We start from the raw sequence: 142,940 nt of genomic DNA on the forward strand, positions 1-142,940 counted from the left end.
CATTAATTAATTGATTTATTAATTGATTTATTTTCAGACGGAGTCTCACTCTGTCATTTAGGCTGGAGTGCAATGACTCCATCTTGGCTCACTGCAACCTCCACCTCCTGGGTACAAGCTATTCTCCTGTGTCAGTCTGTCAAGTAGCTGGGATTACAGGCATGCACTTGAGGTTAGAAGTTCAAGACCAGCCTGGCCAACATGGTGAAACCCCATCTCTACCAAAAATACAAAAATTAACCAGGCATGGTGGCTGGCACCTGTAATTCCAGGAACTCAGGGGAGTCTGAGGCATGAGAATTGCTTGAACCCAGGAGGCAAAGGTTGCAGTCAGCTGAGATAGCTCCACTGCACTCCAACCTAGGGGAAAGAGCAACACTCTGTCTTCAGGGGGGAAAAAAAGGAGAATTGGAAAGTTGTATCTAGAGGCATTTAATGAAATGTGATGTTAAGAGACAAGGAAGGTCCTCTTTCCGCCATCTTTCCATGCCACCACACTGGTGCACCTGAACCTCCTGACTGATGCTCTCAAGAGCATCAACAATGCAAAAAGAGAGGCAAACGCCAGGTGCTTATTAGACCTTGCTCCAAAGTCATCGCCCAGGTTCTCACTGTGATGATGAACCATGGCTACATTGGCGAATTTGAAATCATTGACGATCACAGAGCTGGGAAAATTGTTTCGAACAATTTTCATAGGCAGGCTAAACAAGCATGCAGTGATCAGCCCCAGATTTGATGTGCAACTCAAACGATCTAGATAAATGGCAGAATAATCTGCTTCCGGCCCACCAGTTTGGTTTCATTGTACTGACAACTCAACTGGCATCATGGACCATGAAGAAGCAAGATGAAAACACACAGGAGGGAAAATCCTGGGATTCTTTTTCTAGGGATGTAATTACATATATTTACAAATAAAATGCCTCATGGAAAAAAAAAATTCCTCAAGGAAAGGGAAAAAATGGAGAATGAAAAAAAGCGACACTTCAAGAGTTTAGCTGGTGTTTTTTTTCAGAGATAGTGTTTCTTGGACTCTTCTCCATTAAAAAAGTGACCAGGTATAGTAATTCATTCTTGTAATCCTAACACTTTGGGAAGCCAAGGCAGGAAGATTGCTTGAGGCCAGGAGTTCAAGACCAGCCCGGGCAGCATAGCAAAACTCTATTGCTCCAAAAATGATTTTTTTCAGATTAGCCAGGTGCAGTGCTGCACACCTGTAGTCCCAGCTACTTTGGAGGCTCAGACATGAGGACTGCTTGAGCCCAGGATGTGGAGGTTGCAGTCAGCCAAGATCTCACCACTTCATTCCAGCCTAAGTGACAGAGCAAGACCCTGTCTCTAAAGAAATTTTTTTAATTGCCCTTGGAATTAAGATTCATATATGTTCCCTACAGTTTCCAAGATATCAAGAAAAAAGGAGGCAGAAAGAGAGAGAAGAAAAGGAAAAATTGAGCAAGAATGGAAGAAGGGCAGGGCACAATGTCTCACACCTGTAATCCCAGCACTTTTGGAGGCCGAGGGGGGCGGATCATCTGAGGTCAGGAGTTTGAGACCTGCCTGGCCAACATGGTGAAACTCCATCTTTACTAAATTTGTAACTATCTTAAGGAGACATATGAGGAGAAACAGGTCATTGTCTCCAGCATCAAAGAAATGAACCAAGATGTTGAATTTTGAAGAGCCAACACTTTCCCAAGAAGCCTCCACAGTGTGACCTCACAGGACCTCCACCAGCACTGAGTGTCAGAATTAAGGCATCTGAGGCTGGGCCACATTCTTGCAGAGGTCCCACTCAAAACGTGGCCTGGAGCGATCAAAAGATGATGTGGCAGCTCCTCACCAGATGTTCTGTTCCCACTCTTGCCCCTCCATCTCCTGCAACTTCGGCCTCCTGGGTTTAAGCAATTCTCTTGCCTCAGCCTCCCAAGTAGCTGAAATTACAGGCACCTGCCACCATGCTGGGCTAAGTTTTGTATTTTTTAGTGGAGACAGGGCGTCACCATGTTGGCCAGGCTGTTCTCGAACTCCTGACCTCAGGTGATCCACCCGCCTTGGCCTCCCAAAGCGCTGGGATTACAGATGAGAGCCACCATGCCTGGCATTTTTTTTGGTTTTGTTTGTTTGTTTTTAGAGGTAAGCTGTAGCTCTGTCACTCAGGCTGGAGTGCAGTGGTGAAATCATGGCTCACTGCAGCCTCTATCTCCTGGGCTCAAGTGATCCTCCCATTTCAGCCCCCTGAGGAGCTGGGACTACAGACACGTGCCACCACATGTGGTTGTTTTTTTGTTTGTTTGTTTGTTTGTTTGTTTTCAAAATGGAGTTTTACTGTTGTCCAGGCTGGAGTGCAATGGCTTGATCTTGGCTCACTGAAAACTCTGCCTCCTGGATTCAAGCAATTCTCCTGCCTTAGCTTCCTGAGTAGCTGAGATTACAGTCATTCACTACCACATCTGGCTATGTTTTGTATTTTTAGTAGAGATGGGGTTTTACCATGTTGGCCAGGCTGGTCTCAAACTCCTGACCTCAGGTGATCCACCCACCTCAGCCTCCCAAAGTGCTGGGATTACTGGAGTGAGCCACTGCCCCTGGCATACCTCGTTAATTAAAAGTTATTTTTGCAGAAACAGAGGTCTCTGTATGTTGCCCAGGCTGGTCTTAAACTCCTAGCCTCATGTGACTCCCTCCCTTTAGCCTCCCAAAGTGCTGGGATTATGGGCATGAATCACCATGCCCAGCCTCATTTTTTTTTTAAATTAACTCAGTTTCAATTTCCTATTATAGAAATATCATCAGATAGAAAATGTCAATGTTAAGTAGGATTTCCATGAAAAGGTGGCAAATCACAAAATCTCCCTTCCTTGATGCTTATTCATACCTTTTACCATTTTTTTTGAGGTGGAGCCTCCCTCTGTTGCCCAGGCTGGAGTGCAGTGACACAATCTTGGCTCACTGCAACCTCTGGTTCACTGAAACCTCCACCTCCCAGGTTCAAGCATGTCTCATGCCTCAGCCTCCTGAGTAGCTGGGATTACAGGTTCGCACCACCACACCCAGCTAATTTTTGTATTTTTAGCAGAGACAGGGTTTCACCATGTTGGCCAGGTTGGTCTCAAACTCCTGTACCCACCTCAGCCTCCCAAGGCACTGAGATTACACCACGAGCCACCTTGACTGGACCCTTAATACTTATTCATTCTAATAACATTTATTGTGTGCCTACTATGTGCAATTACTAGATTAGGTTCTGAGAATGAACCAAGATGAGACTCCTGCCATAGGGAGCTTCTCTTCTGATTCGGTGTGAGTTTGGAAGGAGAATATGCAGAGAAACAATTCAATAAATAACAAGCTGATTTTTGAGTGTGATATCTGCTTTGAGAGAACCAGGCAGGATGAGGCAATGCAGAGGAGGATGATTCCCCCTTCACAGGATGAGGGAGAATTTCTCTGCAGAGGTGATGTGAGTTGAGGTCTGAAACATTAGAAAAATCCAGCTATGGCGGGAGGTATGGGAAGTCCATTCTGGGGAGGGAAGAGCATGTGCAATGGTCCTGAAGAGGGAAACCACTTTGCATTTACCGGAGCAGAAAAGAAGCCCAGATGTCCGATGCACACAAGAGGAAAAGAATAGAGGTGGCAGGCAGGGTCAGATCATACTAGGATTTGTTTGTTTTTTAAAGAGACATGGTCTCTGTCACCCAGGCTGGAGTGCATGGGGGCAATCATAGCTCACTGCAGCCTCAGTCTCTCCGGGTTCAAGGTGTTTTGTCATCTCAGCCTCTCAAGTAGCTGGGACTAAAGACATAAACTCCACCAGGCCTGTCTAATTTGTTTTTCATTGTTATTAGAGATGGGAGTTTTGCTGTGTTGACTAGGTGGGTCTCAAACTCCCAGACTCAAGTGATCCTCCCATCCTGACTCCAAAACGCACTGGAATTACGGGTTTGTACAGTACATCTGGCCAAGATTGGGGTTTAAAATGCTTTACTTTTAATTTTTGTGGGTACATAGTAGGTGTATATATTTGTGGGGTACATGAGAGGTTCCGATACAGTCATGCAATATGTAATAATCACATCAGGGTGAATGGAATACCCCTCACCTTAAGCACTTATCTTTTCTTAGTTTTACAAACAATTCAATTATGCTATTTTCCTTCTTTTTTCTTTCTTTCTTTCTTTTTTTTTTTTTTTTTTTGAGACAGAGTGTTGCTCTGTCTCCTGGCTGGAGTGCAGTGGTGCAATCTCGGCTCACTGCAACATCCATTCCCACCCCCCCACCAGGTTCAAGTAATTCTCCAGCGTCAGCCTCCTGAGTAGCTAGGACTACAGGCACATGCCACCAAGCCTGGCTAATTTTTGTATTTTTAGTAGAGACAGTATTTTGCCATGTCAGGCTGGTCTCGAACTCCTGACCTCAGGTGATCCTCCTGCTTCAGCCTCCCAAAGTGCTGGGATTACAGACATAAGCCACCACACCTGGCCTCTTTTAGCTATTTTTAAATATACAATAAGTTATAGTTTACCATTATCACTCTGTTGTACTAAAAAGTACTACATCTTATTCATTCTAACTGTATTTTTGTACCCATTAATTATTTCTGTGCACCCCCTCCAGTCCACTAACCTCTTCAGCCTCTGGTAACTATCATTCTACTCTCTATTTCCATGAGTTCAATTGTTTTAATTTTCAGCACCCACGAATGACTGGGAGCATGCAAATTTTGTCTTTCTGTGGCTGGCTTATTTTAGTTAACAGAATGATCTCCAGTTCTACCCACGTTGTTGCAAATAACAGGATTCTATTCTTTTTCATGGCTGAATAATATTCTATTGTGTATATGTACCACATTTTCTTTGTCCATTCACCTGTTAATGGACACTTACACTGCTTCCAAATCTTGGCTATTGTCAATAGTGTTGCAATAAATATAGAAATGTAGATATTTCTTTGATATACTGATTTTCCTTTTTGGGTATATACCCAGCAGAATTACTGTGTCATAAAGTAACACTCTAAAGTTTTTTGAGGACCCTTCAAACTGTTCTCCATAGTGGTTGCACTAATTTACATTCCCACAAATAGTGTACCAGTGTTTCCTTTTCTCTGCATCCTCATTAGCATTTGTTATTGCCTGACTTTTGGATATAGGTCATTTAAACTGGGGTGGGATGATAGCTCATTGTAGTTTTAATTTGCATTTCTCTGATGATCAGTGATATTAAGCACCTTTTCATATACTCGTTTGCCATTTGTATGTCTTCTTTTTAGAAATGTCTATTCTGATCTACTGCCCATTTAAATCAGATTATTAGAGATTTTTTTCTATTGATTTTGTTTCCCCTGAGCTCCTTATATACTCAAAGGTTATTAATCCCTTGTCAGATGGACTCAGGATTGGGTTTTGTCTTTATTTTACACTCAATTCTAAACCATTAAATGCTGTCAAGTAGAGAAGTGGCATAATATTTATATTGGAAGATGACTTTGTGTATTTGCTACCTATTGTTGTGTAATATACCAGTTGGGCATGGTGGCTCACGCCTGTAATCCCAGCACTTTGGGAGGCCAAGGCAGGTGGATCACGAGGTCAGGTGTTAGAGACCAGCCTGGCCAACACAATGAAACCTCATCTTTACTAAAAATACAAAAATTAGCCAGGTGTGGTAGCACACGCCTGTAATCCTAGCTACTCAGGAGGCTGAGACAGGAGAATCATTTGAACTCCAGAGGTGGAGGTTGCAGTGAGCTGAGATCAAGCCACTGCATTCCAGTCTAAGGGAGAGAGTGAGACTCCGTCTCAGAAAACACACACACACACACACACACACACACACACACACACACACCAACAACAACAACAAAAAACCACCCCAATGTATAAAGTTACAATGATGCTTATTAGTCTTCTCACAATTCTGGAGGCTGACTAGACTCACCTAGGCAGTTCTGGCTCAGGATGCGGTTGGCTTCAAAAAGTATGGAGTTAGAATAGTCTCGAAGGTTTCCTTGCTCAACTATCTCCTGGTTAATCTGGGCTGTCAGCCAGGGCCTCAACTGGGGCTATCTGGTGGAACACTCACACATAACCTCCCTACATGGTCTGGGCTTTCTCACAAAATGGTGACTGTGTTCTAAGTGCACCCATCACAGGAAGGAGAGCTAAGTGGAAACAGTATCATCTTTTATGACCTAACTTTGGCAGGTCATGAGAAACACTTCCACTGTATTCTACTTAACAGAAGCAGGGCACTAAGTTCATATTCAAGGGAAGAGATAACAAGTATAAAAAAATTTGCAGACAACTATTCACAATAGTGAAGAATTGGAATCAACGTAAGTTTCCTTCCACCAGTAGAAAAATTAAAGAAAATGTGGCAGCCGGGCATGGTGGTTCACACCTGTAATCCCAGCAATTTGGGAGACAGAGGCAGGAAGATCACCTGAGGTCAGGAGTTTGAGACCAGACTGGCAAACATGGCAAAACTCCATCTCTACTAAAAATACAAAAATTAGCCAGGTGTGGTGGTGTACACATGTAATCCCAGCTACTTTGGGAGGCTGCGGCAAGAGAATCACTTGAAATTGGGAGGCAAAGGTTGCAGTGAGCCGAGATTACACCACTGAATTTCAGCCTGGGTGACAGAGTAAGACTGTGTGTCTCGTGCCGGGCGCGGTGGCTCAAGCCTGTAATCCCAGCACTTTGGGAGGCCGAGGCGGGTGGATCACAAGGTCAAGAGATCGAGACCATCCTGGTCGACATGGTGAAACCCCGTCTCTACTAAAAATACAAAAAATTAGCTGGGCTTGGTGGCGTGTACCTGTAATCCCAGCTACTCAGGAGGCTGAGGCAGGAGAATTGCCTGAACCCAGGAGGCGGAGGTTGCAGTGAGCTGAGACCGCACCATTGCACTCCAGCCTGGGTAACAAGAGCGAAACTCCATCTCAAAAAAAAAAAAAAAGACTGTGTGTCTCAAAAAAAAAAAAAATCAAAGTGAATCAGAAAACAAAAGAACTATGTTAAGCAACTGAAAAAGGTTATGGAAATTAGAGATAGTAGTCTAACACTGGGTTGTCAATTGGTGACCCTGAGTTAGAGAACCTAAAAAAAAAGCAGGGGCTGGGCACGGGGGCTCACACCTATAATCCCAGTGCTTTAGGAGGCTAAGGTGGGAAGACAGCCTCCTCCATAAGGTGGGACTCATGGTCATTAATATGGTCATGGTCATTAATAATGATATTTTATCCTTCTTTCGTGTTTGCGCTAAGGGTGCTTTCAAAAGCTGGAAGAAGCTTATCAATTTCTAGGTATCGAAAAATCTCTTTCACAATGTATATGTGGGAGTGTGTGTATGCTATGAAAATATACACACACATATATTCACATATAAATATACACACATATCTACATATATATTTATAGTATACTAATTAAAAGGTAAATTCTTAATGATCTATGAAAAGAGAATGGCAGGCCAGGTGTAGTGGCTCACACTTGTAATCCCAGTACAGCGGGAGGTTGACGGGGAAGGATCACTTGAGCCCAGGAGTTTGAAACTGGCCCAGGAAACATGGTGAGACCCCATCTCTACAACAAATATAAAAATTATATGGGCATGGCAACTTGTACCTATGGTCCCAGCCACTCAGGAGGCTGTGTTTCAGCCTAAATGACAAAGCAGTAACTTGCCTCAAAAAAAATTAAAAAAAGGAAAAATTGGTATCCCAGGAAACCTTAAAGTATCTATACATTCACAAATGTATATAATCATAGTATATTAATCAAAAAGTAAATTCTTAATACTTCATGGCAAGCAAATGACAGCACGTTGAGGCGCCCAGGCAAGAGGATTGCTTGTGTTCAAAGTTTAAGACCACCCTAAGCAACAGAGTGAGAACCAGCCTCTCAAACCAAATCAGAAATTAGTCAGGGATGGTGGCATAAGCCTGTAGCCTACACTACTCAAGATGCTGACTTGGGAAAACCAGTGGAGGCCAAAAGGGCTGCAGTGGAGCCATGATCACACGATGACACTCCAGCCTGGGAGGCAGAGCAAGACCCTAAGGAAAAAAAATATTAACTGTAAAAAATATAAAAGAAGACATGAAATGAGAAGCTACCACGTACAGGGCAAAGACAAACAGCCCAAGCAGAGGCCCATTCCCCTCTGAAGCCCTAGAAGACAAGAAAAACCATGAGACACTAAATAAAAGAGACATCACTGTAAAAAGACACAGGCAGAATTTACTACAAATCTGTCAAAAATACATTCTCAGGGTTAAAAGTAGAGACAGGTGTTTAGCCAAGGCACACTGCTAAAAAGCGAACAAATGAGAGTCCAGGGAAGCTTTGGGCCTTTTGATGCTGTTGACAATCAAAGATCTATAGAGCTGGATCCAGAAGAGGCCACTGTGAGTCAAGTGCAGGGCAGAAAAAAACACCATGGTGCAGGAGATGAGCCTGGAGTGTCCACTGAGAGGCAGAAGAGAAGCCAGCAGAGGCCATGGTGAGGCACAAGCTGGTGTAAGAAAGGCCGCTATGAAAAAAAAGGCTGAATCTTGTGAGGCAGATGCGACACTGAGGATGGGGCTGAAGAGGCCACGGAGGCGAATGAAAGTCCTGCCAAAATGGCTGAAAAACAGGCAGTAACCAGGCCAGAAAAGGCCCATATAGGGAATAGCTGGGCTGAAGAGGATGTGGTCAGGCAGAAGCTGGGTCTGTCTGGGCTGCCAAAGGAAGACCTTGAAAGCCGGACTTGAAAAAAACTAAAGTCTACGGAGGCTGCTGGGAGCTGGGCAGGAGCTGGGACAAACGTGGTTGTTGCGAAGCAAGCGTTGAGCCTGCAGACCCAGCGAGGAAGAAGAGCTGGGCCTGGGGAGGCCGCCATGAGGGAGGCAGAGGCTGAGCCTGGAGAGGCCAGAAGGGAGGCAGGAGCTGGCCCTGGAGGGGCCCACATCAGAAAGCTTTGCACCCAGAGAGGCCACTGGGAGGGCAGGAACTGGGCCTGGAGGGGCCAATTTCAGGGCCATTTAGGCCTGCCGAAGCAATGAGGAAGAGGCTGGAGCCTGGCCGAGAGAAGCCGACTTGAGGAAGTTTGGGGCCTGGAGACGCCATCATCTGGAACTGGGCGTGTAGAGGCGGCCAAAAGGCAGGAGCTTGGCTTGGTGGGACCATGGGGAGGGCAGGAGCTGAGCCAACAGCTGGTCCTGGGGAGGGCAGGAGCTGAGCCTAGAGAGGCCCCCGTGAGGCATGAGCTGGGTGGGCCTGGAGAGCCTGACCTGAGGACCTTTCAGGCCTACAAAGGCTGCCAGGAGCTGGGGGGGAGTCAACTGAGTCTGCAGAGGTTTTTGCAAGGCAAGGCAGGAAGTGGGCCTGTACACGCGGCCGGGAGGAAGGGCTGGGCCCAGAGAGGCTGACTTGGAAATGTTCTGGGCCTAGAGAGGACGCCAGAAAGCCAACGCTGGGCCTGGAAAGGCCACCAGGAGGCACCAGCTCGGCCTAAAGAGGCCACAGCTGGGCCTGTACATAAAGGCTGCCAAAAAGGCAGGAGCTGGGCCTGGAGAGTCCACTGAGAGGCAGAGGCTGGGCCTGGAGGGGCCTACCACAGGCAGGAGCCGGGCCTGGAGAGGCCCACGAGAGGAAGCTTTGGGCCTGGAGAGGCCACCAGGAGGCAGGAGCTGGCCCGGGAGAGTCCATCAGAAGCATGAGCTGGGCCTAGACAGCTGGACCATTGCAAGGGAGGGCCTGGGCCTACACTAGAGGCCAGAGTGAGGCCAGAGTTGGGCCAGCAGAGGCTGCCAGAGGCATGAGCTGGGCCTCAATGGGCCAGTGTGAGGGAGGAGCTGGGCCTGTGGATGCAGCCAGGAGGCGGGCAGGAACTTGGCCTGGGGAAGCCACTGCCAGGCCACAGCTGGTCCTGGGGAGGCTGCAGGGAGGCCAGAGCTGGGCCTGTCAAAGCCACCAGGAGGCAAAAGGTAGGCCTAGAAAGCTCCACTTGAGGAAGCTTCAGGCCTACAAAGGCAAGGCTGCCAGGAGCTGGCCAGGAGCCGAGCCAAAAGAGGATGTCATGAGGCAGGACTTGGGCCTATAGATGCGGCCAGGGGGAAGAGCTGGGCCTAGGGAGGCTGCCAAGAGGGAGGCAGAGGCTGAGCCTGGAGATGCCAACAGGAGGCAGAAGCTGGGCCGAAAGAGGCCACTGGAAGGCAGAAGCTGGCCCTGGAGAGGCCCACGTCAGGAAGATTTGTGCCCGGAGGGGCCACCGGGAGGGCAGGAGCTGAGCCTGAAGAGGCAGACTGCAGGGCCATTTGGGCCTGCCGTGGCCACCAGGAGGAGGCTGGAGTCGGGTCAAAAGAAGTCAACCTGAGGAAGTTTGGGGCCTGGAGATGCTGTTGGAGGGCAGGAGTTGAGCCTAGAGAGGCCACCACGAGGCATGAGCTGGGTAGGGCTGGAGAGCTTGACTTGAGAAACTTTCAGGGCTACAAAGGCCGCCAGGTGCTGGGCAGGAGTTGAGTCCACAGAGTTTCTTGTGAGGCAGGAGGTGGGCCTGTCGATGTAGCCAGTAGGTAGAGCGGGGCCCAAACTGGACACCGGGAGGCAGCACCTAGGCCTGGAGAGGCCGCAAGAGGCTTGAGCTGTGTCCATCCAGAGAGGCTTCCAAAAGGCTCTGAGAAGTAAAGTGTGGGTTCTGCAGAGGGTGTTCTCAAGCTTAAGCTGGGCCTTGACATTCCACTGAGAGACAGATGTTGGGCCTGGAGAGATGAACTTAAGGACAGTTTGGGCCTATAGTGGTTGATGGCAAATGGGCTGGAGCTGAGACAAAAGAGGTTTTTATGAGGCACCAGGTGTGCTGTATAGTCAGCTAAGACATATAGTTGGGTCTGGAGATGCCATCATGAGGCAGAGGCTGCGTTTTTAGAGGCCGATGGGAGGCAGGATCTGGGTCAGGAGAGGCCAACTTGAGAAGGATTTGGGTGTTCAGAGGCCACCAGGAGGCAGTAGGTGGGACTAGAGAGGCTGACTTGAGGAAGTTTTTGGCCTGGAGACACCATTCTGGGACAAAAGCTGCACCTGGAGATGCTATTGTGAGGCATAAGCTTTGCGTAGAGAGGCCAGTGTGTGGCAGGACCTGGGCCTATCCACGCTGCCAGGGGACAGGCAGCAACCTGGCCATGAGGCAAAAGCTAGGTCTGGAAAGGCCCCTGTGAGGCATAAGCTTAACCTAAAGAGGCCATTGGGTGGCAGGAACTGGGCGTGTAGAGGCGGCCAAAAGGCAGGAGCTTGGCTTGGTGGGCCCATGTGAGGCAGGTGCTGGGCATGAAGAGTATGCTGTGAGGCAGAGGTTAGGCCTATAGAGGCAGACGGGAGCCAGCAGCTGGGCCTGGAGAGGCTGCCGGCATGCAGGAGCTTTGCCTGGGGAGGCTGCCAAGAGGCATAAGCTGGGCCTAAAGAGCCTGATGTGAGGCAAGTGCTCAGCCTGGGGTGGCCAACTTCAGGAAGATTCCAGTCTGGAGAGTGTGTCGGGGGCAGGAGCCGGGCCTGTGAAGGCTGCTGAAAGGCAAGAGCTTGGACAGTGGGTGCTGCAGCGAGGCAGATGGTGGGGCATGGAGAGTCTGCTGTGAGGCAGAGTTTGGGCCTGTAGAGGCCCATAGGAGGCAGGATTTGGATCTGGAATGGCAGACTAGAGAAGTTGTCTAGTGAGGCCACCAGAATGCAGGAACTGAGTGTGAAGAGGCCACCGAGAGGCATGAGCTGTGCTTAAAGAAGCCAGTGAGGCAGGAGCTGTGCCTAAAAAGGCCAACTTGGGGAAGTTTTGGGCCTGGACTGCCTGTCAGGGGACAGGAGCTGGGCCTGCAGAGGCCACCATGAGCTGGGCCTAATGAGGTTAGTGTGAAGCAGGACCTGGGCCTGTCGAGGCTGCCAGGAGGCAGGTAGAAACTTGTTCAGGGAAGACCTCCGTGAGGCAAAAGCTGGGCCTGGAGAGTCCACTGGGAGACAAGAGCTGAGCTGCAGAGGCCACTGTCACTCAGGAGCTGGGCCTGTCCAAGCCATTGGGAGGCTGAACTTGGGTCTGGAGAGCTTGACTTGAGGCAGTTTGGGGCCTAAAAAGGCTACTAGGCGCTAGGCAGGAGCTGAGCCAAAAGAGGTTGTTGTGAGGCAGGCACTGGCCCTCTAGGCACAGCTGAGAGGAAGAGCTGGGCCTTGAGAGGCTGACTTATGGATACTTTGGGCCCAGATAAGCCACCCAGAGGCTGGAGCTGGGACTAAAGAGACCATTATAAGGAAGGAGCTGGGCCTGCATGAGCCACTGGCAGGCAAAAGTTGGGCCGCAAGAGGCCACTGAAAAACAGGAGCTGGGTCTTGGAAGATGGTCGTAAAGCAAAAGCTGGCCCTTGGGAGGTCGATGAGAGGCAGGAGCTGGGCCTGGTGAGGTCAACTTGAGAAAGTTCTGGGCCTAGAGAGAAGGCCGGGAGGCAGGAGCTGGGCCTAAAGAGGCCATTGTAATGATGAACCTGGGCCTGTGGAAGCTGCTGTGAGGCAGCAGCCTCTTCTGCAAAGACTACCATGTGGTAGGGTATGGGCCTAAATAGACCATTGTGAGCCATGAGCTTGGCCTCTAGCCAACTAGAAAAAGTTCTGGGCCTGGAGAGGCTGCTGGCAGGCAGGAGCGGAACCAAAAGATTCAAGCACATTACATTTATTGGACACTATTTCCATTATTATATTGTAATATACAATGAAATAATTACAGAATTCACCACAATATAGAATCAGTAGGCATGTTAAGCTTGTTTCCCTGTGACTAGATGGTTCCACCTGAGTGTGATGGGAGAAACTGACAGATCATCAGGCATTAGATTCTCACAGGGACCACACAACCTTGATCCCTTGCATGCCTGGTTCGCAACAGGATTCGTGCTCCTGAGAGAATCTAATGCTGCTGCTGATCTCAGAGAAGGCAGAGGTCAGGCGGGAATGTGAGAAACAGGGAACGGCTGTAAATACAGGTGAAGCTTCCCTCACTAGACACCACTCACCTCCTGCTGCGTGGCTCCTTACAGCTCCATGGCTCAGGGGTTGGGTACCCCTGCTCAAGTACATCCAAAAGGACCCTTTCCATCCCAGTCATTATGTTGGTCAAGTGCAGTAACCACTTTGCTCCCAAAGCATGTGCCTGAGCTGGCATTTCATCACAATCAACAGTAAGTGGTAGCTTGAGTCATTGTAAGGTGACTTTTCGAAAATCACCAGCATCCCATTTCCCATTGGTAAGGAGCTCAGCACTGCCCCTTGGCTAACCAAACCTATGCCCAAATCTCATCTGCATGGGTCTATCTCCTGGGACCCTTCCTAGCATCAACTCTGTATTAGTCAGAGTCCAATCAGGAGACATAAACCACTCAAAAGTTTAAAGTGGTAAAATTTAATACAGAGAATACTCATTACAACAGGGGAACAGCATAATGAGAAATTGGCTAGCACAAAGTAAAGAGAACTCTAGAGAGAATATATAGGACTAGCAAGGCCAGGCATGGTGGCTTATGCCTGAAATTCCAGCAACTTAACAAGCCAATATAGGAGGATTGCTTGAGGCCAGAAGCCAGAGACCTGCCTGGGCAACACAGCAAGACCCTGTCTCTATACAAAAAAAGAAAAAAAATAGCTGGACTTGTAGTCCCAGCTACTTAGGAAGCTGAAGATGGAGGGTAGTTTGAGCCTGGGAGGTCAAGGTTACAGTGAGTTATGATTATACCACTACGGTCAAGCCTGGGTGACAGAGCAAGACCCTGTCTCAAAGAACAAAACAAAAAAACACAACCATTTACAGACCGAAAAGAAACAGAGCTAATAAGCTAAGGAAAGATGAAATGTGACAAATAAAGCAACATGAGGTCTTTTATCTACTTTAAACAATCTTTTAAAATAACGTATTATAATACCATGTGCTGGCAAAGGTACAGTTAAATGGGCACTTTCTTATACTATGGGGGGTGTTTACATTGTATGTAAGCCTTCCAAGGTAAAGCCTGACAATTTTAAAATAATAGAGATGGTGTCTCACCATACTGCTGGCCTTAAGCAATCCTCCTGCCTTAGCCTCCCTCCTTAGCCATAGTGCTGGGATTATAGCTGGGAGGCACCCAAAACCCTGTCAATTTATATCAAGGGCAATGAGAATGTCCATTTACCATGACTCACAGTAATCTCACTTCTGGAAATACCTTGGGAGACAATTCAATCTTAATAAAAGGTCATCTACAAAAACAGTAAAAATCTGGGAGTAATTTAAGACAGAGTGGTTAAATGAAATAAACAGTTATAAGAAATTAAACTGGGGCCGGGCGCGGTGGCTCAAGCCTGTAATCCCAGCACTTTGGGAGGCCGAGGCGGGTGGATCACAAGGTCAAGAGATCGAGACCGTCCTGGTCAACATGGTGAAACCCCGTCTCTACCAAAAATACAAAAAATTAGCTGGGCATGGTGGCACGTGCCTGTAATCCCAGCTACTCAGGAGGCTGAGGCAGGAGAATTGCCTGAACCCAGGAGGCGGAGGTTGCGGTGAGCTGAGATCACGCCATTGCACTCCAGCCCGGGTAACAAGAGCGAAACTCCGTCTTAAAAAAATAAATAAATAAAAAGAAATTAGGCTGGGCGCGGTGGCTCAAGCCTGTAATCCCAGCACTTTGGGAGGCCGAGGCGGGTGGATCACGAGGTCAAGAGATCGAGACCATCCTGGTCAACATGGTGAAACCCCGTCTCTACTAAAAATACAAAAAATTAGCTGGGCGTGGTGGCGCGTGCCTGTAATCCCAGCTACTCAGGAGGCTGAGGCAGGAGAATTGCCTGAACCCAGGAGGCGGAGGTTGCGGTGAGCCGAGATCGCGCCATTGCACTCCAGCCTGGGTAACAAGAGCGAAACTCCGTCTCAAAAAAAAAAAAAAAAAAAAAGAAATTAAACTGGTATTTATAGGCACCGGGTAAAAGATCAGTTAATGTTAGTGCTAGTTTTTTGTTGTTTTGAGAAAGGGTCTTACTCTGTCACCCAGGCTGGAGTGCAGAGGCCTGATTATGACTCACTGCAGCCTCAGCCTCCCTGGACCCAAGTAGCTAGGACTACAGGCACATGCCACCGCACTACACTAATTCACATATTTTTCCATAGGGATGGTGACTTCCTTTGTTAATGTGGCCTGTCTCAGACTCTTAGCCTCAGGCCATCCTCCTGCCTCAGCCTACCAAAGTGTTGTGATTACTGGTGTGAGCCATCACACCTTGTCAGCTGGTACTTTTATTATGATTCCATTCAATTAAAAATTATTTGGCATTAAAACTATCATTTTCAAGGATATGGAACAATATGTGTCCTACAGCATAATTATAAAAACATACAGAGTCATCCCTCAGTATAAAAAGAGGATTAGTTCCAACCCATCATTTCAGCATATACCAAAATTCATGCATACTCATGTTTCACAGTCAGTCCTCTGAAACCCACGGATAGGAAAAGTCTAACTATTGGTTGGGCATAGTGGCAAACACCTATAGTCTGAGCCATCTGGGAAGCTGAGGTGGGAGGATCACTTGAACCTGGGAGATCATGGCTGCCGTCAGCTGTGATAGCACCATTGCCCTCTAGCCTGGGCAACAGAGCAAGACCCTGCCTCAGGAAAAAAAAAAAAAAAAAGATAGAAAGAAAAAAGGTTAGAAATTTTAATGAGGTCTGTTGGGGAAAATGCAATAAGCAAACTATAAATTTGTAGTAGGGAGATCCCATACGCACTGAGGCAGGAGCAAAAGGCCTCAGCCTATTTCCATATAAATAATGAAGAAAGTAATTAGAAATATAACTGTAGTAGTTATTAGTTATTCATATCTGATCTTAGTTATTCATAGGTGATCTTAATTCTTTTTTTTTTTTTTTTTTTTTTTTTTGAGACGGAGTTTCACTCTTGTTACCCAGGCTGGAGTGCAATGGCGCGATCTCGGCTCACTGCAACCTCCGCCTCCTGGGTTCAGGCAATTCTCCTGCCTCGGCCTCCTGAGTAGCTGGGATTACAGGCACGTGCCACCATGCCCAGCTAATTTTTTGTATTTTTAGTAGAGACGGGGTTTCACCATGTTGACTAGGATGGTCTCGATCTCTTGACCTTGTGATCCACCTGCCTCGGCCTCCCAAAGTGTTGGGATTACAGGCGTGAGCCACTGCGCCCAGCCTTAATTCTTTTACTAATGCCTCTCAGGTCAGAAGTGTGAACCTGGGGTGACACTGTGAAATAAATGACACTAATGCAAGATGCTCTAAGCCCTCTGTCATGCTGGCAAAAGGGCTGCTGGGGGGTGCCTTGGCTATGTAGCAGCACCAGCGCTGTGAAAGCGCCCACTGTTTAGCCAGCTAGGGAAGGAGATGTCCAAAATGGCCGAGACACCTCCTTCTTGGGGAAGTTAGGAGAAAACTCCATTTCTCGAAGTTCTTGTGGTAAGGCCTGATGACTGTCAGGTAGGCCTGTAGACATCCAGGGGCTTAACTGTCTCTATGTGATGCTGTGCTTCAGTGGTCACATTCCATGTCAACTCTTATGTTCTACTTCTGCACCTGGTTCCTTTTGTCTTATAAAACATAATCAGTAATAGTAATATAAATTTTAAATGTTTTAGTTTTTTCTTGGTAAGTGTGGAAAAAGTGCTGCTGCATTATGCTCCTTACCTCAATTCAGGTGCCAGAAATTCCTGAGCCCCTACCTGAATGACACATGATGTACTTGACCCTATCACTGCCACACCTTACCTACCCAGCCCCCAGTCTCCACCATACCCTACCTACCCAGACCCCAGATTTGCAACTCAATAAAAGTGAGAGTATCCCGGCATTCGGGACCACAGCCCGTCTCCTCAATTTGGGTAGCAGTGGACCCCAGGGCCCAAACTCTCTTTTTCTCTGTATCTGTTTCTTGTGTCTTTTATTTCTACAAATTTTCATCTCTGCACCAGCCAGGAGTAGCTCACAGAACCCTGTAGGACTGGACCCTATATAAATTAATGAAGCAAATGGTGATAAATTAGTACAATTGACTTTCTAGAGTTTCTAACGATAAAGGTAAGAAAAATGCAAAACACAGAGACAGAGCATAAAGAAAGAAATTAGGGAAGCATTCTACGTGTATAATAAGATGACCCTGGCCATGTTTGTGCAGCAGCAGTATGTCACGTTATGACATACCTTGGAGGGAAGTTAACAGATGAGGAAGTTGATAAAAATGATCAGAGGATCAAAATACTGATAGCTATAAGTAAACCACGAAGAATCTCCCTAACTGATGTCAGAAAAGTGGGAATATTATAGTGTGTGTTCAAGATCCTTTACAACATTATTTGCCTTGTGTTTGTTTGTAAAAAACGTGTCTATTAAAAGTTCTTCTTGCTGTCAAAAGAATATGTGGGATTAAATCATTAGAATTGATTCTTCCGTTTTTTTTTACTTTTATCTTCCTGCCATCATCCCCCAGTCTTTCTTTGGAAATTTTTATTTTTTTAGAAAATTGAATAAGTGCTCATTGTAGTGGATCACACCTCTAGGATGGTAGGCAGGGGTGGAAAGGTCACTTGAGGCCAGGAGTTTGACACCAGCCTGACCAACAAAGTGAGACCACATGTCCATGAAAAAATTTTAAAATTAACCAGGTATCATCATGTATACCTACAGTCCCAGCTACTCAGGAGGCTGAGGCAGGAGGATCCTTAGCTCAGGAGTTCAAGCCTGAAGTGAGCTGTGATTGCATCACTGTACTCCAGCCTAGGTGACAGAGTGAGATCCCATCTCCTAAAACAAAAAAGAAAGAAAGAAAATAGATCAAGTGAATGGGCTTACTCTGAATATTTCTAAACTAGAAGTTCTAAATCTTTTGGGGTCTAGCATCCCTTTACATTTTTTTAACTTTATATAAGATCTCTCTTCTGCCTCCCATGAGCCAAGGATGAATTTGACATTTCCAAATGGCCGAACAAACCAAAAGAAGGATCATACTTTGTGACGTTTTGAAATTGGTTTTCAGTGCCCAGTTCCAGTTCTTCTCTTCACTACTCTGCATTCTCTGCTCCTAGAGGCCACGCCTCTGTGGCCCTGTGTCCTGCAAGTATTTGAAGATTTATGGCTAAAAAATCAGGAACCCCTGTAAGCCAAGAAATGATGAGAGAAACTGGGAATAATGCAGATTCTGCCACCTACTGGACACTTGACAAAATATTCTTACTAGGCTAGAAACATTGGGGAGCTTGCTAGAAATTCAGAAACTCAGACTTTATCCCAAATCTTCTGAAACAAAATTTGCACAAGATTTTTAGTTTATTGCACATATTAGGATGTGAGAGTTACCTTTAAACTCATCATGACTGTTCCAAGAAACATACACAACTTATTCTGTATGATGTAAATATAGCACTCAAAAATAGACATGTCTGGCTGGGTGAGGTAGCTCATGCCTGAAATCTCAGCACTTTTTGAAGGCCAAAGAGGGTGGATCACTTGAGATCAGGATTGAAGACCTGCCTGGCCAACATGGAGAGATCCCATCTCTACTAAAAATACAAAAATTAGCTAGGCATGCTGGCTTACACCTGTAGTCCAAGCTACTCAGGAGGGTGTGGCAGAAGAATTGCTTGAACCTGGGAGATGGAGGTTACAGTGAACCAAGATTATGCCACTGCACTCCAGCCTGGGCAACAGAATGAGACTCAGTCTCAAGAAAACAAAATAGACATGTTCATGTTGTTGCACTTAATTTTGTAATTTATCATCCAGAAAAGTATCATATCTACAGTGGTATTGTGGATCTTATGCTATCCTCTTTTTTCAGAGTTAGAGAATACTTCTGTGTTAAAAATTCTCTTATTGAATAATTTTAGTCACTCTTATAAATCAGAACCACTTCTTTTTACTCTTTTTTGCAACTCCAGTCAAATAAAAATATCTGAGTATGCCCCTACCCAAAAAAAAGATTTCTAAGACTTTTTATTTATATAAATAAAATTTTAAAAAGAGACAAAATTTTTAAAATATTTTTATTCATTACATATTAATAATAAAACCATTACATGTTGATATAATACAAAACAAAAATTTTAAAATATTTATTCATTACATATTAATAATCAAATTGGTTGGGCATAGTAGCTTGTGCCTATAATCCCAGCACTTTGGGAAGCCGAGGTGGGCAGATCATCTGAGGTCAGGAGTTTGAGACTAGCCCTCCAACATGGTGAAACCCTGTCTCTACTAAAAATACAAAATTAGACAGGTGTGGTGGAAGGCACCTGTAATCCCAGCTACTCAGGAGGCTGAGGCAGGAGAATTGCTTAAACTCGGGAGGTGGAGGTTGCAGTGAGCCGAGATCATGCCATTGCACTCCAGCCTGGATAACAAGAGTGAAACTCCATCTTTTTTTTTTTTTTTGAGACGGAGTTTCGCTCTTGTTACCCAGGCTGGAGTGCAATGGCGCGATCTCGGCTCACCACAACCTCCGCCTCCTGGGTTTAGGCAATTCTCCTGCCTCAGCCTCCTGGGTAGCTGGGATTACAGGCACACGCCACCATGCCCAGCTAATTTTTTTGTATTTTTAGTAGAGACGGGGTTTCACCATGTTGACCAGGATAGTCTCGATCTCTTGACCTCGTGATCCACCCTCCTCGGCCTCCCAAAGTACTGGGATTACAGGCTTGAGCCACCACGCCCGGCCCTGAAACTCCATCTTAAATAATAATAATAAAACCATAACATGTTGATATAATACCTTTTTTTTTTTTTAAGACAGAGTTTCATTCTTTCACTGGGGCTGGAGTGAAGCAGTGCAAGCTCAGCTCACTGCAACCTCTGTCCCCCGGGTTTAAATGATTCTCCTGCCTCAGCCTCTGAAGTAGCTTGGATTACAGGAACCCACCACCATATCTGGCTAATTTTTGTATTTTTTTAATAAAGATGATGTTTTGCCATGTTGGCAAAGCTGGTCTCAAACTCCGGACCTCAGGTAATCCACCTGCCTCATTCTCCCGAAGTGTTGCGATTGCAGGCATAAGCCACCATATGTATTTTTTTAAAACTCTGATTAGTCAGGCAACAACACTGGGCAGGGGTCTCCTCATTTCCAGTGATAAAAACCCCAGGAGAAGGCTCCAGAGTTGCAAGGGCTGCTGAGCCATAAGGCTCTGACTTGAGATTTCATTATTTTATTTGTATTTCTTTTTTTTTTTTTTTTTTTTGAGACGGAGTTTCGTTCTTGTTACCCCAGGCCGGAGTGCAATGGCGCGATCTCGGCTCACCACAACCTCTGCCTCCTGGGTTCAGGCAATTCTCCTGCCTCAGCCTCCTGAGTAGCTGGGATTACAGGCACGTGCCACCATGCCCAGCTAATTTTTTGTATTTTTAGTAGAGACGGGGTTTCACCATGTTGACCAGGATGGTCTCGATCTCTCGACCTCGTGATCCACCCGCCTCAGCCTCCCAAAGTGCTGGGATTACAAGCTTGAGCCACCGCGCCCGGCCTATTTTATTTGTATTTCTATTTGTATTGTAAGACAAGGGCCTGCTCCATCACCCAGGCTGGAGTACAATTGTGCACTTATAATAAGCTCACTGCAGCCTCAACCTCCTGGGCTCATGCCATCTTCCTGCCTCAGCTCCCCAGTGCTGGTACTACAGTTGAGTGCCACCATACTTGGCTATTTTTAAAAATTTTTTTGTAGAGTGAGGAGTCTTGCTATGTTGCCCAAGCTGTCCTCAAACTCCTGACCTCAAGAGATCTGCCCACCTCAACCTCCTGTGTAGCTGAGACTACAAGTACACATCACCATGCCTAGCTACATTTATTTTATTTTATTAAATTTTGAAAAATATTTTTGTAGAGAAGAGGTCTTGCTTTGTTGCCCAGGTTGGTTAGCACACTATGATATTAAAAAGGATCCAAGATATTTATAATATCTAGTGTTAACACACTATGATATTAATGAAATATCCATAGTATTTAAAAATCTAGTGTTAACACACTAAGATATTAATAAAATACGATACTTAAAACACCTAGTGATAATGTGCTATGACATTAAAATATACATGATTATTACATTCTCTAGTGTTAAACACTATATTAATGAAATGTCCATATTTATAATATCTAGTGTTAACACACTATGATATTAATAAAATATCCATGATATTTAAAGTATCTGGTGTTAACACACTATGATATCAATAAAATATTTAGCCGGGCGCGGTGGCTCAAGCCTGTAATCCCAGCACTTTGAGAGGCCGAGGCAGGTGGATCACGAGGTCAAGAGATCGAGACCATCCTGGTCAACATGGTGAAACCCCGTCTCTACTAAAAATACAAAAAATTAGCTGGGCATGGTGGCGCATGCCTGTAATCCCAGCTACTCAGGAGGCTGAGGCAGGAGAATTGCCTGAACCCGGGAGGCGGAGGTTGCAGTGAGCCGAGATCGCGCCATTGCACTCCAGCCTGGGTAACAAGAGTGAAACTCCATCTCCAAAAAAAAAAAAAAAAAAAAAATTTATGTTATTTATAATCTCTAGAGTTAAAACAGTGTTAACCCACTATATACGAATAATATATATGATATTGATAGTATCTAGTGTTAATACATATGATATTAACAAAATATCTACAATATTTGTGAAATCTAGTGTTAACATATTAATATCTATGATATTCAAAATATCTAGTGTTAACACACTATGACATTAATAAAACATCAATGATATTTATATCATGTTAAACACTGATATTAATAAAATATCCATGATATTCATAATACCTAATGTTAACACAGTGTTATTGCAGTTTAATATTAATGAAATGTCCATGATAGTTATACTATCTAGTATTACCACAAAGTGTTAAACAGTTATTAATAAAATATCTGTGATGTTTATAATATCTAGTGGTAACACACTATAATATTAAAAAGAGATGATATTTATAACATCTAGTATTAACACATTATGATATTAATAAAATATCTAGATATTTATATCCAGTGGTAACACGCTGACATTAACAAAATATTTTTGATATTTATAATATGTAGTGTTAACACAGCATGAACATACTATATTAATAAAATATACACATTTATAATATCTAGTGCTAATACCCAGCGTTAATATTAATGAAATGTTCATGACATTTATAATAACCAGTGTTAACACACTATGTTAATAATATACCCATGATATGTATAGTATCCAGGGTTAACACACGGTATTAAAACACTATGATATTAATAAAATATCTACATTTATAATATCTAGAGTTAACACATTAAGATACTAATAAAATACCCATATTTATAATATATAGTGTTAACACACTATATTATAAAACATTCATAATATTCAGTGTTAACATACCATATTAATAAAATGTTCATATTTATATCTAATTCAACAGTGTTAACACACTATGATATTGATAATTTATTAATATTTATAAGTGTTTTTAAAACTATATGAAAAATATATCATTTATATCAAATATTAACACACTATAATATTAATACAATATCCATAATGTTTACAACACTGTGTTAACACTAGAATATTAACACAATATCCATATTTATAATATCTAGTGTTAAAACAGATATTAATAAAATGTGATATTTCTAATATCTAGTGTTAACACCCTATGATATTAAAAAAATATTCTTGATAATTATAATGTCTAGTGTCAACACATGTTAACACACTATGACATTCATAAAATATCAATGAAAATTAGAATATCTAGTGTTAGAACACACAGTTAACACACTATATTAATAAAATATCTCCAATATTTATAAAATCTAGTGTTAATACACTCTGATATTAATATCTGATATTTATAATATCTAGTGTTAACACATGATGTTAATATCTATGATATTCATATCTAGTGTTAACACACTATATTAAAATATATATCTATTTGGTTTTTTTTTTTTTTTTTTTTTTTTTTTTTAATGAGACGGCGTTTCGCTCTTGTTACCCAGGCTGGAGTGCAATGGCGCGACCTCGGCTCACCGCAACCTCCGCCTCCTGGGTTCAGGCAATTCTCCTGCCTCAGCCTCCTGAGTAGCTGGGATTACAGGCACGCGCCACATGCCCAGCTAATTTTTTGTATTTTTAGTAGAGACGGGGTTTCACCATGTTGACCAAGATGGTCTTGATCTCTCGACCTCGTGATCCACCCGCCTCGGCCTCCCAAAGTGCTGGGATTACAGGCTTGAGCCACCGTGCCCGGCTATATATCTATAATATTTAGTGATAACAGACTATGATATTAAAAATCTATTGACAATATTTCTAACATCTATTGTTAACACAGTGTTAACACACTATTAAAGTACTAAAATATCTCTGACATTTATAATATCTAGCATTCATACACTGATATTAATAAAATATCTATAATATCTATGAAATCTAATACACTAGGACATTCATAAAATATTTATGATAGAGTTAACATATATTAATAAAATATCAATGATATTTATAATAGCTAGTGTTAACAAACTCTTGATATTAATAGTATGTCCATTATATTCATAAAATTTAATGTTAACACTCAGCGTTAGCACACTATGATAATGAAACATCCATGATATTTATAATAATTTGTGTACATACATGGTGTCAACACAGTTTGATATTTATATCTATATTAAAAATGTCTAGTGTTTACACACTATATTAATGAAATATTTATAATATTTATAGTAACAAGTGTTAACACACCATTAACATGCTATGATATAAACAAAATAGATATATTCATAATATCTATTAACACTATACTAATAAAATATATATATTTATAAAATCAAGTGTAAACAGTGTTAAAAAACTATGATAGTAATAAAATAACTGATGTTTATGATAGCTGGTGTTAAAATGCTATAATGTTAATAAAATATTGATAATATTTATATCTAGTGTTAACACACTTCCATAGGGTATACACCCACTGTGATATTAGTAGTAATACTGGGGCCATTATTAATAATGCCAAAGAGTGTACACACAGGTTTTATACCCACTATGAATTAGCAGTAATATATCAAAGTTATTATGCATACTATCACATGGTGTACACACACAGTGATAGTAGCAGTAATATATCAAAGATATTAAACATAGTATCACAGGATGTACACAAACAGGGATAATACCAGTAATATATTGAAGATATTAAGCATATCACAAGGTGTACACCCACTGCAATATTAGAAGATATTATGCATAATATCAAAGGATGTACACCCACTGTGATATTAGCAGTAATATATCAAGGATTTTATACATAATGTTGCAGAGTGTACACACAGTGATGTTTGATAATATCTTCAATATATCACTACAAATTGTGTACACCCACTGTGTACACCCACTGTGATATTAGTAATATATTGACAATACTACTATACATACAGAATGTGTATGTAGACATCTATCCAAGATGGCCAATTAGGAGCAGCTGAGGATTGCAGCTCCCAGTTAAAGCGTGGAGGGTGAGTGGACGCCGCATCTTCAGACAGATTTTTACTGCCTGCAGACCAGGAGATTCCCAGGCAAAGGAGCCCACGGGTTGCTAGCACTGCTGTTTTGGCTGCCACAGCGGGTCTCCACACAAAATGCACAGATCCAGGCACTGTCTTAGCTGACAATTGGCGCTCCTGGGAGACAGAGTCGCCCATTCAACTGACAAAAAGGGGACTGAAACATGGAGCCAGGCCAGAAGATTCCCAGGCAAAAAAGCGCCAGGAATCTCTGCTCAGCTGTTTCAGCTGGCAAAGTGGGTCGCCACACAGGAAATCACACAAATCCCGGTGCCTTTTCAACAGGTGACTAGAACATCAGGGAGACAGAGTCGCCCATTAAACTGATAAAAGGGGACTGAAATAGGGAGCCAGGCTGGGAGATTCCCGGGTAAAAAAGTGCCATAAGCCGGGCGCGGTGGCTCAAGCCTGTAATCCCAGCACTTTGGGAAGCCGAGGCAGGTGGATCACGAGGTCAAGAGATCGAGACCATCCTGGTGAACATGGTGAAACCCCATCTCTACTAAAAATACAAAAAATTAGCTGGGCATGGTGGCATGTGCCTGTAATCCCAGCTACTCAGGAGGCTGAGGCAGGAGAATTGCTTGAACCCAGGAGGCGGAGGTTGCAGTGAGCCGAGGTCGCGCCACTGCACTTCAGCCTGGGTAACAAGAGTGAAACTCCGTCTCAAAAAAAAAAAAAAAAAGTGCCATGAATCTCCAGAGATGCTGCTTCAGCCAGCACAGGCAGTCACCGTTCAGGAAATCACACAGATCCAGGCACTTTTTCAACAAGCAACTGGAACGCCAGGGAGACAGAGTTGCCCATTCAACTGAAAAAAAAAAAAAAAAAAACAGGTCTGAGGCAGGGAGCCAGGTGATCAGGCTCAGCCAGTCCCACCCCCACAAAAAACAGCAATCTGAAACGCTCTGGATTGAGGGTTTTACAGCAAGCAAAGTTGAACCAGGGACGGTCTAGCTCCATGGGGGAGGGGCGTCCACCATTACTGAGGCAGTCCACCACTACCGAGGCAGCCTGCCATTCCCAAGGCAGTCCACTATTACAGAGTCCGCCATTACAGAGGTGGGCTGCCATTGCCAAGATAGTTCTAACTATACCCCTATAAACAGAACTGCAGGGAAGTTCACACGGCACCTGGGCAGAGCCCACAGCAGTTCAGCAATGCCTCTGCAGGCAGTCTGTGACTAGGCTGCCTCCTCACTGGGCAGGGCAGCCCTCAAAAAAGGCAGCAGCATGACAGAAACTTATAAATAAAGCCCTAATTCCCAGGGACAGAGTACCTTGGGGAAAAAAAAAAGTATTTATGAGTTCTGCTGCAGCAGACTTAAAGGTACCTGCTGAGCAGCTCTGAATGGAACAATGAAGCTCACAGTTCAGCACTTGAGCGCCTATAAAGGACAGACTGTCTCCTCAAGCAGCTCCCTGACCCCTGTATATCCAAAGAGCCACCTCATAAAGGAGAGCTCAGACTGACATCTGACAGATATCCTTCTGGGACAAAGATAGCAGAAGAAACCGGCAGCAATCCTTACTGTTCTGAAACTGCTGCAGCTGATCCCCAGGCAAGGAGGGCCTGGAGTGGACCTCAGCAATCCTACAGCATAGGGGCCTGACCGTTAGAAGGAAAACTAAGAAACAGAAAGAAATAACTTCATCATCAACAAACTGGATGTACACTCAGAGACCCCATCTGAAAGTCAACAACTACAAAGACCACAGGTAGATAAATCTACAAAGATGGGAAGAAACCAGTGCAAAAAGGATGAAAACACCCAAAACCAGAATGCCTCTCCTCCTCAAAGGGATCACAACTCCTGAACAGCAACAGAACAAAGCTGGATGGAGAATGAGTCTGATGAATTGACAGAAACAGGCTTCAGAAGGTGAGTAATAAGAAACTTATCTGAGCTAAAAGAACATGTTCTAACCCAATGCAAAGAAACTAAGAACTTTGAAAAAAGGTTTGATGAAAAGCTAATGAGAATAAACAGCTTAGAGAGGAATATAAGTGAATTTATGGAGCTGAAAAACACAACACAAGAACTTCGCAAAGCATGCAGAAGTTTCAACAGCAGAATTGACCAAGCAGAAGAAAGGATATCAGAGGTCAAAGATCAACTCAATGAAATAAAACAAGAAGGCAAGATTAGAGAAAAAAGGGTAAAAAGAAATGAACAAAGTCTCCAAGAAATATGGGACTATGTGAAAAGACCTAATCTACGTTTGATAGGTGTACCTGAATGTGATGGAGAGAATGAATCCAAGCTGGAAAATACTCTTCAGGATAATAACCAGGAAAATGTCCCCAACCTAGCAACGCAGGCCAATATTCAAGTCCAGGAAATACAGAGAACACCACAAAAATATTCCTCAAGAAGAGCAACCCCAAGGCACATAATCGTCAGATTCACCAGGGTTGAAATGAAGGAGAAAATGTTAAGAGCAGCCAGAGAGAAAGGTCGGGTTACCCACAAAGGGTAACCCATCAGACTCAAAGCGGATCTCTCAGCCAAAGCCCTACAAGCCAGAAGAGAGTGGGGACCAATATTCAACATCCTCAAAGAAAAGAACATTCAAACCAGAATTTCATATCCAGCCAAACTAAGCTTCATAAGCGAAGGAGAAATAAAATCCTTTACCAACAAGCAATTAATCAGAGATTTCATCACCACCAGGCCTGCTTTACAAGAGCTCCTGAAAGAAGCACTAAACATAGAAAGGAACAACTAGCACCAGCCACTCCAGAAACACAGCAAATGGTAAAAAGCATCCACACAATGAAGAAACTGCATCACCTAATGGGCAAAACAGCCAGATAGCATCAAAATGGCAGGATCAAATTCACACATAACAATATTAACCCTAAAAGTAAATGGGCTAAACACCCCAATCAAAAGACACAGACTGGCAAATTGGATAAAAAGCCAAAACCCATCAGTGTGCTGTATCCAGGAAACTTATCTCACATGCAAGGATACACAAAGGTTCAAAATAAAGGGGTAGGAAAATTTACCAAGCAAATGGAGAGCAAAAAAAAAGCAGGAGTTGCAATCCTAGTCTCTAATAAAATAGACTTTAAACCAACAAATATCAAAAGAGACAAAGAAGGACATTACATAATGGTAAAAGGATCAATGCAAAAAGAAGAGCTAACAATCCTAAATATATATGCACCCAATACAGGAGCACCCAGATAAATAAGGCAAGTTGTTAATGACTTACAAAGAGACTTAGACTCCCACACAATAATAGTGGGAGACTTTAACACTCCACTGTCAATATTAGACAGATCAACGAGACAGAAAATTAACAAGGATATCCAGGACTTGAACTCAGACCTGGATCAAGCAAACCTAATAGACATTTACAAAACTCTCCACCACAGATCAACAGAATATACATTCTTCTCGACACCGCATCATACCTACTCTAAAACTGACCACATAATTGGAAGTAAATCACTCCTCAGCAAATGCAAAAGAATGGAAATCTTAACAAAGTTTCTCAGACCACAGTGCAATAACGTTAGAACTCAGAATTCAGAAACTAACTGAGAATCCCACAGCTTCATGAAAACTGAACAACTGGCTCTTGAATGTTGACTGGATAAACAATGAAATGAATGCAGAAATAAAGATGTTCTTCAAAACCAATGAGAGCAAAGACACAACACACCAGAATCTCTGGGACACATTTAAAGCAGTCTCTAGAGGAAAATACATAGCAATAAGTGCCCATATGAGAAGCAATAAAAGATTTAAAATCGACACCCTATCGTCAAAATTGAAAGAGCTAAATAGGGAGGTATAACATGGGGAGAAATGCCAGATATAGGTGATGGGGAGGAAGGCAGCAAACCACACTGCCATGTGTGTACCTATGCAACAATCTTACATGTTCTTCACATGTACCCCAAAACCTAAAATGCAATTTAAAAAAAAAGAAATAATATACTGGCACAGTTGTGGTGGCTCATGCCTGTAATCCCAGCACTTTGGGAGGTCTAGGTGGGTGGATCACTTGAGATCAGGAGTTCAAGACTAGCCTGGCCAACATGGCGAAACCATGTCTCTACCAAAAATATAAAAATTAGCTGGATATGGTGGTGCACCACCATAATCCCAGCGGGAGGCTGAGGCAGGAGAATCACTTGAAGCCGGGAGGCAGAGGTTGCAATGAGCCGAAATCAAGCCACTGCACTCCAACCTGGATGACAGAGTGAGACTCCATCTCAAAACAAAACAAAACAAAGAAATAATGTATCTAGCACAGTGTGTGAAACATGGTAATTTCTCAGTATCATTATTATTAGCTAACATTTTTTGAGAGCTAGCCATGTGTGTAAGGACTTGACTTGAACTGTCTCATTTTATCTTTACAATAACCCGTTGAAGCAAGTATTGTTATTCATGCTCATTTTTCCAGAATTTTAAATAGCTAGTCTGTGGTGGAGCCGGAATGTATGCCCTGGTAACCTGATTCCAATCTGTGTGCCTAAGCAATCTACTACCATGCCTCTATTTGCAAATATTTTTATCCTCGATTAGGGAATTTCATGTGTTTGGCTTTGTACTTGGAAACAAAGAAATGGAAACACATGTCAACTGAATGCCATTATATGCAGGTAATATGCTAGAAAATATTTTATTTTAGTTACTGTTTAATCATTCTATTCTTTTTTTTAGAAACAGGATCTCAGTACGTTGCCCAGGCTGAAGTGTAGTGGATATTCACAGGCACGACCATGCACATAGCCTCAAATCCCTAGGCTCAAGCAATCATCCTGCCTCAATCTCCCAAATGGCTGGGACTATAAGCATGCACCATCGTGCCCAGCTAATCACTGTCTTTTTTAACTCTAAAACTCGTAAAGTTTTCTACGACACTACAGACAGAAGCTATCTTTTGTAGTAAAGAAGAGTACAGCTCTTGCTGATCTTCTGATCTTTTATTGCTGATCTTCTTCCAGAAAGTAATTATTTTTTTTCATTATTCATTGTTATTTACATTATTTACATTGTTTACATTGTTGAAACATTGAGATGCTAGGCTGGCAAATGATAGGAAAGATTAGGTATCTTTGCTTAGAAACTTTTTTTCTAAAAAGTTAATGGACAAACTAACTTTTCTGAGAGATTAAAATACTGTTTCCATTAAATAGGCATTTTTGTGTGCGGGCTTTTTTTTTTTTTGAGACGGAGTTTTCGCTCTTGTTACCCAGGCTGGAGTGCAATGGCGTGATCTCGGCTCCCCGCAATCTCCGCCTCCTGGGTTCAGGCAATTCTCCTGCCTCAGCCTCCTGAGTAGCTTGGATTACAGGCATGTGCCACCATGCCCAGCTAATTTTTTGTATTTTTAGTAGAGACGGGGTTTCACCATGTTGACCAGGATGGTCTCGATCTCTTGACCTTGTGAGCCACCCGCCTCGGCCTCCCAAAGTGCTGGGATTACAGGCTTGAACCACCGCGCCCGGCCTTTTTTTTTTTTTTTAAGTTTGATTGGAGGCAAGAAGTAGGAGGAATATCCTCAGAGAATGGCAGCTTTGAGGCTGCTGTAAAGATTCTTTCTTTTTTTTTTTTTTTAAAGAGGAGGCTCACTATGTTGCCCAAACTGGAGTGCAGTGGCTATTCACAGGCGCAATCCCACTATCGATCAGCACCGGAGTTTTGACCTGCTCTGTTTCCAACCTGGACTGGTTCACCCCTCCTTAGGCAACCTTGTGGTCCCCCACTCCTGGGAGGTCATCACATTGATGTCAAACTTAGTACAGACACCCAATCAGCATAGCGCACTACAGCCTAGAACTCCTGGGCTCAAGCAATTCTCCCACCTCAGCCTTCCAAGTAGCTGGGACTACAGGCACGCTCCACCACCATGCCCGGCAAGATTCTTTATGTCTCTTATAAATTTATAATTTATAAAATCTAAAATCTTAGAATTGGAAAGAACTTAAGAGATAATTTAGTTTAAACTTGGCCTCATTTTACAGAGAAGGAAACCAGATCTAACAGAGGAAATGTTTTGCCCAAGGTAAAACTCAGGTTTCTGAACTCCCAGATGACAAATAATACATTATTAATTACAAATAACTATATATAACTTCTGTTTGAGAATGCCTTTAGGTAGTAACCTCTAAAATAGCCACATCAGCATCTTTCTGAGCCAGTTCCTGAATACCCACTTCGTGTCTGATTCCTACAATCCAATGCAGTATACATTTTACATAGACTTGGTCTGGCAATGAGGAAACAGCATTCATTTTCAATCTTTGGTCTCAGCATAATTTGGTATATAACACTGCAGTCGATTATACCCTGTAAAGCTTTAAAGGGATGGTATTCCAAGAATTAGTACTAGTCTGAAAAACCAAATGCTTTGTTTCCCTTTCACTTTTTTACACATCCCTGGTTCCTGGGGGTAAAATAAGTGTTTTCACTCTAATGGGTGCAGTGGAGAGAGGCATTCTAAGTGGAAGGAAGAGCATATACAAAAGCCTAGAGGCCTCCTGAGACATCATGAGATGTTTGGGGCCCTTCAAGCAGTTGCTATGACTAGAGCATGTTGGCCCCACAGAGAGCTGAGTCAAGAGCCAGACCTCCTCTACTCTGCATACCTTGAACTTCAGCTTAAAGGCAATGGGGAGCTATTTAAGGATTTATAGCAGAGAAATTACACAAATACAGTTGCTTTTAATTATTGTTAATTTTTTTTTTTTTAGACAGGGTCTTGCTCTGTCACCCAGCCTGGACTACACTGGCGTAATCTCAGCTCACTGCAATCACAGACTCCCCGACATGTTGAAGCAATTCTCCTGCCTCAGCTTTCAGAGTGCCTGGGATTACAGGTGTGCGCCACCACACCCGGCTAATTCTGGTATTTTTAGTAGAAATGGAGATTTCACCATGTTGGCCAGGGTGGTCTCAAACTCCTGACCTCAGGTGATCTATCTGCCTAGGCCTCCCTCAGTGCTGTGATTACAGGCATGAGCCATGGTGCCTGGCTGGTTTTAATTATTTTGATCACACAGATAATATATGAATACATTTTAATATAAACTCAACTATTAAATCCAAAGTCAAAGTTCTTCACCACTCCCTCCACCCCCACATCCCCAGGTCCTCCTTGGAGGTAATCACTCTGCTGCTTGGTACATATCTCTCCCAACATTTAAAAAAGTGCATTCACAGGCCGGGCACGGTGGCTCAAGCCTGTAATCCCAGCACTTTGGGAGGCCGAGGCGGGTGGATCACGAGGTCAAGAGATCGAGACCATCCTGGTCAACATGCTGAAACTCCGTCTCTACTAAAAATACAAAAAATTAGCTGGGCATGGTGGCGCGTGCCTGTAATCCCAGCTACTAGGGAGGCTGAGGCAGGAGAACTGCCTGAACCCAGGAGGCAGAGGTTGCAGTGAGCCGAGATCGCGCTATTGCACTCCAGCCTGGGTAACAAGAGCGAAACTCCGTCTCAAAAAAAGAAAAAGTGCATTCACTTATGTATACGTATGCATAGAGATATATATGGGATTATCTTGCGTGTTTTCAAACAAATATCATCCTGTCAAAAGATAAATTAAGAGGGATAGAGCTTGGGTTTGGGTAATTCTGAGAGCCAGCTGGCCATCACTTTACTTTGCTCGGTGTTCACAGCATATTTTGTGAACATTCCAGTTTTTCAGTGAGATTCTTACAGATAAGCTGGTGCTGTGGGAACCATCTGGCCGACCCCAGTCACAACAGCTGCAAATCCTTACAGCCATGTCCACAAGGCCAGCCTGCACTGGGACCTGCCTGGGTCAAAAATTTGCTGCCTCCATGTGTGCATTACAGTTCAGCTGGAATTCACAGAATTAAATGTTCTTTGTTGGATTAGGAAATGGACAGTGTGCTTGCCATGTGTTATGGAACAACTGAGGACACAGACATGACCATGGTTTCCTTTTCTAAGGGAAACAATGAAAACATTTATTATTTTTGAATTGGTCTACATGGTAATAAAAATTGATATGTAGCCGGGCGCGGCGGCTCAAGCCTGTAATCCCAGCACTTTGGGAGGCCGAGGCGGGTGGATCATGAGGTCGAGAGATCGAGACTATCCTGGTCAACATGGTGAAACCCCGTCTCTACTAAAAATACAAAAAATTAGCTGGGCGTGGTGGCACGTGCCTGTAATCCCAGCTACTCAGGAGGCTGAGGCAGGAGAACTGCCTGAACCCAGGAGGCGGAGGTTGCGGTGAGCAGAGATCGCGCCATTGCACTCCAGCCTGGGAAACAAGAGCGAAACTCCGTCTCAAAAAAAAAAAAAAAAAAGAAAGAAATGTGGAAATGTGGATAGATTTATTTATCCCACTCATTAATTCATTCAATATGCTTTGGAGGGGGGAGCGGAGATGATATCTCACCTTGTCACCCAGGATGTGGTGCAGTGGCTTTGACCTCCTGGGCTTAACAGATTCTCCCACCTCAGCCTCCCCAGTAGCTGAGACTAACAGCATGAGCCACCACGCCCAGCTAATTTGGGTTTTTTTTTTTTTTGCAGAGACAGGGTCTTCCATGTTATCCAGGCTGGCCTCAAACTCCTAGGCTCAAGCAATCCATCCACCTTGACCTCCCAAACTGCTGGGATTACAATCAATACACATTTAGTACCTATTATTTATGGGGTACATCATGTGCTAAGGTGCCAGTTGAATCACTCTATTCCCTTTGCTCTAGACTGAAGCTTTGATACCACCTGGAAAAACAGACAACTAATGTAATGAGTATCCATAACTAGTTTTACAGACAATCAGCAGTTTGCAAATTATTTCACCCATTAAATGACTCCAAATATTGGAGCAAAGGCTTCCAAGTTAAAATAGTCCATGGAAACATGTTCTATATTATGTGGTGCTTACAATAAAAGATGACTTCCTGCGACTTATTTGCAACTCCGAAAGAGGTGATTTAGTCTGTCACGGTGCTCTTGGGAAATGCTTTTGGGATTTGTCCAAGTTCTCAAGTGGAACTCAAGGGTCCTGAGCCAGAAGACATAAGTTATAACTAAGTAGGATGCAAGTGAATTGGAATTTGCCCCGAACATAATGCCATAAACAGTTGTCTAGGTAAGAGCAAAGTATACAGGCCCTAAAACAGGGTACAAGCTTTCCCTAAAACAGAAAGGCACTTACAACAGGGCTTTGTTCCAGGATCCCTAAAAAAATTTCAAACAAGGAGATTTACATGTTATTCACCTTATCATACATTATTTCAGTGCAAACCTAGAAATATTTTACAAAAAAAATGTATTTGGAAGAATTTGTGAATATTTGATGATTTTTTGAAATAAATACAATTTATTTTATTTTATAATAAATTACTTTTTAATGAAATTATTTTAAAAAGGAGTGACGTCTGCAACACCTTAAGAACAATGACTATACATGTATTAATACAGTATTCTGATTTTAAGGGGAAAGTGATGAAGGAACGGGAAGCTGGGTCTGCGTGTGTTCCCAGAAGGCCCCAGAACGCCAGCCCAAGTCTGAAAAGGGAAGTGGGAGCTTTGTGTCGAGGACTACGGAGAGCGCCTACGGTTGTGCTAAAGGAAAACAATGTTCCTAAGAGTATACAAACCCTGTTCACCAAAGCGTGGAACGCAAGTGTCCCTCCAAGCTGTACACGACCGAAAGAACGCGAACTGAAAGCAAAAGCAGGTCCCAAGAGGCCAGGCACCCCCTCCTCCTGGGTACTCACGTCAGACAGGAGAACTATGGCTGGCCCAGAGAGAACTCAGCTCTTGGCACACGCCAGCCCCGCCGAAGCTCTAAGGGAGGCTACCCCCGCGCCCGTCGCCGTGGCAACCGCCGGAGCCACGCAGCCCCGCCCCTTCCTCGAGACGTGGCCCCGCCCCCTCCGAACCCGGAAGCGGCAGTCTCGCGCCCGCTGAGCGGCGGTTCGGGAGGAGGGAGCGCGCCGGCCCAAGCTCGCTGGGCCCCGCGCCCCGCCCCTCAAAGGCAGGCCTCCGGCGCGCTCCGCTCACAGCCCGCGAGTCCCGAGCGCTCAGCTGCCTGCAGCTACGCGGGCCCAGTCGCCTCCACGGCCCGCGCTCGTACTGGAGAGAAGAGCGGCCTCCGGAAGGAGGGGAAGGGACGTGGGGGCGGCCACGGCAGGTGAGGGTGGCGAAGCCCTGGGAAGCAGCTGTGTGGGTGGGTGTGCGAGGTTGTAGTGTGTGTGTAGCGCGCGGCTGCTTCGGTTGTTGTGACTTTGTGAGTGTGATCTGAGTGGGCCGGTCCATGTGACCATGCACGTGATCACATGCCCTTGTGAGTGTGTGTCTGAGGCCCAGTCTGGGCTGTGGGGTGGTCGATGTGCTTGTGACCCTGCCTTTGTGTGGCTGTCAACGATGGGACTGGCGGAGAGTTGTGTGCGAGTTTTCAGCAGGAGGTGGAGGCGGCAGAGGGCTTAACCGGGGCATCCTCCTGTAAACCCATCCTGGGGTTACACGACTGCCGCCCAGGAACATTTTTTTTTCCCCAGCAAACTTTTAAGAACTCTGAACAGAGGCCAGTAATTTTGGAGACAGCACCTCGGTCTGAAAGTGACAGATGTCTCTGTCGTTGCTGAGTATGGGCCAGGTTGTGAGGTTTGTAAACCGGGGATGAGGAACTGAGCAGGGCCGGAGTGTCCCATTTTTCCTTTTCTCGTTTTCATGGGGAGTTACAAGTTAGACATTTATGCTGCTGCTTTGTCTCCACCTACAATGGTTCAGCTCCTTTTGGCACAAAGATTCAACAAACTGAGGAGTAACTTAATAGCTGTGTCCAGATTCCAAAAGCTTCTATACGAAGATCATGAGAAGAGATGGCCCAGATGTCAGGTAGGCAGCTTTTCCTCCCGTCAGGTTTAGAGATAATGCAATAGATTCCTGAAGAAAAGAGGGATAGATCTCCCCTGAAGAGATCTAAGAAAAGAATTGCTATGTACTTCTGTGGTGAGGGATGGAGACGTGCATTAAAAAACCAGTTGCATCACCCAGAGACTCTCAGCGTCTAATATTTTGTTATGGCTGGTGTTAATAATCACGGATTGTCCAAAATGAACGTCAACTATAGATTGAAATAAAGTAGCAGAAACCTCTGACTAGTTAAGCTCCTTATGTGACTTAAATGTTGGTAAAGGTGATTTTTGTTGGCTTTAAAGTGGTAGATTCTGTTGAAGCCCTGAGGAATAGGGGCAGAGTCACAACTGGCAATTGTTGTTCTGGGATGTTTTTGTTTTTTGTTTTTTGTTTTTCGTTTTTAAGATGGAGTCTTGCTCTGTCACCCAAGCTGGTGTGCAGTAGCACAATCTCGGTTTACTGCAACCTCCAACACCCGGGTTCAAGTGATTCTCCTGCCTCAGCCTCCTCCTGAATAGCTGGGATTATAGGTGCCCGCCACCGTGCCCAGCTAATTTTTGTATTTTTAGTAGAGATGGGGTTTCACCATGTTGGCCAGGCTGGTCTCAAACTCCTGACCTCAGGTGATCCACCCGATTTGGCTTCCCAAAGTGCTGGGATTACAGCACCCAGCCACAACTGGCAGTTTTATCGTCCAGAAGCAGAAGGGACAGAGAAGACTGGGAGTCCAGAGCACACCCTAAAGAGGGATTTCCTTAGGCAAGATTAAGGCTTACCTCATGGCCCTTTTCCCACCAGCATGAACAGGTGCTTTTGTTTTTGTGAAGAACAAAATCATGAGAGATCAAATCAGTTTTGAGCTCACAGTCCACATTCTTTCTTATTCAGTACTGATCAGTTTGATCACAATCTCAGTTAACCTTCTTTGCCATATACAGAATATTCCTCTTATGACTTGGAAAAATATCACCCTTTGGTGGATGAAATTAGCTAGAAGAACAAACTTTTCTATTCATACCATCCACAGCTGCTTTCCCTTTGCAGCAGTGAGGTTTTTTTTTCACTTAGACGTCAGTTGGTCAGATGCAACATTTGGTATCCATTTTACCTTTCATGTACTGCCAAACTAGCTCAAGTGTTAAAATCACTTGTGACTACAGAAATTTAGTTACAGCGGAGTGGAATCTCTCCATCTTGCAAGATTACTTATAACACATTGGCTTACTGAGGTGGTTGTGAATTACTCTGAAGACTATTGGTAAGGAACATCTTTCTACTTACTGCTATGGGAAAGAAGAGACGACTCTGTAAATACGTGTGCCTGCGTATGGGTGTATTTGTACGGTGGTTTTGTTTGTGCATTGCAAGTGATTCCAAAGCTATGAATGATTTCTTTTATCTCGTTTGGTGACTCTAGAAACACACTTTCTGGTTTTAGTTTGCTAAGGTGTTTTATAAATCTGTTGAGTAGATGTTATTTGCTAAACTTGTTTTTTTCTTTCCTTTAAAGTAGATTGTTTCTAATAACGCAATACTAGGAAATGTCTCCATTAAGAAGTATTTAGATGATATAGGAGTATTTCAAGTCTGTCCAGGTAGAAAGTATTCCAGAATTAAGTATATGTGCTGGTTCCTTTCAATTAAAAGTTATAATCAGCTTAGAGAAAGCCTATAGTTAAAATGGCTTTTTTTTTTTTTTTTTTTTTTGAGATGGAGTCTTGCTCCATCGCCCAGGCTGGAGTGCAATGATACAATCTCAGCTCACTGCAACCTCCGCCTCCCAGGTTCAAGCGATTCTCCTGCCCCAGCCTCTCAAGTAGTTGGGATTACAGGCATCTACCACCAGGCCTGGCTAATTTTTATTGTATTTTCAGTAGAAATGGAATTTTGCCGTGTTGGTCAGGCTGATCTTGAACTCCTGACCTCAGGTGATCCACCTGCCTGGGCTTCCCAAAGTGCTAGGATTACAGGTGTGAGCCACCACACCCAGCAAGGTTTTTTAACATATTATTATTATTATTTGAAATGGAGTCTTGCTCTGTCACCCAGGCTGGAGTGCAGTGGTGTGATCTTGGCTCCCTGCAACCTCTGCCTCCCAGGTTCAAATGATTCTCCTGCCTTAGCCTCCCAAGTAGCTGAGACTATAGGTGCATGCCACCACACCAAGCTAATTTTTGTATTTTTAGTGGAGACAGAGTTTTGCTCTGTTAGCCAGGCAGGTCTTGAACTCCTGACTTTGTGATTTGCCTGCCTTGGACTCCCAAAGTGCTGGGATTACAGGCGTGAGCCACTGCACCTGGCCTTAACATATTAGTATTTAAGATAAAATGGATATGCAAAGAATTATTTTCTTTATTCAGTGTTAATAACTATATTTAAGCACACTGATTTTTAGCATTAGACTGGCTGATGATTTTCTTGGTACTTAAAAGCAACTTAGATTTTAACAAACTTCTCTAAAAGTACCATTTTAGCTTTGAGAGAAGAGATGATTATTACAATGTCAAGGTTGTAAACCAAATTTAGCATTAGAATGTCTACATCTGCTGTCTCCTTGGGGTTCAGCTTAGTACGTCTCCAAGGTCACAGTTGAGTCTACTGAGGGCTCTCTGTTCCTGAGGGAGCAGATCTCAAGGGCCACCAAGGAAGAGTCCCTTTGAGTTTAGAATCCCCTGCTCCTTGCCAGTTCAGATAACTCTCTCCGAAATGACAGTTCAGAGTCAGCCCGGGAGTTAGGTCCTGGAGTCTCACCTCATCTTCGCCCTGCTAGGATCAAGGCCCTTGCTCTTGAGGTAGAAGAGGTGGTACAAAGCAAATATTTGAATCCTTCCAGGTGGAATTTCCTCACTTGGCAATAAGAATCTGCAACAGGGAACTATAATTTCAGTTTCCTGTTATGACATAGCACTGATGCCTGAGCAAAGCGGGGCAGCCTTTTAGTTGAAGATGTTCAGCTAGGACAAAGCTCACAGTTGCCAGGTTTAGAAATCAACAGATAATGCCTGCTATGTGCCAAGCACTGTTCTAAGCTTTGGGGACACAGTGGTTCACTTGAACCTGGGAGTCATAGATGAGAAAACAAACCCAAAAAGGATCATGACTTATCTAAGGTCACAGAACTAGGAAAACTGGAAGTCACTAAGCTCACAACAAAGACTACACATTTTTTCCTAAAGGCAAATGTTTCATTATGTTGCTAGTTATAGTGCCTTCAAGTTTACGTTATAGATCTTTCAGAGGACATGTGTAACTTAATCACATTGATATGATACAGGCAAATTTGCCTGTATTTTGTATTAAGAACTACATGTGAATTTCTGAAGTTATGTTCCATTACGGTTAGACTTAATAGTGTACTGTGAATTTATTAGGAAGCAGGCTTAATTTAAACTTCTTTCTCTAGGCTGAGTGTAGTAGCTCACACATGTAGTCCCAGCATTTTGGGAGGCAAGATGGGAGGATTGCTTGAGCCCAGGAATTCAAAACCAGCATGGGCAACATAGCGAGACCCCCATATCTACAAAAATAAGAAATTAGCCTGTGGTGGTGGTGTGCGCCCATTGTCTCAGCTACTCAGGAGGCTGAGGTTGGGATAAGTGCTTGAGCCTCAGAGGTCAAAGCTGCAGTGAGATGTGACTGTGCCACTGCACTGTAGCCTGGACAACAGAGCAAGACTCTGTCTCAAAAATTAAAAAATATAAACTCCTTTCTCTAGCATGGGCTATTCCCTATAATCAGACGGGAGCATCTTTATTAAATGGAGTCTTAAGGTAATTTCAAAAGTTAGCTGATGGCACTGCAGTTGAGAACTAAGACAGGAAGTCTGGTGTCAGAAAAGGCTGTCTCACATCTGGTCCTAGCATTGTTATGTGGTCTCAGGTAAGTCATTTAAATTTTCTAGACCAGATTTCTCTTCTGGAAGAACTAAAGGTGTTAGAATAATTTGTTTAAGAGCCCTTCTGGTGGGCGAGCGTGATGACTCACACCTGTAATCCCAGCACTTTGGGAGACCGAAGCAGGAGGATCACCTGAGGTCAGGAGTTTGAGACCAGCCTGGCCAAAATGGTGAAACCCTGACTCTACTAAAAACACAAAAATAAGCTGGGAGTGGTGGTGGGTGCCTGTAATTTCAGCTATTCAGGAGGCTGAGGCAGAAGAATCATTTGAACTTGGGAGGTGGAGGTTGCAGTGAGCCAAGATCACGCCATTGCATTCCAGCCTGGGCAACAAGAGCCTCAAAAAAAAAAAAAAGAAAGAAAGAAAGAAAGAAAAGAGAGCCCTTCTGATTCTGTGATGGTAGTATTTCACCAAATTGTTTTCTGTAGTTTGCCAGATTCCTTGATTTTCCTTTTTAAAGTGTTATTGGTATAGCTAGGTCAGACTCTACATTTAGTTCTGATGTAAACGTGAATTCTTGACGTGAAATATCACATGCTTTTATTTCAGGGTTAACCTCCATTTCAGCTAATCATGGGAGAGATTAAAGTCTCTCCTGATTATAACTGGTTTAGAGGTTCAGTTCCCCTTAAAAAGGTATGTATGGTTTTACTATACCTCTTATTTGCAAAATCTTGTATTGTTTTTGTGTGTGATTTAGATGTCATGTCTTAGTAGTGTTTGAGAGTAAAGGTTACTGCCAAGTATCATGACTCTGGGTTGCAGAGGGTGAAGTTCAAGTACAGTCAACCTTTGAGACTCATTTTAGAGTGAAGAGTGAAAGCAGGTATAACTGTACTCATTTTATTTATTTATTTATTCATTCATTCATTCATTCATTCATTTGTTTATTTTTGAGATGGAGTCTCTCTCTGGCACCCAGGCTGGAGTGCAGTGCACTGCACAATCTCGGCTCACTGCTACCTCTGCTTCCCAGGTTCAAGTGATTTTCCTCAGTCTCCCAAGTAGCTGGGATTACAGGCGCCCAGCACCATGCCAGGCTAATATTTATGTTTTTGGTAGAGGCAGAGTTTCACCATGTTGGCCAGGCTGGTATCAAACTCCTGACCACAAATGATCCGCCTGCCTTGCCTCCCAAAGTGCCCAAACTGTACTCATTTTATAATTGCTTACGTATTCAAGCAAGCAGGTATGTGTGTACTCTTCTTTATAGTTTAGTGGAAAGTTTACAGCAACTACATAGCAAGTACAGTCAGATTATATTCCTGTTCCTCAGATTTAAGACTGGGGTCACATTATAGAGACTCTGTTTGCAATGACATACTCATTCTGCCACAGTAACCTCTGGAAGCTTTATTTTCCTGGGATGTTTGAAAACCCTAAACACTCAGTTGAGTGTTAACTTTGCATTCCATATTAATCCCAGATGTTTGGGGATCACACTAGACAAAGGCAGTTCAAGTCACTGAGTAGAATAAAATCTTTGCTAATTCCCTTGCAGAAGTATTAGAATACTGTGATATTAAGATCATTTGCAGCTGATTGTGATGGCTCACACCTGTAATCCTAGCACTTTGGAGACCTAGGTAGGAGGATCACTTGATGGCAAGAGTTTGAGATCAGCCTAGGCAACATAGCGAGACCCTTTCTCTATTTAAAAAAATGAAAAAATTAGCCAGCTATGGTGGTATGTGCCTATAATCCCAGCACTTTGGAAGGCTGAAGCAGGAGGATTGCTTGAGCCTAGGAGTTTCAGACCAACCTGGGCAATATGATGAGCCCCTGTCTCTACAAACTTGAAAAAATTAACTGGGCTTGTTGGTGCATGCCTGTAGTCCCAGATACTCAGGAGGCTGAGATGGGAGGATTGCTTAAGCCCAGGAAGTCAAGGCTGCAGTGAGCTGTGATCGTGCCACTGCACTCCAGCCTGGGTGACAGAGCCAGACTCTGTCAAAAAAAAAAAAAAAAAAAAAGAACAGTAAAAATGTGAGTGGCAAAATACACAGGGCAAGAGCATGAGTGTGAGATACATTGTCACCATCTATAACTTGGGCAAGTCCAAAGGGAACTGTTAGGCCTCTCTAGACTTTGCCTTGCTCCATTTGTCTGCTCCTAGTGATGCCAGTGACCCTGGCTAGTGTGCTGCCACCCACAGAGTGACACTGTGGAGTCCACTGCCCTGCTAATGAGGAGCTCTCAGAAAGAAAGAGCCTGGAGACCTTAATTTTTTTTTAATACAAAAGTAAAATAAATACTGATTTGCATTGGCAAATGTTTAAGCAGTTAATATACTTTTCTAAATACCACCAAAAGTCAGAGAAAACAAAAACTAAACTAGGATGCAGTGAATAATAATAATAGCTAATACTTCTAGAACACTTAACATCTGCCAGACTCTCTGCTGAGCATTTGAGTTGCTTCATCTTGCCTTTTTTTTTTTTTTTTTTTTTTGAGACGGAGTTTCGCTCTTGTTACCCTGGCTGGAGTGCAATGGCACGATCTCGGCTCACCGCAACCTCCGCCTCCTGGGTTCAGGCAATTCTCCTGCCTCAGCCTCCTGAGTAGCTGGGATTACAGGCACACGCCACCCATGCCCAGCTAATTTTTTGTATTTTGAGTAGAGACGGGGTTTCACCATGTTGACCAGGATGGTCTCGATCTCTTGACCTCGTGATCCACCCGTCTCGGCCTCCCAAAGTGCTGGGATTACAGGCTTGAGCCACCGCGCCTGGCCTTTTTTTTTTTTTTTTAAAGAGACAGGATTTACCTCTGTTGCTCAGGCTGGAGTGCTGTGTGATCATATGGCTCAGTGCAACCTTGAACTCCTGGGCTCAAGCAATTGTGTCTCAGCCTCCCAAGCAGCTGAGACTATAGGTGTGTACCACCACACATGGCTGATTTTTTCATTTTTCATCTTGCTGTGTTGCCCAAGTTGGTCTTGAACTCCTGGCCTCAAGCAATTCTACCTTTTGCCACCCAAAAGCACTGAGATTACAGTCATGAGCCATCACACCTGGCCCTCAACATTTTTTTTTTTTTTAACACAGATCCTCGCTCTGTTGCCAGGCTGAAGTGCAGTGGTGCTATCCCTGCCCACTGCAACCTCCACCTGCCGGGTTCAAGCGATTCTCCTGCCTCAGCCTCCTGAGTAGCTGAGACTACAGCCACATGCCACTATGCTCAACCAATTTTTGTATTTTTAGGAGAGATGGGGTTTCACCATGTTGGCCAGAGTGGTCTTGATTACTTGACCTTGTGATTCACCCACCTCAGCCTCCAAAGGGCTGGGATTACAGGCATGAGCCACCACGCTTACCTTTTTTTGTTGTTGTTTTTCATTTTGTTTGTTTTTTGAGGCAGAGTCTTGCTCTGTTGCTTAGGCTGGAGTGTTTTTTGAGGCAGAGTCTTGCTCTCTTGCTTAGGCTGGAGTGCAGTGGCCAGATCTCGGCTCACTGCAACCTCTGCCTCCTGCGTTTAAGCAATTCTCCTGCCTCAGCCTCCCCAGTAGCTGGGATTACTGGTACATGCCACCACATCCAAGTAATTTTTGTTTTTGTTTTTTTTTTTTTTTTTTTGAGACGGAGTTTCGCTCTTGTTGCCCAGGCTGGAGTGCAATGGCGCGATCTCGGCTCACCGCAACCTCCGCCTCCTGGGTTCAGGCAATTCTCCTGCCTCAGCCTCCTGAGTAGCTGGGATTACAGGCACACGCCACCATGCCCAGCTAATTTTTAGTATTTTTAGTAGAGACGGGGTTTCACCATGTTGACCGGGATGGTCTCGATCTCTTGACCTCGTGATCCACCCGCCTCGGCCTCCCAAAGTGCTGGGATTACAGGCTTGAGCCACTGCGCCCGGCTAATTTTTGTATTTTTAGTAGAGATGGGGTTTCACCATGTTGGCCAGGCTGGTTTCAAACTTCTGACCTCAGGTGATCTGCCCACCTGGCCTCCCAAAGTGGTGGGATTACAGGTGTGAGCCACCTGGCCCAGCCCCCTTAGCTCTTCCAACACTCATTATTTCCCCATCATGTTGAGTCAAGAACCACTCGATTGGAAAGGTTTCTGATTACCTTCCTCCTCCCTACCTGCTTTTCAAAGGGTTGCTGTAATCTTTGAAAGGTTACAAAGCCAGTTTCTCTCTGTGCCACTCCCTAATCCCTACTGGTTTGAAGTATTCTCCCAGGGGAGTAACACCTAGACCTGCCTCATTCCCCTTCTGTGGCAGAAGTCTCCCCAACAACTCCCCAAAGGCTTGGTCTAGATGAGGCTCCTGAAACATCTCTCAAGCTGTTGCTGTCTCTACCCACCTACCCAGATGGATAGAGACAGGAGCTAGAAGCCTTGTCTCCCCGTCATTGCTTCTGTTCGTATTCTGACCCTGCAGATCCCAGCCAGTCCTCTGGGCCAGCACTGCAGAATGACTGCAGACTGCCCTCCTTGTACAGACACATTGTCACACACACACAACCAGAAATGTGGGAAGAAATAAGATGCCTTGTATAGAGTTTACTGTTTAATGTCAAGCAAAATAGATTTCTTCCTATTGTCGTGGATAGAGAGGAAAGTTAGAAACAGAGAGGCGGCCAGGCACGGTGGCTCACACCTGTAATCCTAGCACTTTGGGAGGCTGAGGCAGGCAGGCAGATCACCTGAGGTGAGAAGTTTGAGACCATCGTGACCAATGTTATAAAACCCCATCTCTACTAGAAATACAAAAATTAGCCAGGCATGATGGTGTGCGCCTGTAATCCCAGCTACAGTGGAGGTTGAGTGAGGCATAAGAACCGTTTGAACCCGGAAGGCAGAGGTTGCAGTGAGCCTAGATGGCACCACTGCACTCCAGCCTGGGTGACGGAGTAAGACTCTGTCTCAAAAAAAAAAAAAAAGAAAAGACACTGAGAGAAGGAGCAGCCCTTTTGAAGGATTATAAAGTAGTTTTATGGAATAATATGTTAGCCCTGAGGAAAGAAAAGGAGATCAGAGGAGTTTGTCATGCATGCTAATCTGGTGTGAGCTCCAGCTTACCTTGTAACACACAAGGCAGTAGTGTTAAAATTGTCAGTGAAATGATAGTGTACAATAACATAAAAAGCAAATTTATAAGGTTTTCCACTTTTTTCTTCTAACTCTCCCTCCAGATTATCGTAGATGATGATGACAGTAAGATATGGTCGCTCTATGACGCGGGTCCCCGAAGTATCAGGTGTCCTCTCATATTCCTGCCTCCTGTCAGTGGGACTGCAGATGTCTTTTTCCGGCAGATTTTGGCTCTGACTGGATGGGGTTACCGGGTTATCGCTGTAAGTATTACTGATACAGTATTAAAATTCAGACCCACATTGTGTGTGTGTGTGTGTGTGTGTGTGTGTGTGTGTGTGTGTGTGTGTTCTTCTGTCTCTGATCAGCTATAGTAATGGGTATTTTTTTTTTAATTGAGGAAAGATACTGTTTGCCTATTTTAAAATGTGAGATGAAGCCTTTTGAAGAAGGCTGGTGTGAGTCCACAGTCACAAGAGATTCAGAGGGAACAAACCTCTATTGGCAGCCTCTCCATGGCCAGCGTTTTCCTGTATTCTCTCCTGATGCTCTTCTCTCAACTCGGAGGGGTAGGAAGCATTGTCCTTGTTTACAAATGAGGAAACTGAGGTCTGGCTCACACAGCCAGTAATGGTGGAGAGAGGAACCGAGCTCCGTCTCCTGGCTCGGTTTCTGATCCTCTTTTTTTTTTTTTTTTTTTTTTTTGAGACGGAGTTTCGCTCTTGTTACCCAGGCCAGAGTGCAATGGCGTGATCTTGGCTCACCGCAACCTCCGCCTCCTGGGTTCAGGCAATTCTCCTGCCTCAGCCTCCTGAGCAGCTGGGATTACAGGCACGCGCCACCATGCCCAGCCAACTTTTTGTATTTATAGTAGAGACGGGGTTTCACCATGCTGACCAGGATGGTCTCGATCTTCTGACCTCGTGATCCACCCGCCTTGGCCTCCCAAAGTGCTGGGATTACAGGCATGAGCCACCGCGCCCAGCTCTGATCCTCGTTTTATCACAACACTGCCTCCAGGGTTGCAGAGCACAGAATATTAGACAACGAAGGGATTTACCAACATACAAGTGACTGAAAACCTGGCTTTTCTGGTAAATCTTTTGATATGTCAGGTAAGGTTCATTAATTAGCTCATATGTTAACTTTTGATTGGGATGTTTTTTGTTCCTAATTGTTACTTTAGAGCCGAGTTTGGTCTAAATCTAGTTTCCCACTTCATTCTTGAGTCTTCTCTGGGAAAAAAGTGTGTGGCAAAGGCACTCTTCCTGGTGACAATTTTTTTTTCTCCATGCTTCCACTGTAATGATACAGGTTGGTCAGGACATTGGTCTCCTAATTTCCCAGGAAGAAGAGACTCTTTAGCTGGCAGTCATTTCTAGGACCTGCAGTATTCACTTGTAAGTGGCACTCCCAGTGGAAGTACTGCTGTTAGTATACAATTTATTTACTGTTTAAAGGATGAAAAAGAAGGTGGGGTTACCACCAACTGGGGCCACACAAAAGAAATCAGTTCGTCTTCCTCCTGACAGCCAGTCTCTTACTTGAGAAAATAGTTATCATCAGTACCACCTGCTGCCTTTGTCCTGGGTCTTTTCTTCTCTGGCTTAATTTCTCTGGCTTCTTTAACCATTCTCCACATGACATGTTTGAGTCTCTGCAACATAATCCTCCCTTGTTCAGATTTTCAGTCATTCCTCTTCACAAACAGCATTCTAGAAAAGGGCAGGAACTGCCCTCATCCCAGCCCTCTGCAGCCTGAGACATGACACCACCATTTTTGGTGGCCCCTGTTTATCAGCCAGGGAGGGGGAAACCGAGCAGCCCGCAGGTGCCCATCCCAGTCGGGAGTGCTGTCCAGCAGTGTGTTTCTTACTTCACAGTGGCAGGTCATGAGAGCCTCGCCTTCTGGCTGGATGTTTCTTTTTTACCCTCAGGGTTCTTGATGTGGGCCTTCCCTGTTTCATTAGGAGGATAGTGAATCAATAAAAGGTCAACAGCATCTTCAAAATTAGTTTGTCATCAAGATTTGATCAGAATGTTCAACTCCATGAGCTCTTGGAACTTATTTGATATTTGTTAGTATCTAGCAGTTAAAATGCACAGGTCTTTTTCATTTAAATTTTTTATTGTTATAATCGTGGATTCACATGCAGCCATAAAAAATAATAGAGAGAAATAGCCCTTTTACACTTTCGTCGGTTTCCATCAAACCTTTGCAAAACTACAGTACAATATCACAACCAGGATATTGATATTACTACAATCTACCAATCTCATTCAGGTTTCCCCAGTTCTGCTTGAACTCATTTGTTTGTATGTATTAAGTTGCATATAATTTTGTCACCTGTGTGGGTATGTATATTTATAAATTAAAGACTCCATGAAAATATCATCCCCTTTCTTTTAGGCTGTCATCTGGCTCAAATTCTCAAACTTTCTGTTAGGCAGAATCTGTTCTCCATTCTTTCTTGGGATGGTGGAATTCTTACCCACAAATAGAATTTTAATAAGAAAACAAACAGGCCAGGAGTGGTGGCTTACGCCTGTAATTCCAGCGCTTTGGGAGGCCAAGGCAGGTGGATCACTTGAAGTCAGGAGTTCGAGACTAGCCTGGCCAACTTGGCGAAACCCTATCTCTACTAAAAATACAAAAATCAACCAGGCGTTGTGGTGGACATCTGTAATCCCAGCTACTCAGGAAGCTGAGGTAGGAGAATTGCTCAAACCCAGGAGCTGGAGGTGGCATGAGTCGAGATCACACCACTGCACTAACCTGGGCAACGGAGGAGACTCTGTCTCAAGAAACAAACGAACACCCCAGAGTACAATGAAATAGAGTAACTAAGTCATTTAAAAGAAGAGGAACAACTTTACTAAATACCACCTTAAAGAAATGCTACCAAAAAGAGAGGGAGCTCTCCTTAGAACAAATTTTCTTTCCAGCTCTCCTGAGCCATATCCTGAATGAAACTAGATTTAAGAGAAAACTATATTTTTTTACTGAAATGGGTTCTGCTATATTCATCCTTGAACCCCAGACTTTTTCAGCTATTTAGAAAGGAAATTGATATGAATTGAAATTGTTACTCACATAATATCCTTAGAGTGTGCTTACTTTTCATTCTCTTTTAATTTGGTCTGTTAGGTAAAATGTGAATTATGAAGTTTAGTAAAAAGTGAGAGCTTATTTTTACATATTTTGTATAGAGAGCAGCACTTGAGCAAATGAGAAATGCCACTATTTGAGTTCTAAAATTTTCAATTATGAGTTACATTTTTACTTTTATGATTTTTAAAATAGAAATTATTGTTCTTGTTTCAGTTGCAGTATCCAGTTTATTGGGACCATCTCGAATTCTGTGATGGATTCAGAAAACTTTTGGACCATTTACAATTGGATAAAGTGAGTACCCTGAAACTAATTACATACATATGATTTTTTTGTTTTGAGACAAAGTCTCACTCTGTTGCCGAGGCTGGAGTGCAGTGACGTGATCTTGGCTCACTGCAACCTCCATCTCCTGGGCTCAAGTGATTCTCCTGCCTCAGCTTCCAAAGTAGCTGGGATTACAGGCATGTGCCACCATGCCCAGCTGATTTTTGTATTTTTAGTAAATATGGGCTTTTGCCGTGTTGGCTAGACTGACCTCAAGTGATCCGCCTGGCTTGGCCTTCCAAAGTGCTGGAATTACAGGCGTGAGCCACTGTGCCCAGCCCTCTTTTATTTTTTAATAATAACTTTATTGCAACATAATTCATATACCATATAATTTACCCTTTAAGTATACAGTTCCATGTTTTTCAGTGTATGCGCAGGAATGTGTAACCATCACCGCAGTCAGTGTTTTAAAATTTTTTAAATGCCAAAAACCTCACACTCATTAGCAGTCAGTCCCTATCTTCCCTTCTACTAGCCCTGCAACCTAATTTACTTTTTATCTCTATGAATTTGCCTATTCTAGATATTTTACGTAAGTGGAATATATCATATGTGGTGTTTGCAACTGGCTTTTTAAACTTAGCATTATAAGTTTGAGGTTCAGTCATGCTGAAACCTGAATCAATACTTTGTTTCTCTTTATGGCTAAATCATATTTTTATGAATCTGCTATGTCTTGTTTATTCATTCATCAGCTGATGCACATTTGGGTGGTTTTTACCTTTTGGATATTGTGAATAATGTTGCCAGGAACATTCATGTACAAGTTTTTGTGTTGATGTATGTTTTCAGTTCTCTTAGGTATATATGTAGGGGTGGAATTACTGAATCATACTTTTCTTAGACATAAACCACTAAGTGGTTTAGGGTGTTTTTCTTTTCTTTTCTTTATTTTTTTTCTTTTTGAGACAGGCTTTCACTCTGTTGCCCAGGCTGGAATACAGTGGTGCAATCATGGTTCACTGCAGCCTCAACCTCTTGGACTCAAGTGATCCTCCCACCTCAGCCTCCCCAGTAGCTAGGACTACAAGCATATTCCACCATGCCCAGCTAATTTTTGTATTTTTAATAGACTTGGCTTTGTTTGTGAATAACGTTTGTTAACTTATATAGCTTGGATGCAGAATTGTATTATTTTGATGGAGTGTGTAAATTGCATTTAAATACAAAATTTTCTAAATTTCTAGCTGCTGTAAATATTTTAGTCTGTTGGCTAGTGGTAACATATTCTGTGGCTAGTGATAATTGAAGGACCTTTTAATACTCATGTTCAAGATTGATCAGTATTTTAGGATCTGCCTTATATTTGTTCATAATTAGGTTCATCTTTTTGGCGCTTCTTTGGGAGGCTTTTTGGCCCAGAAATTTGCTGAATACACTCACAAATCTCCAAGAGTTCATTCCCTCATCCTCTGCAATTCCTTCAGTGACACCTCTATCTTCAACCAAACTTGGACTGCAAATAGGTAAAAACAAAATTATTTTTGTTCAGTGAAATTTTGAAAATGTTGCATTTTGAGTGTTTAGTATAGTAGGAAGGGAAGGTTTATATATACTTCAATATTCTGTAACTTCCTTGGTTTTTTGTTTGTTTTTTTTTTTGATAACAGAGTCTTGCTTTGTCACCCAGGCTGAAGTGCAGTGGTAAAATCACGGCTCACTGCAGCCTCCATTTCCCAGGCTCAAGTGATTCTCCTACCTCAGCCTCCAAAGTAGCTGGAACTATAGGCAGGCATGTGAGGCACCACACCTGGCTAATTTTTATACTTTTTGTAGAGATGGGGTTTTACCCTGTTGCCCATCCTGGTCTCTAACTTCTAGGCTCAGGTGATCTGCCCACCTTGGCCTCTCAAAGTTCTGGGATTACAGGCAGGAGCCACCATGCCTGGCTCTTTCTTGGCTTTTAAAATTAGAAACAATTACCTTTGTAAAAGGAAAGAATGAACTCTAAATTCAATTTTTTTATTACCCTAAATTATTTTTAAATTTTAATATTCATTCATACACTTTGCTCTTTCTATTCAGTACTTCTGTATAACTAATATCTTCTGTTTATTCCACTTATTATTTTGTTTAAATAGTTCCAAGTATTGAGTGACGTAGTTTTATTAGGCATTTGGCTTTTCCCAATTCTTCATCATGTTCCACAGTAAAGCTTTGTACAAATTACTGGGTTTTTTTCCCTTTGTGGTTTATTTCCTTGAGATGTGTTCTCTAAATGGAAAGACTAGAGACTTTGGTCTGTTAACACATGTTCTGTACATCATGGCCCTTGATGTTAGTCTGTTCTTCTGAAAGATAGAAATGGTGAAAATGCTTCCGGAGCAGCCAGTGGGGTACCTGTTTCCTAGGTGCCATCCTTTCATTTATTTGATCTTTTTAAGTGGTTCTGTAGGTATCTATGATGCCATACAGCTGGCTTACTGTGCACTTCTTTCACTGCTAGCAAGGCTAGGCTCTAGCCTTAGAAAAAGCCCAGTGGCCAGGTGTGGCGGCTTACATCTGTACTCCCAACAATTTGGGAGGCCAAGCAAGAGGATCACTTCAGGCCAAGAGTTTGACACCAGCCTGAGCTGCATAATGAGACCCTGTTTCTACAAATAATAACAATAATAATAAATTAACCAGGTAACATGGTACGTACCTGCAGTCCTAGCTATTCAGGAGGCTGAAGCAGGAGGATTTCTTGAGCCTGAGAGTTCAAAGCCGCAGTGAGTCATGATCTTGCCTCTGTACTCCAGTCTGGATGACAGAGCAAGACCCTATTTCACAAATAAAAGTCTAGTGACTAATCACATCTGTATGATCAGTGTTTTCAAATAATGTATAGGGAAATATTGTTTTCACATCTACTTAAGATTGCACTCTGGAATACTTTTTAGTTTTTCTGATGTTAGTAGTTACTCAGCATGCAATAATTTTTTTTCTTTTTCTTTTTTTTTTTTTTTTTTGAGATGGAGTCTTGTTCTGTCACCCAGGCTGGAGTGTAGTGGTGCCATCTCAACTCACTGCAACCTCCCCCTCCCGGGTTCAAGCAGTTCTCCTGCCTCAGCCTCCCAAGTAATTGGGACTACAGGATGTGCCACCATGCCCGGCTAATTTTTTGTATTTTTAGTAGAGATGGGGTTTCACTAGGATGAAACGGGGTTAGCCAGGATGGTCTTGATCTCCTGACCTCGTGATCTGCCCGCCTTGGCCTCCCAAAGTGCTGGGATTACAGGCATGAGCCACCACACCTGGCCTCATGCAACAATTTCTTGTATACATTAGCTACTTACAAATCCCTCCCGTCTAGGTAATGCACAAATAATGCTCATTATTTTTGGTGATTTTTATTGCTGTTCTAATTGTTAGAAGGCCAAGACAGCCCCCATTCAGTTTGTGCTCTGGCACATCAGCTGCTTTTTGTCAAGTATCTGAGTGCTTCCTGTGCTCCACACACTGGAATACAAGAGTGGACAAAGCCAGCAGGGTCCACCCCTAACAGAGTGTACTTAGACATCATCACCTTCAAAAGCTAAGAAAGTGCTGTGGCTGGGAGAGAACTTAGAAAGTTAACTGGAAGATGACCCAGTGGTCCTTTTGAAGGAAGCTCAATTTCCAGCAAGGCTGTCCAAGTGATAATATGCATCAGAAGCACCTCTTCTAAGTAATTCATCCTAGGTTTAGAGAAATTAGTATTTACCCTCTAAAATTAGTATTTACCCTCTTAACAGTTAAAATTAATGGAATAAATATAAACTAAAGATTATATATAGAAATCCATAAAATCTGGCCAGTCACAGTGGTTGTGTAATCCCAACACTTTGGGAGGCAGAGGTGGGAGCACTGTTTGAGTATCCAGGAGTTCTAGACCAGCCTGGGCAACATAGCAAGACCCTGTCACTACAGAAAATGTTTTAAAAATTAGCCAGGCCTGGTGGTGCAAGCCCATAGTCCCAACTACTCAGAAGGGCAAAGTGGAAGGATCACTGGACAGGAGTTTGAGGCTACAGTGAGCTGTGATTACAACACTGCACTTCAGCCTGGGCTGAACAAGACCCTGTCTCTAAAAAATTTTTTTCTTTTTTTATTTTTTTTAAAGACGGGGTTTCACCATGTTGGCCAGGATGGTCTCGATCTTCTGACCTCATGATTTGCCCGCCTCCGCCTCCCAAAGTGCTGGGGTCACAGGCGTGAGCCACCTGGCCAAATTTTTTAAATTAAAAAATAAAAAGAGGCCAGGTGCGGTGGCTCATGCCTGTGATCCCAGCACTGTGGGAGGCTGAGGTGGGTGGATCACTTGAGGCCAGGAGTTTGCCACCCGCCTGGCAAAAATGGTAAAACCTCATCTCTACTAAAAATACATAAGTTAGACGGGCATGGTGGCACACGCCTTTAGTCCTAGCTACTCGGGAGGCTGAGGCATGAGAATTGCTTGACCCCAGGAGGCAGAGGTTGCAGTGAGCTGAAATCATGCCACTGTGCTCCAACCTGGGCAACCTAGTGAGAATGTGTCTGAAATAATAATAATAATTTTAAAAAACAAATCTATAAATACCAATTTGCCTTAAATTAGCCAAGTTGAATCTAATAGCAGCAAATTTGGGAAGGTGGGATAACTTTCATATTGGTATTTTAAAATCTATTTTGAAATATCAATCAATAAAAAGAAAATATTGAGCTGGGTGCAGCGGCTCACGCCTGTAATCACGGAACTTTGGGAGGCCGAGGCAGGCAGATCGAGGTCAAGAGATGGAGAACATCCTGGCCAATGTGGTGAAACCCCGTCTCTACTAAAAGTAGAAAAATTAGGTAGGCGTGGTAGCGCGTGCCTGTAGTCCCAGCTACTTTGGAGGCTGAGGCAGGAGAATCACTTGAACCCGGGAGGTGGAGGTTGCAGTAAGCCCAGATCGCACCACTATACTCCAGCCTGGCAACAGAGCGAGACTTCATCTCAATCAATCAATCAATAAGAAATATCAAGAAGGAATAAATAAATATCAAGAAGGAATAAATAAATAAATAAGAAATATCAACCAGAAGGAAAGAATATTTCTCTTAATGCTCAGTTTTCCAAAAGAAATAGTTTAATCCTTGGAAATAAGGCAAATTAGAATAATAAAATCTTGGACTCATCAGAATGTCTTTGTCAGTAAAGGTATTTTGAAATATCACTTGTAATTATCCTATATCCTCAAATAAAAGTTTAATTATATTAAGCCATAACTCTTTGGAAGTTTGGGAAAGTGTATAAAAACTAGATGCTGAGCTCTTTAGAGGAAGAGATTAGGACTTTTGATCTAGATCCCAAGCTGATACAAAGCTTTAATGTTGAATGAACATTTGCCATGTGTAGTCTTGGAAGTTTAAATTATAAGGTCTTTGTCTGTGTTTTACAGCTTTTGGCTGATGCCAGCATTTATGCTCAAAAAGATAGTTCTTGGAAACTTTTCATCTGGCCCAGTGGACCCTATGATGGCTGATGCCATTGATTTCATGGTAGACAGGGTAAGGATCATGACACTGGGGTGGGGTCACGTTGTATTGGGAATTTTCACATTTACTTGGTTCCAGAAGATAGATCTGTCCATTGAATATTTGTTAGAGGTAGTTGCTAAGCAGTCTTCCAGATTCATACATCTGAGCAGAAATTATTGCTGGGAAGGGCTTGCCTACATTAGTGTGTCCCACCAGCTGTTCATCAAAATCACTTAGGATAGCTTTCAGAAATAGATTGTAAGGCCTCACACCAGACCCTCCATCTGGAATCCCTGAGCATGGGATCTGGGAATCTATTTTTACTTCACATTTTTCCTCTACCCACCAGGTAAATCTGATGTACTAGGTCCATTGGCTTGCCTTTGGGAACTACTGGGCTAGATGATTTCTCAAGTCTCTTCTAGCTCTAAGATCCCTTAAAGATTTATCTAAATAAATAAAAAATAAAAAATAAAAAGATGTATCTGTCACCTTTGAGCAGTAGGAATTGGCTTGCTGCCCACGGGCACCTGGCTGAAGTAGTCAGTGTAGGTTGAGGGCTTTAGAAGGCCAGGTTTCATTGATTTGTATCCAGGTTTCCAGAACAGAAAATGCCACCACCTCCTGAGAAACCCAGTTCATGGTCTCTCACATAAATGGTAGTTCCCCATTGGTGACTTTTCTGGCCCCACCACAGATGATACCACCTTTATAAGCACAAATATTGTCTGTAGATTTAATGTAAATGTGAAAAACAAAATGATTTCAAAAACTTTACCTGTGTTTCTTCCTGCAGCTAGAAAGTTTGGGTCAGAGTGAACTGGCTTCAAGACTTACCTTGAATTGTCAAAATTCTTATGTGGAACCCCATAAAATTCGGGACATCCCTGTAACCATTATGGACGTAAGTTTCCTTTTAAGTAAAATAGCTGCTATACTTTTTAAAATGTCCATGTCAAGATCCCCTCTAAAACTATTTGACAGTTTTAATGTGCCTCTTCAAGTGCTGCCTTGGCTTTTGTTTTTATCCTCCAACTTTCTCAGTTCCAAAATAATCTGTTTATTGCTTGTCTTGGATTTCTTTCTGGCAGGAATAACAACACTGAAATCAAAATAGGCTGAGCACAGTGGCTTATGCCTGTAATCCTAGCGCTTTGGGAGGCTGAGGCAGGAGTATGGCTTGAGTCCAGGAGTTCAGGACCAGCCTGGGCAACACAGTGAGACCCTGTCTCTTTTTATTAAAAAAGAAAAATAAACATGAATCAAAATAAATTTAAACAAGGGAGTCTACCCATTTGGTATATTTTTGCTGTTCTCATCAATAGATATTTTACCTTAGCCATTACATATCTGGGCAGCAAAGAGAAGGTACTTCGCAAGGATAGAGAATCAAGAATTCTAGAGTCTAATTAGCACAAAAGCTTGCTTATTTTTTTACTGTGGTAAAATATACATTAAAACATACACCATTTTAACCATTTTTAAGTACATAGTTCAGTGGCATTAAGTATATTCACAATGTTGTGCAACCACCACCATTTTCACAACATTTTCATCATTCCAAGAAGAAATTGCATACCCATTAAACAATAACTCCCTGTTTCCCTTTTCCCCCAGCCTCTGATAATCAAGTCTACTTTTCTGTCTGTAGGAATTTGCCTATTCCAGGAACCTCATATAAGTGGAATCATACGTTTATCCCATTGTGCGGCTTACTTCAGTTAGCATAATGTTTCTCAAGACTTACCTTGAAATGTTATGCATGTGTCAGAATGTCATCTCTTTCTTTCTTTTTTTTTTTTTTTTTTTTTTTTTTTTTTTCTGAAACAGGGTCTCACTCTATTCCCCAGGCTGGAGTGCAGTGGTGTAATCTCAGTTCACTACAACCTCTGCCTCCCAGGCCCAAACAATCCTCCCTCCTTAGCCTCCTGAGTAGCAGGAACCACAGGTGCACACCACTACATCAGGCAAATTTTTTATAGAGATGGAATTTCACCATGTTGCCCAGGCTGGACTCAAACTCTGGGGCTCAAGCTATCTGCCCACCTCAGCCTCCCAAATTGCTGGGATTACAGGTGTGAGCCACCACGCCCAGCCTGTCATTTCTTTTTAAAGTGGAATAATATCCACCAGTAAAACCAATGTTGGTTCATACCACATTTTGTTTATCCATTCATCCATCAGTGGACACTTAGTTGTGTTCAGTTTTTGGCAATTGTGAATAATGCTTCTCAACACATTGGTATAAAAGTATATGTTTGGGCCACGCACATTGGCTCATGCCTGTGATCCCAGCACTTTGGGAGGCCGACGCAGGAGGATTATTGAGCCCAGGAATTTGAGACCAGTCTGGGCAATATAAGGAGACCCCATCTCTACTTATAATTTAAAAAATTAGCTGGGCATGGTGCCACATCCCTGTGGTCCCAGCTACTTGGGAGGCTGAGGTGGGAGGATCACCTGAACCCAGGGGCGTTAAGGCTACAGTGAGCTTCAATCGTACCACTGCACTCCAGCCTGGGCAACAGAGTGAGACCCTGTCAAAAAAAAAAAAAGTATGTGTGTGTGTGTGTGTGTGTTTGAGTTCCTGCTTTTAATACTTTTTTATTTTAAAATTATATTTTATTTTTTATTTTCGTGGGTATGTAGTAGATGTATCCTACTTTTAATTCTTTTGGACATATAGTTTGAAGTGGAGTTGCTGGATTATCTGTTTAACTTTTTCAAGAACCACTGTACCATCTTCCACAGTGGCTGTACTATTTCATGTTCCCACCAACAATGCACAAGGGTTCCAGTTTCTCTATATCCTGGACATTTCTTTCTGGTTTTTTGGTTGATACTTATCCTAATGGATATGAATTGGTATTTCACTATAGTTTCAACTTACTTTGAAAAAAACAATCATATAACTGTTTGGCCTTATAAATGGATTTGTCCCTAAATTCAAATAATAGGATATTTTTAATAATTGGCTTTTGTAGGGAAATTATCCATTATAAGCATGTAAACAACTTATCATTCTCTGCCATAATTGCTGCATTCTGATATTTACCATAACACAGAACAAGCTTTTCAGTATTCCTCACAGGGCGTTTGCACTGCCTGCTGTTCTTTCAAAGCCATGCTCATCACCTGGGTTCATGGTCACTGAAAACAGCCTATAAGATTTAGTTGGAGATGCACTATTTTAAATATGCAGATTTAGTGTGGTATATTTAGTATACACTATTTTTTACTTCTTTTAGTTTTTGAAAAACTTCCCTGCATGTAAAAACATAAATGTGTATGGGTATTGAAAGATGTCTAGAATCATATGCTGCAAACTGGCTTTCCCAAGAAAGAGTAGCTTGTACTCTTTACAGTTTTTTGGAATTTTTTCACTAAGCCTAAATGACTTAACGTTATTGCTTTAAATTAATAATAAAAGTTATTTTGGGACTTCATGATCTTCTTGAAATTTATTGGCATTTGTGGTGATTGTTCTCTATTAATAATCTGTTAATCTACTTAGCTATATTTGAGGAGAAAGAAAATTCATGGTAGAATTTCCCCTCACCCCAGCCAGGCGCAGTGGCTCACACCTGTAATCCCAGCCCTTTGGGAGACTGAGGCGGGCTGATCACTTTAGGTCAGGAGTTCGAGACCAACCTGGCCAACATGGTGAAACCCCATCTCTACTAAAAACACAAAACTTAGCTGGTGTGGTAGCGGGCGCCTTTGGAAGGCTAAGGCAGCTATTTGGAAGGCTAAGGCAGAAGAATTGCTTGAACCCAGGAGGTGGAGGTTGCAGTGAGCCAAGATTGTACCCCTGAACTCCAGCCTGGGCGACAGAGGGAGACTCCGTCTCAAAAAAAGAAAAAAAAAGAAAATTTCCCCACTGAAAGAATGCAGGAGATGCTTTGCAGCAAAATCTATAACTAATGTCTTGGGTTGGAGTTAGCAGTCACCAGGGATCAGCAGTAGAAGGTAGCTCAGGCTGCTAGGGGCACAGCACTGTCTCTTCATAAGAAAGGAATGCTTAGGGTAGCATTTCCATAATGTGAAAAGAACATATTAAAACAGTTGATTACAGCTTTGTGTATGTGTGTATGTGTTTTACCTTTCCTATGGTGCTGAAGCTTTGTGTTTTTTTAAAGGTGTTTGATCAGAGTGCACTTTCAACTGAAGCTAAAGAAGAAATGTACAAGCTGTATCCTAATGCCCGAAGAGCTCACCTTAAAACAGGAGGCAATTTCCCATACCTGTGCAGAAGTGCGGAGGTGAATCTTTATGTACAGGTAAGGCCTAGCTTGAAACCCAGAGCACTCTGGGCCCAACATACGTTTGTAACATAAAGCCTTTTTTTTAAATGGAGTAGTAAGGGGATCAGGGAACTATAGAATTCCTAGGAATGAAGCATTGACTTGATAAAAGTGGTTTACATTTATAATTTGTAGGTCAATTTGAACAATTATATTAGAGGTCCTCCACTGACTCCCTGCCCACCATCCCTTTTCCAAGAACAGGAGGTCTGCATTCACATACTGAGATAGCCATTGGCATGATGGGACCTTGCCCTCTGGACACAGTGAATTCCGTCAGAGCAAGACACCAGACTTAAATGGGATCAATCTGAGTCCTGTGAAGTGATTTCTTGATATAATTTTAATGCATTAAAAGAAAACTCTAACAAACACCACCCCTTCATACTCTTAACTAAGTGGATAATACGATAGCAGTGAGGGTTGAGTGCCCTGGCAATTTGGCAAAAAGAATCAAGAGCCTTAAAAAACCAGTCATGTTCCATGATCCTGTCATCCACTTGTAGAAGACAGGATCCTAAAGAGGAAAACTTGGTGCTGGAGATATTCATCATAGCAGCACTAGTCACAGTAGCAGAAGACTGGAAGGACCTAACCCACAGCAGCAGAAGGGAAGGGTAAACATCTCCTCATGGAGCATGCACCATCTAAGGTGTCTCAGAAGACTCTGCAGGACTCAGGGAGACTGCACAGGGAGTGAGGAACAAAGATCCCAAATGTGGTTTTAAAAAATTGTTTGACTTTTCTCTGGTATGTATTAGTCTGTAAATTTTAGAAGTATAAAACATTTATCTACTATGGTGATTTTTCCTGCCAAACTTTTTGTAGAAGGCAGTGTACATTTTGCTCTGTAATGCAGCCATTTAAAATAATGATTCTGGCTGGGCATGATGGTTGAGGCCTATAATCCCAACACTTTGGGAGGTAAAGGTAGATGGATCACCTGAGGTCAAGAATTCAAGACCAGCCTGGCCAACATGGTGAAACCCCATCTTCTAAAAATAGAAAAATTAGCTGATCATCGTGTTGGGCATCTGTAATCCCAGCTCAAGAGGCTGAGGCAGGAGAATTGTGTGAACCTGGGAAGCAGAAGTTGCAGTGAGCCGAGATTGCACTGTTGCGCTCCAGCCTGGGTGCCAAGAGTGACACAAATAGGCTGGGTGTGGTGGCTCACACCTGTAATCCCAACACTTTGGGAGGCTGAGGCAGGCAGATCACGAGATCAAGAGATCAAGACCATCCTGGCCAACATGGTAAAACCCCGTCTCTACTAAAAATACAAAAATTAGCTGGGTGTAGTGGCACGTGCCTATAGTCCCAGCTACTCAGGAGGCTGAGGCAAGAGAATCACTTGAACCCAGGAGGCAGAGGTTGCAGTGAGCTGAGATCGTGCCAGTGCACTCCAGCCTGATGACAGAGCAAGACTCTGTCTTAGAAAATAAATAAATAAAACAAAATAAATAAACATATAAGTAAAATAAAATAATGATTCTGTGTTTCAACAGATACATTTGCTGCAATTCCATGGAACCAAATATGCGGCCATTGACCCATCAATGGTCAGTGCCGAGGAGCTTGAGGTGCAGAAAAGCAGCCTCGGCATCAGCCAGGAGGAACAATAGTTGTGTTTCTTGCTGTCAATGATGAGTTGACCCGGTGTGTTCTCATACAGTCCGTGGCATCAGCGTCCACCAGCTGGCCTTTTCCTTCAGGTTCGTCAGGCTCACCGGTTCTCACTGTGTCTGGGAAGTAGGACTAATGGTCATATTCATGACAGGTGGCAGCTCCACTAAGCCCATGTAACTGTTCCCTCTTCGGTTTTCTTAGCTTTTGAATTTGAAGAAGTACTTTTGAAGACTCCTGTTTTAAGAACTGTGCAAATTTTGCTACCAAAAGTCTTCATCACTGTGTTCTTAAGTGAATGTTAACTTCTGAGGTTTGGGACTTTGTGGGACGTTTTCTTCTTTTCTTTTCCTTTCTTCTTTCTTTCTTTTCTTTTCTTTCTTTTTTTTTTTTTTTAAATGTTTGCTGCCAATGCCGCATCCAGGTTGCATATCAGTTCATTGAGTATGTTATGCTTTCTTGGATATAACGTTATCAGCGTGCCATGGCTATCACCCCACTGTTTGCTCTCCTGCAAATCAAGTGCTTTTAATTTACACTTAAGCAAATTGTTTTGAGTGTTAGCTACTGTCTTTCTAGATATTACAGTCATTTGGAATAAAAATTCAATTTCACCGAGTTGCTTTCGTGATTACTGTGGCTGTCCAGTGGGGCTACACAGGCCTAGGACTTTCTGAGACGTAGGTCATGGTTGCCAGTTCTGTGTGACTTTGGGTAAGCTACTTAATCTCCCTGAAGTACAGTTTTTGCATCATAAAGTAACCCTAAGCTATCATTTTTGATCTGCTACTGTGTGCCAAATCATTTTCTCATCTTCGTTCTTTCCCGAGTGGAAATTTTTAAACCCACATAAAGTACAGAAAATAGCATAATGAATGATGTTCCCATCACCCAGCTTCAAAAATTATTAACTCTCAGACAGTTTTGTTCACCTTTTTTTTTTGAGATGGAGTTTCACTTTTGTTGCCCAGGCTGGAGTGCAATGGTGTGATCTTGGCTCACTGCAACCTCCACCTCCCAGGTTCAAGCAATTCTCCTGTCTCAGCTTCCCAAGTAGTTGGGATTACAGGCATGCGCCACCACACGCAGCTAATTTTATATTTTTAGTAGAGACAGGGTTTCTCCTTGTTGGTCAGGCTGGTCTCAAACTCTTGACCTCAGGTGATCTGCCCACCTCGGCCACTCAAAGTGTGGGAATTACAGCCAGGAGTCACCACACCCAACTTTGTCAATCTTTTAACCTGCATTTCTTCCATACATGCTCCTATCACTAAATTATTTTAAAGCCATTTCTGGTGCTGTATCATTTCATCTGTAAATATTTCTTTTTTTTTTTTTTTTTTTTTTTTGAGACGGAGTTTCGCTCTTGTTACCCAGGCTGGAGTGCAATGGCGGGATCTCAGCTCACCGCAACCTCCATCTCCTGGGCTCAAGCAATTCTCCTGCCTCAGCCTCCTGAGTAGCTGGGACTACAGGCGTGCGCCACCACGCCCAGCTAATTTTTGTATTTTTAGTAGAGACGGGGTTTCACCATGTTGACCAGGATGGTCTCGATCTCTTGACCTCGTGATCCACCCGTCTCAGCCTCCCAAAGTGCTGGGATTACAGGCGTGAGCCACCGCGCCCGGTTCTTTTTTTTTTTTGAGACGGAGTTTCGCTCTTGTTACCCAGGCTGGAGTACAATGGCGCGATCTTGGCTCACCACAACCTCCGCCTCCTGGGTTCAGGCAATTCTCCTGCCTCAGCCCCCTGAGTAGCTGGGATTACAGGCACGCGCCACCATGCCCAGCTAATTTTTAGTATTTTTAGTAGAGACGGGGTTTCACCTTGTTGACCAGGATGGTCTCGATCTCTTGACCTCGTGATCCACCCGCCTCGGCCTCCCAAAGTGCTGGGATTACAGGCTTGAGCCACTGCGCCCGGCCCATCTGTAAATATTTCTATGTGTACCTTTAAAATAACAGCCTTAATACCATTACCACACTTAAAAATTTACCAATGATTCCTTCATATCGTCTAATAATCCAGTCAATATTCTCACTATTATCCCATAAGTGTTTTTTTTTTTTTTATAGGTGACTTGTTCTAATCAGGTTTCATATAAAGCCCACACTTTGTATTTCATTGAAGTGTCTCAGACCTCTTAAATAGGAAGCTCCTCCTCCCTCTATTTTTTTCTTGCCATATATTCAGTGAAGAAGCAGGTTCATTTGCCCTGTAGTTGTCCGACAGTCCAGATTTGGCCAACTGCAGCCTCATGGTGTTTTTCCACTTGTTTCTCTGTCCCTGGTATTTCCTATAAACTGGTAGTTACATCAAGAGGCTTGATCAGGTCAAGCTCGATCTTTTTAGCAGGAGCACTGCATAAGTGGGGCTGTGTGCTTCTCTTGCGTCATCTCAGGAGGCACATCATGTCTGGTTGTTTCTAAGTTGTTATGATTGCTGAGTGTGTTCAGGCGTCATCAGCCTGATCCAGTCCTGAGAAAGTCCCTGCTGGCTTAGCTGCCACTGCTGACCATAACACAGATGCATCATTCCATTAGGGGCTGTAGGACAGTAAGAATACTAATTTTTATCATTCTGCATTTATTAACTGGAAATTACCAATTTAAAAAAAAAAAAAAAAAAACTTGCCCTCATCAACTGCTTGGTTTCTCTGAGATACAATTTAGACAGAAAAATAAGCGTCAGTGCTTCTTTCCCTTTATGTGCCAGGTTTCAGAATATTGAGTTGGCCCTACCTTCTTAGACATAACTTCATCCTCACTACAGCCCTGATTATCCTGACTTTCCAGGTGAGGACTTGGAGACTGGGAGAGGTCAGGAGACTTACTTGAGGTCAGGCAATAAAGGGTGGAGCTGGGATGCCCACTTGAATCTGCCCATCCCTAAAGCCAGTGATCTTTTCACAAAGGAGCCATAGCGTCTTCTCTATCTGTGGCTTGACAAGTGAATTATGGAAACACTTGGTAAACCAGAAAGCGAAGCATTGACATTTTAACTAGTAGCATCTGACGCTTCCTTGAGGCTGCTATGGTTTCACTGTGTGTCTTCACTTCACAACCAAACAGGAAGATGCTGTGCATCTTCACAGCCCCTGCCTCCTGGTGCAGGAATGAACCATGGGCCTGCCCTCCACTTTCTTGTCAAATTTTCCTGGTAGGAGCCTACACCCTCTAACAGCTTTACTCTCCAGCTCGGCACCCTCTAACAGCTTTAACTACTCCCCAGCTCTGCACCCTGATGACTGCAACTTGTCATTGCCAGCCCTGATCAATTTTGAGTACTGGCCTTTAATGTATACTTAGGCCTATTAGACCAGCCTTCAACAGGCATCCCAGACTACCACAAAAAAGCTATGCCCATAGCCCCACTGCCCAAACTGCCCTTCCTCTTCTAGCCCCACTGTCTTAGGTCCTGGCATCACTGTTCCTTGGAATTCCCAGCTAGAAACACAGCCATCTTGACTCTCCACCCCCACTCACTCCTCCACCCCCATGTCGAAGGCTGAAGTGGATGTGGAGATGAAACTTTGGGTGCAAGATGTTTATTAAGGATCAACATCTGTGGTCGGGTGTGGTGGCTCACACCTGTAATCCCAGCACTTTGGGAGGCCAAGGTGGGTGGATCACCTGAAATTGGGAGGTCAAGACCAGCCTGGCCAACATGGAGAAACCTGGTCTCTACTAAAAATACAAAAAAAAATTAGACAGGAGTGGTGGCACATGCCTGTGATCCCAGCTACTCAGGAGGCTGAAGCAGGAGAATGAAAAAGTAGGGAATAACTATAAGTAAATATACTTTGGAAAAGTGATTTAAATAGACATTTTAAAAATAAGGAGAGTCACAATTAGCAAAGTAAAGTAGACTCTGAAAGGAGAGGCAGATGTGTATTTCCAAAGAGGGAGTCTATTCTGTTCAGTTTCTACTTTACGAGACATCTAATTTTTAGTGATGGGGTTGGCAACAATTTCCAGTGCATCTGCACCCCTCAGCTCAAGGCTCCCCCTCCTTCCACACATCCTGTGCTCCAGCCACGCCACTCCCAAAGAGGGTCCCTCTCCACACCTCCGGGCCATTGCTCAGGCTGTGCTCTTGGCTTGGACCACCCTTTCCCCACTTCTGTCTCCTCTGTGAGCTTCCTCCCCATCCTTTCTTCCTTCCCCAGAAAGAAGAAATCCCATCCTTTCTTCCTTCTCCAGGAAGAAGTTGTTTGCACGCATCCATTACGACACGGACTGCACTAAATGACAGTTATTGGTGTGCAAGCCCCTCTCCCCTACTAGACCCTAAGCTTGGGGAAGGGGAAGGAACTGTGGACTCTTATCTCTGTACCCACTCCTGGCAGACCACCTGACACAAAATTACCGCCGGTGAAGTATTCACCGGTGAGTTGAGCCATTGTACTTACATAGCACCAATCCATGGCAGCTTGTCTGACTTGGAATTTCACCCTGTATTTTCCAAAGAAAAGAAGTGACTACTGGATTTGCAAGATCTAGTTCAACGTTTCCATTTTATTTTATTTAAGAACTTTTTTGTCTCAGAAAAAGATTACAAAATTCATTTTATAAAATTCATCCAGAGAAATTATTTCAGTCCCGTGTGGTACAAAATACCTTTCCCAAATGGAATAGATGAGTTTATTTAAAAGCCTCTTTTTTCTTTTATTTTTATAACTTTACTTATAGCTTTTTAACAGACTTTCTATTTTAGAACAGTTTTAGGTTTAGAGAAAAATTGAGCAGATAGCACAGAGAGCTCCCATGTACTCTTCACCACACAGTTTCCCCAATTATTAACATTGGCGTGAATGTGGTACATTTGATACAACTGATGAACCAATATTGACACATTCCTATTAACTGAAGTCTGTAGCTCACATTAGGGCTCATGCTTTGTGCTGTACATGCTATGGTGTTTTTGTTTGTTTTTTGTTTTTTGAGACAGAGTCTTGCTCTGTCACCCGTGCTGGATTGCAGTGATGCAATCTCATCTCACTGCAACCCCCACCTCCCAGCTTCAAGCGATTCCCTTGCTTCAGCCTCGCCAAGTAGCTAGGACTACTTGGGGATGTGCACCACCATGCCCAGATAATTTTTTGTATCTTTAGTACAGATGGGGTTTCACCATATTGGCCAGGCTGGTCTCAAACTCCTGATCTTGTGATTCGCCCACCTCAGCCTACCAAAGTACTGGGATTATAGGCATGAGCTACTGCACCTGGCCACATGCTGTAGGTTTTGACCAGTGTCTTGTATCCACCATCACAGTGTCACACTGAACAGTTTCACAGCCCTAACAGCTCCTGCGCTCCACCTCCTCATCCCTCCCTCCCTCCCTCTCCCTGTCCCTGCAGCCTCTGGCAATCACTGATCTTTTCACTGTCTTTGTAATTTTGCCTGTTCCAGAATGTCACATCCTTCCAGTTTTCAGTAACACTCTTACACATTTCAAAAGTTAAAACAGTATGAAAAGGTACCACTGAGAACTCTTTCCCACCCCGTCCCAGTCCTGTTCCCCATTATCCTACTACCCCAGGGAAACCACTTGTATTAGCCTTTGTCTAGCTTTTATTTATGCAAATGTATTTTCTCATTTCCTTTCTTTCTTACACAATTAACAGCATATTAGTAGTAGTATACTATATGCACTGATCTTTTTTTTTTTTTTTTTGAAATGGAGTCTCACTCTGTCACTCAGGCTGGAGTGCAGTGGTGCCATCTCGGCTCACTGCAACCTCCGCCTCCCAGGTTGGAGCAATTCTCCTGCCTCAGTCTCCCAAGTAGCTGGGACTACAGGCGCCTGCCACCATGCCCAGCTAATTTTTGTATATATATATTTTTAAGACAGAGTTTCACTCTTGTTGCCCAGGCTGGAGTGCAATGGCATGATCTCAGCTTACCGCAACCTCTGCCTCCCGAATTCAAGCTATTTTCCTAGCTCAGTCTCCCAAGTAGCTGGGTTTACAAGCATGTGCCACCTCACCTGGCTAATGTGTTTTTAGTAGAAATGGGGTTTCTCCATGTTGGTCAGGCTAGTCTCGAACTCCCCACCTCAGGTGATCCACCTGCTTTGGCCTTCCAAAATGCTGGGATTACAGGCGTGAGCCACCATGCCTGGCCAATTTTTTGTATTTTTAGTAGAGGGGGTTTCACCATGTTAGACAGGATGGTCTCGATCTCCTTACCTCGTGATCTGCCCACCTCAGCCTCCCAAAGTGCTGGGATTACAGGCGTGAGCCACTACACCCAGCCCCTGTATCTTCCTTTTTCTTTTTAATGGTAATTATTATTTTAATAAAATTCTTCACTGAGAGCAGGGAGGTCACTTTACTTTTCCAGAAGTCACATAATACATGGTAGTATCAAAGAAATATCTGCTGAGAGAAATACTATTTTGGGAAATAGTTAATAATTTTATAATATGCAGTAGGAGCAGACACATGAACAACTACAACGTGGGATACAAGTTTGGTCAAATAATCAGGAGAAAAAAGAATAAAAATTGCACTGGCAAATGGTTGTCCAGATTTTCCAAGTCCGATTTTATAGTGCTGTGAAGAAAAGTATGAATATGAGACTCTCAGTAAACATTTGTGCATCCGTGAACATTGAATTATTTAGGTTTAAAGATAAAATTTTGGAAAACTAAAAATAATTTTTGTAATTTCAAAGTAAAATAATCTTTACCTTGAGAAAACACGTTGTAACTGTGATAAACCATAGCACTTATTCATATGTATAAGGTAAAAACACAGACATTATTCTCGTTACTTAAGGTGGGAGGAGGAATAATTGTGAAAATTATGTTTCAATTTTCCAGTCTGGCCAACATGGCAAAACCTTGTCTCTAATACAAATACAAAAATTAGCCAGGTGTGATGGCATGTGCCTGTAATCCCAGGTACTCAGGAGACTGAGGCACAAGAATCTCTTGAACCCGGGAGGCGGAGGTTGAAGTGAGCTAAGATCTCGCCATTGTACTCCAGCCTGGGTGAGAGAGCAAGACTTGGTCTCAAAAAACAAAACAAAACAATTTTCATCCTTAAAGTGTAGCTCAGAAAGATTTAGAGTAAGAGCATATATTTTGCTCACAGCATATATGTTAGGAAACAAAAGATGCTAATTAAATATAAATTAGCGGTAAAGTTGTCTATTTTTTTCCCCTATCATGTCTCATAAGGTAATAGATCACAAATATATTTTAGAATTTTTCTTAAGTTTTAAGAATCCAAAAGATGGCCAAGTGCAATGGCTCACACCTGTAATCCCAGCACTTTGGGAGGCTGAGGCGGGTGGATCACCTGAGGTCAGGAGTTCAAGACCAGCCTGGCCAACATGGTGAAACCCTCTCTCTACTGAAAATACAAAATTAGCCAGGCATGGTAGTGCATGCCTTTAATCCCAGCTACTCGGGAGGCTGAGGCAGGAGGATCGCCTAAGCCCAGGAGGCAGAAGTTGCAGTGAACCGAGATTGCACCACTGCACTCCACCCTGGCGATAGAGTGAGTCTCCTTCTCAAAAAAAAAAAAAAAAAAAAGAAGAAGTGAGCCAAGAGCTCAAAAGGACCATACCTGTGTGATGGGATTACCCACAAAACCTCAAACAGCCCCTGGACCCATCCTCATGAAAAATATTACTATACAAAACATTTGCCTGCTGGGCTCTGCATGACTGTACATTTCAGTAGAATCAGTTGGAGGTCTGTTAACAGTGATTTTTTTTTCAAAAGCTCTTAAATGGTGGTCATCTTCTGTTCACATGGCTCCACACTCTGAGGTCCCACATCCCTGAAGGTCCGGCCCCTCGGTTACATGGCTGTGCACCTCTTGGGGGCACTCGGGGCCGCATTTACTTTCTTCCTGATGTTTTCTGTTAAAAACAAGAATCTTATTGCCTCTGTCACCTAAGCCCTGCCTCACAGGGCTGGTTTTATGTTTTAATTGCCTGCCAGAGTTTGTGTTAAAAGAAGATGCAACAACTATATTTAAGAACATTTTGGGAAAAGAAAGGTAGCGTCCCTAATCCCTCTACCCTGAAATGCCTCTTAGCTTTTCCACCTTGCCTATAGCAGTTATGGGGTGGTGGTGGGGGATGGGGGGTTCCTTTTTTTCCCTCAATAATATGCTAGAAATATTTTCCTCAGTAATATGCTAGAAATATGTCAGAAATGGTTTTCTTTGTTGCCTCATAACTAATGGAGACTTCACAACTATCAGTGACTGCCTAGTAGCCCTTCTGTGGTTGCCCCATTATGTACCATGTCAATGGATATCACAGCGTTTAAGGCTTTTTCATCATGAACTGATTTTGTTTTTAGCAAGGGCTTAGTACTAGAACCTTCTATCCTGCTTGTCTGATGGTTCCACAGAACACTCTGAACCCCAAATCAGGCTTTTGGGATTGGCATACTCAAATAAGCTGTGATGACCTCAGGAGGTTTATTTGACCAGATTTGACTGGTTCAACTCATATTAAGTCAGTTTTGGTTCCTATGTCTTAATGTTTGTGAAAAAGAAGTCTGAAGATGGTTCCAGGCTTATTCCAAAATGGAAAAAAAAAAAAATATCGAGGTATAGAAGGCTAGTAAGGAAGAGATTATGGATAGCCATCACTGGTTCGGGGGCTGTGACGGTCATAGGGCTCAGTTTGGGCCAACACCCTCGTTGCACAAATGGGGAAACCAGAGCCAGGAGGCACTGTCACTTGCCCAAGGGAAAAGAGGGCAGGGCTCGGGAGAGGAATCTGGAAGGCCTAGAGCCAGCATCACAGCATGCTTGTCTGAGCAGCCCTTGGAGGGCCCTGCTGCATTACAGTGGGGGCCAGCCAGCTCCTGAGAAGAAGCCCAGCAGAGTACGCTCTTACCAGCCAGGCTCCTCCTGCCAATGGCCACAAGGCCCTCAAACAGCGCTTTGCTGGGGTTCTCACCAGCCGTGGCCACGCCATGCAGCCAAATGAGCAGCATTCGGTGGCCATGCTCCTGATAGCTCCTGGTGCCTGAGGACAATGAGGAAGGAGAGAGAGAGAGGGAGAAGGAGCCCATGGAGCCCCTTGACCAGAGCGCCCATCTATGCCACCCTGTACCACCTCCTGAGCATGCCCAGGTGGGACAGAGGCCAAAAGCCTCCAAGGCCCTTCTCCATGCTCCAGCCAAGCTCAGTCTGGAGATGGGTAAGGCGAGTGGAGGAGCAGCTTCTCAGATAGGGTGGGAAGGGTTTGTGTCTTGGTCCCTAGAACCTCCCCAGCCCCAGGCCTTCTCCTGAACACCCACTATACACTCTGTGGATGTTACTCTGAATGAAGAAAGAACTGACATTCATTGCTGTGGCAGCACAAATTGTACACTTCACCCCTCTGGCTGCTCAAAATAATCTGTGCCCTGCATGCTAGTGGCCTAATTTACAGATGAGAATACAGCTTAGTCAGAGACAGAGCTGGCTGCACTGATGGTTCTCAAACTCAGCTGCTCCTTGGAAACACCCAGGGCCCATGTCATTCCCAGAGAGATTCTGATTTACCTGGGTCTGGGTGCAGCCTAGGCATTTAACGGTTTTAAAGCTTCCCAGATGGTTCCAAAATACAACCATGTTTAGAAAGTCCACTGCCCACACTATTCAGTGCTGGCGTGGGGTTAACGTGTTATTAAATCCTGTGATTCAGCTGGCTCTCCTGTGTTAGGGGAACAGACAGATGCTGGACCACACCCATCAGGTTCAGATCACTCTGTTCGCCCCTCTGACCTTCCTTGTCCCTCTTAGGGCCCTCAGCAGGCATGTCCTCACAGTGCTGCCCCTGGTGTGGTGGAACTTCTGCTTGACCCAGCCATCTCAACACCATTTATTGAATATCTCTGCCCCCACCACTGTGTACAAGTGCTTTTTTTATCATGTATGAAAGTTCTTATCCATAGCAGTGTTTACTTTTGGACTCTGCTCTATTCTACTGATCAATTTGCATATTTTTGTGTCAGATATCTCTTTATCTTTTTTCTTTGGGAGGCAGAGTCTCACTCTATCCCCCAGGCTGAAGTGCAGTGGCATGATCTTGGCTCACTGCAACCTCTGCCTCCCGGCTTCAAGCCATTCTCATGCCTCAGCCTTCAGAGTAGCTGGGACTACAGGTGTATGCTGCCACACCCAGCTAATTTTTGGTATTTTTAGTAGAGACAGGGCTTTGCCATGTTGGCCAAGCTGGTCTCAAACTCCTGACCTCAGGTGATCCGCCCACCTCGGCCTCCCAAAGTGCTGGGGTTATAGTTGTGAGCCACAGCTCCTGACCCAGTTATCTCTATGTTAATTTTATTTGGGCTTTATAAAAGGCTGAGTCTGCCTGAGTTAGATCCACTTTATTTCCCCCCCCCCGGAATATTCACTTATATATCCCTGTTTATTGTTTCAGACAAATTATAGAATACTTCAGTCAAGTTTCAAAAACCCAAAGTTTTAATCTAATTAGGGAAAAACCTGATATCTAGATGATAATTTTTCTTGCCATAAATGCGGAATGTCATTCTGTTTACACAAATCATCTTTTATGGTTGAAGCATTATTGTTTTATTCATATGTGTCATCTATATTTGTTCCTTTTCAGGTTTTCCAGATGAAACATACACACCATTATAAATGGAATCTTTTTTAAAAAATTCTCTATCTATATATTTGCCCATTTAGCAATGGTATATAGAAGTTCTGTGGTGTTACTATATTTTCCATATTTAGCCATTTCCTTGAATTCTTTGATCCTTTTTTTTTTTTTTTTTTAGTTGATTCCTCTGGACATCCTATGTATATAAGAATACCATGTGAAATTAATAAGTCTCTCTCTTCCTTTCCAATATTAACATTCCTTATTTCTGTTTCTTTTTCAAACTTTAGTACCAGGGCCAAAATTTCCACATAGATGTTGAATAATAGTGACAACAGCAGGCCCTCTGTTTTGTTTTGTTTGTTTTTTTTTAACCGAGAATGACTTTAGTTTAGGTGTAAACAGTGGGTATCAGTTTGGGCTGATTGGTGAAGAATGTGAAATTCACAATCAGTGGGGAGGGAGAGGCCGAGTGTGCAGACTGTGCAGAGGCCTGGAGGAGGGACAGAGCACCAGGTGTATTGGACAGTGTGAGAACAGGCTGTGGGTTGCAAAGCCTCTTTCCCCAGAAGCACAGAAAACTGACCACACTTCAGGTGCCCCCCACCCCTCTGCCCACTGGTTGCTTGCAGCAAGGAGAGGCAAGGTGGTACCTGTCCACTGTTGCTCGATGGCATAGACATGGGCCTCTGTGAACTCCCAGGAATATGCCAGCTTCTTCCACTCATGGGGCTGCAGAAACCTAGAGGCCAGCTGCCACAACACAGAGCGGAGCTGCTGTGTTTCCTGCCGATGGTCCTGCCTGAAGGACAAGCTCTTCCCAGAGGGGTCACTGGGGTCCTTGCATGAAAGGTGGTCCTGTGGGACAGATCCCAAAAGTGCAGAAGCTGTCCCTCATGATCCTGGACAGAGTCAATGCAGAGCCAAGGCCCTAGGACCCTCCTACCACCTCTGCTGGCCTACGAGCTGGAGTCAGCAAGGGCTGGAGACTTACTGTCCTCTCTTCTGGTTTCTCACTCCATGCCCTGCCTTGATCTCTGGAACCCAAGTTGCTGCCACTGTTCTTCCTCCCGGAATTCCTCTGCTCACCTTCCTGACTCTCAACCTCACTGTCGTGGTCAAAAGACACCCACGTGCCACTTCCAGGGAGGCTTTCCAAATTCCTCCAGTCAGGTGCCTCTCTTTCCTGTGTTTTTTTGTTTGTTTCTGAGATGGAGTTTTGCTCTTGTTGCCCGGGCTAGAGTGCAGTGGCCTGATCTCAGCTAACTGCAACCTCTGCCTCCCGGGTTCAAGTGATTCTCCTGCCTTAGCCTCCCTAGTAGCTGGGATTACAGGCACCCAACATCATGACGGGGTCTTTTTTTTTTTTTTTTTTTTGTATTTTTTTGTGTGTGTGTATTTTTTTTTTTTTTTTTTTTTTTTTTGAGACAGAGTCTCACTCTGTCGCCAGGTGCCAGACTGGAGTGCAGGGACACATTCTCGGCTCACTGCAACCTCCGCCTCCCAGGTTCAAGCAATTCTCCTGCCTCAGCCTCCCAAGTAGCTGGGACTACAGGCGCACACCACCATGCCCAGCTAGCTTTTGTATTTTTAGTAGAGACAGGGGTTTCACCATGTTGGCCAAGATGGTCTCGATCTCTTGACCTCGTGATCCGCCCGCCCTGGCCTCCCAAAGTGCTGAGATTACAGGCTTGAGCCACCGCGCTCAGCCTTTTTTTTGCATTTTTAATAGAGATGGGATTTCACCACATTGGCCAGACTTGTTCTTGAACTCCCGACCCCAGGTGATCCACCTGCCTCGGCCTCCCTAAGTGCTAGGATTACAGGCATGAACCACTGTGCCCAGCCTCTTTCCTGTGTTCTTTTTTTTTTTTTTTAATTATTTTTTAAAGATGGGGTTTCACCATGTTGGTCAGGCTGGTCTTGAACTCCCAACCTCAGGTGATCCACACGCCTTGGCCTCCAAAGTGCTTGGATTACAGGTGTGACCCACCCCGCCCAGCTCCTGTGTTCTTATAGCATGGGCATCAGCAGAAAGACTCCAAAGCTTTGGCCAAAACTAGGCAGGGCAAGAATCAGATTTGCTGAATTGCAATAGTTAGTAAAGGGTGGGATTACAAAATCCTTTCTAGCAAAGCAGGCAATGAAATTAGAGGTTATGAAGGAATTCTATCATAGCATAAATGAAGCCCACAAAAGCCTAAGCCCATTTAAAGGGAATAGATGCAGAGTTCTGGTTGTTAAATTCAGGGTGAAGAAAATCACCCTGGTGTCTGCAATTCCAAAGTTTACATCATGGTCAACAGTCTCTGGCAATCAATGTGAGGTGAAGCTTGGTCCGCACCTGGGATATTAAAAACTGGTCCCCTGGAGCAGTGTTTTTAGCCCCGTTTGCACATTGAGATCGTCCAGGAGCTTTAAGAACCACTGATGCCTGGCCCCCAGCTCAGAGATTCTATCTGAATTGCTCTGGGGGCCCAGGAGGGGTTTGTGATTCTGATATGCAGCCACTGCCTTAGTGGTGAGGACCTGTAAAGCCTGAAGTGGCTTAGTAATCAGCAGAGAGATGAGTCGGTTAATAAAACCCTCAGTATTAACATTTTGGGATTTTATTTAGGAATAATCTGTTATATATAAAGGGGTTGTAATGTTTAAGAGAATCTAGCATATCAGTGAGAGAACATCTTATGATTCCTACTTAAATTTATCCACCAATTGATTTTGAAACAGTAATTTTTATTTAAAAGGGATTTTAAAAAGTTTACTAAGTTTGTAAACCACACTGAAATGTTTAGGATATTTGAGATTATTTATAAGTTTAAGTTAATGGTCATATTAGAATAATTTAAGAATTTAAGAAGCATTTGAAGTGCTTAAAAAGAAAATCTATTATATTAAATTTATTCATTTCATTTAAATGTTTTAGGTAGTTTAACTAAGTTTAAACACGGGACCCAACATTAATCAAAAGACTTCCTTGAAACTGCCTGGAAAATTTTACTAGTTGTATAAAAAGAATAATAAGATTTATAAAATGGATTTTAAAAAGTTTAAGAAAAACTAGGTTTTAAAATTTGTAATTTACTACATTCAATACAGATGCCCCTTTACTTATGATGGGATTATGTCTCGATACAAATATAAGTTGGCTGGGTGCAGTGGCTCATACCTGTAACTCCAGCTCTTTGGAAGGCTGAGGCGGGTAGATCACAAAGTCAGGAGATCAAGACCATCCTGGCTAACACAGTGAAACCCTGTCTCTACTAAAAATACAAAAAATTAGCCAGGCATGGTGGCACAGGCCTGTGGTCCCAGTTACTCAAGAGGCTGAGGCAGGAGAATCGATTGAACCCAGAAAGCAGAGGTTGTAATGAGCCAAGATTTTGCCACTGCACTCCAGCCTGGGTGACAGAGAGAGACTCTGTTTCCAAAAAAAAAAAAAAAAAAAAAAACAACAACATTAGTTTAAAATGCATTGAATCTCCCTAACCTACAGGCCATCATAGCTTAGCTTAACCTACAGGAGCTCGGTACACTTACATTAGCTCATAGTGGAGCAAATAATCTAACACAAAGCTGATTTTATAATAAAGTGCTGAATGTCCCATATAATTTATTGAATACTGAAGTGAAAAGCAGTATGGCTGCATGGGTACTTAAAGTATGGTTTCTACTTAATGTGAATCGCTTTTGTGCCATCATGAAGTACATAAGCCAAACCATTGTGATTGGGGACCATCTGTATTAACTTTGAAAAGTGAAGTAAAGTAAATGCAAACTTATTTTCTGTGTATAAAAACAACCCAAGGACACCAAAAAAACTCCCTGCCCCCATTTGCTAACTGGATTAGCAAACATTCTGCCAATTTTCTGTCCCAAGTCCACAGCAGACATTGCCAATCAATCCCAGCACACTTACTTCTGGCTCAGAAAGCTGCCCAAGCATAGCATCCCAAGCAGCAGTTCCAATCACCTGGAGATGGCATGACATGGAATCTGCCATCTCTTTTTCACACATGTCTGTATATATTCACACATGCATGCATTCATCAGCCAGAAGCTACAGCAGTGTCTGGCAGTATCTCCACTCTGGCATGGACCTCAGTCTGCCTTGTTTCAGTGTGTTTGGACACTTGCCCATCACCAGATCCTCACAAACAACTGTGACAGCATACAAGGTGATGATTTTCACCCACTTGGAGACTGAGAGACTCAGAATTGGTCAGGGCTGGGGTTCAAAGCCAGCTCCATCTGGAGCCATAATCACTCCCTTTAAGATAAAGCGTAGGGCCTCCATACCTTCTCCCATCTGTAGAAACGATCAGCTTTTATGATCATGTCCACCAGGCTGATATGGTTGCTGCGGGCGGCCACTGCCAGGGCAGTTTTTCCCTGCTGCAATTAAGAGGCAAGAAGAGAAGCCAGAGATTCTACAGGAGGGGGTGCATGAGGGCCTCTAACACTGAGGACAAACCCTCCTGCCTACAGGAAGTGGTTTCCAGCAGTCTACGCTGAGAGCAGAAAGGTTTTCTGGTTTTCTGGGCATGATGGGGAAATGGAAAAGTTACAAATAGAATAAAGCAATAGCAATACATAATTCCAATGACCATCTCTTGTGTTTCTTTAGAAATTAGGAAGCTTTAGAGCTTATGAAACTCAGCCCTCATTACTTTGTCAACATCCTCTGTGAAATAGGGGTTCCCACCCACTTTTCAGATAAAAAAACCAGAACCCAGAGATGGGAGCATGGGCTGATCATGTCACCTTTGCCCACCTCCAATCAGGCCTCCTTTTCTCCAGGCCTCCACAGACCTGCAGTGAGATGGGAAGCTCCTCTTTACATCTGGCCAGCTGCCCAGGGCCTAGCTCAAAGCGGGGAGTACCCTCCTAGGTGCAGCTTCAGGGTCTGATCCTGGCCCCCAGCTCTACCCACACCATTGCAGGCTGGCCTCACTGAGTCACATGTGCAAGTGCCCCTCCCCTCATACACCTGTGACCTCCCAGCCTCATACCAAGTCTTTGGCTCTTCTGAGACCATCAGCACCTGCAGAAGTAGCTGTCCAAGATGTACAATGAGCTGGAAGGCTTCCCCAAACCCTGTCTCATATGTGGGGGTTGTTAGGCAGTGCTGTGGTATTCTTCTACTTCCCCACCCCACCAGGTGACTCAGGAGCTTGCAGTCTGATGGGGGCCATAAAGAAGAAAGCAATTATTTCACAGGCCTATACCAGAGACGGGGTGGGGGGACCTCAGTAGAGAGAGGGGAAGGTGGTAGAGGAGGAGGCTGCATTTGAGCTGGTATAGAAAGGATGGCAGTCCTTGAAAACCCTGAGAGGGAGGAGGCATTTGTAGCAGGGTCTTTGGCAAAGGGGGAGCCATGAAAGCCTGAAGCGAGGTGGGTTGTAAGCAGAGGTACCTTATCTCTCAGGTTTAAGTCAACCCCAGCAACGAGGAGCATCTCTGCTATGTCCTGCCACGCGTGCTCTGCAGCCAGGTGAAGGGGCGTCTGCTGCCTCTAGGGGAGAAGCCAAGGGAACAGGTGAGTGAAAAGCATGTAGGGGTGGCCTGCCATCCTAAGTCAAACCCCACAATGATGCTAGTATATTTCTTCTAGTCTTTTCTTTAATGCAAAATGTTTTTAGCTTGTTGGTTTTACATACATGAGATCATCCTATATGTATGTACATTTTTTTTTTTTTTTTGAGACAGAGTTTCACTCTTGTTACCCAGGCTGGAGTGCAATGGCGCGGTCTCGGCTCACCGCAACCTCCGCCTCCTGGGTTCAGGTGATTCTCCTGCCTCAGCCTCCTGAATAGCTGGGATTATAGGCACGCGTCATCGTGCCCAGCTAATTTTTTGTATTTTTAGTAGAGACGGGGTTTCACCATGTTGACCAGGATTGTCTCAATCTCTTGACTTCGTGATCCACCCGCCTCGGCCTCCCAAAGTGCTGGGATTACAGGCGGGAGCCACCGCGCCCGGCCCTAAGTATGTACATTTTGCATCTTATTTTTTTACCCCAACATACACTTTTTATGCACTATAAACTCTGATAAACACCATTTTGATAACTCCGTAAGAGTCTATTTATACCATAATTTACCTGCTTCCCTATTTCCCTATGATTACATATTTAGGCCATTTTCTTTTTTTTTTTTGAGACGGAGTTTTGCTGTTGTTGCCCGGGCTGGAGTGCAGTGGTGTGATCTCGGCTCACTACAACCTCCATCTCCCAGGTTCAAGTGATTCTCTGCTTCAGCCTCCTGAGTAGCTGGGATTACAAGCGCCCACCACCATACCCAGCTAATTTTGTATTTTTAGTAGAGACAGGGTTTCACCGTGTTAGCCAGGATGGTCTTGATCTCCTGACCTTGTGATCCACCCGCCTCAGCCTCCCAAAGTGCTGGGATTACAGGCACGAGCCACTATGCCCAGCTAGGCCATTTTCAAATTGAAGACTGATAAACAATACTGCAATGAATATCTCTATGCATGAGCTTTTAATATGTTTCTCAAGGCTCAGGTCCCAGCGGTGCTAATGCATATCATTTAAAGATATATGATATATTCTGCCAAATTGCTTTCAACTCCCAGTGGCTCTGTGTGCCATGCCCTTGCTGGTATTGAGAATTATATGGCTGGTGGGTAGATTGTGGGGATAGGATTTAAAAGGGCTCTTTACTGATCACAGCTTCAGGACTCAGAGGACTCTTGTTACACAAGACTGCCTCAGTCACCCCTGCCCTGGGAATTTTCCCTAAGGAAAAAAAGCAATGAAAGGAAAAGGTTGAATGTAAAAAGATGTTCACTGCAATGTTATAGATCATGGCCAAACTTGGGAACACCCAAAATGTTCAAAAGAGGAGAATGATGAACAAAATGATATTTCCTTCAACAACTATTCAAATTACCTTTTAAGAGCTAAAAAAGCAATTCCTCAACTCTGGGTCATGCTAGGAGACCACAGCCAAGCCCTGCTAAGCCTGGGAGGGTTACCAGAAGCTCCCTGGGGCCTGGATGGTCTCTGTAGCCACTTACATTGTCCATGGCATTCAAGTCACTGTCAGAGTTCATGAAGAGCCGGACCAAGGCAGGGAAGTTGTGCCTGACAGCGAGGTGCATAGGAGAGGCGCCCTGCTGTGGGAGGAGATACACGGATCAATGAGTTCCTCCCAGGACTGACCAGCTGGAGGCTGGTGCTGGGGACAGGAGGAAGGAAGGGTACAGTGCTTCTGGGTTTGGCCCTTTTAGCTTCTTGGATGACATGGGTGGCCTTAGGCAATTATGGTCGCAAAGCTTGAATTCCTGGAGCCCAAAACTGAGCCCCTAGGTGGGTGAGGGTCTGAAGACACAAGGGTGAGACCCCTGCTATGTCAGGAACTCACTATGTGACCTTGGGCAAGTCATTTCCCTTCTCTGCTACTCTTCATCTGTCAAGTGACGTTTGCCATGGTCCCTCCTAGCAACAATACCTTAAGATTCTCAGCCGGCCACCATGGCTCATGCCTGTAATCCCAGCACTTTGGTAGGCCGAGGCAGGCGCATCACCTGAGGTCAGGAGTTCAAGACCAGCCTGGCCAACATGGTGAAACCCTGTCTCTATTAAAAATATAAAAATCAGGCCGGGCGCAGTGGCTCAAGCCTGTAATCCCAGCACTTTGGGAGGCCAAGGCGGGTGGATCACCAGGTCGAGAGATCGAGACCATCCTGGTCAACATGGTGAAACCCCGTCTCTACTAAAAATACAAAAAATTAGCTGGGCATGGTGGCGCGTGCCTGTAATCCCAGCTACTCAGGAGGCTGAGGCAGGAGAATTGCCTGAACCCAGGAGGCGGAGGTTGAGGTGAGCCGAGATCGCGCCATTGCACTCCAGCCTGGGTAACAAGAGTGAAACTCCATCTCAAAAAAAAAAAAAAAAAAAAAAATTTAAAAATCAGCCAGGCATGGTGGCAGGCACCCATAATCCCAGCTACTCAGGAGGCTGAGGCAGGAGAATTGCTTGAACCTGGGAGGTGGAGGTTGCAGTGAGCCAAGATCTCGCCACTGCACTCCAGCCTGGGCAACAGAGCAAGACTCTCTCTCAAAAAAAAAACAAAAAACAACAACCACCCCAATGCATAAATGAGCAGAAAACAAGAACTGATAATCCATTTCAGAGGAATTGAGAGCTTAGTTTCTGATCCTATTCCAGCTACAACAGTATTTGACTTTCCTAAGTGCTGCCAGCTCCCCTACTCCTGGCCCACATCCCAACCCCAAGGGTCTGATGTGCCCATTTCCCCCTGTTTCATCAGTGTGCTCATGGAAGGCTTTGCAATGGAGACCCCCTTCAACTCTTGTACCCACACTTACATGATCAGCTACGTTGGTGCAGCCTCCTGCGTGGATGAGGGCTCGAGACACATCCTCTGAGCCACTGAGGGCTGCATAGTGAAGGCAGCTCAGGTTTTTCTAGAAGGAAACAGGCATCAATGCAATGTCACAAGGACCCCTCCTGCAAAGAGGTTTGTAGGCCGGGCGCGGTGGCTCAAGCCTGTAGTCCCAGCACTTTGGGAGGCCGAGGCCAGTGGATCACGAGGTCAAGAGATCGAGACCATCCTGGTCAACATGGTGAAACCCCGTCTCTACTAAAAATACAAAAAAAATTAGCTGGGCATGGCGGCGCGTGCCTGTAATCCCAGCTACTCAGGAGGCTGAGGCAGGAGAATTGCCTGAACCCAGGAGGTGGAGGTTGCAGTGAGCCGAGATAGCGCCATTGCACTCCAGCCTGGGTAACAAAAGTGAAACTCTGTCTCAAAAAAAAAAAAGAGGTTTGTAAAGCTCTTTGAGATTCATTTTTCCATTTGAGTGTCACAACCCCTCTGGGAGTATCATCCCCAATAAACTGAAGCTGGAAAATCAATTACTTTCCCAGGCCTGGTGACCAGTAAAAGAAAATCACTATGGTCTCAGTCTTTTCCTCACCTCCTATTACAAATGCAGGAATGTAGACTAAAGCCTGCCCAATTCCATGGCTGGTAAAGACATGCAGATGCTCGACTCTAAGGAATTGGTTTCTTTTTTTTTATGAGACAGAGTCTTGCTCTGCCACCCAGACTGGAGTGCAGAGGCACGATCTCAGCTCACTGCAACCTCCACCTCCCAGGTTGAAGCAATTCTTCTGCCTCAGCCTCCTGGGTAGCTGGAATTACAGGTACCCGCCACCACACCCAGCTAATTTTTGTATTTTTAGTAAAGACAGGTTTTCACCATGTTGGCCAGGCTGGTCTTGAACTCCTCACCCTGTGATCCACCCGTCTTGGCCTCCCAATGTGCTGGGATTACAGGTGTGAGCTACTGGGGTGGAGGTGGTTTTCAAAAAGGAAAACAAGTAAGATTTGCCAGTACAGAGCAGACACCACCCAGCATGCACTGCTCAGCACAAGCTGGTCTTGGCAAATCCAACAGGATCCTGGCAGAGCCAGAATGGACACATGATCTCAGTGGGCCTCAAAGTCTCTTTCAGTCAAAGCCCAACCTGGCCCAGTGATCACCTTGCACAAGGTACACACCAGGCAAGTCCCACTAAGGTGATCCACTGTCTCAGTGTGCCCAGGATTGAAGAGTTCGAGATGTGGGACTTTCCATTTTAAAATCAGGACAGTATGGGACAAACCAGGACCAGCTAGCCATCCTGCTAAACTCCCAACTGAGTGAGCACCTGGGGTGTGCAGGACTCAGTCCATCTCACAGTGGGAAATGCAATCATCGTGGGCTTGCTGCCTCCTCCCAGACTCTGCAGCATGACATTCTAAGAGGACTGGGAGTGCTGAAATGGAATGTGGCCTCTGCCAGAAACTGCAAGCGGAGGTTGGAGCATAAGCCCTGGCGTGATGAACAGCTCCAGCCCCCACCCAGTGGCCACCCAGCTGGGTGTAACCGCCTCAGTCTCTCTTTTATTTTTTTCTTGAGACAGGGTCTCACTCTGTCGCCCAGGCTGGAGTGCAGAGGTACAATCATAGCTCACTGCAGCCTCAAACTCCTGGCTCAAGCAATCTTCCAGCTTCAGCCTCCCAAAGTGCTGGGATTACAGACATGAGCCACCTTACCCAACCTACTTTTTTTTTTTTTTTTTTTTTTTACAAAGCCAGTCAAATTAAGCAGTGGGGAAATAATTTTTTTTTTTTTTTTGAGACAGAGTTTCGCTCTTGTTACCCAGGCTGGAGTGCAATGACGCGATCTCGGCTCACCGCAACCTCCGCCTCCTGGGTTCAGGCAATTCTCCTGCCTCAGCCTCCTGAGTAGCTGGGATTATAGGCACGCACCACCATGCCCAGCTAATTTTTTGTATTTTTAATAGAGACGGGGTTTCACCTTGTTGACCAGGATGGTCTTGATCTCTTGACCTCGTGATCCACCCGCCTTGGCCTCCCAAAGTGCTCGGATTACAGGCTTGAGCCACCGCGCCCGGCTGGGAAATAATTTTTTTAGCATAACATTTTAATTCTCTGTTTTTGAACTGTTTTTGCTATTATTTATATTGTTGATTTTTTGGTTTTAATTTTTGAGATGGAGTCTGGCTCTTGTCGCCCAGGCTGGAGTGCAGTGGCACAATATTGGCTCACTACAACCTCCACCTCCTGGGTTCAAGCAAGTCTCCTGCCTCAGCCTCCTGAGTAGCTTGGACTGCAGGCTCTTGCCACCATGCCCAGCTAATTTTTTTTATTTTTATTTTTATTTTTTGGATTTTTAGTAGAGATGGGGTTTCACTGTGTTAGCCAGGACGGTCTTGATCTCCTGATCTCGTGATCTAACCACCTCAGCCTCCCAAAGTGCTGGGATTACAGGTGTGAGCCACCATGCCTGGTCATATTATTTATTATTAATATTTCTGCTATACTATTGACATTTAGAACAAAGAAAGAATTACAGAACCTGAAGCCATTCAACCAGCCAGAAAGGTTATTTGTCACTGATTCAAAAATAAAAAGCAAAGCAAAAACACCAACTCACTACCTAAAGAAAGGCCACAACCCAGCTTTCCAAGTCATAGAGAAGAATTTCTACTGGCAGAATTGATGAAGACAGTGGGGAGAGAGAGAAGAGGTTCTTCCAGGGTCACACAAGCCCCAGCTCTGTCAGGGGAAAGTTTCACCAGTGGGTGGCACTCTGGAGTCAGGGGAACAGGCTTCAATACTCAGCTTTGCCTCTTACTAGCTTGTGAACCTGAAGAAGTGCCCTCTAAGCTCCAGTTTTCTCATCTGCAAAATGGGTGGAATTTTTCTGAGGTAACAGTTATGAAGGGGCTTTGTGAACTATCAAGAGCTCAACAAATAGAAGACAATAACAGGGCCAGGTGCAATGGCTCCCGCCTATAATCCTAGCATTTTGGGAGGCTGAGGTGGGCAGATCACTTGAGGTCAAGAGTTCAAGACCAGCCTGGCCAACATGGTGAAATTCCATCTCTACCAAAAAAATACAAAAATTAGCCGGGTATGGTGGCATACACCTGTAGTTCCAGCTACTCAGGAGACTGAGGCAGGAAAACTGCTTGAACTCGGGAGGCGGAGGTTGCAGTGAGCCAAGATGGCGCCATTGCTATCCAGCCTGGGTGACGGAGACCCATCTCAAAAAAAAAAAAGACACTAACAGGTGTTGAGGTGTTGGGCCGTATTACGTTCTGTGCACTGTGTTAGGTATTTAATCCTCACAACTATGTAAAAAAGTAAATGTCGGCCGGGCACGGTGGTTCAAGCCTCTAATCCCAGCACTTTGGGAGGCCGAGGCGGGTGGATCACGAGGTCAAGAGATCGAGACCATCCTGGTCAACATGGTGAAACCCTGTCTCTACTAAAAATATAAAAAATTAGCTGGGCATGGTGGCACGTGCCTGTAATCCCAGCTACTCAGGAGGCTGAGGCAGGAGAATTGCCTGAACCCAGGAGGCGGAGGTTGCGGTGAGCCGAGATCGTGCCATTGCACTCCAGCCTGGGTAACAAGAGCGAAACTCTGTCTCAAAAAAAAAAAAAAAAAAAGTAAATGTCATCTCACTTTATAGTTGGGAAACAAGGCTCAGAGAGGTTAAGTAACTTGCTCTGGGTCACAGGGCTCAGCAGTGGAGAAGCCAAGATCAGAACCTGGCCTGCTACCTAGAAGCCTCTATTCACTCAGCATTCAGGAATCACTGTGGCCGTTACTTCCGACATGGTTATGGCTCAGCAGCCAAGAGCAGACGGCAGTCTTGGGAGGGCCTTGTTACCTGGGTGAGCGCATTCACACTGCTCCCAGCCCTAAGAAGGAGCTGCACACAGTCAAGGTAGGTCCCCTCAACAGCCGCATGCAGGGCGGTCAGACCTTCCTGCAACACACAAGGAGAGTGATGAGGACGGCAGGGAGGCCCACCCAAGGGACCCCCAATCCCACAGTGAGAGGACACCTCTTCTGCCTCGGCCCCAGGGCCCCTTGAGCTCTCCACTGCCCTGCCCCTGGGAACAATGAGCTTTCTTGTTTGTGGTCACATGAGCCTCACGCTGATGTTCTCACTTTGTGGAGCACACGCATGGCATAATAGTCACTCCTGGCTCCACATCTCTGCTCACGTTCTTCCCCTATCAGGCTGTCTCAGCTCCTCCCTGATGTCTATTTCCTCCTACTCCAGGAAGCCCTCCCTGACCATCCTGTCCATGGTGACTTCTCCCTTCCTTGAACAAACACTCTCTGTCTCACTTCTTTGGTGATCCATCATGCCAAGTGCCACCACTAAGCCTGGAGTTCAGTGCTGCTGCTTGTCATTCCCTAGTGGACTCTCAGTGTGAGATCATGCCCTCAGCCTCCTCACCATGGGCTGAGGCTTCCTCAAAGGCAGACAGCAAGCCAGGGTCACACATCTCAGCATCCCCCAAGTGGTGACTCACCGCATTCTGCTCCTCCAGGTCCAGCCCGATGTCCACAAGTCGCTGCAGCACAGCCACATGGCCCCGGCCAGCAGCCAGGTGAAGGGCTGTGTTCCCCTCCTGCCAGAAAAAGGGTTCCTGAGAGGCCAGCAGACCACAGAGCCCCAGAATCACAGAGCTGCAATGAGCTGCAGCCATGCACACTGGGTGGGTGCCACCCTGCACCTGAGAACTGTGCCAAAAACTACAACCGGGGGCCTGTTCAAGGGCCAGGCCTGGTCTTTCTTTCGTTACACTTTAAAGCAGGTGCATTGCTTAAAAATTAAACAAAACCAGTTCTACTTTCCATGTACCCATCTGAAGCCAGTCCCTCCTTGGGTCTCCCAAATCCATCTCTTCTAACTGCTCAAGGTCCCAGCAACTCTCCCCTGAGCTCATGCTATTCCTGGCAGCTGCTTGGCTCAGTCACTCGCCTCCCTCAAGTCTGTGTGTGAGACATTGATTTCTCACTGAGTAGCATGGCCTACCCCGCCCACATTCTGAAACTGCAAACCCTACCTCTGTCCTCCTGAGCCTATTTTCCTGCCCTGCTTTTCCTTTCCCCACCATGTGGATCACCTGCTAACACACTGTCACTGACTGTGCACTTAGTGTTTATTGTCTGACTCGTTTTTTTCTTTTAATTTTACTTTAAGTTCTAGGATACAGGTGTAAAACGTGCAGGTTTGTTACAAAGGTAAACGTGTGCCATGGTGGTTTGCTGCATCTCTCAACCGGTCACCTAGGTATTAAGCCCCACATGCATTAGCTATTTGTCCTGATGCTCTCCCTCCCCTCACCCCACAACAGGCCCTGGTATGTGATGTGTCCATATGGTTCTCATTGTTCAGCTCGTACTTATGAATGAGATCATGCAGTTTTCTGGTTTTCTGTTCCTGTGTTAGTTTGCTAAGGATGGTGGCTTCCAGCTTCATCTAGGTCCCTGCAAAGGACATTATCTCATTCCTTTTTTTTTTTTTTTTTTTTTTTTTGAGACGGAGTTTCACTCTTGTTGCCTAGGCTGGAGTGCAATGGCGCGATCTTGGCTTACCACAACCTCCGCCTCCTGGGTTCAAGCAATTCTCCTGCCTCAGCCTCCTGAGTAGCTGCGATTACAGGCACGTGCCACCATGCCCAGCTAATTTTTTTTTTGTAGTTTTAGTAGAGACGGGGTTTCACCATGTTGACCAGGATGGTCTCGATCTCTTGACCTCGTGATCCACCCGCCTCAGCCTCCCAAAGTGCTGGGATTACAGGCTTGAGCCACCACGCCCAGCTTATCTCATTCCTTTTTATGGCTGCATAGTATTCCATGGTGTATATGTACCACATTTTTTTAATCCAGTCTATCATTGATGGGCATTTGGGTTGGTTCCACATGTCGACTCTTCTTGCTGGAACATAAGCACCAGAGGAGCAGGGCTGTGCATCTATTTTGTTCTCTGAAGTTTCCTTAAGTGCCTAGAATAGGGCCTGGGGCATATGGCCAACACTCAGTAGAGTGTTCAATGAGTCAGTAATGTAGGAGGGTCTTCAGGTGATCATATCTCAAGAGAGCTTGACATGTATCCTCTGGAACTTGAGTTGCTTTGCACTTGGAAAGTCTACAAGTGGGAGAGAGATCCAAGATGGCTGATCACTAGCAGCTTGGGATTGTGGCTCCCAGTGAAAGCATAGAGAACGAGAGGACGCCACACTTTCAGACAAATTTTTGTTGCTCACACACCAGAAGATTCCCAGCAGAGGAGCCCCACGGGTCGCCAGCACGACTCTTGTGGCTGGTGAGGCAGTTTTGCCGCTGCCTTGGTTCAGCGGTTCTTGATGCAGAGTCAGAAAAGCACCATCAATCTTAACACCACTGTTTTGGCTGGCGCAGTGGGTTGCTCAGATTTTAGCGCTGGGAATCAACAATTTGGATGTCCACTCAGAAACCCAATTACAAAGATGGTAATTATGAAGACCACAGATGGATAAATCTAAAATGAAGGGAAGAAACCAGCCTAAAAATGCTGAGAATACCCAAAAACAGAATGCCTCTCCCTCTACAGGGGATCACAGTTCCTCATCAGCAACGGAACAAAGTCTGATGGAGAACGAGTGTGTTCCATTATCAGAAGCAGGCTTCAAAAGGTGGATGATAAGAAACTTCTGGGAATTAAAAGAACTTGTTCTAACCCAATGCAAAGAAACTAAGAATTTTGAAAAAAGATTTGATGAAATGTTAACAAGAATACACAATTTAGAGAGGAATATAAGTGAATTAATGGAGCTGAAAAACACAATATGAGAACTTCACGAAGTATGCACAAGTTTTAACAGCCAAATTGATCAAGCAGAAGAAAGGGTATCAGAGGTCGAAGACCAACTTAATGAAATAAAACGAGAAGACAAGATTAGAGAAAAAAGGATAAAAAGGAACGAGCAAGAAATATGGAACTATATGAAAAGACCTAATCTACGTTTGATAGGTGTACCTGAATGTGATGAAGAGAATCAATCCAAGCTGGAAAATATGCTTCAGGATATTATTCAGGAAAATTTTCCCAACCTTGCAAGGCAGGACAATATTCAACTCCAGGTAATACAGAGAACACCATAAAGATATTCCTCAAGAAGACCAACTTCAAGGCACATAATCGCCAGATTCACCAGGGTTGAAATGAAGGAGAAAGTACTGAGGGCAGCCAGAGAAAAAGTTCAGGTTACCCATACAGGGAAGCCTATCAGACTCACAGCAGATCTCTCAGCAGAAACCCTACAAGCCAGAAGAGAGTGGGGGCCAATATTCTACATCCTTAAAGAAAAGAGCTTTCAATCCAGAATTTTACATCCAGCCAAGTTAAGCTTCATAAGCAAAGGAAAAATAAAATCTTTTGTGAACAAGCAAGCACTCAGAGATTTCATCACCACCAGGCCTGCTTTACAAGAGCTTCTGAAAGAACCACTACACATAGAAAGGAACAACCAGTATCGGCCTTTCTAAAAAAATACCAAAAAGTAAAGAGCATCAACATAATCAAGAATTTACATCAACTAATGGGCAAAACAGCCAGCTAACATTAAATGGCAGTATTAAACTCACATAAATTATTATTAATTCTAAATTTAAATCGACTAAATCTCCTAATCCAAAGACAGAGGCAAAAAAAGCCAAATCCCATCAGTATGTTGCATCCAGACCCATCTCACATTCATGGATACATAAAGACTTAAAATTAAGGGATGGAGAAAGATTTACCAACCAAATGGAGAGCAAAAATAAATAAATAAATAAAGCAGGAGTTGCAATTTTTGCCTCTGATAAAATAGACTTCAAGCAACAAAGATCATAAGAAGCAAAGGACATTAGATAATGATAAAAGGATCTATGCAACAAGAAAAGCTAAAGATCCTAAATATATATACACCCAATACAGGAATACCCAGATATATAAGACTTATAAAGAGACTTAGACTCCCACACAATAATAGTGGGAGACCTCAACATCAATATTAGACAGATCAATGAGACAGAAAATTAGCAATGATATCCAGGATTTGAACTCAGATCTGGAACAAGACTTGTTTACACTGGGTATGCAAACACAACCATGGTCAGGTAGTCTCTTACCTGCTAAAATCAGGAGCTGACAAAGAAATTCTTACCACGAAAGGAGAAATGCCAGTTCAGTTAACATCAAGGAGAGAAATCAGAAAGATTATGGGAGTGGAAGAAGATGATGACGATGATGACAACCTTCCCCAGCTGAAGGAGTCAGAACTGCCCTTTATTCCCAACTAAAGGGGCTAACCCAGCCTTCCCTTTTATCTACACACCCACAGCAGAGGACTCAGCCCAGATGCAGAATGGGGGCCCCTCCACAACTCCTGCATCACCCCCTGCAAATGGCTCACCTCCACTGCTTTCCCCTGGGGAACCTCCCCTCTTAGGGGCCTTTCCCCGGGACCATACTTCTCTGGCACTAGTTCAGAATGGTGATGTGTCTGCCCCCTCTGCCATACTCAGAACACCAGAAAGCACAAAACCGGGTCCTGTTTGTCAGCCACCAGTGAGTCAGAGCTGCTCCCTATTTTCTTCTGTCCCGTCCAAGCCACCAGTGTCTCTGGAGTCTCAAAATGGGACATGTGCAGGACCAGCGCCAGCATTCCAGCCATTTTTCTTCACTGGAGCATTTCCATTTAATATGCAAGGTAACCCCTCATCAGCAAACAGCCTCTGCAACAGGGGAGTTGGCATCCAGAGGGGTGGGATTTAATTAGGATTTTTTGGGTATAATTTCAAACTTACAGAAAAGTTACATGGCTAGCATAAGGAACTCCCTTTACTTAGATTCACAAATTAACTTTTTGCCTTTTACCCTGATATACTTCAGTATTCTTTCCATTATAATATCTTTCCAAAAAAAAAAAAAAAAAAAAGATAGGAAAGTCTAAAGGTGACAGGGACATAGCCAAGAGAAGCAGCTGCATTGGGCAGGGCAGAGATCCCAACGTACTTTGTATTAGAAGTGGCCCCGGCCGGGCGCGGTGGCTCAAGCCTGTAATCCCAGCACTCTGGGAGGCCGAGGCGGGTGGATCACGAGGTCAAGAGATCGAGACCATCCGGGTCAACATGGTGAAACCCCGTCTCTACTAAAAATACAAAAAATTAGCTGGGCATGGTGGCGCGTGCCTGTAATCCCAGCTACTCAGGAGGCTGAGGCAGGAGAATTGCCTGAATCCAGGAGGCGGAGGTTGCAGTGAGCCGAGATCACGCCATTGCACTCCAGCCTGGGTAACAAGAGCGAAACTCTGTCTCAAAAAAAAAAAAAAAAAAAAGAAGTGGCCCCTCCTGAGGTCTTCCTGCTTGAGGTTGTCCTTTAAAGGGATCTCCCTGCCAGGCACAGTGCCTCACACCTGTAATCACAGCACTTTGGGAGGCTGAGATGGGCAGATAGCTTGAGCCCAGGAATTCCAGCCTGGGCAATAAAGTGAGACTCTGTCTCTACAAAAAATACAAAAATTAGCAAGATGTGGTGGTGCATGCCTATAGTCCCAGGTAGTGGAGAGACTGAGGCAGGAGGATTGCTTGAGCATGAAGAGTTGAGGCTGCAGTGAGCTGTGATTGCACAACTACACTACAGCCTGGGCAACAGAGCAAGATCTTGTCTCAAAAAAAAAAAAGTTGAATTCAGCTAAAAATAATAATATTTTAAAATATTTTTTTAAAGCCCTGAACAGCTTTGTCTTCCCCTCCTTGCCAGCTTCTTTGCAGACACACATAGCTCCTGTAGGCTGGCTGCTGTGCGCTGGGACCAGCAGTAGGAAATGCAGTCACAGCGTGAAATCTCTGTGTTCAGAGACATGAAGGCAGTGGGTGAACCAGGAAGGGCCAACACGTGCCCCCAGTTAGCAGGGTGAGGAGACCATGGCAGGGCTTTCCTCTTCCTTCTGGGTTATAAATATCCATGTCCTGCCATTTGAAGTTGCAAGTGGCACACAGATGCCTGACAGGCACTCACTTTCCTGGGCAGGGCAGGGGGCTCGGAGGCAGGAGAGCTGGGCAGAAGGCAGCCTTGGTGTGAGCCTGGGGCCCTCTCGCCTCCACCCTGGGGATGTCCAGCATCTCCACCTTTGTGAGGCCTGGACAGCAACACCTCGCCCTTCCAAGTGGAGATCATCACTCTCTCTGGGCTCGCTAAGCCTCCCTATCATTCTAGAGTGCATGTGGCGTGACCTCTGTTGTTATTGACTCTAAGAGGTCTATCCCCCTTAGCAGGCCTTGAAAAACTTACTGTGCCCCCTCCCCAGATGAAAGTGAAAATGAAAACACTCCTATCCTGAAAATGCAAAACTTAACAAGGGTATGCAATTTTAAAAGCTTCTTTGCAGAATTTCTGGTTGCAAGATTCTGGAGAAGTTCATCAAAGCTGTATTTTCTTTCTCTGTTCTTGGTGCTCATGCTCTCCTGGGGCCCTGAGGTGTGATCATTTTGCCTCTTGGGTAAGCCAGTCCTGGCAGGTGCTGCCCTCTCCTCTCTCTATATGCCCAATTCCTGGCTCAATGCCTTGCACACAGCAGGACCTGCTCAGCCCAGAAGGATGAGTGTGGATACACTTGATGCAGAACCCAAGGGGTCAGTGCCCCAGGAGGCAGCCTGGTAAAGGGAGGAGCACAGCTTTATCCATTAGGATAATGGTTCCGAATTGAGCTCTACCTTTGTCTCACTGTGTGACCTTGGCTAAGGCATTTCCCTTTCTGGGTGAGTTTCCACAGCTGTGAAACGAGAAGGGTGAATTCAAATGCCTTCCAGTTCCAACAGCCTGTAGTGCAATTTGTGTGTGAGCTCTCTATCACTTCTGTACACACTGAACTCCCTCTATCCTGGCCAAGCACATTAACTAGAAGATTAATAATGGAGTTCATCTCTTTGTTGGAGGCATCATTTAGAATTTGCTATAACATATTTTGCTAATGATTCACAAGGGTATAATGAATATAAGAGTCATTGCAGAGTAGACCCTCCGGTCTCCGTCCCTTATCCCCTCTCAGTTGGGTGAAATCCTGCTCATAAGCCCTGAATGATATGCTCCCTCCTCTGTGCTCCCATCCTACTCCTGCCATAACCATAGCAGAGCAGCTGTGTGGCTACCACCCCCGACACTTCCCCACATCTGCCAACAAACAGACAACCCCAGTAGGTCACAGCCCTGCCCAATCCACTCCAGGCAGCACTACCAGCCATCTAGATCTGCCACCCTAGCCAGCCACAGTGGATCAGAGATCGTTACTATGACTGTGGCACTGAGTCCCTTAAGTAAGAAAGGGTGTGGGCCAGGTGTGGTGGCTCACACCTGTAATCCCAGCACTTTGGGAGGCTGAGGCAGGTGGATCACTAGGTCAGGAGTTCGAGACAAGCCTGACCAACATGGTGAAACTCCATCTCTACTAAGAATACAAAAATTAGCCAGGCGTGGTGGTGTGCACCTGTAATCCCAGCTACTTGGGAGGCTGAGGCAGGAGAATCACTTGAATCCTGGAGACAAAGGTTGCAGTGAGCCAAGATCATGCCATTGCCTATGCTCAGCCTGGGCAACAGAGCGAGACTCTGTCTCAAAAAAAAAAAAAAAAAAGAGCCGGGCGCGGTGGCTCAAGCCTGTAATCCCAGCACTTTGGGAGGCTGAGGCGGGTGGATCATGAGGTCAAGAGATCAAGACCATCCTTGGTCAATATGGTGAAACCCCGTCTCTACTAAAAATACGAAAAATTAGCTGGGCATGGGTGGCGTGTGCCTGTAATCCCAGCTGCTCAGGAGGCTGAGGCAGGAGAATTGCCTGAACCCAGGAGGCGGAGGTTGCGGTTAGCCGAGATCGCGCCATTGCACTCCAGCCTGGGTAACAAGAACGAAACTCCGTCCCAAAAAAAAAAAGAGAGAGAAATGGTGTCTTAGGCATCTTTATGCCACCAACCTATAGCACAGGGCCAGCCTATGGCACATGCTGGTGAAGCACCTGCTGGATGAACACTAGATACCTTCTCATCTTTGGCCCACATGCCCCTCCAGCACAGTGGGAGTCAGATGTGGACACAGGTGAGAAGCCAGAGCCTAGAAGGTAGCAAGTTTTGCATCCTGGTCAGGATCCCAGAACCTCATAGACACAGTACCTTGTCTTTGACACTGTGGTCACAGCCAGAGCCCACGAGGAAGTCCAGAGCATCCAGCTGCCCGTGCTCAGCTGCCCTGTGAAATGCTGTCCTCCCCAGCTGGCCAGAAGGAGACAGGGTGTGAACTTCCCTTGCTCTGTCAGTGGGCATACTTGCCTCTGCCCACCTGCCCTCTGTTCCCCAACCATTCTGGCCTTGCAGTGGCCTCTCCTGCCCCAGATACTGTCCTCTCCCTTTGCCTCCCCACACCCTCCTTAGAAAGCCCAGACCCAACTTCCCAGCAAGAGCCACTTGGTGGGGTCACTCCTTGCAGCCTAATGAATAAATAGATTCCTGAGAATAGGGGTTAAGATCTCCAGAGGGACCCCCAACTACCCATCAGACTTTCCCTCCTAAGATTACAGTCCCTCGAACTCACACTAGAGCCTATTCCTGTCCCTAAAGCTCCCACAAGCCTCACTCTTCCACTTGGTGCCCCCTCCAACCCCTGATTTCCTATCTTACCCACAAATCCAGTTTATTTACCAAATGTTACCTCCTCCAGGAAGCAAAAGCAATGCCTCCCTTTTCTAACCCATCTAATCCTTGATCAGGGCATCTCTGTGGCAGCTGAATGTGTTCTGCTTGTATTTTGCTCATTTGCACCCCCAACACCTCTTCCCAACCGATGACTCCCCAGGCCAGGTGCAGTCTGCCCACAGATCAAAGGATGCACCCGAGGAATGTGGTAAGCCCAGTGGGCAAGAGTGGCCCCAGGAGCCCTCCCCACAATGGGACTGATGAGTAGCCCTGAGACGCTCTCACCTTGTCTACGTGGTCCAGGTCCACATCCTCCAGGTCCTCCATTATGAATGCCAGCACAGGCACGTGGCCTTTTTGGGCTGCGCAGTGCAGTAAGGTCAGGCCATCCTGGAAACAAGTGCAGGATGGTCCCTGCAGTCTGCGAAGGGAGGCCCTTCTCACACACTGCTAGTCTCCCAAACAGCAAGTGTTTGAGACCCAGAGCACAGCCTCCACATGAATTCAACACTGTAAATGATGAATGGCCCCAGGGGTAACCCACTCTGCTGCCCACTGAGCCTGAGAGGGGCTGGCAGGAGTTGGGATGCCGAAGTTCAAATCTCAGCTCTAGCACTCCTCAGCTCTGCAGTCTTGGGTCAGTTACTGCCACCTCTCTGAGCCTCCATTTTTTTTTTTTTTTTTTTTTTTTTTTTTTGAGACAGTCTTGCTGTGGCCCAATCTTGGCTCACTGCAACCTCCGACTCCCTGGTTCAAGCGATTCTCCTGCCTCAGCCTTCCGAGTAATGGGACTACAGGTGTGCGCCACCATGCCCAGCTAATTTTTGTATTTTTAGGAGAGTCAGGGTTTCACGATGTTGGCCAGGATGATCTCAATCTCTTGACTTCATGATCCACCCACCTCTGCCTCCCAAAGTGCTGGAATTACAGGTGTGAGCCACCATGCTCAGTCTGAGCTTCTATTTTCACATGGGACAAACTAGCATCATAATCCCTGACCACCTCAGTGGGTGGTTGGGAGGACTGGACCTAAAGGAAAAATATTTTATCATCTGCAAATTAATTCAAACATGTACAGAGTGGTCATATATAGCACTAGTAGCCTCCAGAACAGTTAAGAAGGTTCTAGACATCTGCCTCCCTTGATACAGCTGCTAATGAAGAAGCAGGTGACTAAGTGACCAGTGTATGTCACCAGGAAGTGACCTCCTAACCTTCTAGGGAAGATTAAGAGCAGATATGTGCCAGTTGCAGTGGCTCATGCCTGTAATCTCAGCACTTAGGGAGGCTAAGGCGGGCAGATCACCTGAGGTCAAGAGTTCAAGACTAGCCTGGCCAGCATGGTGAGACCCCATCTCTACTAAAATTACAAAAATTAGCCAGGTGTGGTGACAGGTGCCTGTAATCCCATCTATTTGGGAGGCTGAGGTGGGAGACTTGCTTGAACCCAGGAGGTGGAGGTTGCAGTGAGCCAAGATTGTGCCACTGCACTCTAGCCTGGGAGACAGATCGAAACTCCATCAAAAAAAAAAAAAAAAAAAGCAAATGTGGTCTGCAGGGAGTAGAGGCTCCAAAGCGGCCTAGGTTGGGAGGTAGACAGGAAGAAGGTCTCTGGAGCCTAGAAGCAACAGGAGGGAAGCTTGCAAATCCTGTTTATGTCCCAGAGCTTCTACTACTGCTTTACATTAAGGTCAGATTATGTGAAGGCGTTTTTGCAACCCATCCATGGGTCATAAAATCAGTAGAACAGTGTTTCACATCTTGACAGTGGTCCAATCTCAGTGAGTATAAATTTTCAATGTGTGTCTTTCATGTCGGGATCATGGACCCCCTGATATGAAGGGATGAGAAAGGGACTTCCCTCTTGTGTTCTTCCCAGATTCTATAGCCCTGGACTGATGATTTTCATGAGGAAAACATGAGACAAACCCAAACTGAAGGAAATTCTATGAAATACTTGACTACTACTCTCCAAAAGGGTTAAGGTCATAGAAAACAAGGAAAAACTAAGAAATCATCACAAAATTAGAAGAGACTAAGGAGACAAGATGACTAAAGCATTGTAGAATATGAATGGAAAAACTGCTGAAATCTTTTTTTTTTTTTTTTTTTTGAGGCAGAGTCTTGCCCTGTCACCCAGGCTGGAGTGCAGTGGTGTGATCTTGGCTCACTGCAACCTCTGCCTCCTTGGTCCAAGCGATTCTCCTGCCTCAGCCTCCAAGTAGCTAGGACAACAGGTGTGTGCCACCACGCCCAGCTAATTTTTGTATTTTTAATAGAGACAGGGTTTCACCATGTTGACCAGGATAGTCTTGATCTCTTGACCTCATGATCCGCCTGCCTCAGCCTCCCGAGGGATTATAGGCTTGAGCCACAGTGCCCGGCCTGAAATCTTATTATAGTCTGTAGTTTAGTAAAACTGTAAATATCACCAATGCCTGGCAAGGTAGAGCTATGTGAACAGCAGGAAAAGGCGAAAGCTTCAGGGCAGAAGCAGGAATGGGCCTGTGGGGTAAATCCCTTTGGGCAAGACCTTGAACAAGAGATTGAAAGGAAGAATGGGGTCTATCATTTGCAAAGCTGGCTTCATCTATCCCCCCTGCCCTTGGAACTGCACCCCAGGATTGCGCTACTCTTCTTACCAAGAATCTACTGGTCCTGCGACAGGCTTTTGAATGCAATGGGAGTGATACCATGTGGCTTTCCAGCCTTGGCCTCTAGAACCCTTGCCAATTCCACTCTGGCTCTTTTGCTGCCCTGAGGCAGCCACGTAAGGAAGTCTGTGCTAGCCTTCCCAAGGATTAGTGGCCACCTGGAGAAACCAGCCACACCATCCCAGACGTTCCAACCCTTCGTGCAGAGGCTCCAGACACATGAGTGAGACCCTCCAGGACCAGCCCAACCACCTGCTGACTGCAGCCTTGTAGGTGAGCCCAGGTAAAGCCAGAGGAACTGCCAGCCAACCACAGAATTGTGGAAAATAATATATAGTTACTTTCAGATTCGATACTTTTAAGTTTTAGAGTAATTTGTTACCGAAAATAGAAAACGAATATAGAGGGAATCTGCTTATCTACAAGAGTCCATGACTTAGAACCTCGCCTGCCGTATACATCCAAGACTCCACCTCCCTCATTCTAGAACATGGAGGCTCATTCATGCTCCATTTACAGCCACTGGATTCCCCAAGGCCACTGAGCCCTTCCAAGGACAAGCCAGGCCAGGCCAGCAGGACCAGACAGCAGAACCCTGGGCTTGAACCTGGGTGTGTTCACAGGGTGCCCTCCTGCTGGCCCCTCTTCCCACACTCCAGCTCAGATCTTATGACCCATGGCATAGGGGCATGCTTCCCTGGGATGGATTTTCCAACTCAAACACTTTCAGGGGCACTCCCACCACTGCCAGCAGGATCCTAACAATGACATGAGACAGACCTCTTACATGCCACAACGCTTTTACATCTGATGAAACCTATAGGCCCCTTCTCGGAATATTTACTTAAATACAAAAAATAAATTATACAAGAAAAAATTGTTGATCAAATACACAGGCTTACGGTGGTGTTATTAGTTTCATATTGCTGCTATAACAAATTACCATAAACTTCATGGCATAAAAGAGCACAAGTTGATTATTTTACAATACTGGTGGTCAGAAGTCTAAATTGGGTTGGCTTTCTTCTGGATGCTTTTGGGGAGAATCTGTTTCCAGGCGTTTATTAGATTCTAGAAGCTGCCCATATTCCTTGGCTAGTGGCTCGCATGACTCCAACCCCAGCTTCCTTCATCAAACCTCACACACATCCCATCATATCCAACAAACTCCTGTTGGCATATTAGGTTCTAGAGGTTCAGAGGTTTTAGGGATTAGGATATGGATATCTTTAGCGTTCCATTATTCTGCCTACTGTAAAAGGAAACCAATTATATTGAAATTAAGTTATCAAAATACTACAAACCAAGTTTTCAATCCAGTAACACATGTACTTCCTTACTGACCAGTTAAGCAACAAGATCTAGTGAAGGATCTGATAACCTCCATAATTTCAAAGTAATGATAAGTATACAGAGTATTTTAAGATAACTGCAAAAACTTCCATGTAATATGAAACTAGCTACATTTTATATTAGTTACAAAATCACAAGTACTAATACAGCCTACATTCATCATTGAAAAAAATGCTAAATTTTCAAGAAGTTAGTGAAAATAAATATGCGCTTTTTTTCCAATCCAAGTTCATAGGTCCCCTGAATTTTCTCCAAGAACTCAAGTGAGAACTCCTGGCTGAAGGGATTTGGCCCAGAAATGTTTGCATTTTCCCATGGGCCACCGACACCCTAAAAGGTGAGACACCTGTGGTGGGATTCCAGGCACTCTCACTTGCTGGGGCCCTGCTCCCTCAAACCACAGGACACACTGGTGAGCAGCAAGCAGATGTCAGGCTCCTAATGTGCCCTTGTTCTCCCACAGCTCTGAGGTGGGTACCAGCATCCCCCTTTCCACAGGTGAACACTGAGGCTCCAGGTGACAGAGTAACTCGCCCACCATACCACACTTGGTAAATGATGCTTTGCTCCTTTTACCCCACCTCGCTGAGCACCAGGCGTGCAGGGTCTGGCAGGAGGGTGGAGGAGATCCCACCTCCTTCTCATTTAATTTTCCTAACTACCCTCTGAGGGAGTTACTTTGATTCCTCTCTTGTCAATAAGGAGGCCGGCCAGAGGGCTGGGGACTGTCCCAACTCACCAAGCAGTAAAGGGAGATGGGAGAGAGCAGAAGAAAGATGGACAGGCAGAGGCAGGTGGGGAGGCTGGATGGACAAGCTGGGGTGGGATACAGAGGTGGAGGCAGACCGTGCATCTGGGGCCGGGGGAGCTGAGGGGACGGGGGCTGCCTGCAGAGGCCTTACCTTGCTCTCACAGTGGATCTTGGCCCCCGAGTTGACCAGGATCTGGAGGATCCGTAAGTGGCCAAACCAGGCAGACAGGAGAAGTGCATTCATGCCAAACTGGGGGAAAGGACATAGAAGAAATGAGAAGAATGTGGAGAGGTGTGGTCGTGCCAGCTAGGCCTGTGCCTTATGACTAAACCACACAACCAGAAGGGACTGTAAGTGCCACTCAGTCCAGGGAGCTCCAAGCTTTAGGAATTTAAAGACCAGGACTTTTTTTTTTTTTTTTTTTTAAATAGAGGCTGATGTACTGCTGCAAACTTTTTGAATTTATTTTTTGCTAAATGAAACTTAAAAATAAAACAGGTGCCAGCTATGCTCAGTGGCTCATGCCTATAATCCCAGCACTTTGGGAGGCTGAGATGGGAGGATCAGATGAGGTCAGGAGTTCGAGAACAGCCTGGCCAACAAGGGGAAACCCTGTCTCTACTAAAAACACAAAAATTATCTGGGCATAGTAGTGCGTGCCTCTAATCCCAGCTACTTGGGAGGTTGAGGCAGGAAAACTGCTGAATCCAGGAAACAGAGGTTGCAGTGAGTCAAGATCACGCCACTGCACTCCAGCCTGAGGGACAAAGCCAGACTTTGTATCAAAAAATTTTATTTAATATTTTAAGAAATGTCTGCCATTTACTCTCATCATCATTTCATAAAGAAAGGCTATTTTAAAAGGAAAAATTTGTAAGGAACCAATCTTAGAATATTTTCTTGACAAATAAAATGCCATAACTGGGCATGGTGATTCACAACTATAATCCCAACACTCTGAAATGAGAATCACTTGAGCCCAGGAGTTTGAAACCAGACTGGGCAAAATACAGGGACCCTATCTCTACAGACATTTAAAAAAAAAATAAGCCAGTCATGGTGGCACACCCCTGTGGTCCCAGCTACTTGGGAGGCTGAGGTGGAAGGATCACTTGAGCCCAGAAGGTAGAGGCTGCAATGAGCTGTGATCCTACCACTGTACTCCAGCCTTGGTGACAGAGCAAAACCCTGTCTCAAAAACAAACAAACGAAAAACAAATGTAGCTTCATGAAAAATTCATTGTCTTTGTTTTCTGGTTTGCTATGACTGGTGAAGACCTTATCCTGGACTGGTATTTAAGAACGAACTGTTTAAATCTCCCATAGAGGCCAGGCATAGTGGCTCATGCCTGTAATCGCAGCACTTTGGGAGGGGCCAATGTGGGAGGATTGCTTAAGCAGGAGTTCAAGACCAGCCTGGGCAACATAGTGAGACCTATTGCTACAAAAACATTAGCTGGGCATGGTGGTTCGTGTCTGTAGTCCCAGCTACTTGGGAGGCTGAGGTGAGAGATCATTTGAACCCGGGAGGCAAAGGTTGCAGTGAGCCAAAATTGTACCACTGCAGCCCAGCCTGGGCGATGGAGCAAAAGCCTGTCTCAAAAATAAATATCCCATAGAATATCTTCAAGGCAGTTAGCTTAAATCTGCAGCACCACACCACCTCATGAGACACCACTGCACAGTCAAACACTGGCTTCTGTTAGAAATGCCTCCTCAGCCAGGTGCAGTGGCTCACACCTGGCAGTAATCCCAGCCCTTTGGGAGGCTGAGGCAAGCAGATCACCTGAGGTCATGAGTTCGAGACCAGCCTGACCAACATGGAGAAATCCTGTCTCTACAAAAATACAAAATTAGCTGGGTATGGTGGCATGCACCTGCAATCCCAGCTACTCAGGAGGTTAAGGCAGGAGAATCACTGGAACCCAGGAGGCAGAAGTTGCCATGAGCCGAGATCGCGCCATTGCACTCCAGCCTGGGGAACAAGAGTGAAACTCCGTCTCAAAAAAGAAAAACAAATGCTCTATTGAAATCTGAACTCCTGCAATTTCCATCCCACCAACCCTCTGGAGCAACTGAAAATATATTGATGCCTCCACTAAGGGCAGCCCCACGCCTGTCTGCAGGATGCTCCTCCTTAACATCTGCACGGTGTTCCAGGGTCCCCAGAGCCTCTTTGATGACCTTCACTGTAGGAGGGCTCTGCACTCGCCCCCACCTCCCTGGAGTCTTTTCTTCTCCGTAAAGAGCACCCCCAGGCCTCCAAACTCAGCTCCAGTGATACATCAAGAGTCAGCCCGATCCTGGAAATGGCTTTTTGCAGTGCCTCCTTGGGTGTGGCTCCACTAGAAGCCTTTGTGAGGGGTACCAGGAAAAGAGGTCTTAGTGGCTGGCCCCAGAATTCCTCTTAGGGAGGAAACTGTGTTTGGGTAAAAGCCTTGACAAAGGGTTGAGATAAAAGGTGAAACCCCAGAGGGGACTCACTGATCAGCAGGCTCCCAAGCATCCAAAGAGAATTTCACTGCTCTACTTTAGAAACAGGTGGGAATTTAGGCCAGGCATGGTGGCTTATGACTGTAATCCCAGCACTTTGGGAGGCCGAGGTGGGCGGATCACCCGAGGTTGGGAGTTCAACATCAGCTTGACCAACATGGAGAAACCCTGTTTCTACTAAAAAAAAAAAAAAAAAAAAAATACAAAAAAAAATTTTTTTTAAAGGCAAGAATATGGAGGCAGGAGGGAAGCAGTGCAGACAAGGACAGCACTGGAGAGAGGAGGGGAGCAGAGGCTGGGGCCAAGACAAGGAAAGGACCCAGGGCCGTTAAAGAACAGAATGTCAAAGAAGGGATTTTAGGATTTTTACACTGTTTTCATGTGTGACGTAGGTCCCCTCTATTTCCCAGTTTGGAAAGCCATCCCACACCACAAGCCTTGTGTAAATGGAGTCCCTGGAAACCATGTTTGGGATGACGCCAGGATGGAGTCAAAGGACGATCTGCAAAGTTTCAAGAAGACACCAAAAGTTGACCAGAAGCTGGAAGGCAGAGCCAGCAGGGACCACAAGAATTTAAGTTCTTCCTCCTGAAATCCTAGGGAAGGTGTCGGACCCAGCATAGAGCTTCAAATAAGGGTCTATCACCCAAGATGGGGGTGTATTTTTTTTAATTAAAAATAATATAACAACAACAACAACAACAAAAATGAGGGTGTACAGCTGGCCTTAAGAAGAGCCAAAGAGGCCAGGAGACCCGGCACTGGCTCAGAGCTCAGCTCCTGCTAAAAAATCAGTAACTGTGGGCTGGGTGCAGGAGGGAGGAAAAAGAACCAGCACAGACAGAGTCCAGAGGGAGGAAAATAAAAAGAGTGAAGGCTCAGGACTGGGGGAGGGAGAGCCATGGGAGCCAGAGCCTCCTGACAGCGGGGTCTCCCAGGATACATCACAGTCCTAAACCAGCTTTCCCCACATACATAGTTCCTAAGAACTGTCCAGGTCAGAGTCCTGTGGCCTATCACCAGAGACCTTCCTCCAACAACAGGATGTCCCTTCTCCAGCACCTCCTGAACCCCGTGACTACAGCAGGCAAGCCCACCAGGCTGTCTTATTTTTCAAAATGTTATTGATTGCCATTTGCAAAAGAAATAGAATTCTTCTTACTAAACTCCTGAAGGAGAATTCTTATTTTTTTGTTTGTTTGTTTGTTTTTTGTTTTTTTGAGATGGAGTCTCATTCTGTAGCCCAGGCTGGAGTGCAGTGGCACAATCTCAGCTTACTTCAACCTCTACCTCCAGGGTCCTGATTCAAGCAATTCTCCTACCTCAGCCTCCCAAGTAGCTGGGATTACAGGCACGAGCCACTATGCCCAGCTAATTTTTGTATTTTTTTTTTTTTTTTTTTTTGAGACGGAGTTTCGCTCTTGTTACCCAGGCTGGAGTGCAATGGCGCGATCTCAGCTCACCGCAACCTCCACCTCCTGGGTTCAGGCAATTCTCCTGCCTCAGCCTCCTGAGGAGCTGGGATTACAGGCACGTGCCACCATGCCCAGCTAATTTTTTGTATTTTTAGTAGAGACGGGTTTTCACCATGTTGACCAGGATGGTCTCGATCTCTTGACCTCGTGATCCACCCGCCTCGGCCTCCCAAAGTGCTGGGATTACAGGCTTGAGCCACCGTGCCCGGCATTTTTGTATTTTTTTTTAGTAGAGATGGGGTTTCACCATGTTGGCCAGTCTGGTCTTGAACTCCTGACCTTGTGATCCGCCCACTTCAGCCTCCTAAAGTGCTGGGATTACAGGCATATACCACCACACCCGGCTAATTTTTGTATTTTTAATAGTGACGGGGTGAAACCATGTTAGCCAGGCTGGCCTTGAACTCTTGACCTCAGGTGATCTCCCGCCTTGGCCTCCCAAAATGCTGGGATTACTGGTGTGAGCCACCACGCCCGGCCAACAGAGAGGATTTCTAAAAGGGCCCCCTCTTATTGTTCTTCCTTATAGCATCTTTTCTTACTAAACCCCTGAAGGAAGATATAACAGCACAGTGGTGATAGTGAGGGTCTTTGTGGGTATAAATAGTTGATGCAAGAGGCACTAGTGTTTCACCAAGGAGTTCAGACTAAGGATCCTAGACATCTTCTCCTAAAGGCATTCGCTAAATAAGGCCTAACAGGTACAGGGAGGAGACAGGATTGAGGAATGGGGAGGTAAGGGTTGTTGCTTCACCTCAATCCCAACTAGTAATCCAGCCCCCACATGGTGGGGCCTGGGAGCAGAGAGAAGCCAGAACAAAGAAAACTGTTTCTGTGGACCGTTAAGTCACTGCAGGGAGGTTTATCTATTTATTTATTTACTATTTATTTTTGAGATGGAGTCTTGCTCTGCCCCCCAGGCTGGAGTGCAGTGGTACCACCTCAGCTCACTGCAACCTCCGCTTCCCGGGTTCAAGTGATTCTCCTTCCTCAGCCTCCCAAGTAGCTGGGACTACCGGCGCATGCCACCATGCCTGGCTAATTTTTAGTATTTTTAGTAGAGACAGGGTTTCACTGTGTTAGCCAGGATGGTCTTGATCTGTTGACCTCGTGATCTGCCCGCCTCAGCCTCCCAAAGTGCTGGGATTACAGGCGTGAGCCACCGAACCTGACCAGTTTTTTTTATTTTAAAATTTTTGTCTATTTATTTAGACACCAGGTTATAACATTGGCTAATTTTTGTATTTTTCGTACAGAGTTTGGCTATGTTGCCCAGGCTTCTCTCCAACTCTTGGGCTCAGGTGATCCACCTACTTGGCCTCCCAAAGTGCTGAGATTACAGGCGTGAGCCACAGCACCCAGCATTTTTCAAATTTAAATTTAGTCAAAGCTGTAAGTATATCCCTTTCAAATGTCATTTTTAGATTCAGCCCATTTCCCAAACCTGTAGAAATAATTTTGTAGACCCCATTACTCTTCAGTGCTCTCTCTCAGCAATACATTGCCTGCCAGTTGGTTAACTAAAACTATTAGTCTTTTTTTTTTTTTTTTTTTCTGAGACAGAGTTTCGCTCTTGTTACCCAGGCTGGAGTGCAATGGCACGATCTCGGCTCACCGCAACCTCCGCCTCCTGGGTTCAGGCAATTCTCCTGCCTCAGCCTCCTGAGTAGCTGGGATTACAGGCACGTGCCACCATGCCCAGCTAATTTTTTGTATTTTTAGTAGAGACGGGGTTTCACTATGTTGACCGGGATGGTCTCGATCTCTTGACCTCGTGATCCACCCGCCTCGGCCTCCCAAAGTGCTGGGATTACAGGCTTGAGCCACCGTGCCCGGCCTAAAACTATTAGTCTTTATCCAAGACTTTGAAGTGTTAGCCAGGGCAGAGCCCCGCAGCATATCATGAGAAACTTTCCTCCTGGAGCCTTTGCTAATCAGGCCTCTATCAATCCACCCAATTATCTGTTCTACAGCCCTTTCCCTGTTCACATGGCATCATGAGGGACTGAAAAGGCTCAGATAACCAGAAGGCCCTTGAGAGTGGAAAACTTTTCATTAATGTACAGGAGGAAAGCAGAATCAGTGCAGTGTCCCTGGCGCCTGAACTCTTTGACTCCCTGCCACTCTGCACCTGAATGTCTGCATCTTGGCAACAATCTCAGCAACCGGCTCATAGACCCAGAGAGACCTCCAGTGCCCCCCACCACCTGAGACAGACAGAAAGACACACACACACAGACGTGCCTCCGTGAGGGCCCCTACCGCATCCTCCTCGTCCACAGCAGCCTCGTGCTCCAGGAGCAGACGCACAGCCTGCTCGTGCCCTGAACCTGCAGCCCAGTGCAGGGCTACCCTGCCAACCTGCCCGGAGGGAGATGACACTTGTCAGGTGCAGCTGCCACCTGGCTGCCTGGACCACCTCCCACACCCTACCCCAGGACAGCTGCTCTGCAGGCTGGAAGGGTCTTTGCTGGCTCTGGTGACCAGCTGGTTGGGAACGCAGCCCCATCCTGCCCCATGCTCCTCTCCAACCTGGCCACCAAGGCTGCTAACATAGTAAAATGACTGGACCCATCAGTCCCCACCTCAAACTCTTCACAGTTTCCCGTGGCTTTCAGGATAAACTCTTAACCCGGGGGATGCTGAGGCTCTGCATGCTCTGGTGCTGCCCACCACTGCTTCACAGAAATGTCAAGCAGCTTCCCGCCTCTAGGCCTTTTCCTGCTGTTCTCCCTGCTGGGCAGCCAGCCCTGTGTGGCCAAGGATTATCCTCCAAGTCCCTGAGAGGCACCAGAGTGCCTGGGTTCTGTCCCCTTCTGTCTCTCAGAACAGGGCTGAAGGGGCCTGATGCCCCACCTCATTCTCAGGCAGTTCATCACATCATCCAAGTAGGCTGGGGAGAAGCCAGCCTGTGTCCCCTGTGCTCGCTTCTCCTGTCTGTAGTTTTCACCTTATGAGGGGACAATGAAAGGAAGCACTAGTTTTCTGTGTGGTCTCCGGCAAGCCACATCCCCTCTCTGGAGCCCAGCTGTTCCTTCCTTCCTCAGGGCTTCTGCCCAGGCCATTCCCTCTGCCTGGAATACCACCCTTCACCTGGCTCCACAAAAATGCCACTTTCAGCAGGGTGAGGTGGCTCACACCTGTAATCCCAGCACTTTGGGAGGCCGAGGTGGGAGCACCATTTGAGTCCAGGAGTTTGAGACCAGCCCAAGCAACATAGCAAGACCCCTATCTCTAGGAAAAATACAAAAATTAGCCTGGCATGGTGGTGCGTGCCTGTAGTCTCAGCTACTGGGGAGGCTGAGGTGGGAGGATCACCTGAGCCCTGGAAGGTCAAGGCTGCAGTAAGCTGTGATTGCTCCACTGCACTCCAGCCTGGGCGACGTGAGTTCCTGTCTCAAGAAAAAGAAAAAAAGCCACTTTCTGCTGAGCGCGGTGGCTCACACCTGTAATCCCAGCACTTTGGGAGGCTGAGGTGAGCGGATCACCTGTGGTCTGGAGTTTGAGACCAGCCTGACCAACATGGGGAAACCCCATCTCCACTAAAATTCAAAATTAGCCAGGCCTGGTGGCACTTGCCTGTAATCCCAGCTACTCAGGAGGCTGAGGCAGGAGAATTGCTTGAACCTGGGAGGCAGAGGTTGTGGTGAGCCAAGACCACACCATTACACTCCAGCCTGGGCAACAAGAGCAAAACTCCATCTAAAAGAAAAAAGAGAAAGAAAAAAAAGCCGCCTCCTTGGGAGGCTTTTCCTCACCCTCCTGCACACACTCTTATGACAACTTGTCACAGAGGGAATGAAAAGTGTGTGGGATGCTTTGTGTAATGTCTCTCCTCCGATTTTGCCCATCTGCCAACTTCTGGCTACTGACCTTTGACCCTGGCCCTCCTGTCTCTAACCTCCCTTTCTTGGGTATACCTCTCAGATGGGTCCCAGAAGTTAATAGTGTGACCTCTGGAATTGCTCAAGCCTGGCTTGGAATCCTGATCCTGACCTTGGGTGGGACCCAACCACTCTAAGCCTCAGATTCCTGGAGACAATGCAGGCCCTGAGGACAGAGCCTGAGCCTCTGTGCAAGTTAACACAGCCAATGTGCCTTCCTGTAGCTCAAATGAACTGTTCAATGTACTGGCATTATCATGACACTATCCCAGGTGTCAGGATTCAGAGCCCATTACGCACGTGGTTTCTGGCCCTGGTGTTAACCCTCCTCCCAATCAACTCCTGCATCCTGCTGACGTTGTTCCGACGGGCGGCCTCATGGAGCTGCCTCTCCAGAGGAAGCACTGGGGGGAGAAAATGGGGTGCAGGATGAGGGGAAGGATCCCCCACACTGCGGACAGGAGAGGTAAACAGTCCATTCCCACTCCTGAACATTTCCGCGGTAGGGGTCTTTCAACTGAAAACGGGGGCAGAGCGGCATGGCCCTCCTCTCTCTCAAGGTCAGGGTCCTCCCCAGACAGGCTGCTCTTCCTCACTAACTCACCCCGCAGCCACGCAAGATGAGAGAGGAGAGAAAGGCCATCCACAGCAGCATAAATATGTGCCCCATTATCCAAGTTTCATGTGCCCTCCCGAGAGCTGTTTCTTGGGGAAGGAATAAAACGAACTCCCTCTGGAGTCAGTAACCACCTTTTCCACAGTGCAGTCTAGTGTAGAAAACAGCCAGGATTTACTGAGCTACCTAATGCATGCCAGTGCTGAGTGAGGCCAGAGGCATGTTCACCCTACTTCTGTGCCTTCCATCTCCTTGTTCCTCTACCCCTTCTTCCAACCCCTCTGTCACCCAGGCAGGAGTGCAGTGGCATAATCTTACCTCACTGCAACCTCTGCCTCCCGATTTCACAGTATTCACCCACCTCAGCCTACTCAGTAGCTGGGATTACAACCATACATAACCAGCCACCACGCCTGGTTAATTTTTATATTTTTAGCAGAGACAGGGTTTCACCATGTTGGCCAGGCTGGTCCCCAACTCCTGACCTCAAGTGATCTGCCTGCCTCAGCCTCCCAACATGCTGGGAGGCTCTTCCAACCTCTCTTGCCCAAATCCTAACCAGCTTTCACCTTCCCATGCTGAGGCCACCGTGATTTTCCTTCTCTGTGGTCTCTCTCTTCTCTGTGCTCCTCTCACCCCCATCGCTGTACCTTTAGCACAGAGTGTCAGACTAAAGGGAACCTCAGAGCTCCCCCTGCTAACCCTTAACACATTTCTGTGGGTTCGAGGTCAGACTGCAGGTTAGTGTCTGAGCCAGAAGGACCCAGGCCAGATTGCATCCCACTGGAGCCCCATGCTACCGTCATCCTGACAGCTCTTGATTGTGAGGATGTCTAGTCTTCATCCTCATATCTTTTCATGTCTCATTTCTAATCATTATGTTAGAATGACAGATCAGGAAGGGTCAAGTATGGTCAGGGCCTCCAACATGGTTGGGCTAGACCCCAACCATGTTGGAGGCCCTGACCATACTTGAACCTTCCTCATCCACCCACAGCTCACAGCAGGCCCAAAGGTGGGCACAGGGAGAAACCCACAAAACTCTGCTTCTGAGCCAGACATGGTGGCTCAGGCATGCAATCCCAGCACTTTGGGAGTCCAAGACAGGAGGATTGCTTGAAGCCAGGAGTTCAAGACCAGCCCGGGCTACAAAGCAAAACCCCCAGCTCTACAAAAAAAAAAAGTTTAAAAAAAAATTATCCAGGTGTAGTGGCACTTGCCTGTAGTCATAGCTACTCAGGAGGCTGAGGCAAAAGGATTCTTTGAGCCCAGTGGTGCAATTATAGCTGCCAATAAGCTATAATTGCACCACTGCGCTCCAGCCTGGGCAACAGAATGAGACCCTGTCTCTGAAAAGAAAATAAAAACAGGCCAGGCACAGTGGCTCATGCCTGTAATCCCAACACTTTGGGAGGCCAAGACAGGCCAGTCACCAGAGGTCAGGAGTTTGATACCAGCCTAACCAACATGGAGAAACCCCATCTCTACTAAAAATACAAAATTAGCCAGGTGTGGTGGTGCATGCCTGTAATCCCAAGTAGCTGGGATTACAGGCATACGCCACTACAGGTGAGGCAGACTGAGGCAAGAGAATCACTTGAACCGGGAAGGCAGAGGCTGTGGTGAGCCGAGATCACACCATTGCACTCCAGCCTGGTGACAGAGCAAGACTCCATTTCAAAAAAAAAAAAAGAAGAAGAAGAAGAAGAAGAAAAGAAAAAGAAAAAGAAAGAAAGAGGTGGCACAACTGGCTTGAGCGATTGGAAACAAGATGCAGGACCCCAATGCAGACACTGAGTGGAATGACATCTTACACAAAAAGAGCATCTTACCCCCCAAGGAAAGTCTGAAAGAATTGGAAGAGGAGGCAGAAGAGGAGCAGCACATGGTCCAGCAGTCAGTCAGTGGTGACAATGTATGAAGATATGACTTTGGAAGAGGTGAAGGATCATGAAGACGAGTTTAATGAGAAGGATGAACGTGCTATTGAAATGTACAGACGGCAAGGACTGGCTGAGTGGAAAGCAACTAAACTGAAGAATAAATTTGAAGAAGTTTTGGAGATCTCAGGGAAGGATTATGTTCAAGAAGTTACCAAAGCCGGTGAGGGCTTGTGGGTCATCTTGCACCTTTACAAACAAGGAATTCCCCTCTGTGCCCTGATAAATCAGCACCTCAGTGGACTTGCCAGCAAGTTTCCTGATGTCAAGTTTATCAAAGCCATTTCAACAACCTGCATACTCAATTATCCTGATAGGAATCTGCCCACGATATTTGTTTACCTGGAAGGTGATATTAAGGCTCAGTTTATTGGCCCTCTGGTGTTTGGTGGCATGAACCTGACAAGAAATGAGTTGGAATGGAAACTGTCTGAATCCGGAGCAATTAAGATGGACTTGGAGGAAAACCCTAAGAAGATTGAAGACGTGTTGCTGTCCTCAGTGCGGCGCTCTGTCCCCATGTGGAGGGACAGCGATTCCAAGGGGGACTGAGGCTGCAGTTGCTATCACGTGCCGAACTTTCTGTGACAAATTGTCTGAATTTTTTTTTTTTTTTTTTTTTTTGAGACGGAGTTTCGCTCTTGTTACCCAGGCTGGAGTGCAATGGCGCGATCTTGGCTCACCGCAACCTCCGCCTCCTGGGTTCAAGCAATTCTCCTGCCTCAGCCTCCTAAGTAGCTGGGATTACAGCATGTGCCACCATGCCCAGCTAAGTTTTTGTATTTTTAGTAGAGACAGGGTTTCACCATGTTGACCAGGATGGTCTCGATCTCTCGACCTCGTGATCCACCCACCTTGGCCTCCCAAAGTGCTGGGATTACAGGCTTGAGCCACGGCGCCCAGCCCTGAGTTTTTTAAAAAAGGAAAAAGCAAGAATGAATCCTTCTGATTTTTAGTTTTGTACAAATTATGTTTTAAATCTTTACATTTTGGAAATAATCATTGCTGGAAATTCTGTTAAATATTTTACAACTTTTTAAATTATAGTATTTCCTCTAAAAAAAAAAATTAAAAGCCGGGCGCGGTGGCTCAAGCCTGTAATCCCAGCACTTTGGGAGGCCGAGGCGGGTGGATCACGAGGTCGAGAGATCGAGACCATCCTGGTCAACATGGTGAAACCCCGTCTCTACTAAAAGTGCAAAAAAATTAGCTGGGCATGGTGGCACGTGCCTGTAATCCCAGCTACTCAGGAGGCTGAGGCAGGAGAATTGCCTGAGCCCAGGAGGTGGAGGTTGCGGTGAGCCGAGATCGCGCCATTGCACTCCAGCCTGGGTAACAAGGGCGAAACTCCATCTCAAAAAAAAAAAAAAAAAAATTAAAACTAGCTCTTGGTATGGTAAAAAAAAAAAAAAAAAAAAAAAAAAAAAAAAATCTCTGCTTATACAAGCAGAGATACCACAGAGAACAAATATTTGCTGGCCCTTTGCATAGTCACTTCAGGGCAAGTGACCCCACAGCCTGCATGTTTGGTCCAGTATGAATGTCTGAACCCAGCCCCTTTTGTGTATCCAGGGACAGGTGACGAGCGTCTTGGTAGGGAAGGCTAAGAAGCACTGAGGTGGGCCGGGCGCGGTGGCTCAAGCCTGTAATCCCAGCACTTTGGGAGGCCGAGGCGGGTGGATCACGAGGTCGAGAGATCGAGACCATCCTGGTCAACATGGTGAAACCTCGTCTCTACTAAAAATACAAAAAATTAGCTGGGCATGGTGGCACGTGCCTGTAATCCCAGCTACTCAGGAGGCTGAGGCAGGAGAATTGCCTGAGCCCAGGAGGCGGAGGTTGCGGTGAGCCGAGATCGCGCCATTGCACTCCAGCCTGGGTAACAAGAGCGAAACTCCGTCTCAAAAAAAAATTAAAAAAAAATAAAAAAATAAAAAAAAAAAAGAAGCACTGAGGTGACAGACAGCCCGCCATGCAATTTGTTTTTCTGGATAAATTCCACACAGCCTTCTCCGGGTGTGAAGAGGATCTTGGTCTTTCTGGGGCTTCACAGATACAACCTGTGGACTTCAGAGTTGCTACCCCAGGGGACAATCACACAGTCCTGGGTTCAACTCTGGCTAAACCACTTTCTAGCTGTGTGACTTAGGCAGTTTCCTCATCTTTAAAACAGGGGTGTAAGCTTCCCTACAAGATTAACATAATGATTAGAAATGAGATATGAAAAGCCCCTGGCACGGTGTCTGGCACATAATGACCACACCACCACCAGCAGCACCATCACCATCACTATTATTTCTCCAAGGCAAAGGGTCAAATTCTGGTAGCCAAAAAAAGCTGCCAATTCAAGTATGTGCTTACAGAGACCTGGGTTCTAGTATCTGCCCGGCCACTTTTCAGCAGCAGGTTCCTGAGCTAGTCATATCCCCCTTGCAGGTCTGTTTCTTCCATTGTAAAATTGGGGGAGGGTGAAGAAAGAGATCTGTATAGGTCCCTTCCTATTTGGCATCCTCTATCTTAGTGGCAGCTTAGGGGGACTGGCCTGATGTGTATTGGCAAACAGCCAGGTGTCCCAGTGGGAAGCCAGCAGACACTGTGGAGAGCCAGGCCAGAGAAGGTCAAGTTAGAGTGAAATCAAGTCCAGTCTCATCTCTTCCATCCACCTCGCCCTATGCACCCTCTGCAGCCACATCCGATACCACTGAGCTGACTGAACCTTTGCCCATGCTGGGTCCTCTGCCCAGAATTCTCTGCTTACACACTGCAATGCTCTATTGCTACACTTTCTTTACAGGTCCCTGCAAGTGATCCTCTGCCCCAGGCAGAACCATGTACCTACTTTGAAATAATTAGCATATTGATGGAGCACCCTCATCCCCAACACATCCCTCAGCTGAGTAGATGCAGTATGCCAGCATTTTGGACACTATAGGTCTCAAGGGAATCCAGTGAGCTGCACTATAGGCATTTGAGGGAGAGCCCCGGGATTCAGCAGTCAGGGCTCAGCCAGGGTTCCGAATCAAGGACTCACAGTGCGTTCACCGGCACAATCCCCTCTCCCAGACAGTGCAGCCAAATCTGTCCCAGGCCAGCTGATATCCACACAGACGCTGCTGGCCGGCCTAGAGGCCCTAGCACTGGGCACACTCCTTGAGGGAGGCTCAGAGGCGCCCTCATCCCACCTGTGGCCAGTCAGGCTCCTCTTCTCTGAGAGTGTGCCCCATCCCATGTGGTCCTCCAGCCCCAGCCTTCCGGGGGAGCTGGGGCCTACAGCACTTCTACCACTCAATGGCTGTGTTACCTGGCTCAACTCATTTAAACACCCTGTGCCTCAGTTTCTCACCTGCAAAATGAAGATAACAAACTATCCTACCCATATGGCCGCAGCGAAGATCAAATAATGTGCCTCTCATGGGTCAAGGCCTGGCGCACAAACTACAGCATGCAGTCAAGGATCGCTATTATCTTTATTATTTGTAGTTAACCTCTCCTCAGCTGTTGCCCCTCCCCTCGTGCGCCCCGCTCACTTGGCGGGTGGCACCGCCGACTCCCAGATGCACAGGCTAGGTCCCCTCGCCCCGGCGCGCGGACCAGTGACCATTCCGCTCAGAACCACACAGACACCCAAATCGGAGGTGGCCATTCGGAGGGCGCCAATCTCATCCCTGGCATTCCCCGAACGGATGCGGGAGTCCTCTCAGCCTCGACCCGCCCCGTTCCCCGGCCCCACGGACTCACAGCAGTCGGTCTCGCACGCCAGCTCCTCCTGCATCCCGCCGCTACGCAGCCCCTGCGCGCTCTGGTGCTGCCGGGCGAGGCGCGCGTCCGCGGGGGCGGGGCCCAGGGAGCCGAGGGGAGGGGGCCGTCGCTCCTCCAGACCCCTCACCCTGCCTGCTAGGAGCGCAGCGGTAGCGGCCACCCCAGTCCTGGACCGGGATGCAGGTCCCTCCTCCTGCTCCCTTAACTTGGCGTTGTATTGAGAGATGATGAATGATCCATTAGAGGAAGAAAGCATTAACCAAAGGGAGGCAGGGCCAGGTTATTTTCAGGCCCCTCCGTACCCTCTAAACCAGTGGTTTCCAATCTTTTTGACACCAGGGACCAGTTTTCTGGAAGATAATTTTTCCATGGGCTGGAGTGGGGGCATTGGAATGATTTCAGGATGAAACTGTCCCAACTCAGATCATCAGGCATTAGATTCTTATATGGAGTGCAGCAACCTATCGCATGTGGGGACAACAGGATTCACGCTTCTGTAATAATCTAATGCCTCTGCTGATCTGACAAGAGGCAGAGCTCAGGCAGTAATGCCTGCTGCTCATCTCCTGCTGTGCAGCCTGGTTCCTAACAGGCCCGGTTCTTAACAGGCCACAAACCTGTACAGGTCCCGCCCAGGGGTTGGGGATCCCTGCTCTAAATTCACAGACCTTAGACTCCACCCACATCTCCCAGCACTTGTGTATCTATGTCTTTTTGAGTCCAGTCCTCGCTCTGCTGTGTGACCTCATGCAGTCACTAAATCTCTCTGACCTTCAATTTATTCATCTGTGGATGATCCTTTTTCTTTTCTTTTCTTTTTTTCTTTTCTTTTTTTTTTTTTTTTTTTTTTTTTGAGACAGAGTCTAGTTCTGTTGCCCAGGCTAGAGCGCAGCGGCATGATCTCGGCTCACTGCAACCTCTGCCTCCTGGGTTCAAGCAATTCTCCTGCCTTAGCCTCCTAAGTAGCTGGGATTGCAGGCACATGCCACCACGCCCAGCTAATTTTTATATTTTTAATAGAGACGGGGTTTCCCTGTGTTGGTCAGGCTGGTCTCGAACTCCTGCCCTCGTGATCTACCCACCTCGGCCTCCCAGAGTGCTGAGATTACAAGCGTGAGCCACCGCGAGCGGCTGGATGATCCGTTTTTAAGAGGGTTATTTCAAAATGCCTAGAGCAGTCCAAGGCACACAGTGGGTGGGTGCCCTAGTGTGGTGGTGATGATTATCCTCTGGCTCTCCACCTGCAACCTGTACTATCCCATGTAATCATACTGACAACTCTGTGATGCAAATGCTACAATATGAAAGCTCCATTTTAAAGAGGAGGCACGACAGGCTCACTGAGGTTAGCTTTTGCTCAGGGACATACAGCAAGGTGTGGAGAATTAAGAATGGCATCCAGGTGTGACTCTCTCCAAAGGAGAAACAGGTGATTTCCATGGCGCTGAACCCCGTGCTGGATCCCAGGTCAGGCCACGGCTGCAGGTGAGGTCCAACCGGGCCAGTCCACTGAGACACCCCGATTTTAGGGAGCAACTTTCCTGCCAGGAAAAAAAAAGGAATTTGGCAGAAAGCCTCAGAAAACAGCGCAAACGGGCTGGGCGTCGTGACTCACGTCTGCAGTCCCAGCACTTTGGGAGACCAAGGCAAGTGGATCGCTTGAGCCCAAGAGTTCGAGACCAGCCTGGGCAAAATGGTGAGACACCCTCACGCACACATACGCGCACACACCCACTGTCTCTACAAAAAAAAAAAAAAAAATTAAAGAAAGAAAAGAAAAAATAGCGCAAGCATGTAATCTGATGCAGAGGACCCAGGTGAGAGGGACTAGGAGTGGGACTAGCCGGTTTCCCTGAGCCTGGCTTCTCACGTTTAGAGTCCTACCGGAACTCCGAAGGCCTCTGGGCCTCGCTGCAGTTCTGGTTGTCGACACGCGAGGGAGCCAGAGCCAGCGAAGAGCAGCTGTCGGTCAATACCGTAATTCCCTTCGGTGTGCGCATCCACGATCTGTCCCCACTACGGGCACGACAGTGACGAAGGCCAGAAGGGAGCGAGGAGGGAGAGGCTAGGGGTTACAGACTGTAGTCTAACCTGGGATGGGCTGGATCGCTGATGACAGAGGAGGCTCCGCGCAGGGAAGCAGAGTGCCCACACGCTGAGTCTCCCAACTGGCTCCTCCACGCTGGGCTTTCTGCTGCACTATTTTCGGAGACCCCCCGCCTCCCGCAAGATTGCCAGTGAGGGTACTTGAATGCTAGGCTAAGGACTTGTGCCATGGGGGCAGGGTGAGAGAGGAAGAGGCGTGGTGGCAAGGATGTAAGTAAATGTGGGGTTAAGTGGCAGTTTACTTCCCACACAGCCTCAGGCCTTTCTAATGAGGGAAAAGATGCAATAACTTATGCAAAGAAAGTAGGGAGTTATTATGGATTCCCATTAGAGGAATGAGCATTTTGAAAAGCTGCATTGACCCCTTTAAAAGGGGTCAATGTTTAACCCAAATGAACTTCTAAAGGCCTTTTTTTTTTAAGACGGAATCTTGTTCTGTCTCCAGGATGGAGTGCAGTGGCATGATCTCCGCCCACTGCAACCTCCGCCTCCCTGGTTCAAGCAATTCCCCTGGTTCAGCCTCCTGAGTAGCTGGGACTATAGGCATGTGTCACCACGCCCAGCTAATTTTTTTTTTTTTTTAATGGAGTCCAGCTCTATCACCAGGCTGAAGTGCACTGGTGGGATCTGGGCTCACTGCAACCTCCGCCTCCTGGGTTCAAGTAATTCTCCTGCCTCAGCCTCCCAAGTAGCTGGGATTACAAGCACACACCACCATGCCCAGCTAATTTTTGTATTTTTAGTAGAGACGGGGGTTTCACCATTTTGGTGAGGCTGGTCTGGAACTACTAACATTGTGATCTGCCCACCTCGGCCTCCCAAAGTGCTGAGATTACAGATGTGAGCCACAGTGCCTGGCCACACCCAGCTAATTTTTGTAGTTTTAGTAGAAACAGGATTTCACCATGTTGTCCAGGATGGTCTCCATCTCCTGACCTTGTGATCCACCCGCCTCGGCCTCCCAAAGTGCTGGGATTACAGACCTGAGCCACCACACCTGGTTCCCCCACTTTTTTTTTATTTTTTATTTTTTATTTGGAGACAGAGTCTCACTCTGTCGCTTAGGCTGTAGTGCAGTCGCATGATCTCAGCTCACTGCAACCTCCGCCTCCCAAATTCAAGTGATTCTCCTGCCTGAGCCTCCTGAGTATCTGAGATTACAGGCACACGCCACCACACCCGGCTAATTTTTGTATTTTTAGTAGAGACAGGCTTTCACCATGTTGGTCAGGCTGTTCCCAAACTCCTGACCTCAAGTGATCCACCTGCTTTGGCCTCCCAAAGTGCTCGGATTACAGGTCCTTTTTTAACTTTTGTTTTAGGTTCAGGAGTATAAGTGCAGATTTGTTACATAGGTAAACTAGTATCATGGGGATTTGTTGTACACGTTATTTCGTCACCCAGGTACTAAGCCTAGCACCTAGTATAGATATTTCCTGCTCCTCTCCCTCCTCCTACCCTCCACCCTCTAGTAGGCCCCAGTGTGTGTTGTTTTCCTTCTTTGTGTCCATGAGTTCTCATCATTTAGCTTACACTTATAAGTGTGTTTTCTGTTCCTGTGGGTTTTTTTAGATTAACAGGCAGATGGGAGAGAGGTGTTTGCCTGGAGAAGGATGGGATGACCTGGCATTGCTGAGTTGAAGGGTGAGGCAGCTTCTATGATCTGGGTCCCAGAGCAGGGACAGTATCCAGCCTGTTGTGAAAGCCCAATGCACCAGATGTGTGACCTCTGTAAGAAGGTAACACAGCCATGTGCAGTGTCCTTGAGCATGCCACCTGCCCAGGGCTCTGCCAGCCCAGCCAGTGAGGCTCAAGGTAGGGGACAGGAGGTTGGGGGTCAGGGAGAGATGCTTGGGAAGCAAGGAGAAGAAAAATGGAAACGACATTTAAGAGCTGGGAGGTTGGAGTTGGGCAAGACCTTCATCCTCCATACTTGTTTCCTCATCTGGAAGGTGCAGATAATAACACTACCTAATGCAAAGGGCTATTGTGAGAATTAAATCAGTTGTTCTAGAAAGTGCTCTGTAACCACTACAAAGACTAGGCAGGAAACCTCTTCTGTAGAGGCCTCCCAGATTGCTCCAAACTCAAAATGCTCCTTTCCTGAGGGTTTCCAGAACCCACGGTCAAGCCTTCTGTGGTATCCCTGGCCCAGACGCAAGTAACTGTTTTGCAGCTGTCATCCCCTCCTCCAACCCCAATTAAAGCATTCTCCTGACCCCAATCCCTGCCACTCTGTGAACTTTTTTATTTATTTGTTTTGAGATAAGGTCTTACTGTGTCACCCAGGCTAGAATGCAGTACAGTGGCAAGATCATGGCTTATCACAGACTTATCTCCAGGGCTCAAGTGATCCTCCCACCTCAGGCTCCCAGGTAGCTGGGACCACAGGCCCGTGCCAACACATGCTCAGCTAATCGTTTGTTTGTTTTGTTTTGTTTTTTTCAGAAATGAGGTTTCCCTATGTTGCCCAGGCTGGTCTCGAACTCCTGGGCTCAAATGATCCTCTCACCTCAGCCTCCCAAAGTGTTGGGGTTACAGGCGTGAGTCACAGTGCCTGGCCAACTGTTAACTTTTCAAGGCAGATGTGGTAGCTAATCTGTCCCTGTACTCATTCAAAACTCAGCCTGTTAAGATTTGGCAAAATGATACTAACGTTTAAAAAAAAAAACAAAACAGTAAAAATAGACAGAAATGTTATGAAAACAAAAAGCATTGGAGGGAAAGGTGGGACCAGATATTGAAACAATTTGACAATAGCTATCAGAATTTCAGATTTTTTTTTTTTTTTTAGATGGAATTTTGCTCTTGTTGGCCAGGCTGGAATGCAATGTCGAGACCTTGGCTCACCACAGTCTTTGCCTTCCAAGTTCAAGGGATTCCCCCTGCCTCCACCTTTCCGGATTAGCTAGGATTACAGGTCTAATTTTTTTTTTGTATTTTTAGTAGAGACAGGGTTTCTCCATGTTGGTCAGGCTGAGAATTTTTTAAATGTACATACCTTTCATGTCAACAACTCCATTTCTAGGAATCTATACCATATAAATAATTGCAGTAATTATGTAAAGATGCAAGGATATCTACTGTGATTTGTTTTGTAACTATAGCAAACAACTGGAAACAGCCCAAGGGCCCATCAATAGGAAATAACAAAATAAACTGTGATGCGTGATTATAAAATCATACAATCCGCCGGGTGTGGTGGCTCACACCTGTAATCCCAGCACTTTGGGAGACTGAGGTGGGTGGATCACGAGGTCAAAAGATTGAGACCATCCTGGTCAACATGGTGGAACCCCGTCTCTACTAAAAATACAAAAAACATTAGCTGGGCATGATGGCACGTGCCAGTAATCCCAGCTACTCAGGAGGCTGAGGCAGGAGAATTGTCTGAACACAGGAGGTGGAGGTTGTGGTAAGCCAAGATCGTGCCATTGCACTCCAGCCTGGGTAACAAGAGCAAAACTCCATCTCAAAAAAAAAAAAAAAAAAAAAATACAATCCAATGCTGAGCAGCTGTTAAAAAGAAATGAGTGGGTCTGCATTTGCTGAGGTAGGAAGAATCTCTAAGAGACAGCAAGAGTCAGAACAGGAAGAAGAGTATGAGTCCATTTCTTTAAGTTTTCCTTTCTGCCTTCAGATGATAATCTGGCAGATACTGTGCTTTGGAATCATTTTAAGATATTAAAACTCTGGTCCAACTCAATTTAAAAATCCCAAAAAATAAAAATATAAAAAACCCCAAGCCCTTCAAATCTTCAAAATACATATAGCACAGATATATATCACATTGTCATATTAACTTGTTTATTTTTCACCACAGCCCTCTGAAGTAGGTATTATGATTATCCTCCACAGCTTACAGATGACAAAATTGTGGTATAGAGAGGTGATTTTCCCAAAGTCACATAGATCATAAAGGGCAAAGCCAGGTTCTGTGACATTAACCACTGTGTTATATCACCCTAGGCTCACAGGACCTCAGACAGGACTTTTTCTTGTCTCAGAATTTCAGCTGGCATACTGTATATCATCAGCTAGATATACTAGAATTAATTTAGCTATCACCCTAATGATAGACATAGCGATTATGTCCAGTCTTATGCTATTATAAATAGTGCTGTAGGCTGGGCGCAGAGGCTCAAGCCTGTAATACCAGCACTTTGGGAGGCCGAGGTGGGAGGATCACAAGGTCAAGAGATCGAGACCATCCTGGTCAACATGGTGAAACCCCACCTCTACTAAAAATACAAAAAATTAGCTGGGCGTGGTGGGGCATGCCTGTAATCCCAGCTACTCAGGAGGCTGAGGCAGGAGAATTGCCTGAACCCAGGAGGCGGAGGTTGCGGTGAGCTGAGATCACGCATTGCACTCCAGCCTGGGTAACAAGAGCGAAACTCCATCTCGAAAAAAAAAAAAAAATAGTGCTGTAATGAACTGTGTGTGTGTGTGTGTGTGTGTGCGCGCACACACACATGTACAACTATTTCAGTAGCTTAGATTCATAAAAGTTCAATTGCTGTTAAATGGGTAAATTTAAATTTGAATAGGTGTTCCAGATCTCTATTGCTATATAACTAACTACCTCAAAATTTAGTGCTCAAAACAATTTTATTTTGTTCATGATTTTGTGGGTCAGAGATTTAGGAAGGGCTCAGCTGGATGGTTCATCTGTGATTCTTTTCCAAGATGGCTTCATCATTAATATGACTGGGCGGGCCTCAGTGCTCTTTGACTGCTCTTTCAACATGTGGTGTCATATCCTGTAGGGATTCCCCATATAGTTTGGGTTTTTCACAGCATGTGAATGTCAGATAATGCAGGTCATGTAACCAGGGAGTTGGCTTCCAAGAGGGAGGATATGGAAACTGCTGGACAATCTAAGGAATATACTTGCAACTGGGACAGTATCACTTGCTGTATTTTATTGACCAAAGAACTCAGGGTCCAACCCAAATTCAAGAAAAGGGGACACAGACCCTACCTCTCCATGGAGGGCATATCAGAGAACTTGTGACCACTTTTATTCTACCATAATAATTATTTCCGGCCGGGCGTGGTGGCTCAAGCCTGTAATCCCAGCACTTTGGGAGGCCAAGGCGGGTGGATCGCAAGGTCAAGAGATCAAGACCATCCTGGTCAACATGGTGAAACCCCGTCTCTACTAAAAATACAAAACATTAGCTGGGCATGGTGGCGCATGCCTGTAATCCCAGCTACTCAGGAGGCTGAGGCAGGAGAATTGCCTGAACCCAGGAAGCTGAGGTTGCGGTGAGCCGAGATCGCGCCATTGCACTCCAGCCTGGGTAACAAGAGCAAAACTCCGTCTCAAAAAATAATAATAATAATTATTATTATTATTATTTCCAAATTGCCCCCCCAAAATATTATTCAATTTACATTCCCACCAATGATGCACTAGATTATCTTTTACCACACCCTTACCAACACTATACATTGTAAAACACTTCAATTCATGCTGATCTGGCAGCTGAAAATTGTACTGTATTTCATTGTTTTTTGTTTTTTGGTTTTTTTTTTGAGACGGAGTTTCGCTCTTGTTACCCAGGCTGGAGTGCAATGGCGCGATCTCGGCTCACCGCAACCTCTGCCTCCTGGGTTCAAGCAATTCTCCTGCCTCAGCCTCCTGACTAGCTGGGATTACAGGCAAGCGCAACCATGCCCAGCTACTTTTGTGTTTTTAGTAGAGACGGGGTTTCACCATGTTGACCAGGATGGTCTCGATCTCTCGACCTCGTGATCCACCCGCCTCGGCCTCCCAAAGTGCTGGGATTACAGGCTTGAGCCACCGCGCCCGGCTTTTCATTGTTATTTTGCCATGCATTTCTTCAGTTATGGGTGAAGGTAAGCATCTTTTTATGTATTTGCTGTTCATTAATTTTTTCTTATGAATTGTCTATATATTTTATCCATTTTAAAATTTGATTAGACTTTTTAATATTGATTCATAAAATGCGTATATTAAAAAGATTTAAAAATATTTATCTGATATTATGTTACAAATAGTTTTCCACAGTGTGTGGCCATTTGACTTTGTTTTTTTGACAGTTTTCTCAATTTAGGTTTTAAATTTGTACATGTCCAAATTATCAACCTTTTACTTTAAGACTTCTGGATTTTAGGTAGTGTGTTCCTGTCGTTTTTCAGAATTTTCCTTCTATTCTTGAATGTTTATTTTTCCAGATTAAGATTAATATCATTTTCCAAGACTCTCTCCTCAAATATTATTTTTTTTTAATTTAAATCACTTTCAGTTTATAGATCCATTAACGAAAATTCACAGCCTTACAGTTGGAGTACAATTGCGTTGCCTTGCGTTGTTTTGGGTCTTCACTCCCACAGGACATCAAGGCTTAGTGAAGGGATTATGGTGTGCCATCTCAGGGAGTTCCCAGCATTCCTGGGGACTTTTGAGGGAAGGAGCCCAAGAGTGCACCAACGGCAGCCCTGGGGTCAGACAAGCTCCACAATGCCCTGTACCTGGGAACCCAAGGCCTCATCAGGGAGGCATAGAACACAGCCCCCAAGACTACAACTCCTGGATTTTTCATTGCAGGGTGAGTCCAGAAATCCTTGAAGAAAACATTCCTTAGAAGCCCAGGAAAGGAGCCAGATGTGCTTCAAAGAGCTAATTCATGAGATAGGAGATTTCACAGAGTGGTGCCTTGTTGGAGAGACCAAGTAGAATGATGCATTTGCCAAGGAAAATCCTACCAGTCTCAAAGTCACAGCCTTGGGGAGTGGCAGGGATGTGCAGTGGGAGCCACAAGAATGGGAGGCTGCTGTGGACACAGCCCTGCAGGCTCTCCTTCCTTCCCAGGTGGGTCTCTGCTGGCTTCTCTCCACTCCTGGAACCCCAGTCTGCAGCACCAACCCACTCCTTCCCCAGGCAGGGGCCCCGTTTGGCACCAAAGGCTTTCCCTAAAGTGCCCAGAGAGATTGAGTAGGCATTCATTTATTCAACAATTACTGATTGTCATCAACATGCCAGTAAGTGTTCTAGATACTTGGGAACAACAAAAAATAAAAGAGACTGAAAATGATACCATCCTGGAGCTTACATACAATAAAAATAACCATAATAAATACGTAAATTTACAACATTAAGTGCTATGGGGAAAAAGTAGGGCAAGGTAAGAGGACTTGGGAGTTGGGGGTGGGGAGCAGTCACATTTCCCAAGAAAACAACTGTGCTAGGGAACTTCCATTTGCCCTCCAGATCCCCAGGGAAGGCTGACCTGAAGGACTGCATCCTGGCTCTGGATTCAGCCAATGAGCTTCGCAGGTTAGCTGAGACAGGCCAGGGAGGTGTATATCCCCCTGGCTCCCTCCTTGTGGGTCACAGCTCCTGTTAGGTGGCCCTCTCCCACAATTCTCTCCTTCCTATTCCACCAGCCATGTCTTTCCCTCCTCCTCACCCTCCTGTCAGACCTGGGAGTAGCAAAGACGCCCCATGCTACTGGGCCTGGGCACTGCACTCTCCCTTGGGGTTTCCTTACAGCCTGTCCATACCTTTGAAAATCGTCCTCAAATAACATTAATTTGAGTGCTGAGAAATACAGTGACATCTGGGCAGGCTGGAAGACAGTAAGGTGGTATGCCATGCAGACATCTAAGAGAAGAGTGTTCAGGGCAGAGGGAACGGCCAGTGCCAAGGCCTGGAGGTGGGAGGGTGCCCCTGAGCTATTTGAAGAAAAGCAAGAAAGCCGGAGTGGCTGCTGCAGAGGGAGGAAGGGGGAAAGAAGTAGGAAATAGTGTCCAAGAGGTATGTTTTACCATTTGCTCTGAGTGAAGTTGGAGTGGATGAGGGTACACCGGAAGGCTTTGAACCCAGAAGTGATATAATCTTTAACACTATCACTCTGGCTGCTGTGCTGAGAACAGACTGTGGGTCTAGGGTAGAAGCAGGGAGGCTGATGAAGGGGAAGACTCAAAAGACAGTGGGAAAGGAACCAGAAGAGGATGGTGCTGTGGAGCTCTTCACCCCAACAGGGCTGACTGACGACTTAGGGGAGAAGAGCATGGGTAGCTTCAAGGCTTCTCTGCATCTGCCCAGCCTGGCCCTCACATCCTGTCCCTCTGGTTGCTGTGTGTACACATGTCCAGTCCGGGGGCTGTGCACTGCAGGCCTATCTCCTCTGGCTAGCCTAGAGGTCTGCCAGCTTCTGCCAAGAAGGGTCCTTTGAGCAAATCACAGCTTTCTGTGCTTGGGACCATCTGCCTGAGGTCACTGGTAGGGGTGGGGAAGTGGATTCAGCCCCTGCAGCACTGGGAAGGGAGGCTATGCCTAATCCCCAGAGGCAATCCAGTAAATTAGACTGTACCCATATCAGTGAGATATTTTCTGGGGCACTCCCAGACCTATATCCTTCAGCCCGGATCCTGTGAGTCAGCCAGACCTGAATGTGACCAGCTTCCTCCTCCACTGCTCTCTTGGCTGGCTTCTTCTCAAGCTCCAGCCTTCTGTAGGGGCAGCTGAGGCCACAAGTAAAGAGCCTGCTCTGGGGTTAGCCCACACCCCTTCGTCAGGGCAGCCGTGGTCCCTCCTATTGCACATGTTCTTTCAGAATCCCAGTTTGAAGGGCCTCCTCCCATGGCATCCTATGTGGGGCTGGACTCTCATTACTCCACACCCTGAATTCAGGCTTCAAGCTCCTTCCAGGCCAGCTGGGCCTGGCCTCCACTGAGAATAGCGCCACCACAGAGCAGTCTCTCCCAGCTGACTCCGTGCTGAGCTCTCCACTGGCCTGTCCTCTCGGGCCTGCTGGGGCCGTCCAATACAGAGGGCTCGTTGTAACAGTGGGCTCTGGAGGCCGGGCATGATGGCTCACACCTGTAATCCCAGCACTTTGGGAGGCCAAGGCGGGCAGATCATCTGAGGTCGAGAGTTTGAGACCCGCCTGACCCACATGGAGAAACCCTATCTCTACTAAAAATACAAAATTAGCTGGGCGTGGTGGCACATGCCTGCAATCCCAGCTACTCAGGAGGCTGAGGCAGGAGAATCGCTTGAACCCAGGAGGTGGCGGTTGTGGTGAGCCGATATTGCACCACTGCACTCCAGCCTGGGCAACAGAGCAAAACTCCATCTCAAAAAAAAAAAAGAGTGGGTTCTGGGGTATAAGTTCTGCCACTCTTTCACCTGCATGTGACCTTGGCCAGTCACCTGTCTTCTTCAAGCCTCTCCTTCTGAGGCTGTGGTGTTCCTTACACTTTGGAGGCCCTCAAAAATGCTTTCTGAATAAGTCTGCATGCAATACGCTTAATGCAGTGCCTGACCCAGAGAACATGCTCAGTAAAAGTCAGCTATTTAAATCATCCCCATTTGCGGATGAAGAAACCAAGGCTCAGAAATGCAACTTGTCCAAGGCCTCAGGGCTGGGAAATTGGTGGAGCCAGGTTCCCATGTGCCCTGACCCATCAGTTCACCTCCCCCTTCTGCTCCCCATTCTTCCCTGCCTCTGTGAGGCCAGCACAGGTATGTCAACCCTCAGAGGGATGAATGGAGAAGTCAGAAACTTATACTCTTTGAGAAATTCTGAGGGGACGGGAGGCTTCTGTCATCATGGGAGATACAAAGATGAATTAAACACAGTTTCAGCTGCTCAAAGGGCTGCCAATCCAGAATTGAGAGCCACAGCCCCTGGAAGCAGAGTCTATCCCTACACAGGACCCAGCATGCCTCAAGGAGGGTGGCATCTGGGTTCCCAGTACACAATTGGCTCGTTGAATCAAAAAGTTCACAAGAAATAGTGGCCACACAATCTAAAATTTTTTTTTTTTTTTTTTTTTGAGATGGAGTTTCGCTCTTGTTACCCAGGCTGGAGTGCAATGGCGCGATCTCGGCTCACCGCAACCTCCGCCTCCTGGGTTCAGGCAATTCTCCTGCCTCAGCCTCCTGAGTAGCTAGGATTACAGGCACGTGCCACCATGCCCAGCTAATTTTTTGTATTTTTAGTAGAGACGGGGTTTCACCATGTTGACCAGGATGGTCTCGACCTCTTGACCTCGTGATCCACCCGCCTCGGCCTCCCAAAGTGCTGGCATTACAGGCTTGAGCCACCGCGCCCGGCTACAATCTGAATTTTAAAAGACAAGTCCAGAGCCAGGCACGGTAGCTCACGCCTGTAATCCCAGCACTTTGGGAGGCCAAGGCAGGCGGATCACCTGAGGTCTGAAGTTCAAGACCAGCCTGACCAACATGGAGAATCCCCATCTGTAAAATGGACTGATTCTCCTTCCTTCACAGGTTGCTGTGGAGCACTACTGAGCCTGTGGCCTACCTCATAGAAAATGCTTAATAGGCCGGGCATGGTGGCTTATGCCTGTAATCCCAGCACTTGGGGAGGCTGAGGCAGGCCGATCACTTGAAGTTGGGAGTTTGAGACTAGCCTGGCCAACATGGAGAAACCTCGTCTCTACTAAGAATACAAAATTAGCCAGGCGTGGTGGCACATGCCTGTAATCCCAGCTACTTGGGAGGCTGAGGCAGGAGAATCAATTCAACCCAGCAGGCGGAGGTTGCAGTCAGCCAAGATCAGGCCACTGCACTCCAGCCTGGGCAACAAGAGCAAAACTCTGTCTGAAAAAACAAATAAAAAAAGACAAGCCCTTGGCCGGGCGCAATGGCTCAAGCCTGTAATCCCAGCACTTTGGGAGGCTGAGGCGGGTGGATCACGAGGTCAAGAGATCGAGACCATCCCAGTCAACATAGTGAAACCCCGTCTCTACTAAAAATACAAAAAATTAGCTGGGCATGGTGGCACGTGCCTGTAATCCCAGCTACTCAGGAGGCTGAGGCAGGAGAATTGCCTGAACCCAGGAGGCGGAGGTTGCGGTGAGCCGAGATTGCGCCATTGCACTCCAGCCTGGGTAACAAGAGTGAAACTCTGTCTCAAAAAAACAAACAAACAAAAAAAAAGACAAGTCCAGTTGCAAACATTTTGTCCCACTGTTGTAATAGAGTATGATGTGCCCCAAAGAGTCCAATATTGTGGTACCTAAATGACCTCTCACAGCCAGGTGGATTACAAAATCTATGTTACTCCACATGTCCTAAGTTTGACTTAGGGAAAGAGGATCCTCATTATGCTGGGCACACAGATGCCAGCTACCCCTAGCCTTGCCTCGTGGGCATGTGCACGTCCACACAGACTAATGCCAGCCAAGACAAAGGGTCACCCACTCTCGGGCTATTAGATGACTTGATGACTTGAGTTAGTGCCCCTTCCCCTTTCCAGTATGATCCTAACAGCAGTGCTGGGCACTGTAAAGTCTGGAGGGGGCTTTGGTATCCGCAGAGAAAACAGACTGTGGCTTTGCATGCTCCTTGTCAGTATGAAAGGCAAGGCCTGGTCTAAGTGACACCAAGGTTGCAGCCAGGGTGTCTCTGATCGGGGCTGCTGTCCTCAGATGTGAAGGCTTTGCCATCAGCCTTTTGCTACAGACCTGCCTCTCACATTAACTCCTGCCAGGACTTTTGGTTTCGGTTTCTGAGAGCAGAAATAGGTTCTACCCTTTCCCTCTGTTGTCCTCCACACACCCACTCCTCCTACCCTACTTCCTTCCCTGCTCTTTCTCCCACCCTGGTAGGAAATCCCCTCCCTGCCAACCCCGGTCCCTGCCTCTGTGAGAGGACAAGAAGAAGAAGAGAGAGACAGAGAAGGGAGGGAGAAACGGAGTTGCCAGAGACCTCACTCCATCTTTGGGGCTGGGTGATCACTCACAAATCTGCAAATTGTACCCTGCACAACCCCAGAGGACACCAGTCCCAAGTCATCAAAATGTGCATATTTATTAGCGTACTTTTCAGGCAGATGGCAGTAAAGTGTCTTGAGAAGGAATAGTCTGAAGCCCTGGAATGGGGTTAAAGGGCTGAGTGCTTTTAGGTTCTGACCTCCTAGAAGCCCCAAGGCACCCCCAGTCCTTGAACTGTAAGCCATTTATCCCTTTTTGCTCAACTTCCCAGCTGGGCTGGAACCCCAGTGAGAGACTCTGGCTCAAAAGAGGCTGACTGCCGGGCGCAGTGGCTCAAGCCTGTAATCCCAGCACTTTGGGAGGCCGAGGCGGGTGGATCACGAAGTCGAGAGATCGAGACCATCCTGGTCAACATGGTGAAACCCCGTCTCTACTAAAAGTGCAAAAAATTAGCTGGGCATGGTGGCACGTGCCTGTAATCCCAGCTACTCAGGAGGCTGAGGCAGGAGAATTGCCTGAACCCGGGAGGTGGAGGTTGCGGTGAGCCGAGATCGCGCCATTGCACTCCAGCCTGGGTAACAAGGGCGAAACTCCGTCTCAAAAAAAAAAAAAAAAAGAGGCTGACCAATCACCTCTAGGTCCATTTGTGGGGCCCCAAGCAAGTCTCTTCCTTTCTAGGCCTCAGTTTCCCCATCTGTAGTATGTAAAGAGGACAAAATGATCTCTAAGGGGCCATCCATGTTTAACATCTAAGTCTGTGCTGAGGGTACCTGGAGGCAGATGATTACAGCTGGGTTGCAGCCTCGGGTCCCTGTTTCTCTGAAGGAGGTTGTTGGTTGTTCCCTTGACTGACAGCAGGGCTCAGTGAGGATTCTTTTGTTGAAGAGTGTGGAGAGGGGCTGTGTGACCTGGGGCCGCTCCTCTAACCGCTCTAAAGCTGTTGACTCGCCATGAAATGGAGGTGGTAACATTCACCTTGCAGATGACTGTGAGGATGGAAGGAAGTACTGTTTGAAAAACGCTGGCGCTTGCCGGGCGCGGTGGCTCAAGCCTGTAATCCCAGCACTTTGGGAGGCCGAGGCGGGTGGATCACGAGGTCAAGAGATCGAGACCATCCTGGTCAACATGGTGAAACCCCGTCTCTACTAAAAATACAAAAAATTAGCTGGGCATGGTGGCACGTGCCTGTAATCCCAGCTACTCAGGAGGCTGAGGCAGGAGAATTGCCTGAACCCAGGAGGCGGAGGTTGCGGTGAGCCGAGATCGCGCCATTGCACTCCAGCCTGGGTAACAAGAGCGAAACTCCATCTCAAAAAAAAAAAAAAAAAGAAAAAAAAAAGAAAAACGCTGGCGCCCGAAGGAGGCAGCAGAGGAGGGTGGCGGCGGGGCACGGCAGCCACTGGCTGAGCTCAAGCTCCGGGGCAGGAAACCCACTGACAGGCCACCCCTTCTGCTCGCCTCCCCGTGGGGGCTCCCTCCCCTCTCTCTGCAGGGCCACACCTCTGGGAGGATACCCAGGGCCCACACAGCTCTGGGGGAACACCAAGGAGCCCACACCCCTTAGCCTATCATGCCAGGCCCTCCCCTACCTATGCCCCGCGGCCCCGCCCCGCCCAGCCCCCCGACCTACTCGACACCCCCAAACGAGCCAGGCATACCCCCCTGCCTTTGCCCACGCTGCCTCCCTTCGGCTCACGTGCCCTTCCCTCTCCCCCTCCACGAGACAGCTAAATCCTGTTCATTGTTTAGGGCCCGGCTCAAATGTCACCTCCTAGGGGAAGGCTTTGCCTGCCCTTCCAGTAAAGAGCATATTCATTCTTCCTGTTGCCCCCGTCAGGAGTGCAGCGGGGCTCCAGTCCGCCAGTCCCCTCGCCGTGCCCCCAGTGCCCTATCTAGAAAATGGAGGTAAATTGTCTCTACCTGAGGGGCAGAAAGAGTTCAATAAAATGGCACAAGTAGGGCTTTTAAACACAGCGTGGAGCGCACAGCAGAGCCCGGCGGGTGCAGCCAGCCAGGCCGCACTGAGACGAAAGCGCGCGCGGAGCCCCCTTTCCAGTCTCCTCGAATTCCTCCAAGGAGGACCCGCTCACAGCTCATTGGAAGATCAACTCTGATTGACAGGCTGCCAGCCCAATGGCTGGCCGAGCCCGAGAACGGCTCGGAAGCAGGTGGTCGGCCCCTTCCCGTCTCCGGGGCCTCTACCTGCGGAAGGCCGGGCTCGGGCCTGGTTTCCACACGCCGCCTGTGTCAGCCTGTGGGACCAGCCGCCCCGCTGATGACTCAGGTCTCCTCCCCACCCTTCCCCGTCAGGAAGAGGCCCTGTCATCGTCGCAGTTGTACTACATAAAAATAGATTCGGCTTACAGCGACATGAGCGCAGCCCTTTCCACTGAGGGAAGAGGAAGGCAGTTTCCCCCTACGCAGCCCCCTGGGTCCCTCTTCAAAAGCGGGTCCCCTGGGCCGTTCTCCGCAATAGATTCACCAGCGGTTTCCTCCCCGGCTTCAGCGCCGAAGGCTTTTTTTTTTTAGACAGGGTCTCGCTCTGTTGCCCAGGTTGGAGAGCAATGGCCGGTCTCGGCTCGCTGCAACCTCTGCCTCCCAGATTCAAGCGATTCTCCCACCTCAGCCTCCAGATTAGCGGGATTACAGGCTCACGCCACCTCACTGGGCTAATTTTTTTTTAATTTTTAGTGGGGAGAGGGTTTCACCATGTTGGTGAGGCTGGTTGCGACCCCCTGACCTCCGGTGATCCGCCCACCTCGGCCTCCCAAAATGCTGGGACTACAGGCGTGAGCCACCGCTCCCGGCCGCTGAAGGCCTTTTTTTTTTTTTTTTTTTTTAACTGGTTTGCTACCAGCTTCTCACCTTTTCTCATTTGGCCCTCATGTCAGAGATGAGGCAGCTCAGGTTACTGTACCCATGTGCGGGTGTGGAAACCCAGGCCAGGAGAGGGGAGGTGACTGGCCTGAGGCCACACAGCAGACTCACGGGAGCCGAGCTGGGGGCCCTGACTCCTTCACAGAGTTCCTTCTGCGCCAGCACAGGCCTCCTCCTAGGCAAGTGCTGTGGCCACAGCCAGGGCACCAAGAAGAAGGAGAGGTGAGGAAGGCTGGGTGGATGTGACGGGCAAGACATTGATGCAACGAACTTTTGTCTGGCTTGGTGTGGTGGCTCATGCCTGTAATCCCAGAGCTTTGGGAGGCCGAGGTGGGCAGATCACCTGAGGTCAGGAGTTTGAGACCAGCCTCACCAACATGGTGAAACCCTGTCCCTACTAAAAATGCAAAACAAATTAGCCAGGCGTGGTGGTGGGCACCTGTAATCCCAGCTACTCGGGATTGGGCCCCAATGACACATGGGTGGTTTCCCTGTCAGTCAGCCCTGTTGGACGGAGAGTGGCCTCTCTAGGCCCGAAACTGATGGGTCTCAGCCATGAGGCCCAGCCTAGGAGGTGGAGGCCTTTGCAGCCCATTGAATCCCTGCAGTGCAGCCATTGGAGGAGACACCTGCCTGGTATCCGGGCCTCTGCTCCTCCCCCTCAAATCCATCCTTTGCTATCAACATGTAAGGCAGGTCAGAGGGCACAAGCTGGAAGCTTCCAAATGAGTATCTCCCTCCAAATGAGTAGAGAGAAATGCACACTGTGTTCCCAGCTGGGTGCCTGAATGTGTAGGAGTATGGGCAGGTGACTGTGTGCACATGGTTGTGTACAAACTTCGGGTGTGTGTGTCTTCGTCTGTTTTCTGTTATTTGTAGCAGAATACCTAAATCTGGGTATTTATAAAGAAAAGGAATTCTTTTTTACAGTGGTGGAGGCTGAGACGTCCAAGGTTGAAGGACTGCACCTTGTGAGGTGCTTCTTGCTGGTGGTAACTCTGCACAGTCCTGAGGCCCGGCAGGGCATCACATGGTAAGGAGGCTGAGCATGTTAGCTCCGATCTCTCTTCCTCTTCTCATAAAGCCAATAGCCCCATTCCCGAGATAACCCATTAATCCATGAACCCATTAATCCATTAATCCATGAATGAATTAATCTATTCATGAGGGCAGAGTCCTCATGACCCAATCACCTCTTCAAGGTCCCACCTTTCACTACTGCCACACTGGAGATTAAGTTTCAACTTGAGTTTCAAAGGGGACAGATATTTAAACTATAACACTGTGTGTGTGTGTGTGTGTGTGTGTGTGTGTGTGTGTGTGTGTGTTTGTGTAGCTGCTGTGGTTTTCAACTCAAAGTGAAAAAGCCCTCACTTCCTGTTAAGAATCAATTAGAGCATTTCTTCACAGATGCTCTAGATCTCCCTGTGAGGAGAAGTGGGAAGGCAGAGCAGGAAGAATGTCTTTCCTGAGCAGTACAGAGAGCAGGGTCGGGACTGCACATTCAGGACTCCAAGTTCATGTCCCACTGTGCTGTCAACTCGCTGCATGACTTAAGCAAGTCACCATAGGTCTCTGGTTTCCTTTCTCTAAAAGCAGGAGGGAAGATGAGACCAAATGACCCCTGACCCTTCCTCCTTTTTGGAGACTCGGATTAGTATCCAGAGTGCACTCTCCAGAGGGAGAAACCAGGCATGTCACCCACCCTACGTTGGTCTAGCTCTTCCCAGACCACTGTGGAAACACCTAGACCCTTTCCTGAGATTGTCTAGGGGAGGGGACAGGGATGGAGTTTCCAGTGGGGAAGGGCTTAGTGGCAGCCAGTCTCCCACTTTCATCAGCAACTTCCCCTTCTCCACCATCCCACACTGCCCCACTCCCTCCCAGTTCCCACATTCTTGACCAGAAGAGAAACACAAATTAGTTGCTCAATAGGAAAAGGCAGGAGCCCCTGCCCCTTCTACCCATCCCATCTGCAGTGGGAGAGGGGAAGTGGGCTGGGTTCACAGTCAAAACAGGCCTCCTCATTTTACAGATGAGCAAACCCACACCCAGAGAGAGTCACTGACTATTTACTCAAGGGCGTAAAGCAACACAGTGGCAGTGCCAGGATTGAACCCAGCATCCTAAAAGCCTTTCCACATCATCAGGCTGCCCCTCTGAGGAGGGTCTCTAACTAATTCCCATATCCACTGAGGACAGAACACAAGAGCAGGAGCTGACACTGCAGCAAGGGGACTTAGGCTGGACACTAGGAGGCACTTCGCCCTGGGCTTGGTCAACTCCAGGACAGTTAGCAAAGAAGTACTCACCTCCTCCCAGCATGGCTTTAGAGTTAGATAACTCTGAAATGCAATTGCTCCCTGTGGTTAGGAAGAAAGCTAGGGAGAACAGGCTTCCAGGCAAAGTTACTCTGCTGGGATGGAGGGATGATCCCAGAGGAGGAAAGCTACCATGGCCAGGGCCATCCCCAGTACTCACTCCCATTCCCACCACAGCTGTGAAAGGATCTCATTTTACAGAAGAGAAAATTGAAGCCCAGAGAGGTAAATTACTTTCTCAAGGTTAACACAGCTAGAAAGTAGTGAGACCTATATGGTACAATCTTAAAAATCTTCATTCTCTCCACTGAATAGTTTTCCAAAACGTGGACCACAAGATGAATTTAAAAACCTAGAGCCAGACTACAGTAGCCCATGCCTGTGGTCTCAGCTACTTGGGAGGCTAAGGCAGAATTGCTCAAGCCCAGGAGATCAAGGCCAGCCTGAGCAACATAGAGAGACCCCATTAAAAAATTTAAAAATTAGGGTGGGCACAGTGGCTCATGCCTGTAATCCCAGCACTTTGGGAGGCCAAGGTGGGTAGATCACCTGAGGTCAGGAGTTCGAGACCAGCCTGGCCAACATAGTGAAACCCCATTTCTACTAAAAATACAAAAATTAGCCGGGCATGGTGGCACATGCCTGTAATCGTAGCTACTCAGGAGGCTGAGGCAGGAGAATTGATTGAACCCGGGAGGCAGAGGTTTCAGTTTGCTGAGATCATGCCACTGCACTCCGGCCTAGGCGACTGAGGGAAACTGTCTTAAAAAAAAATTTTTTTTTAAACACAAATTTCTAATTGAAAAAAAAAATACACAATCCACAAGGTGAGTTTAGGTGGTATGTGGATGAATTGGTTTTAAAGTTATTATTACGGCCCAGCATGGTGACTCACACCTATAATCCCAACACTTTGGGGAAGCCAAGCAGAAGGATTGCTTGAGATCAGGACCTTATCTCTACAAAAGTATTTTAAAACTTAGCTGGGTATGGTGGGGTATGCCTGTAGTCCCAGCTACTTGGGAGGCTGATGTGAGAGAATTGCTTGAGCTCAGGAGTTCAAGGCTGCAGTAAACTATGATTGCACCATTGCACACCAGCTCTGGCAACAGAGCAAGCTCCTGTCTCTAATAAATAAATACATAAAATTTTTTAAAATAAAATTATTATCGGCTGGGCGCAGTGGCTCAAGCCTGTAATCCCAGCACTTTGGGAGGCCGAGGTGGGTGGATCACGAGGTCAAGAGATCGAGACCATCCTGGTCAACATGGTGAAACCCCGTCTCTACTAAAAATATAAAACATGAGCTGGGCATGGTGGCGCATGCCTGTAATCCCAGCCACTCAGGAGGTTGAGGCAGGAGAATTGCCTGAACCCAGGCGGCGGAGGTTGTGGTGGGCTGAGATTGCGCCATTGCACTCCAGCCTGGGTAACAAGAATGAAACTCCACCTCAAAAAAATAAAATAAAATAATTATCATTATTTAATAATATATTGATCCAAATATAAGTGAGGACAAAAATAATTAACTCATCAAATTCATGATTTCACAGAAATTATGCCCTGTGACCAGGCTAAGTTTTTTGTTTTTTTACTTATTTTTATTTTTTGTGTCAGCATTTTCCCAAGCATATTTTTATTTTTTGAAACAGAGTCTTGCTCTGTCACCTAGGCACAAGATTGCTCACTGCAACCTCAGGGTTTAAGCGATTCTCCTGCTCAACCTCCTAAGTAGCTGGAATTACAGGTGTTTGCCACCATGCCCAGCTAATTTTTATATTTTTAGTAGAGATGGGGTTTTGCCATGTTGACCAGAGTGGTCTCAAACTCCTGACCTCAAGTGATCTGCCCTCCTTGGCCTCCCAAAGTACTGAGATTCAGGGGTGAGCCACCACATCTGACCTCTTTATTTCTTTATTATTATTGTTATTATTATTATTATTGAGACGGCCTTGTTCTGTCACCTAGGCTGGAGTGCAATGGTGCAATCACAGCTCACTGCAGCCTCAACTTCCCAGGCTCCAGCGATCCTCCTACTTCAGTCTCCCAAGTAGCTGGGACCACAGGCATGCACCACCACGCCCAGTTAATTTTTGAATTTTTGTTAGAGACTGGGTTTTGCCATGTTGCCCAGGTTGGTCTCAAACTCCTGAGCTCAAGCAATCCACCCACCTTGGCCTCCCAAAGTGCTGGGATTATAGACATCAGCTACCATATCTGGACATGACTAGGCTAAGTTTTAAAAGGAGTTTATTTAAAGAAAAATATTAAGTGGATAATAGTTTAAATAGCAAAAATCTGGAAAGTGATGCTGAATGTTGGAAACTTTAGAAACAGTACTGGAAGCCCCTTGGTCAGCGGTAATAAATAGGAACCTCTGGCCACCTTGGTTTGCAAACACAGGGTGATTCCTGAGATGGCCCCTCCTATCTGGTCCTTCTAGGGCAGGGGTCCCCAAACCCCGTGCCGCACAGCAGGAGATAAGTGTCCAGCTAGTGATCATTACTGCCTGAGCTCCGCCTCCTGTCAGATCAGCAGCTGTCTTAGATTTTCTTAGGATTGGGAACCCTATTGTGAACTGCACTTGTGAGGGATCTAGGTTTTATGCACTCCTTTTTTTTTGAGATGGAGTTTTGCTCTTGTTGCCCAGGCTGGAGTGCAATGGTACGATCTTGGCTCACCGCAGCCTCTGCCTCCCAGGTTCAAGCAATTCTGCCTCAGCCTCCCGAGTAGCTGGGATTACAGGCATACACCACCACACCCGGCTAATTTTTGTATTTTTAGTAGAGAAAGGGTTGCACCATGTTGGCCAGGATGGTCTCACTCTCTTGACCTCAGCCTCCCAAAGTGCTGGCATTATAGGCATGCGACACTGCGGCAGGCCTGTGCACTCCTTAGGAGAATCGAATGCCTGAGGAAGCCATACCCCGCCCCGACCTCCAGGTCCATGGAAAAAGTAGAAACCAGTCTCTGGTGCCAAAAAGGTTGGGGACCACTGTTCTAGGGGTCACGCAACACTGGGCCATGGTGTGTATGTATGTGTGTCAGAAGGAGGAAGGGCAGCCCTGCAGGGGGCTCAGAAGTGTGAGCTGCAGCCCCTGGACACCTGCAGTCAGCTCTGAGGAGGTCTTGAAGCTCCCCACTTGGCCTGCATGGGTACCCTTTCTCTCTCAGTTTTAGCTCCTTGTTTTAGGTCCCGGTTCCTATTCTCTTCTGTCACGCTCAGTTTCAGCCTTGCTCATTGTCTGAGGAGCCATTGTCTGACAGGAGGGAGACTCTGGGGCTCCCTGAGGAGGCAGCTATACTCTGGGGCCTTCCCTTTTGGGCCTCCAGGCCTGGCCAAGAGGGCCAGTACCATGCAGCTGAGCATCAGGCCTGGCAGCCAGCCAGCTTCTTGGACCCAGGGACTGAAAGAGGTCACAGAACCCAGTCAGGGCTCTTGCCAGCTGACCCTGCAGTCTGGGGTCAGCTCCAGAAGGGGAAGCCATTATGGAGGTCAAGTGCACCCACTCTAAAGCCTGACACAAAGGGCCTGTGGGGCAGTGTCTTGCCTGTCAGGAGGAACCCTGTGGTGGGGGAAGGGTTTGGAGGGGGCTCCATCTACCTGCAGCCCCCTTACTACACTAGCCCTTGGGGCCGCCCAGCCCATCTTATTACTCAAGCTACCCTTGAAGCATTATTGGTCACCTGCACCTAAGTGTGAGTGAGTTTTTGATCCTTCTGACCTTGTACCACAAGTATTTTCTCATTTACCACCTCATTTAGTCCCTGCCAACTAAGAGCAGATATCATTGTACCCATTTTATAGCCAAGGAGACTGAGACTCAGGTGGGCGTGGTGATGGGTCCTCAACCACACATGTGGACAGTGCCCTGGCCAGCATCTCAGCCAGCTCCGCTTTGGGTCAGCCAAAGCTGTCCTCACCAGCAGCTCCTTTCTCTTGGCTTTTCTCCCAGAGCACATCTCCATAGGAGGGAGGGGAGCCAGCAGGAGGACCCAGGGCCCCAGAAGAGGCTGAAAGAGAGAAGAGAGGCTATATGGACATTCGCCTGGAGCCCTGATTCCAACCATGAGTCCTTGTCAGGTTTCCAGATCTGCACACAGGAATGTAAGGGCTGCCCTTCGTAAAAACAAGACCGCTGTCTTGTGTCCTCTCCCCGAGCCCTCTACTGCCAGCTTTTTTTTCTAGCCAAAAGGCCCTTGGCCAGAATAGTCCTTTAACCATTCTTCTTATGACATTGTCTAATTATGATTATTAGACTTAAGTATGAAGAAAAGCATGCAGGTTTTAAGTTAAACAATGTACATGCCTCTTGGAAGGGAATGCTTTTCAACTGAGGAGTTGTGGATTACTCATTGTCCAGGGATGTCACAGAGTTGAATTCTATGCAATTAAGTGAAATAATCAGATCAGCACTCAACTTTCTGATATGACTGGGAAATGGTCTTTAAAAAAAAATCAGAACCCTGCTGGGCGTGTTGGCTTATGCCTATAATCCTAGCACTTTGGGAGGTCAAGACAGGCAGATCACAAGTTCAGGACTTTGAGACTAGCCTGGCCAATATGATGAAACCCCATCTCTACTAAAAATACACAAATTAGCTAGGCATGGTGGCAGGCGCCTGTAGTCCCAGCTACTCAGGAGGCTGAGGCAGGAGAATCGCTTGAACCTGGGAGGTGGAGGTTGCAGTGAGCCAAGATCATGCCACTGCACTCCATCCTGGGCGACAGAGTGAGACTCTGTCTCATTAAAAAAAAAAAAAAATCAGAATCCTTTTTTTGTGTGTCAGGGTCTCACTCTGTCACCCAGGCTGGAGTGCGGTGGGATGATCATGGCTCACTGCAGCCTCAACTTCATGAGCTCAAGGCAATCCTCTCACCCCAGTCTCCTGAGTAACTGGGACTACAGGTACATACCACTATGCCTAGCTAATCTTTTATAATTCTTGGAGAGATAAGGTTTTGCCATGTTGCCCAGACTGGTCTCAAACTCCTGGGCTAAAGCAATCTGTCTGCCTTGGCCGCCCAAAGTGATGGGATTATAGGTTTAAGCCATCGCACCCAGCCAGAATCCATTTTTTAAATGTCAGTATGTCCTAAGATACTGCTGGGAAGACCTAGATCAGAGTTCTTAATCTCTTTTGTGTATGCCGTGGCCTCCTTTGTCATCTGGTAAAACTTGCATACCCCTTCTCAGAATAATGTTCTGAAATGCACAAAATAAACTAGCATAGGCTTACAAAGAAACCAGTGGTCATAAAACAATTAAAAAAAATAAATTTTTGACATAGTACTAGATAGTGCTTCCTAATTAATGCATGAAAGATCAAGAGCTAGGGCTGGGCGCGGTGGCTCAAGCCTGTAATCCCAGCATTTTGGGAGGCCGAGGCGGGTGGATCACGAGGTCAAGAGATCGAGACCATCCTGGTCAACATGGTGAAACCCCGTCTCTACTAAAAATACAAAGAAAAAATTAAATGGGCATGGTGGTGCGTGCCTGTAATCCCAGCTCAGGAGGCTGAGGCAGGAGAATTGCCTGAACCCAGGAGGCGGAGGTTGCGGTGAACCAAGATCGCGCCATTTTACTCCAGCCTGAGTAACAAGAGCAAAACTCTGTCTCAAAAAAAAAGATCAAGAGCTAACAATAGGTCCAATAACTGCTGTAATTTTGAAATGTGGTAAGTGTAAACCATATTTTGAAATACCTTCAAAAACTGTAATATGATTTGAAAATATCTGTAATTGTTAGTGACATCATCACGAGTCCTGCTAATACTGCTGTGGTTTGTTGCCTACATTCATCATTGAAGAGATGCTAAAATTCAGGTAGAAATTAGTGAAAATAAAGATGTATTTTTTTTTTTCCAAATTTTTAGATTCCTTGAACTCTATCCTTTGGTCTTTAGGGTTCCCTTAGATACCAGATTAAGAACTCTAGGTCTAGTTCTCTTATAGCATGTATGTGTAATTATATCCAGCAATTACAGCAAATACAACAATCCAATTGTATCCAGATTTTGTAGTTTTCGAAATTCAATTACATTTACCAATAAATAAAGTGCCTGGCAGGTAGTAGTCTTGATAAAGTGGTGTCTCTGTGCCCTGGGGGTCTTGCTGTGGTTATGCTGCTCATTCTTCTATGGCCACCTACAGCTTGCTTGGCACTGGGCCAGGCCTTTCCCCACTGTCAGCAGCCTTTATGCCCCAATGCCACACTGCTGCCACTTGGCAGATGAGAAATCGAATTAGGTTTGAGGATTTTTTGACTGTGCCTTGACCCTAGGAGGAGGGTGGCTTCACAGCCCAGCCTTGAAGAGCCTCAGGCTCTTTCCCCTAGGGCCCCAAGCTGTCTGCATCCTGGGAATCCCCCCGGAAGCCCTTCTTGCCTGCTTCCCCTCCTGACTCATCTGAGGTCGCATGAGAAGGAGTCATGATCCTCATGACAAGGTCAGTGCTGACAGGCTCACAAGATGCCCTGAGCGCCTCCCAGGACTGCTGGCAGGCCCTCAGAGAGGAAAGGGCAGACCGAGCCTAGGGGAGAAGTCCACTTCAGTCCCTCAGGCTTCAGGACAGGGCCTGAAGAGAACTCAGGCTCTGGCTCCCAGAGCTCAGCCTCCACATCTCCCTGCTGCCAGGCCACCCTTTCCCCTGCCCAGATCCTTGATGCCCTGGGGACTCCTGCTCTCCTCTGGCCAAGCTCTGCCATCCACCTTCTTCTTCAGAACCTTTCCCCCTCATCCATCTGCCTTCCTATCAAAATCTGCCTGTTCTGTGTTCCATCAGCATCTGCTCCCAAGGCAATTCCCAGTTATCAGGGGTAAATGGAATGACCTGTATTCAAGTATGGGCTCTGATTGGCTATGGAATTCCTCTGTCTCTCTGGGCCTCAGTCAGTGTCCTCATCTATTCCATGGACACATTTAAACTGCTGCCCTAACTTTCATAGTTGTTATGAGGAACAAACTCATTTTTCCCTATGAAATCACTTTACAAACTGTAAAGCACTTTCATAGCTGTGATTTGGGACTCATGGTTGGCAAGTTGTTTGGTGTTTCTCAATTATCAAGATCCCTCTGGGCTGGTCTTGGTGGCTCACGCCTATAATCCCAGCACTTTGGGAGGCTGAGGCAGGCAGATCACATGTGGTCGGGAGTTCCAGACCAGCCTGACCAACATGGAGAAACCCCATCTCTACTAAAAATATACAAATTATCCGGGTGTGGTGACACATGCCTGTAATCTCAGCTACTCAGGAGGCAAAGGCAGGCGAATCACTTGAACCCACCCAGGTTTCGGTGAGCCAAGATCACGCCACTGCACACCAGCCTGGACAACTAGAGCAAAACTCGGTCTCAAAAGAAAGAAAAAAAAAGATCCCTCTGGGAAAATGATACAAAGGAATGGCTTTGGTGGTGGGGTTTCCAGCAGACAAGGAGAGCCATTTGGCCAGAGATTCCTACCTCTTCCCCTAAACCACATCCCAAGATGTGGCCTTGCAGGCAGAGTCTTGTCTTGAATATGGTGGGAGTTTGAAATGACCCTTCTAAACCCAACATGGGAAATTGACTGGGGAAGTATTGGGGTTCATGCAGACTTGCTTCTGCTTTAGATGTGATTCACCCAGTTTGTCTTAGCAACAATTGTGGAGCCAAGAGAACAACGGGAGGATGAAACATCTGTTTCTGAAGAAGAAAGCCAGGGCAGGCGGACACCCCACTACAGGGCAGAGCCTGTGGCTCATAGGGAGCTTTTTTTTTTTTTTTTTTTTGAGTCAGGGTTTCACTCTGTCACCCAGGCTGGAGTGGAGTGGCACTATCTCAGCTCACTGCAACCTCCGCCTCCTGGGTTCAAGCAATTCTCATGCCTTAGCCTCCTGAGTAGCTGGGAATACAGTCACGCACCACCATGTCTGGCTCATTTTTTTTTTCTTTTTTCTTTTTAGTAGAGATGGGGTTTCACCATGTTGGCCAGGCTGGTCTCGAACTCCTGACCTCAAATGCTCCACCCGTCTCAGCCACCCAAAGTGCTAGGATTACAGGCATGAGCCACCATGCCCAGCCATGGGAAGACATTTTCAAATGCTTGCTTGGCTTGGGAACCTGGAGTGTGACCTGCTACAATCATGCAGGGTTTAGTACCAGAAGGCTTGGATTCCACACCCTGCTCTGCCACACCCAAGTTGTATGCCCATGGGAAGTCACTGATCTTCTGTGGGCTCTGCCGTAATTCCCAACTCAGCAGGGTCTTATGAGGATTCATGGGCTCACAAGACACAGGAATGCCTACATTTATGTTGGGGAGGGAGGTGCCCAGCCATGGCACTGCCACCCAGCCCAGCACGTATCTAGGTCCCAATGTGTCTGTCTTCTAACTGGGCTGACTCTTGTAGAAGAGATTCACATGCTGGAGACCTGTGGGTGTCACTCTGTACAGTGGCTAAAGGAAGGGAGGGAGGGCAGTGCACCCACAGTCATCATTCCAGAACTCACACTGTGGCAGGGCCAGAAGCCTGGGAAGTTCCCTTTCTACCAGTGAGGCTGTGATAATGTGTCTATGTTTGTGGTGTTTTCAGATATTTCACTTTGTTTTCCCCTGTGGGATCACAGAATATTCCAGCCCTGGCCAGCAGTTGCCCCAATGTCTGGTAGTGTTTCATCAGTGTCCTCTGTCCTTCTTTGGTACCAGTCAGTTTGGTTCAAATCCCACCTCTGAAACGCACTACCTATAACCTCGGGCAAGTCACTCAACCACTCTGGTTAGATGTATGTTCAGCTTGAAAAGAATATGTCGAATTTTCTTTTTTAGATGGAGTCTTGCTCTGTTGCCCAGGCTGGAGTGCAGTGGCACGATCTCGGCTCACTGCAACCTCTGTCTCTCGCGTTGAAGCAGTTCTTCTTCCTCAGCCTCCTGAGTAGCTGCACACCACCATGCCAAGCTAATTTTTTTTTTGTTTTGTTTTGTTTTTGAGACGGAGTTTCGCTCTTGTTACCCAGGCTGGAGTGCAATGGCGCGATCTCGGCTCACCGCAACCTCCGCCTCCTGGGTTCAGGCAATTCTCCTGCCTCAGCCTCCTGAGTAGCTGGGACTACAGGTGTGCACCACCATGCCCGGCTAATTTTTGTGTTTTTAGTAGAGACGGGGTTTCACCTTGCTGACCAAGATGGTCTCGATCTCTTGACCTCGCGATCCACCCGCCTCGGCCTCCCAAAGTGCTAGGATTATAGGTGTGAGCCACCGCGCTCGGCCCAATTTTTGTATTTTTAGTAAAGACAGGGTTTCACCATGTTGGCCAGGCTAGTCTCAATTCTTGACCTCAGGTGACTCACCCGCCTCAGCCTCCCAAAATGCTGGGATTACAGGCGTGAGCCACCACACCCAGCCCCAAGTGTTTAACTTTTGCCAACCAAATGGATGTAGAATAATATTCACTCTGGGGTTTATCTGCATTTCTCTGAATGTTAAGGAGGTTGAACATGTCTTCATGTTTATTAGCCAGACATGTTTTCTCTTCAGTGAAATGTCTATTCATATCTTTTGTTCATTTTCCTATTGTATTATCTTTTTGTTAGTTGATTTCTAAACAGTTTGCTCTGTCATGTAGGCTGGAGTACACAGGTGAGATCATAGCTTACTGTAGCCTCGAACTCTCAGAAGACTCAAGTAATCCTCCTGCCTTACCTTTCGAGTAGCTAGGACAGCAGGCTTACACCACATGCCTGGGCTTTTGAGGGTTCTTTTGTTTTGTTTTGTTTTGTTTTGTTTTGTTTTGAGACAGGGACTCGCTCTGTCACCCAGGCTGGAGTGCAATGGAACAATCATGGCTTAGTGCAGCCTCAACTTTCCAGGCTCAGGTTATTCTCCCTCAGCCTCCTGAGTAGCTAGGACCACAAGCACAGTCATCACACGCAGCTAATTTTCAGTATTTCTTGTAGAGATGAGAGTTTACGCTGTTACCTGGCTGGTCTTGAACTCCTGGCTTCAAGTGATCCTCCCACTTCAGCTTCCCAAAGTTCTGAGATTACAAGCATAGGCCAGCTTTAACTCTGAGTGACTGATTCATCTAGAGTTGATTTTTTGTGTATGGTCTGATGTAAAGAGTTCTTTTTCTTTTCCATATGGGTAACCAAATTTCTATCTCCATTGATTGAACAGTCAGGGCCACTTTTTAAAAATTTTCTGGAGGCAATCTCCTTTTATTTTTTTGAGACAGAGTCTTGCTCTGTCACCCAGGTTGGAGTGCAGTGGCTCGGTCTCGGCTCACTGCAACCTCTGCCTCCCTGGTTCAAGCAATTCTCCTACCTCAGCCTCCCAAGTAGCTGGGATTAGATTACAGCTATTTTTTTTTTTTTTTTTTTTTTTTTTTTTGAGACGGAGTTTTCACTCTTGTTACCAAGGCTGGAGTGCAATGGCGCGATCTCAGCTCACCGCAACCTCCACCTCCTGGGTTCAGGCAATTCTCCTGCCTCAGCCTCCTGAATTACAGCTATTTTTAATAGAGACAGGGTTTCCTCATGTTGGTCAGGCTGCTCTCAAACTCCTAACCTCATGATCCACCCGTCTTGGCCTCCCAAAGTGCTGAGATTACAGGCATGAGCCACTGCATCAGGCTTTTTTTAAGACAGGGTTTTATTCTGTCACCCAGGCTAAAGTGCAGTGGTGTGATCTCCACTCACGGCAGCCTCTGGCCCTGCCAAGTCAGGTGATCCACCCACCTCAGTCTCCTGAATAGCTGGACCACAGGTACGCATCACCACACCTTTTTTTTTTTTTTTTTTTTGTATATTTAGTAGAGACAGGGTCTTGCCATGTTGCCCAGGCTAGTCTTGAACTTCTTGAGTTCAGATGATCTGCCTACCTTGGCCTCCCAAAGTGCTGGGATTACAGCCCTGAGCCAATCTTAACTGGGTCTTGAGGAAACAGGAGGGTCTAGCTGAAATCTGATTGACACAGAATTCCCTATTAGCCTGACCAAGGACTTCCTGGGAGGGTCATATTCAACTTGGCTAGAGACAAAAGTGGTCCCTGCCTGCCTCCGAGCTCAGCACTGACTGTTTTATTAATAGATGTAACATGTCCGGGTGAGGTGGCTCAAGCCTGTAATCCCAGCACTTTGGGAGGCCGAGGTGGGCGGATCAAGAGGTCAAGAGATTGAGACCATCCTGGACAACATGGTGAAACCCCATCTCTACTAAAAATACAAAAATTAGCTGGGCGTGGTGGCGTGCACCTGTAGTCCCAGCTACTTGGGAGGCTGAGGCAGGAGAATCGCTTGAACCCGAGAGGCGGAGGTTGCAGTGAGCCAAGATTGTGCCACTGCACTCCAGCCTGGCGCCTGGTGACTGAGTGAGACTCTGTCTCAAAAAAAAAAAAAAAAAAAAAAAAAAAATTGTAGATGTAACATATGTGTATGGCAAATAATAATAATTCAAAGAGTACTGAAAAGGATGCAATTGTTGGTTGGGCAAGGTCACTCACACCTGTAATCTCAGGACTTTGGGAGCCCAAGTGGGCAGCTTGCTTGAGCTCAGGAGTTTAAGACCAGCCTGGGCAACATGGTGAGACTCCACCTCTACAAAAAATACAATAAATTAGCTGGATATGGTGGCACTTGCCTATTGTCCCAGCTACTTAGGGAGGCTGATGTGAGAGGATCGATTGAGCCCAGGAAGTGGAGGCTGCAGTGAGCCGTGATGGTGCACTGCACTCCAGCCTGGGCAACAGAGACCTTGTCTCAAAGAAAAAAGAAAAAAAGAGAGAAAAGTATCCAATTAAAAATTAAATTATCCCACCTCCAGAATCACTACCCAGAAATAACTATGTTAATAGTGAATGATTTTTACATCCATGTAGTGTAAGAAACTAAAAAAAAAGTGAATAATTTTTTACTGCTGTAAATCCTCTCCCTGACTGCAAATTACACACTCATGCTCTATTTCTTGAGTTATCATTTCTAGAGTAACTCTAGTTATTCTCTGCTGGAAAAGTTTGTTTCCTTACATCTACCCCATCTCTCCTCCTTCTTCACCTTATTCTCAGTACTAGATCTTTTTCAAAATAATGTTAGGCCAAGCAAGGTGGTTCATGTCTGTAATCCCAGCACTTTGGGAGGCCAAGGCGGGGTGGATTACCTGAGGTCAGGAGTTCAAGACCAGTCTGGCCAACAGGGCGAAACATCTTCTCTACAATAAATACAAAAATTGGCTGGGCGTGGTGGCACACACCTGTAATCCCAGCTACTTGGGAGGCTGAGGCAGGAGAATCGCTTGAACCTGGGAGGCAGAGTTTGCAATGAGCCGAGATCACGCCACTGCACTCCAGCCTGGGCAACAGAGTGAGACTCTGTCTCAAAAAAAAATAATAATAATAATGTTAAATGTTCTGCCAAATCCTGAAGCTGCTGCCACAGCTGTATTTCAGGAAGCCCAGTCCTGTGAGGATGCCGTCCCCCAACAGGAAGACTTCAGACAGGACACTTCCCATCACACTGCTTCCTGATTGCAGGCATCAATGCTGAGCTGGACAAAAGGAAAACAGCCTTTTGGTGTCTGGGAACAAGAGCACAAATTGACAGGAATGGCCTTGTTTCCTGAATGGGAAGAGGGTGGGGAGAACAATGCTGCAGCGGATCCAGGCTTGTTGATGCCCTGCCACAGGCACCACGTGTGGCCTCAGGCAAGCCCCTTCCCTTGCCTCTCCACCTATAAAAATGCAGGTTACTGGGGTCCCTCCACCTTAGACTTTCTGTAGTCAGAGCTACAGAAAGAGGCGGCTGTAGGGGGAACTTTCTGAAAAAGAGTAGAAAAGGCTGTCCTCACTCAGGAGGCTGGGGCAGGAGGATGGCTTGAACCTGGGAGGTGGAGGTTGCAGTGAGTCAAGACCATGCCATTGTGCTCCAGCCTGGGCCACAAGAGTGAAATGACATCTAAAAAAATAAAAGAAAGAAAAAAAATGCGCTCCTGAGAAACAGAGTGATGATACAATGATAACAATAGCTGCTGCTTCCCAAGGGCCTCCCATGGGCACTGTGCAGGCGTCGTCCAGGTGCCTCGCATGCACGATCCTGTTTAATCCTCCAAGCTCTCAGGCGGACACAATTCCCCTCGTTTAACTGATGCAGTAACTGAGGAGCAGAGGTTAGGCAACCTGTCAAAGCTCACAGAGCTGAGGTCTGTGGCACCAATCCAGTGCAATCTGCCACCTAGTCTTGTTGACTATCTTGGATATTTGAAAATGCCAAAAAACTCCAAGGTCCCTCTGGGCCTCCAGAAATAGTCTGGAAGATGCATCCTGAGCTCATGGAACCCTGTCTCCCAGATCCACTGTAGGGGCTGAACTTGGCCCAAGCCCGAGGGGTGATTTTGAGACAAATTCCTCTCATGGGGAACCTTTTCATAGCTAGAGTAGAAAAGGGGGCTGTTTAGTTCTGGGGAGACGTTTACTTACCCATAGCAGGGACCCCAAATGTTCAGAATGGTTTGGGAGCTATTTCTCTTGCCTAGACTTCCCCAGAGACAGAACTGTTTATACTTTCCCCATCCCACTGACCAGCACACTCTCACCTACACCACACCCTGGGCACTCTGGGGACCCACAGGCCTCAGCCTCAGCATGGCCTGGCACTAGCCACAGCTAGGGAAGGGCTGCTTCCCTTCAGACCCAAGGCCACAGGCTGGGAAGGAAATGGAGGTGGGAGGGCCGCAGAAAAGCTGACTAGGCTGGAAGGCTGTTTGGGAGGGAGAAAGCACATAAAGGCCAGCCCAGCAATTTGGGCAAAGCTGGCAAAGTTGCCTTGGCATCTCTGTGGATTCAAGACCACAAGGGCCTCACCTTGGCCACCCAGCCCCAGCTTGTGGCCAGGAGGCTGAGGGGAAGTCCTGATTGGGTCACACTGTAAGTGTGGGACTGAATCGGAACCTGGCCCTGGCTACTAAGACTGTAAGATACTTTTCCTGGCCAGGCACGGTGGCTCATGCCTGTAATCCCAGCATTTTGGGAGGCTGAGACGGACGGATCACAAAGTCAGGAGATCAAAACCATCCTGGCCAGCATGGTGAAACCCCATCTCTACTAAAATACAAGAAAAAA

The 142,940-nt window shown here is 46.1% G+C and overlaps 2 protein-coding genes, 2 long non-coding RNA genes and 2 pseudogenes across 20 annotated transcripts in view; 4 read left to right on the top strand and 2 right to left on the bottom strand.

Moving 5' to 3' along the window:
* Positions 1-15,878: 15,878 nt before the first annotated feature.
* On the bottom strand, positions 15,879-34,435 carry LOC141583480 (uncharacterized). The gene is made up of 2 exons (XR_012516108.1): positions 34,341-34,435; positions 15,879-17,819 (listed from the first exon to the last, which is right to left on the bottom strand). It is a non-coding gene; the product is annotated as an uncharacterized LOC141583480 (long non-coding RNA).
* A 78-nt stretch (positions 34,436-34,513) lies between these two features.
* On the top strand, positions 34,514-59,864 carry SPG21 (SPG21 abhydrolase domain containing, maspardin). Of its 7 annotated transcripts, none has more exons than XM_039468867.2 (10): positions 34,669-34,756; positions 35,124-35,463; positions 39,931-40,017; positions 44,519-44,680; positions 47,743-47,823; positions 49,180-49,325; positions 53,241-53,349; positions 54,116-54,223; positions 57,459-57,599; positions 59,129-59,864. In XM_039468867.2, the coding sequence occupies exons 3-10, from the start codon at positions 39,955-39,957 to the stop codon at positions 59,243-59,245; spliced, it is 927 nt and encodes a 308-aa protein (XP_039324801.1). In that variant the 5' UTR covers positions 34,669-34,756; positions 35,124-35,463; positions 39,931-39,954; the 3' UTR covers positions 59,246-59,864. The 7 variants fall into 7 exon arrangements, with proteins under 7 accessions (XP_003940946.1, XP_074248922.1, XP_039324801.1 ...); XM_074392819.1 differs by lacking the exon at positions 34,669-34,756 and having other exon boundaries at positions 34,767-35,229; positions 35,356-35,463; XM_003940897.4 differs by lacking the exon at positions 35,124-35,463 and having other exon boundaries at positions 34,514-34,756.
* A 3,879-nt stretch (positions 59,865-63,743) lies between these two features.
* ANKDD1A (ankyrin repeat and death domain containing 1A) lies at positions 63,744-109,863 on the bottom strand. 10 transcript variants are annotated; one of them, XM_074392811.1, is made up of 14 exons: positions 103,818-104,954; positions 101,896-101,994; positions 95,816-95,914; positions 91,192-91,296; positions 90,388-90,486; positions 82,726-82,824; positions 82,071-82,169; positions 78,185-78,283; positions 76,871-76,966; positions 75,249-75,347; positions 74,132-74,227; positions 70,486-70,690; positions 68,114-68,245; positions 63,744-67,120 (listed from the first exon to the last, which is right to left on the bottom strand). In XM_074392811.1, exons 1-14 carry the CDS (start codon positions 104,010-104,012, stop codon positions 67,059-67,061), a joined length of 1,584 nt encoding a protein of 527 aa, XP_074248912.1. In that variant the 5' UTR covers positions 104,013-104,954; the 3' UTR covers positions 63,744-67,058. The 10 variants fall into 10 exon arrangements, with proteins under 10 accessions (XP_074248912.1, XP_074248911.1, XP_074248915.1 ...); XM_074392810.1 differs by having other exon boundaries at positions 76,871-76,969; positions 103,818-104,946; XM_074392814.1 differs by lacking the exon at positions 70,486-70,690 and having other exon boundaries at positions 76,871-76,969; positions 103,818-104,946.
* Positions 83,577-88,187, top strand: LOC120363922 (ankyrin repeat domain-containing protein 40 pseudogene; annotated as a pseudogene).
* LOC101038923 (phosducin-like protein 3 pseudogene) lies at positions 105,837-106,625 on the top strand (annotated as a pseudogene).
* Positions 109,864-125,838: 15,975 nt separating the features above from the next.
* Positions 125,839-142,940, top strand: part of LOC141583483 (uncharacterized) — a 19,084-nt gene continuing 1,982 nt past the window's right edge. Inside the window, exons 1-3 of one of the 2 annotated variants that reach the window (XR_012516112.1) lie at positions 125,839-126,755; positions 127,464-127,566; positions 132,811-133,544. This is a non-coding gene — a long non-coding RNA (uncharacterized LOC141583483). Of the gene's footprint in view, positions 126,756-127,463; positions 127,567-132,810; positions 133,545-142,940 lie in introns of those variants that run through there. The other variant, XR_012516111.1, reaches the window with a different exon arrangement.

The sequence above is a fragment of the Saimiri boliviensis genome, chromosome 2 (genome assembly GCF_048565385.1).
Source record: "Saimiri boliviensis isolate mSaiBol1 chromosome 2, mSaiBol1.pri, whole genome shotgun sequence".
NCBI classification, from domain to species: Eukaryota; Metazoa; Chordata; class Mammalia; order Primates; family Cebidae; genus Saimiri; species Saimiri boliviensis.

Coding starts and splice junctions, on each gene's coding strand:
- ANKDD1A (XM_074392808.1), bottom strand. CDS start 104,012: ATGTTCAGGAGTGGGAATGGACTGTTTACCTCTCCTGTCCGCAGTGTG. Junction 91,297..95,815: donor AGATCCACTGTGAGAGCAAG/GTAAGGCCTCTG, acceptor ACTTGTTTCCAG/GATGGCCTGACCTTACTGCA. Junction 90,487..91,191: donor ACCTGGACCACGTAGACAAG/GTGAGAGCGTCT, acceptor CCTTCTGGCCAG/CTGGGGAGGACAGCATTTCA.
- SPG21 (XM_003940897.4), top strand. CDS start 39,955: ATGGGAGAGATTAAAGTCTCTCCTGATTATAACTGGTTTAGAGGTTCA. Junction 53,350..54,115: donor TTGATTTCATGGTAGACAGG/GTAAGGATCATG, acceptor TTCTTCCTGCAG/CTAGAAAGTTTGGGTCAGAG. Junction 54,224..57,458: donor TCCCTGTAACCATTATGGAC/GTAAGTTTCCTT, acceptor GTTTTTTTAAAG/GTGTTTGATCAGAGTGCACT.